General features: G+C 35.4%; 4 protein-coding genes across 5 annotated transcripts; 2 read left to right on the top strand and 2 right to left on the bottom strand.

Annotated features, from left to right (window-relative positions):
- Nucleotides 1-4,499: 4,499 nt before the first annotated feature.
- LOC114726086 (putative UPF0481 protein At3g02645) lies at nt 4,500-7,357 on the top strand. Its single transcript, XM_028912652.1, has 3 exons — nt 4,500-4,694; nt 5,517-6,132; nt 6,684-7,357. The coding sequence occupies exons 1-3, from the start codon at nt 4,500-4,502 to the stop codon at nt 7,355-7,357; spliced, it is 1,485 nt and encodes a 494-aa protein (XP_028768485.1).
- Nucleotides 7,358-66,364: 59,007 nt separating this feature from the next.
- On the top strand, nt 66,365-67,207 carry LOC114726082 (uncharacterized). The gene has a single exon (XM_028912648.1). The coding sequence runs from the start codon at nt 66,365-66,367 to the stop codon at nt 67,205-67,207; it is 843 nt and encodes a 280-aa protein (XP_028768481.1).
- Nucleotides 67,208-78,276: 11,069 nt separating this feature from the next.
- LOC114726084 (twinkle homolog protein, chloroplastic/mitochondrial) lies at nt 78,277-119,724 on the bottom strand. 2 transcript variants are annotated; one of them, XR_003738478.1, is made up of 22 exons: nt 119,333-119,724; nt 119,103-119,233; nt 118,201-118,256; nt 118,041-118,098; nt 117,859-117,957; nt 116,528-116,611; nt 115,871-115,951; nt 113,692-113,757; nt 113,493-113,609; nt 112,788-112,835; nt 112,613-112,698; nt 99,305-99,365; nt 97,236-97,418; nt 96,208-96,339; nt 88,964-89,025; nt 86,876-86,959; nt 80,167-80,298; nt 79,795-79,891; nt 79,569-79,703; nt 79,413-79,480; nt 78,856-78,999; nt 78,277-78,762 (listed from the first exon to the last, which is right to left on the bottom strand). XR_003738478.1 is itself a non-coding variant. In XM_028912649.1 (21 exons), exons 1-21 carry the CDS (start codon nt 119,580-119,582, stop codon nt 78,915-78,917), a joined length of 2,115 nt encoding a protein of 704 aa, XP_028768482.1. In that variant the 5' UTR covers nt 119,583-119,724; the 3' UTR covers nt 78,277-78,914. The 2 variants fall into 2 exon arrangements, 1 of the variants encoding a protein (XP_028768482.1); XM_028912649.1 differs by having other exon boundaries at nt 78,277-78,999.
- On the bottom strand, nt 84,630-86,297 carry LOC114726085 (uncharacterized). Its single transcript, XM_028912650.1, has 2 exons — nt 85,180-86,297; nt 84,630-84,865 (listed from the first exon to the last, which is right to left on the bottom strand). The coding sequence occupies exons 1-2, from the start codon at nt 86,081-86,083 to the stop codon at nt 84,831-84,833; spliced, it is 939 nt and encodes a 312-aa protein (XP_028768483.1). The 5' UTR covers nt 86,084-86,297; the 3' UTR covers nt 84,630-84,830.
- Nucleotides 119,725-144,179: the final 24,455 nt, after the last annotated feature.

The raw sequence follows: 144,179 nt of genomic DNA on the forward strand, positions 1-144,179 counted from the left end.
GGCCCCTTTCTTCCTTCTATGGGTTTTACATACATCCCTCTTGCAGTTGATTATCTTTCACGATGGGTAGAGGCTATAGCAACCAAAAAGAATGATGCTGCCACTGTTTCAAAATTTCTGAAAAATAACACTTTTTTAGGTTTGGCATCCCTAGAGCAATAGTTAGTGATAATGGTACTCATTTTTGTAATAAATTGCTGTAAGGGTTATTCATTAAGTATGGTGTGACACACAAGACATTTACACCTTATCATTCCTAAAGTAATGGGCAAGCTGAAAATGCAAATAGATTAAACCATCTAGGAGGGATTAGAGTACCAGATTAGATGATGCTTTGTGCGCATATAGAACTGCATTTAAGACCCCCACAGGCATGTCTCCTTATAGGTTGGTTTATGGTAAAATGTGTCACCTACCGATTGAGATTGAACATAAGTCTTTTTGGGCTGTAAAAGCATGTAACCTTGATTTTGATTCTGCTGGCATGGAAAGGTTAATGCAACTACAGGAACTTGAAGAATTAAGACTTAAAGCCTATGAGAATTCCAGGTTTTAAAAGGAGAAGACAAAGATGATTCATGACAAGCAAATTCTAAGGAAGACTTTCAAGGTTAGAGATAAAGTGCTATTGTACAAGGCACGGTTCAAATTTAAACCTGGAAAGTTGAATGCCAGATGGGAAGGACCATACTTGGTCACTAAGTGCACAATTTTGGAATGATAGAGTTGCTAGATGAGATGAACGGTAAGATTTTCAAGGTCAATGGCTACCTACTCAAAATCTACAAGGAGAATTTTGATCCACTATAATCTCAGGTTGTCCCCTTCCTTACCTCACGTACCTTAGTCTGTGTTTATTTGAATATTATGATTCTTGAACTCCATTTGTGAACAAGTGTGGGGGAGGGGCATGACTAGTAACAAGTGTAGGTTATTTTTAGCTTATTTTGAGTGTTTTGTTACTTCTTCCCATTCTTTCCTTTACCACTTTTCCTTGCTTATCTTTTGTTCAGATTGCATTGAGGGCAATACAAGGATCAAGTGTAAAGAAACCTCTGTTTTCCCAAAAAAAAAAACTTTTTGAAGGAATAAGCTTGTTTCAAGGGTTTAATGTTGCATTTGTGATTAATTTTGATTTGGAAATTAATATCATGAAGTGAAATTTTCTGATGCATTGAGATTAACATGATGTATTCTTTAGCCTAAGTGAATGAATATGGAAGACAAAGCCTAGTTGGAAGGATTCTTTGGGCCTTATTATTCATTTCTTTTGTGTGTATTCACTTGTTTCATATACTCTCTAAAACTAGTCTTAGCTCTTAATCAAGACTACATGTAACATTAGTACTCTTGAACAAGATTGAGGTATTCATTCAAATTAGCTACTTAGACCAAACGGCCAATCCCTACATGATTTATCCTTTGTTGCCCATATGAGCCTTTTAGTTGATTTTTCCAATCATTTCATTTCCATTCATATAACCTTTTTCATATAGGAATGCATATTTCATTTTATTCATCCCTTGTGGAATTCACTAGCATTATGATGGATTCAATTGATGGATTGATATGAGGAAGTGCATACTTAAGCATGGGTGCAAAAAGAAAGGGAAAAAAGAATGAATGAAGAAACAAAAAAGGAGATAAGAAAAAGAAGAAGAAAAATATAGAAAAAATTGAAAAGGAAATGAAGAAGGCAAATAGACAAAAGAGAAGAAAAGCAAATAAAGAAGAGAAAGAAAGAATAAAAATACCCTTGCAACTTTTGTCACATCCAGTAATATAGTATTTAGAAATAGGAATATTCCTAAATAATTAAGGGTCAAAAATAATAATGAGAAATAGAAGATTTCTGATGGAAAATAATTATTATAATTTTCCAAGTCGATTATGAAAAGTTTGACTAATTAAGAAAAATTGGTCAAGAATAATTATGAAAAGATATTTCCAAGCCTCAGGAAATTAAGAAAAAATAAGGACAATATTTCTTGAAAATTATATGGGATTATAAAATTGGTTTTATGACCAAACTGTCCTTAGAGAAATTACAAAGGAATTTAAGGGCGATTTAAGCTAGTTTAAGGTCTTTTATTTGGAAAATTCTAAATAAATATTTTTAAGGAGAATAAAATCTCAAGAAAATTCCTATGATATCCTAAGTAATTATAAGAGATTATGAAATTAAAAGAAGACCCTCAAGTATCCAAGATTTTTCCCAATTCCTTTGAAAAGAGGAAAAATCACTAATGAGAAGGAAAATAGTTTTCCTTTTTATTTAATTATTGGGAAATTAAATTTGAGACAAAGAGGGCAATTTGGGAAGATAAAAATGAGGAGAATAATTTATGGATCTGACAAAAAATAATTACAGAGGCCAGAGCACTGTAATTATAGAAAAGAAGTTAAACCCAGAGTAAAAGTGCACCGATAAAGTGTTAATTAGAGTCTTACACTTTGCTTGGCCCATAAGTTGCCACTTGCCAAGCCTTCAATGGATGATAATTAATGCTTTCCAAGTGTCAAGCTACCAATGGAGAGGATCCTGACTTTGAAATTTAATTACATTATGATTTAAGTTATCTAAGAGGAAAAATTCAAGAAGGAGTAGGCACTTGACACTTGGCATCTCATTAATGTGGGAATAGACGAGTATAAAACAATCATACTCATCTGTTCCAATTAGAATAGACAAGTATGATCACTTCATACTTATCTGTTCTAGTTGGAACAGACAAGTATGAAGTGATCATATTCATCTATTATGAACAGATGAGTATGTTTCTCCTATCTACGTCTCTTCTGTCAACGTCCCCTATGAAACAGACGAAAAAATGACTCCAGAATAGACAAAATGATTTTTTTTTTGTAGTGGTAGTGTATGTCTAATCTACTTTTAGTGGATTAGGCCCAACTCCATAAGGTGCAGGGTCCAAAATAATTAACTAAGAGTTTGGGGTTATTATTCATAAAATGTCCTTTATTCATCCAAATAATAGGAGGGAACAGTTAATAGCATGTAGTTTTTGAATGAAAAATTGTAGAGTGGTTATAAGACTATGTGTGTGCATGACATAAGGCACTTTTGACATTTTTTCCCTCTATACTATTTTCTCTCTTCCCTTTGCTCCATAATGCACTTGCGATATAATAATATTCTTACTCCTCTTTGTGATCGAAATGTGTCCGGGTAGCCAAGTAAGTTCCTAAATCCCTCACATACTAATTCCTTCAATAAATTTATATACCTTCATCTAACAGTTCTATTGGTCATTTGTATTGTTTCTTTTCTTTTTCATGCCAGTATCATTGATAAACAATTGGTGCTTGTAGCAACATCATTCATCTAGGCCCCTCACCTTTTCATCATTAATATATTGATCTAGGTTTGAATTCTCTTATTAAAGAGAATATATTCAAGAGATGGGATATACGACTCCAGTTAACAGAGATTGACCTTAGTGAGGACATGTATCAACAAAATTGAAGAATAAATGAAGATCAGTCCTAACAAACATAACAGAGAACCGAAGAACAAATGGTGGCTGGCAAGCTAACAACTACATGGGTTAAAGGTTCTCGAGAGCTAAGGATGGAGGAAGAAGAGAAGCAATTGAAGACTAAGAAAAATAAGTTAGAGGAGACCAAAGCAAAGCAAAGAAAGGGGGAACGAAATAGGACACCAATAAATAAATTCTTTTTTTTTTTTGCATCCATTTTTTTAGAACATACATGAAAGTAAGACTTTTTACATCTGTTTAACAAAAAAACAAACGTAGAATTTCTAATCTCCGCCTATTCTAAAGAGATAGACGTAAAAACTCAATTTAGAAGTTTAAAAAAAATATCAATGTTTATATTTATTATGTTTGTTTTTTAGTGACATATATTTCTCTATTTTTTTGGGTAGTAATCATCCTTTTCTCATAAAGAAACATATAGATTACAAATTTTCGATACAATTAAAGATAAAAAGGATACTTTCACGACCTAATATTTGTGTTCCATGCATAGAGCTTTTGTAAAGTGGGTATGAAGTAATTAAAATGCATGATCAACTCATATTGCCGGGGGTGACACGGACTCTCGTTCCTTAAACAATTATGTGTTCAACCAAGGTCTGCTCTTTGCCCTTCATACAATGTTCTCAACAAAGAATAAGTTAGATAAAAAATTAAGAGAAAATGTAAAACAAAATAAAATTAAATGAAGATAAACTGAAACCTAATTATATCACCCAAAAAAAAAAAACTGAAACCCAACTACAAGTCGTTTATTTATCTTTGTCTAACATAAATTCAAAAAGAAACTCAGAATTAATAGGCATTAATTTTAAGATAAACCAACATTCCTCATTATTTCATTAGGAGTTGCGAAATCAATGACGTGTCAGTGATAAAAATAACAGCTTCATCACTCTCTCTTATTAACCTTCTTCGCTAAATATCTCTCTCAAGGGAAACAAGAACAGCTATTGCAAGATACTTCAATTACTCATATTCATGTCTTTGTTTAGACCTACCTTCTCAAATGAGTTCAACAAATCAGACATCGATGAGCTTAGGTGGGTGATTCACATCCGGCAAACCCTAGAAGAAGAGCTTGACGAAGAAGATGATGGCGAATTCCTTGAGTCTATTTTCAACGTTCCCAAGTCCCTTATGACCATTGATCCAGATTCTTATATCCCGAAACAGGTTTTAATATATATTTTCTCAATGATCTTAAAGTGAATCCACATTTTTTTCCCTAATAAATTTATCAATTTTCCATTTTAATCTTTCGAAATTACTCCCTGTCGTAGGCCATTGAGTAATTTTCTTAATAGTTTAGCTTCTTGTTCTTCTTTTCCTTTTATATATATACTGCCATGAATTCAACTGATTTTATTGTCTGGGACATTATTTTTAGGAGGAACCAAACATGATTATTATAATATTTTTCAAATTTAATTGGCATTGACTCAAGGTTTATTTATCCCGTTTTGGTAAAACTGATCAAACTTAATTCAATATGTATTTAATTATATATATTGAAAGAGAATAACGTAACAAAAGTATTGTTAAATAAGTTGCACAACTTAACATTTAAATCTAATCAAGTCAATATAAAGTTATTATAATCACAAACTGAATCAAAATTGGTAATTAATAATACTCATTAATCAAAATTATAGTCATATGCAGGATGATACTTTCTATATAACATTTTATAAGACAAAAATAATTCTAATACGATGCCATTTTGTGCTAACAACTGAAAAATAATAGTAAAATTTATGAACCGATCAAACTAACAATCTAACCCCTTTTTCTAATTGTATTTTTATCAGTTCTAAAAATAATTTATTCTGTATATGAGCATTTTAGACCAGTTCAAGCATCAGTTTACTGATTTTTCAATTGAATTGACCAACTATATTCCACCGTTTTCTAGATTTGACACTTGATCATAAGGAAGAAATCGTATCTGTAAGTATGATCAACTTATTTATCTTTGTGAATTTATACTTTTAACAGATTGCAATTGGTCCTTACCATTGTTGGCGTCCACAGCTGAGGGATACGGAGAGGGCCAAACTTGCTGCAACAAAAAGACTTCAAAAGAAGCTTCAGATTAGCCTCAACTTAGAACATCTTGTTGACCAACTGAGAAAATATGAGCATAGGATTAGAGCCTATTACCACAAGTACTTAAATTTCAATGGCGAAACCTTAGTGTGGATGATGGTTATTGATGCCTCCTTCCTCCTTGAGTTTCTTCAAGAAGGAAGAGTGATGGATTATGGTTGGAGGAAATTAGGTCATAATGAAATCCTAAGGGACATACTAATGCTTGAGAATCAGATCCCATTATTTGTTTTGAGAAAAGTTTTAGAGTTGAAATTATCATCAATAGAATCAGCGGATGATATGCTTCTTGCTATGTTGATAGGGTTCTTTAAAGAAATTTCCCCTTTTAAGACTATTAAAGAAAATTTCCCAGAGATCTATCAGGTTTCGCAATTTGCACATTTGTTAGATTTCTTGTACAATATGACTGTGCCCAAATTAGAAGAACAGCCAAATATGATTGACTTTGACGACCATAATAGAGACATGGAAGGAAATGAAAAATCCATTGTGAGATATGCCTGTAAGATTTGGAGGATGGCTTCAAAATTAACCAAGTCTTCAATAAGTTTCATTCAGAAGGTATTATTAGACTTCTTTTTCACATTAATTAAATCTATATACAGGTGTATCAACTTATGTCAGATTTCTCTAACCCTAGGGAATGAAACATTTCAATGAGCTCAATTTAAAAAAATTAGCAAGTGGGTTTATAAAGTTTTAGTAATGAAAATATGTAAGATAAAATAATAAGAAAAACTAATTAAAAGTGTTTAATACCACTTCTCCAAATTTTCAAATCAAGCTCATTAAAATTTTTTTCCCCTCCGTTTTCCTCATACCAAACAAATTATAAATGTGCTCCCTGATAGACCACCTGGTTTGGAGTCCGTTTTGCATTTAGATCATCTGTGGGTACTATGAATTAATGTAATCTTGTACAATAGATTTGTATGTGTGACTTTGATCGAGTTTAATTCAGAGATTAATTTAGTTATTTTCTTCAGGTACTGTTATACAAGCCAATGAAGATCATAATTTGTTTGCCTTTGACAATCATTTGTAACCTTCCAGTGATTGGAATGATAAAACACTCTTTGGAATACTTGTTTTTCTCAGAAGAGAAAGAGCAACAAAAACCCGAAATTGTCGATCTCAAACAACCACCATTGATGGAGGAAATCGTTATCCCTTGTGTTACAGAACTCTCAAACTCTGGAATTTGCTTCTCACCCACTAATGGAGCAATTCAAAGAATCAGATTCGATGCAGAAACAACCACACTGCACCTTCCCACAATAGCCATAGACATCAACAGTCAAGTGTTGCTCAGAAACTTGGTTGCTTATGAAGCATCAATTGCATGTGGGCCACTTGTTTTCACAAGATACACAGAATTTATGAATGGGATTATAGATTCTGGGGAAGATGCCAAGATACTGAGAGAAAAAGGGATTGTTCTGAACCACCTGAATAGTGATGAACAAGTGGCTAACCTATGGAATGGGATGGGTAGATCCATTGAATTGACAAAAGTACCATTCTTGGACAAGGTCATTGAAGATGTGAACGAGTACTATAATGGTAGGATGAGCGTTAAAGCTTGGAGATTTATGAAGCTTTATGTGTTTGATTCATGGCAGTGTCTGACATTTCTAGTTGTCGTATTCATATTTATCTTGATGTTCTTGCAAGCTTTCTGCTCTTTCTATGGATGCAATCGCAGAAATCATGTTAAGGCTAGGTGATTCGATAGTGGAATACAATACTTTCTCCAAAGCATAAAGTTCTACAGTGTATAGCGGTTGGACTTGGTTGTGTGATCTGGTTTTGCTGGATTTTAGATCCGGCTTTGATGAGCCGGGTTATTTAATAAGAGTTTTTCATCTGGGGTCACTTATTATGGTACTCTTTCAGTCTTAAATATAAGACCTATTTTGTAGTATAATTTATACTACAAAATGAGTCTTATAAAATTTAGGACCAAAGGAATATTTTGTTTGCTTAAGAGCTACCTTTGACCCAAAACTAACTCTTAAATAATTAAAAATTTAAAAACTTACTTATAATATTTTTGGGTTAATATTTACTCAGTAAAATAGAATTATTTCCAAACTTTGAAAAAATATAACTAATTCTATAAAATTCGAAAGCAAGTCATTCAAAGTTAAAGCATTTGAAAAATCCTGTCCAATTTTTCCAAAAAAATTATTTTCTCAAAATTATAGAAACTTTAATAAGTTACTTTTTCATATGTTCTGGGTCTTCTTAAAGAATCCACAACTTTTTATGTGACCGTTTAAATCCATAACTTTTCATTTTCACAATCTCAAAACTAATATATAATAAAATACGTAACTGGCTATCGCTATCACATGCATAATTACATCCCATATACAATAAAACAAGACTTATACATAACCTCCATAAATATTTTCTTTAAGCACATAATGTGAAAAAATGGATATTTCCCAAGTTATCTGAACTGAAAATGTATGGGTCCTATGACCTGTCTCAAACCTAGCATCACCTTGAGGCAAGGATTAGTTTTGAGTTGTCTAAGCGAATATCTATGCTTATACCCCAAAGCTATTTCCCATATTCAACTCCAATCATGTGCCTCCTCATGGTACACATTAGGACAATCAGAATTTTGCATTTAAATGAGACGGCTTCATCTAGCACAAATCATATCAAAATCTATATCCCTGTTCACTAATAGACTTCGATCTTATCATAAAATATGATCCCAGCTCTTTAAGTCTATATATCTTGGATTAGTTAAGATTGCACAGATCATTCTGAAAAATGTTTGTATGCCACTTGAGTCCTAATGACTCACCTCAAGGTAAGTTGTTAACACGGAAACATATTCTTATCGTCCTCATCTTGAGCTGATGTTCTGTCAACCCAAGTTGCAAACTTAAATCTCTTGTTATTCCTTAATGCAACTAGAATCAATATAAAGTAATATGCTTCATATATGGATAAGCATGCTCCTAGTGTCGTCCAACCAAAGATCAATCTCTATATCTCATCTATCAAATATATTCTCTTAATTAGTTCAACTCTAGTACATATAACTGAGTGATAAGCGTCGTTCTGCAACGGATTTTTTAACTTGTGTGGAAAATCTCGAGTTTACATACTAAGAATCAAGGCCATTTAACTGATTTCATCTGATTCTTCATTGATTGATTTTTTATTGTTGAAACTAGGGTACAGGTTTTAGTGCATTTTCTTTTATATTTCGTTGGCTTAGAGTATATATTCCCTATACCATATCCAATACAGAATTACAATATACGAAATTCATCAAATCTGCCTCCCTACTCTCATGGTATCAAAGCAAGACGGGGAGGTTTACCCAAATTTCTAATTATCAACCTACCAAATGATGCCTAATGAAGAACCTAGTGAGTCGATTAAGTCGACCATGGCTTCGGATCAATCAAACTCACCACCAAGACACAGGCGATGACTGTCACATCCTGCAGAAATTGACCATGACTGTCACATCCTGCAGAAATTGACCCTGGTAATGGAAATGAAAAATTAAGTCAGGGGCCAATATGGAAGGTAGACTGGTTGAAAAAGCCAGGTATGACATAAAATTCAAATAAGGTCCAAACTGATATTTCTGAAATTATTGATCTAGGAAGGGCAAAATGGGAAACTATGAGAAAAATTCCAGAAAATTCCCGAAAAATGGTAAAAAGGTAAGTTAGAGGTTTTGAAACCTCAATGAAGGCTCTAAAAATGAAAATAGTATGAAAATAGATTATTTCGAAATTTCCTGGAAACAATCGTTTTTCGAGAAAAATAATAAAAAATAGGAAGAAAATAATTATTTTAAATAGTTAGAAGCCTCAATAATTTCATAAAAAATATGGAATAATTATCTAAATAACTATTGGGATTTATAAAATTGATTTCATGCCTTGAAGGTACAAGAATTTTTTTTTCGGAATTTATTTGTAGCAGACTTACCGATAAAGCCTTAGTCGAAGAAAATTCAAAATAAATGGTTACAGGTGGAGAAAAATCCTAAATATTTTAAAATCATATTCTTATATTAAAATGGGATTTTTCATAGAGAGAAATGAAATTTTGGAGGTCTAAAGAAATTGTGAAAAGTTACAAGTGAATAGTAACCGATAAACTGCATTTTTGTTTGAAATTAATATTTATGAGCGGCTCCATTTTTTCTTTCTTTTTGGGTCAGATTTGGACTTCATTATATGCCAAGAAAAGTCTAAAATTTTGTGCAAAATATTGGCCCAATAATTAAATGGATTTAAGCCTAATTTCAGTTAAAATATCAGTAGGAATATTCTAGAGACTGGACACATGGTATGATCTGAAATTTTAGGGCATTGGATCGCAACCACTTGGCCATTTTGTTAGCCAAATTTTGGCCATTGATGGGGAGGAAAGGTCATATTTTTTTGTCTATAAATACCCCCTCATATTGCAATAATTCGGCCAAAAATAGAAAGGTATAAGGGAGGTGCTACCAAACAAAATTCTTGACCTTGGAAGAGAGTCTCCAAATATGCAATTGAAGTAGAAAATATCAAGCTTTGATCAAGGCTTGATTGAGGTAAGTTTAAGCTTTGTTCTGGCTAAGATTAAAGCTTGTTTTAGTTGGAAATTCGAGTTGTTTTTCAAGGTTGCATGCTGTCCAAAATTCAGTTGACATGAAGAATGATTAGGGAAGGATAGAAACCATGATTTAAGGCTTGGAATTACATGTTTAATTGATGTTTGGATTGAATTTTAGAAGAAAACAAAGATAGGGTTCTAAATGGTTCAATTCGGCCACTATGTTATCTTGGGGTAGGAGATTGTCTCAAGGTATTTTGATGATTCCAATAAATTCAAAAGGTGTTTTTGTGCAGGGAAACACTAAGGAAAAGTGTTTGAAATCATTGAAATCAAAAATAGAATGTTTGGAATATATACTACCCTATTCGGCCAAGTCTAATTGAAGGGGAAGGAGTGTGATTTCGTAAAATCTGATTTGATATTTGGATTCTATATGAAAATTTGTGTAGGAGTGGACCAAGAGGTTTATGGAAACAAAGAGGAAGTAATTATGTCAAAAATCAAAGAAAAATGGGTTTAATTAAGTTTAATGTCAAGCATTAGTGTATATTAGGGGTGTGCATGAAGCCCAAATGCCCGCAGAGCCTGCCCGAGCCCGAAGAAAAATTGCCCAGCCCAGCCCGAAAAAAAAGAGCCCGAAAAAGAATGGGCATCTTTGGGCTGGGCATTTCATGGGCAGGGCTGGGCATTTCATGGGCAGGGCTGGGCATCGGGCAGGACATGCTGCCCTGCCCATTTGGCCCTGCCCAGATTATATATATTATAATTTATAAAATAATATTAATATATTACATTTCTTTACCTAAAAAAAAGTTATCTCCCTCCTCTTTGCAATTTAACTTATTATTATTACATGTCTATTAGTTTTCTATTTTAGGGGATCTAATTCTTCTAAAGAAGCAGTAGTATCTTGTTTTTAACTTGTTCTTCGTGAGCTTTATTGTGCATATCCTATTGTTTGTTGTTGTTGTAGTGTTGGCTATTTATAAGTCAATCTTCCCCTCTATGTCATTAACAACTTTCTTTATTAGAGAATGGAGTTCATACATTACATATTTGTATAAATAAACAATTTTGAATATTTATGCAAGATAGAAAACAAGATTGGGGTAGGAGCATGGAAAGAAAATTGGGGTTTAATTATCTGAATTACATGTTTTCTATTTAATTTATATTTAGTTATTTTGTATTAATTTTTTATGAACAAGTCATATGATAGAAAGAAGTCTTTTAGTTGTATGGACTGCTAACTGCATTGTATCGCATAATAAGTATTTACATATTAAAAGTCGTTATATTAAATTATTATGAGATTATAAGATTTTTTATTTTTCTTTTTACAATTATTTTCACCCCATTTTTATATGGTCTATGTTATTCCTGTTAGCCTATTGCTTCAGTTTTAATATCTTTTTGCAATCCTTTAGGTAACATTTAATTTTTGCCACTTAAATGGATAATCAAGTTTCTATTACATCGCCATCCCTGGCTCCCAATGGAATATCTCAATGTGCTTCAACCCCTCTTCAATTTTTTCAGATGTTTTATTCTTTTCTCAATTTTCTGGAGATTAATGCAAACCGTTTGAATTTCAAGACTTTAATTACAATCTTGAGAGTTGTTTTGTTCTAAATAGATTATGAATGTTATTTATTTGGATATTTCCTAAGACTTGTTTTGAATTATTTTTGGATAATTTTAATGTGTGAAAATATAAAATTATGAAATGTAATTTTCAGGTATGGATGAAAGTTTTTTTACATGTGATATCGGTAGGTCATCACCATTTGGGCAGCAAAGCCCGCCCTGCCCAGCCCGCCCATGCCCAGCCCAAAATGGTTAGAGTTTCTATGGGCAGGGCCGGGCAGCGGGCTGCAAAATGAAGCCCATTCATGTTTCGGGCTGGGCATCGGGCAGGGGTTCTGCCCTGCCTAGCCCTGCCCATGTGCACCCCTAGACTGTATATGCTTGAATTATTGATAAATTAGAATGTGTTTATATATGAATTGATAGGTTTTGTGGAGAAGAATCAAGGAAAACACTGACCCCTTAAAGAGGCCAAATTATACTAAGTGAACAAGGTAGCATTGAACTTATAATTTGATTGTTTATCTTGCTTGCTTAATGTGTTTATATTTATTGCTTTGAAGTAATAGATTTATGTTGTGGCAATTGTTAAATTTATGACAATTGAATTGCTTTGGCCAAATGCATAATATTATGACAATGTGAGTATGTTCTTGCTTCTTTTCTTGGCATGATGCATGACATGATTTTATGTGACTTAAGAATGTCTTGAAGTTTTATAACATATCACATTGTGTATGGCTTGATTGACATGATAATTATAGTTCATTGCTACTGAGATTTCTATGAAATCCCACTCCCTCAATGTATAAACATTAATAGGAATCCCAGGTGGTGCTACTAAGGGCAAGGAGAAAGGAAAGGGATTCACTTGGAGGACGAGGAAGTATATTGTTATAAAAATGATGTTTTGTAATTATATACATTATTATGTATTGTTGTAAACTATATTGAAATATTATATCAATGATCATGGATATTTTCATATGAGTAATTGATCAAGGATTTATGTGTGAGCATAAGTCACATGATTGGAAAGGTTATGTGAAAGGAAAAGAAAAGAAAAAGATCAAAAATTGCAAAAAGGGGGGGTCAAGGTTGACTTTTTGGGAATAAAGTTTGACCAATTTGATTATGAGCAATTGGATGAATCTGGATCTAAAATTTGACTTGCTTATTGTCACATCCAGTAATATGGCATTTAGGAATAGGGATATTCCTAAATATTTAAGGGTAAAAAATGACAAGGAGAAATAGAAGAATTTTGGTAGAAAATAATTATTATGGTTTTCCAAGCCAATTATGGAAATTTGACTAATTAAGGAAAATTAGTCAAAATTAATTATGGAAAAATATTTCCAAGCCTCATAAAATTAGGAAAAAATAAGGACAATATTCCTTGAGAATTGTATGGGATTATAAAATTGGTTTTATGACCAAATTACCCTTAGAGAAATTACAAAGGAATTTAAGGGCAATTTAAGCTAGTTTAAGGTCTTTTATTTGGAAAATTCCAAATAAATAATTGGAAGGAGAATAAAATCCTAAGAAAATTTTTATGATGTTCCAAGGAATTATAAGAGATTATGGAATTAAAAGAAGGCCCTCAAGTATCCAAGATTTTTTCCAATTCCTCTGAAAAGTGGAAAAATCACTAAAGAGAAGGAAATTAGTTTTTCTTTTTATTTAATTATTGGGAAATTAAATTTGAGACAAAGAGGGAAATTTTGGAAAGATAAAAATGAGGAGAATAATTTATGAATCTGATAGAAAATAATCACAGAGGCCAGAACACTGTAATTATATAAAATAAGTTAAACCCGGAGTAAAAGTGCACTAATAAAGCAAGACTAGAGTCTTGCAATTCAAATGATTCATATTTAGCCATGTGTCGAGCCCCTAATGGAGAGGATTTAAAGCTTTCCAAGTGTCAAGCCTCAAGTGGAGGAGAGTTTGACTTTTGGAAATTAATTACATTATGATTTAAGTTAATTAAGAGAGAGGATTAAGACTAAGTAAGCTTTTGACACATGGCATAGCATTAATGTTGGTTGGTGAGATATTTTTGGTGCCTTGATTGAGCTTTTCCTCCCCCATAATCAGATTACATTTCGGCTTAAGAGAAAAGAGAGAGAGCAAGAGTGATTTTGTGAGGGGATCAAGCAAAAAGCAAGCATATTTGATCTTCCAACTAGGATTCAAGCTTGGTAAGTTGTTCTAAGATGTTCCTTGCTTTGTTTTATTGATTTGTATGGTTAGAAAAATCACTTCTTGTCCCTTCTTGTTGCTGGCTGAAATGGGTATAGTGTAGGGAAGGAGGTTTTGTTGTTAAACATAGTTAGGATATTATGAATCAAGGTAGTTTCAAGTGGTTTAGTGTTGTTTTGAAAAGTTTTTCATGGTTGAACTCCAAGAGGTATGGTTAAGCCAAGATCAAAACTGAACCCTAGGATTTTTTTTTCAAATTTTTTAGGCTACCATTGTGTTCAAAATGAAAAATGGTGTAGGGTAAACCTAAAGAACAAGTGTTGGAGGCCATAGAATCAAAGTTGTAATTTTTGGATTTTGAACCTTAATGGTTCGGCCAAGCTGAAACTGGAAGAGGAAGTTTTATTTTCTTAAATCCAAGTAGATATTTAGAATCTACATGAAAAATCATGTAGGAATGAGTTAAGAGAGAATTTTTAGGGTTTAAGGAAACAAACTCTAAAATTAAAGAACAAAGGTGGATGCTTTAAGGGACAAAGGTTGTCCTTAAGTTATGTTGTTGATTTTTATGAAGAATGGTTGATGATTCTTGCTGCCCTTTTTGTGGATTGCCATGTTAAGGTTTGGCATTTGTGGAAGCAAGAAAGAAGAACAAGAAAATCAAAGAGCATTGGATTAAGGTAGTAAGATTTAGTTAACCTTAATGTTGAGTGTTGCATTGACTGCTATGCAATTTCATGTGCTATTATGTGGTTGAACTAGATGATGATGATGATGATGATTGTGTAGCTATACTCCTTGCTTTATGTGCCTTGGCTATTGCATGTTAGAATGCTACATGTATGAGGTAAAGTAGTTCCATATTAATAGCAAAAGGTTGGAATGCTTGTAATTGATGCATATTAATGTTTTGGTTGATTGATCTTCTTACTGGGATTTCTTAAAATCCCATCCCCTAAATATAATCTAATATTTTAGGGCCTGAAACTCCTAAGAGGAAGCTGCAAATTGGAGGCTAAATCATGGTGTCACACCATAAAAATTCGTGGACTTTTGGTTATGTATAAATATTAATGGTTGGTGCTGTAATCTCTAAGCAGGACGTCAGTTTAGAGTCACATTTTATTAAGTTACCAAACAAATCTCTACATGAAATTTAGTATGCTTAGATTTGACATCGTGAACTTCAAATTGATAGGCAGCACATTAAAAATGGCCAACTACACGATTTTTAATGATTTTTCAAAGTTAAGGTTCAGAATCTGGAAAAAGAATTTTTGCCAAATGGACAGAGGTTAATTTCACAAAAACCTGATGCTCTTTCCAATGGAATTGGTTCATAAGATTATTTTTTCTTGAAAATGTATTCAAATAAATTTTTATAGAATTTTGTACCACTCCATTTTGATTTTTCTAGATTAAGTTATGAATTTTTGAAGTTGGGCCAGAAAATTATGAACAGTAAAAATCTGAAAATCAGCGTTTTTCATAAATTTTTGAGCCCAAGACCATCCAATGTGGTCTAAAATGATTTTGATTAAACCCTAATTGGATCAGATAGTAAGGTATGACACTTACAGATCTTATTTTTAGCTTTAAAACAAGTGGTAATTTATTAAATTTGGAGTTTTAGACAAAGAGATATGTTCTTCCAAAGTTGGGCATAAATCTTGAAAAATAAAAAAATGACCAAATAAACAGGACCACTTTGAATGAAATCTGGGATTGATGCATGAGATCTAGATACCAATGACTATTTTTCTCTAAAGAGCATGTCAAGAGCTTCTATAGAACTTGAAACCATCCTATTTTGATTTTTCTATAATTAGTTATGGATTTTCAAAGTGGGCAAAAATTTCAGTGAATAATGAATAGTAACTCAGAATCAAAATTAAAATTTTGAAACTTTCTCTTGCTCAAGACTTGAATAGTGGTTCTGAATGGTTCTAATTGTTATATAATTAAGTAATAAAGGAGGTGTGAGAATGACCCAAAGCTTCAAAGGCAATGCCATGCTTATTGTTGTCATATCCTATTAACTAAAAAATGAAAAATAGGGAACTTAAGATGAACCAAGGGCCAAGTAGTGTAGTAGAAATAGGACAAAATAACTTTTAAAGTGAAACTTGGGGAAAGACCGTTTGTCATTTTGAAAAGTTTCAATCCAAAAAGAGTAGAAGAGAAAATTATGCTCGAAATTCCTGAAAATTCCTAAAGTTCATGAAAAATATAATAAAGGGTTTGGAACAGGATTTGAGGCCTGAAAGATGCAAACAACATGAAAATAATTTAATTTAAATTTTTCTGTAATTTCAGGGAATTTTGGCTAGTTAGGAGAAAATTAGCCAAAATGAATTCTTTATAATATGTAAAGGCTTCAATAATTCATGAAAAAAATGAGAAAAATTATTTGAGAGGTTATTATAAATTTTAAAATTATCCCCAACCTCTGAAAGTGTAGAGATTAGCTTTAAAATATTTAAAGTCAAATTATATTAGAAAAAGGCTGATTTCAAGAAAAATTAAATAAAATGAGTTATAGGTCAAAATCAAATCTAAGAAAAATAGGAAAATCTCTCCTTATCAAAAGAAAGTAAAGTACTAGATTAGACAAGATCTACAAAAAATTTAACCGATATTAAGAAATTATATAGTGCGAGAACCAAAAGCTTCGTGTCACACCCCAATTTTTAACCCTATTTTATCTCAATTGGAACCATTTTGGATCATTTCTTATGGCCTTAAGTTGGAAAAATTTGAACCTTAAATTTTTTTAAATTTTTTTGAAATTTGGGTTACTATTCATTATAACCCTTATAAAGGCCAAATTTTAAAAATTCATAACTAATTCTAGAAAAATTGAAATAAGATGGTTCTAAGATCTATGGAAAGCTCTTAGCATGCTCATTGAAGAAAAAATACTTGTTGGTGACCAGAACTTATCCATCAATCCCAAATTTAGTTTAAAGTGGTATTGTTCATTTGGTTATTTTTTAATTTTTCAGGATCTATGCCCAACTTTAGAATGTCATAATTTTCTGTACAAAACTCCAAATTTAATAAAATGCCACTTGTTTTAAAGCTAAAAATATAATCTACAAGCTTGTCAAATTTCAACTCGAAATTCAACCAATTGTCCAAAATTTTGTTAGTCAAACTTATCCCCTAAAAAATCAACTTTTATCCCTTTTTTGCAATTCTTGCCTTTTTCTTTTCTTTTCCTTTCACATACCCTTTACAATCACATAACACATACCTAAACATGATTCCTTAATCATTACTCACATGTAAAACATACTTAATCATTACTACAATATTCCAACATAGTTCATAAATATACATAACAATACATAATGCATTATAAAACATAACTTTAATGGCATTAAGCTCAATCCTCTTCCAAAGTGAATTTCTTTCCTCTCTCCTTGCTTGACCCAACCCTTAGTTGGTGAATTATTTGAATACAAAAGAATGAGATTTCATAGAAATCTCAGTAGTAGAAATTACAATGATAATGTCAAACATGCAAGGTAAGTTACATATAGATTCATAAACATTCTATGTTGTGCAATTATTCTCACAATTCCCTAATAAATAACATATTAATGTATGTTGCCAAGGCGTACAATGCAATCAACTAATATGTAATTTTTATCAATCAATCTCAAACATAACATAGTGATTATTCAAGTAATCATATTATACAACAACCAAGCAAGTTAACATTATAAATTGTGAATTCCATGCTATCTCTTTTTAGTCCAAGATTCTCAGCCTCTTTGATTCCTTTGGGTTCTTCCTTGTTCCTTTGCACAATGCCTATCAATTCATGCATAAACACATTCCAAATTACTAATGATCCAAGCATAAACATTAATGCTCAACCTTGAATTCAATTAAAACCATTTTTCCTTGGTTTTTGACATAATTATTTCCTCTTTGTTTCCATCAATCTCTTGGCCCATTCCCATATAATTTTTCATGTAGAATCTAAATATTATATCAGATTTTACAAAATCAGATTCCTTCCCTTTCATTTCCTCTTTGTTTCCATCAATCTCTTGGCCCATTCCCATATAATTTTTCATGTAGAATCTAAATATTATATCAGATTTTACAAAATCAGATTCCTTCCCTTTCATTTCAGCTTGGCCGAATAGGATAATATTATTTTTCAAAATTTCTATTTTTGATTCCAATGATTTTAAACACTTTTCCTTTGTGTCTCCCCACACAAAAACACCTTTTAAACTCATTGGAATCATCAAGTTACATTGAAACAAACTCCTACCCCAAGAAACCATAGTGGCCAAATAGTATGTCTTGAAATCTCTAACTTGGTTTTTTTCGAAAAATCAATCCAAATACCATTTAAATATGATAATTCAAGCTTATATTCAAGGCTTCTATCCTTTCCCAACACATATTCAATTCAGCCAAAAATGGACAGCATCACAACCTTGAATTACAACTTGAATGTCTAACCATAACAAGCTTCAAACTTAAGCTCTATTAATCATTGATCAAAGCTTGGTGTCTCTCCCTTCAAACACACAGTTAAAAGCTCTTCCTCCAAGTCAAGAATTCAGTTTGGCAGCACCTCCCCTATGCTTTTCTATTTTAGCCGAAAATATTCAAATGGAGGGGGTATTTATAGACGCTTTTGGCCAGCCTTCTATCTGTAATTATGGCCAAAAATTGGCCAACAAAATGGCCATGTGTTCCCCTAATTAAGCCTCTACTTTTCTGATTAGTCCAAGTGTCGTGATTCCAGAATATTCCACTAATATTTTGACTTAAATTGGGCTTAAATCTCTCTACTTATGGGCCTACTATTTTACATGAAACTATGAAGCCCAATCTGATCTAGAATGACCCAAGAAGATGGCCCCACTTAAAATATCAATTCCAAGCAATATTAAAGTTTGTTAGTTACTATTCACTTGTAACTTTTCATAATTATTCTAGGCCTCCAAAATTACATTTCTCTCTATGAAAAATCCTATTTTAATATGAGAATGCATTCTCAAAAGTTTTAGAAATTTTATCCACCTCTAGCTATTTATTTTGAATTTCTTCCGAATAAGGCTTTATCGGTAAGACTTTTGGAAATAAATTCTCTATAATTAATTTCTATACTTTCAGGACCTAAAATCAATTTTGTAAATTCAATCAAATATTTACATAATTATTTCATATTTTTTCTGGAATATTGAGGCCTCTACACATTTAAAATAATTAGTATTCACTCAATTATCACTATTTTTTCCCAAAAAACTCTCTTCTCAAGAAATTCTATAATAAGCTATTTTTATACTATTTCCACTTTCGGGGCCTCAATTGAGATTCCAAAACCTCTAATTTTCCTTTTTACCATTTTTCAAGAATTTTCTAGAATTTTTCTCAAATTTTTTCATTTTGCCTTTCTTGGACTGATAATTTCAAAAATATTAGTCTATACCTTATCCAAATTTTATGTTATGCCTGGCTTTATCAACCACTTTACCTTCCATATTAGCCCTCGACTTAATTTTTCATACCTATTGTCAGGGTTAGTTTTTCCTAATTTTTCTACATGGTTTGGCTCCAAAATAGGGGGAGGACATGGATGAAATATTATATTTTGTTAAGAGTTAAGCTTGGTTAATAAAAAATTGCTATCTTCACACATGTAGGATTATGTGTCCCTTGCTGTGGCATTAACATTGAATGACTAGGATACCACAAGATCATGAAGGAATTAAGATGAAGATAAGTGTGCATGGTAACGAGTAAATGGTAACTTAAGGAATTACCATAGGTAAATTTAAACTACTCTATAAATACCCCTTCCCCTGCCTTTAGGCCAAAATTTTTTCCCGTCTCAACAACAAGGGAGAGAGGAGAATTTTGGCCAAGTGAGGAGGAAGAAAGAGGAGAAAAAGATCAAGCAAAACCTATGTGAAATTAAGTCCTAAGTCAAGTTAATAGCATGATTTTCCTTCTAGTTCATGATTCTCTATGAATTATTAGTTTTAAACATGGTTAGGATGGAAGTTAAAGGCTAGAAACCCTACGGTTTGGTGCTATCCAATTGATGCAAGATGAGATATGAATGATTTAAAGGTTGTATATGGATTGGACGATAGAAAGTAGTTGGATGATGATGTTTAAACTTTGTTGTTGAAAGGATTCCAACTTGCGAAACCTAAGGGTGCAATTCAGCTAAATCTTGTTCTTTAAGCTAGGATTTGATTTTTGTTAATTTGATGCTTCCAATGAGTTAAAGAGGTAAAATTATGTAGGGATATGTGGAGAACATGTGTTTAGAAGCATAAAAATTAAAAATTAAATTCTTGAACTCAAATACATACCTCTCGGTCAAAGTTAGAAATTAGAGAAGGAGTCGGATTTTGATAAAACTAAGTTTGTATATGGATTCTACATGAAAAATCATGTAAGAAAAGCACGTGGAGCCAAGCTAAAGAAGATGATGCTAAAACCCAAAAATAAAAGCTAAAGAGTTATGGTTTAGGTTAAAGTGTTTAATGGGATTGTTTGAGTTGGTTTTGTTAGATTTAAGGTTTTGATGATGACAAAGTATAGTTAAGTTTCTATGCACACCATTTCTGATGACTGTTTATCAATAACCTATTAGATAATTATAATACTCGATCAAGTATTGGATAAATGGCTAAATCTCATTTAATATAGTTACTTTTGAATATTTATCGATCACATGATCAATAAACAACGTTTTTGATAAGCCGTCAAAATAAATGGTAAATTTCTCTACAAACTGATAAGCATTTATTAATAACCTTATTGATAAATGAGATTTTTTATCACCTTTCAGATAAATGGTAAGTCTCAATCAACAATATCCTATTTAGAATACTTTATCGATCAACTTATTGATCAAGTCACGTTTTCCTGTCATGCTTTGTCTCTGAATAAATTACCTTTCTTAAGAAATTTTCTAGTAGTTTTTCAATAAACCTATTTTTCAATAACCTTTCAAATAAAACAGTTAAAATTGATTTTTTAAGGTTACTTACTTTAATTATTGATAAGCTTTTGGATAAAGTTAATTATCAATAACTTGTTCTGAAAAACTCAGTTACGTTGCTTTAAAGTGTTCTTCACACTATCTTTCAGAAAATATGATATTATTGTGTCTTTAAGCTTTTCTCAACCTTCATTAATTATCTTATATGTTTTATAAAAAGGAAAAGATGGCCCCTGATTTAAGAAAACAAATCCTTTTACTTGGCTTTTGAAAAATCATCATGATAAATCGCTTTGGTCAACTTTCACTCTTTATCGATAATCTATTCCATATATACATAATGACTTCGATAAATGAGTTTGATTTTCAAGTTCTCCCATTTTCAATTAATCAATAACTTTATCGATTAATCTACTTTTCAATAAGCTATTCGAAGAATTGATTCTGTGATTATCTGATCTTTGATTTATGATTTTCACTTCATGTATTAAATTCAAGGATCATCATCTATTCTGTGGTTCACTTATATTCCCTAATGAAGAAAACTTATTTCTCTACCAAGACATTTCTACAGGTTATGAAGCTCAATGGTTATGTTATAAACTCAAGCTACCTGTGGCAGAAGTGCATTTATTACGAACAACTATTGCAATTGCCAATATACGTAAACGATATCTCAACGGTTACAAGCTCTTGTGTCTAATGAAAAGTTAGAAATCTCTAACTATAAAAACCTCGAAGAGCATTGAATGAAGCAGTGAATGGACTGAGCTACCAACTATCAAAATTAATCTTCTGCATTCAATAATCTGTTTTTCCATTCTAAGTGTCAGTGTTTATCATATATACTCTAAGAGAGAGTCTGTAATTCTTTTACTCAATTCAGTAAGTGACTCAAGAGTGTAGGACTCTTGAGGGGATTGTAATCTTACAGGAAGTAAGGTAGAGTGATTGAGAGTAAGCTCAATTACTGTACTGTGGCATCAAGAGCCTATTAAATCTTAGGGTATAGTGAAAAACTCAGAGGTGTTCTGAGAACTAGACATAGATCAACTGGTTGAGACTAAACTAGTACAAATTCCTGTGTATTCATCTTCTGCTCTTCATCAATGAAATTCCTTTGAACTTATTCCCTTTTCGTTATTCTATTATTTATTTTTAAAAGAAAAAATTGTTATCACCCAATTCACCCCCTGTTGGGTGAAACTACCACTAATATTTAGTATCAGAGCAGGTCTTTTTGAAAAGGACTGGACCGTCTGAAGAGAGATCTTAATGGCAGGATTTAGTGATAGCATACTACCCGAAGGATACTCAATGATAAAATCACCAGGCTTCAACAGAGAAAATTTTACATTTTGAAAAATAAGAATGAAGATTTTCATTAGAGCCTCGGAATATGGTTTATAAGACGTGATAGAGCATAGCAACTATGTTCTGATAAAGACAGTAAACAATCAACAATTTCTCAAGAGTCCAAGTGAATTTGATAATGAGGATAAAAGGCTTATTCTGCTAAATGATAAGTCAATCAACATGCTAACTTGTGCCTTGAGTCAGAAGGAGTATTTTCGGGTCTCAAGCCTGGAAACCGCAAAAGAAATGTGGGAACCACTAGAGTTCTCTCACAAGGGAACAACTGGAGTGAAACAAAGTAGAATCAACACCCTTACCACAAAACTTGAGTTGTTCAAAATGAAAGACAAAGAAAGCATTTGAGATATAAAAGTAAGGTTCTCGCACCTTATCAATCACTTGACTACTCTTGGGAAGAAATACAGTCAAGAGAATCAAGTAAGAAAAATATTAAGCAGACTCACCAAAGAGCGGGAATCGAAGGTGACGGCCGTTGAAGAAACAAAAGGAGAATTAAGCAGCTCAGTTGCTGCACTCTTTGAAAGCTTAGCAGAGTACAAAAGCAAGCATAAGTATAAAAAAGAAATGAACGAGAAAACCTGCAAGGGCATCACTCTTAAAGCTCAAGAGAGTGAAGATGATGATGATGATGAAGATCTAGAAGACGAAGAAATAGGTATCATAATCAAGAGATTCAAAAAATTCTACAAGAACAGAGCTAGGAGAAAATTTAATCAAAACGAAAAAGCCTTCACATCTCAAATAGAGCCTAAAGAACCAATCATATGCTTTGAGTGTAAGAAACCTGGACACATCAAAATAGATTGCTTGTAGTTATCTAGATCGAAAGATAAAGGCAAAAGAAAAGAAAAGTTCAAAAGGAAGAAGGATGTCACACCTCCTTATTCAACTCATTATATATCAATTAGAACCATTTAAAGTCATTCCCCAAAGCTTAAGGATGAAAAATTTCAATTCTAAAATTTCCAATTTCGGATTTCTGAACACTATTCACAAAATTTTAGTCCAACTTCAAAAATTCATAACTAAATGTAGAAAAGATCAAAACTAAGTGGTTTCAATTTCTATTTGAAGTTTGTTATGCCCTCTATAAGAAAAAAATACTCATTGGCCTCATATCCATCTGAAACAGAGCCAGAAAATTCAAAAATTTGCACTGTTTATATTGTTGATTTTTGAATTTTTAGTATTTTAGCCCAATTTTAGAAGGGCATATCTCTTACCACTAAACTCAAAATTTAGTGGTCTACCACTTTTTTTAAAGCTAAAAATGAGATCGATAAGCCTGCCAAGTTTCAAGTCCAAATTTTGTTAGATTTAAGGTTTTAATGATAACAAATTTAGGAATATGTGTTTCAGTAAGTTGATCGATCATCTGATAGATCAAGGGTTTATCAATCACTTTATAGATAACTTTCCTATGCAAACATGTAACTTAGCAGAAATATTAATTGATAACTCGATAGATAATGTGTTGCTCGATCAATTGATCAATCATTGTTAACATAGTTGTGTATAGAAGCCTGCAGAAAATTGGCGATCAATTGATTGATAATCTAATGATCAAATAACTGTCAGATAAATAAGTCATCAATGAAAAGACAGATAAATAGTATAACTCTCTACTCACTTTGTATTTGTCTTAATCACAATTTATCGATCACATTATCGATCAAAGGTTTTTTGATAACTTGTTCTGTCATTGCATTATAACTTACCTATTTATCGTTTTGTTCAAGTGTGCAGACAAACTCTGCCTATATTGTATAGCCGGTCCTGAGCCCGTATAAAGGAAGGGGGTTGTGTTAGGCCTCGACAGCCAACGTAAAAACCCATCGAATCACATGAACATGGATCAACGAAGTAATTATGCTAATACTAGGTTGTTGCCCAGAAGTGACGCGCTGTATGGCTCGAGTACAATGAGAAATGAGCTAGAGCCGCTGTATCGTAGCCTGGATGTAGTGTTAAATGAGCGAGGGCTACCGCACTCTCTTGGACAGAGGCGGCTAAAGAAGTTAGTTCATGAGACTGAGATTAGATTTGGTACTTGGAATATTGGGACGCTGAATAAGAAATCTATGGAAGTAGCAGGAGTTATGAGGGACAGAAGGATTAATATCTTGTGCCTCCAAGAAACCAAATGGACTGGAGAAGCTGCCAAGGAACTTGGAGAGTATAAACTTTGGTACACAAGAAAGGTGAGTGCAAGGAATGGGGTTGGTATCATCGTTGATGGAATATGGAAAAAAAACATGGTAGAGGTTAAAAGGTTTAAGGACAGAATAATATTGTTAAGAGTAATTGTTGGAAAGGATATTATCAATATCATTAGTGCCTATGCACCTCAGGTTGGGGCAGAGACACACCTTAAAGATAAGTTCTGGGAAGATATAGAGGGGTTGGTTCAAAGCATACCACTCGAAGAAAAAAATTTTATCGATGGGGAACTTAATGGACATGTCAGTAAGGAAGCAGGACAATTCAGCAGGGCCCATGGTGGTTTTGGTTTTGGGGAGCTTAATAGTGGAGGACAATCTATTCTCGACTTTTCTCTTGCATACAATCTTGAGATTTCAACACTTGTTTTAAGAAGCGAGAGGAGCATTTAATCATGTACAAAAGTGGTGTCTCAAAATCACAGATTGATTTCTTTTTGGTTAAGAATCCAGACAGAAGATTGTGTACTAATTGCAAAGTGATTCCAGGAGATGGGGGTGACTGCCCAACATAGAGTACTTATCCTTGATGTACATTTTAAGAGTACCAGGCAGAAGTACCATCAAGTGATAAAACCCAGGGTTAAGTGGTGGTAGTTAAAGGGTAAGAAGTGGGAGTTATTCAAAAGGACCCTTTTGGAGGAAGGGATTTGGGAGTCACAGGGAATACAAACATGATATGGGAAGAGATAGCTAAAAGGGTTTGTTTGGTAGCTAAAGCAATTTTAGGAGAATCCAAAGGTCCTGGTCAGAGAGATGAGGAGACTTGGTGGTGGGATAAGAGTGTGCAAGAGAAAGTCAAACAAAAAAGAGATTGTTTTAAGGCCATACACTTGTGCAATAGTGTAGAAAACTAGGAAAAGTATCAGTTGACTAAAAAAGAAACAAAGAGAGCAGTGAGCGAAGCACGTACTAAAGCTTATGAGGGGTCTTATCGGGAGTTAGGAACAAAGACGGAAGAAAGAAATATTTACAAGATTATGAAGCAAAAAGAGAGGAAAAAGAGAGATCTGAACCAAGTAAAGTGTATAAAGGATGAAGATGGTAAAATGTTAGTTACTGATGGTGATATTAAGGACAGATGAGAGGCTTACTTTTACAAGTTGTTTAATGAGGGAAGCAATTATGCGACTCAGGACAAATTAACAAAGATGATCGAAATTTGGCTTTCTACTGCAAGATTCGTATCGAAGAGGTTAAGGCAGCTCTCAAGAAAATAGACAATAAAAAGGCTGTTGGGCCTAATGGTATCCCTATTGAAATTTGAAAATGTTTGGGCGATAAGGGTGAGGTGTGGCTAACCAAGCTTTTTAATGAAATTTTACGCTATAAGAATATGCCGGATGATTGGAGGAGAAGCATTTTAGTTCCTATTTACAAGAATAAAGGAGACATTCAAAACTGTACAAGCTACAGAGGGATAAAACTTATGAGTCATACAATGAAGTTGTGGGAAAAAGTGATAGAATATAGGTTGAAGCTACAGACTTCTATTTTGAAAAACCAATTTGGATTTATGCCAGGGAGATCCACATCGGAAGCAATCTATTTACTAAGGGGGTTAATGGAAAGATATAGAAGTAGAAGAAGGGATTTACATATGGTTTTTATTGACTTGGAAAAGGCTTATAATCGTGTGCTAAGAGAAGTAATGTGGAGGGCTTTGGAAAAGAAAGGTGTACGAGATGCTTATATCAAAGCCATGCAAGATATGTATGAGGGGGTAACTACCAGTGTAAGGACACCTGGAGGTGAGATAAAGGACTTCCTTATTAAGATTGGCTGACATCAGGGATCCTTTTTGAGTTCGTATTTGTTCAACATTGTTCTAGATGTTCTAACTGAACCTATTCAAGAAAGAATCCCTAAGTCCATGCTTTTCATGGATGATATAGTTCTCATGGTGGAATCAAAACAAGAGATTAACACTAGATTGGAGTTATGGAGAAGGGCTTTAGAGTCTAAAGGTTTCCGTTTGAGCAGGAACAAAATAAAATATATGCATTGTGATATTGGGGGGAGGCAAGGCAATGGGGATTTAGAGGTGAAGATGGGGGAGCAAATCATTCCTCAAGTATCAAAGTTTAAATACCTAGGATCTATTATACAGGAGGATGGGGAAATTGATGGAGACGTTTCTCATAGAATACAAGCTGGCTGGTTAAAGTGGAGGAAAGCTACCGAAGTTATTTGTGATAAGAAAGTACCTAAGAAACTTAAAGGAAACTTTTATCAGACTGCTATAAGACCAGCTATGTTGTACAGTAGTGAATGTTGGGCAATAAAGGGAAAACAAGGTAGTAGAAATGAGAATGTTGAGATAGATGTGTGGTCATACAAGAAAAGATAGAATTCGAAATGAAAATATTAGGGCAAGAGTCGGTGTGGCACCTATCCAAGAGAAAATGATTAAAAATCACTTAAGATGGTTTGGACATGTACAGAGAAGGCCGTTGGAGGCCCCGGGGAGGATGGTGGATCAGACAAGATAGAGTCCCATAAAAAGGGGCAGAGGAAGATTAAGAAGAACACTTAATGAGGTCATTGAACGAGACCTCCTAGTCAACAACATATCTAAGGACTGGGTTGTTGATAAAGCACGATAGCGTCGTGTGATTCATGTAGCTGACCCCACCTAATGGGATAAGGCTTGTTATTGTTGTTGTTGTTGTTCAAGTGTGCAGACAAAGCCATTTTATCGATCACTTGATCGATCGGTAGTTTATCGATCAAATGATCGATCATCATTATCTCACTATGCTACTATGTTAAGCTATCTTTTTCGATCACCTGATCGATAATCTATTTATCAATAAGTTGATTGATCACTTAAACTTCTAAATATTCTGTTTTCACATAACGTGTTTGATCAAAATGTTTTCCTAGCAAATCAAAACTAAGTCTTTCCACTATTTTTATCGATAACTTGATCGATCAATCCTTTTTCGACCACTTAGTCAATCATCATATGTTTTATACACTTTGAGAAAATCTTTGTTAAACATCTTTATCGATGAAATTATCTATCTTTTGTTTATCGATAAAGTACTCGATCATTACTTGCTGAAAATCTATTTTTACTTCACCCAGCTTTATCGATAACATGATTGATCAAATATTTTTCAATCACTTGATCGATCATTATCTCTTTCCAGTTAAACTTCAACAAGTTAACATGATTCTCAAAATATGTTGATTATTTCCCTTTAAGCTTTTCTCAGCCTTATTGTTTATCTTAATTCTCTATTTTAAGGGATTCAAAATCAAAAGTGACCTTGAGCCTTTTCTCTAGATGCTTTTCTAAAGTTATTTTTTTCATTTATCGATTACTTGATCGATAAATCGTTAATCAATAACTTGTTTGATAAATAAACTTGCCTGTGTCAAATTCTTCCTATTTGATTAATCGATAAGTTGATCGATCAACCAGTCATCAATCATTACTTCGATCAACCATATCTAGCTCTTGTTTAAACATATTTAACTTATTGAATCCACTTTCAAACACTAAATGTTCATTTTTATCATTTGATCAGTTATGATTCTAAGCCTTAATCTGCAAGAAAAATTTATTTTATTAACATACTATTGTAGATTACAGAGAAGAACTCAACGATTATCGAACGGCTGTTTAATAGCTTGTAACCTACATGTCAGAAGCATTAATGGCAAAAACCGTTGTAGCTAGGAAGACACGCAACTGAAACTTCCAACGGTTAGAAGCTCTTCCGTCTAACGGTTATTAAACCTCTGCAACTATAAAAGGCGCGAAGAAGCATTGAATGCGCGAGCTGCCTTCTGCCAATAGTTTACTGTTGCATTCAATACCCTGTTCTTGCTTATAGTGAGCTTCAGTGTTTCTCATTTATTTACTCTATAAGAGAGCTTTATCTATCATCTTTAATTACTTTCTGAGTGAAACTCAAGAGTGTGGACTCTTGAGTGGGATTGTAACCTTACGGATAGTAAGGGGGAGTGATTGAGCGAATCAATTGCTGTATTGCGGCACCAAGAGCTCGATTAATCTTAGAACTTAGTGAAATACTTAGAGGTGTTCTGAGGACTAGACGTAGGTCAAGTGGTCATGACCGAACCAGTATAAATTCTGTGTCTACTCTCTACGGTGAAATCTCTCTAACTTACGCTCTCTATTTTTGTTTAAGCATACTTTTAATTTGTAAGATTTTTATAACTCACCCAATTCACCCCCCTCTTGTGTGAGACTGTCACTAACATTTGGTATCAAAGCAGGTCTCTTTTGTAAAGACTTAACAATCCGAAGAGGGATCCTATTGTAGGATTTGGAAACAGCGTGCTAGCCGAAGGGTATTCGACATCAAAATCACCTGGCTTTAACGGAGAGAACTATACCTTCTAGAAGATCAGAAGGAAAATCTTCATCAAAGCTACCGAATATGGATTATGGGACATGATCAAACATAGTAACTACATTATGATGAAAACCATAGACGGACAACAAGCTCGTAAGAGTCCCAGGGAGTTCGATGAAGAAGATAGAAAGTTAGTGACACTAAATGACAAAGTTATCAACATACTAACATGTGCACTAAGTCAAAGAGAATATTTCTGAGTTTCCAGTTTGGAAACTGTAAAGGAAATGTGGGAAGCATTGGAGATAGCTCACAAAGGAGCCACCAGTGTAAAACAGAGCAGAATCAACACTCTCACCACAGAATTTGAATTATTCAGAATGAAGGATGGAGAGAGCATCCGAGACATGGAAGTTAGATTCTCGTACCTCATAAATCACCTCACTACACTCGGAAAGAAGTATAGTCAGGAAGACCAAGTAAGGAAAATCTTAAGTGGTCTCACAAAAGAATGGGAGCTGAAAGTAACAGCCATTAAGGAAACAAAAGGAGAATCAATTGGCTTGGTTGCAGTGTTATTTGGGAGTCTTGCAAAATATGAGAGCAAGAAAAAATATAAAAAGGAGATGAATGAGAAAAACCACAAAGGCATTGCTCTCAGAACTCAAGAGAGTGAAGATGACAACGAAGAGGACCTAGAAGATGGCGAAATGGGTCTTATTGTCAAAAGGTTCAAGAAATTCTACAGAAACAAAGCCGGAAGGAGGTTTCAATCAAAACGCAAACTCTCTACATCTCAGAATGAGACAAAGGAACCAATCATCTGCTTCGAATGCAAAAAGCCAGGGCACATCAAAGTAGAGTATCCCCAGCTGTCCAAGATAAAGGACAAAGAAAAGTTCAAAAAGAAGAAAGCCTTTTTTATGTCAATATGGGGAGATAGCTCCTTAGAGGAAGAAGAAAGTTACGATGAAGAAACCGCCAACATCTGTCTCATGGCTCAGGAAGATAAAGATTCAAAGACAGATGAGGTAATCACTTCTGAACCCTCCTATGATGAATTACAATCTACATACAATGCATTACATTCAAAATTAGTAAGAATTACAAAGGAGTTGGTAAGCTCCAAGAAAAAAATAAAGTTTCTGGATTTGGTTGGTCCGTCAAGAGTTAAAATTTTTGGTGGAAATCTGTATACTCTTGTGATAGTTGATGTCTATTCGAGATTCACCTGGACTCTATTTCTTTCCTCTAAAGATAAAACATTTAATGCATTCATTGTTTTTGTCAAAATGGTCTAAAATGAGAAAGGTATTTTGATTGTGTCAATCAGGTCTGATCACAGAGGAGAATTCAAAAACAATGAATTTACGGACTATTGTGACAAGCATGGGATAGATCATAACTTCTTAGCACCAAGAACTCCTCAACAAAATGGAGTTGTTGAATGAAAGAACAGAGTGCTCATGGAAATTGCAATAGCAATGCTGAATGAGAAAGGGATTTCGCAAGTGTTCTAGGCCGAAGCAATGAGCACGGCTTGCTACATCTCCAATAGAGCTTACATCAGAACACTGCTTGGGAAAACACCATATCAGCTATACAAAGGAAGAAAGCCAAAGGTGTAAAAACTCCTATGAGCTCAACCATCTCACTAGGCATAGACGAGAAGGGCAAGGACGTGAATCTAACCAAGTACAGAGGAATGATTAGGTTACTACATCTCACGGCAAGCAGACAAGATATTCAATGTAGTGTGGGAATGTGCGCAAGATATCAATCAACAGCTAAAGAATCACATGAAGAAGCCATCAAGCGAATCCTCAGATATCTTGTCGGTACACAAAATTTGGGAATCTGGTACCCAAAGAAAGGCACAGAATATCTAATGGGATACTCAGATGCTGATCATGGAGGTTATAAGATGGACAAGAAGAGTACCAGTGGACAATGTCAATTCCTCAGAGGATGTCTTGTCTCGTGGTCAAGTAAAAAGTAGAATACTGTGGCAATATCCTCTACAGAATCAGAATATGTTGCCACTACCAACTGTTGTGCTCAAATTTTATAGCTAAAACAACAATTACAAAATTTGGGAATCAACTTGAAGGAGATTCCAATTCTGTGTGACAACACAAGCACAATAAGCCTGTCCAAGAATCTAGTTCATCATGCCCGAACTAAACACATTGACATTCGACATCATTTCATTCGGGATCATATTCAAAAGAAAGATGTAAAAGTAGAGTTCATCCCCACCGAATATCAAATAGCAGACATTTTCACAAAGCCTCTTAATCAACAGAAGTTTAACTACTTCAGAAGAGAATTAGGAATGGTAAATCCCAACGAGCTGTAAGAAATCTTATATTATCACTCTAATTTGAATCTTTAGATTTAATGTTTTGATGATTAAAAGACTAACTTAAGCATAAGAGTGTATAGAAATTTGTTTTGCAGAAAGCTCTGTTTTGTCAAAGAAAAACAGAGGTAAATAGAGTATGGAATGATCGATAAGGACATCAATAATCATAATGGAAGTAAGGATTGATTTATCGATCAACTGATTGATAAATAAGGTATCTAGAGCTAAAGAATGAAGTTGGAAGGAAAGTTATCGATAAGCTGATCGATAAGTCAATTATCGATCAACACATTGATCAAGAGCAACAAGGATTTCAGAGTCAAATGGTAAGAATTATCGATTAGCTATTTGATAAATCATTAATGGATCAAATGATCGATAAACAAGAGCAGGTACATATTTCTCTCGTTAACTTTTATCGATAACATGATCGATAATCTATTGCTTGATAACTTGATTGATAATTGTCTTCAGTGTTCTTGTGTGTTCTTCATATTTATTGAACACGTGGTCGATCATTCGTTGATCGATAACTTGATTGATAATTTTAGTGTTTATAATGTTCAATTTTTGAAAACCTCTTGTCAGTTATCAGAGCCCTAACTCGATAAACTGCTTCCCTGTTCTTACTCAACGATCTAAAAACTCACTATTCTATTAAATTGCTGTTCTATTTCCACTCGAAATCACTCTTGAAGCTTTTTCATTCTCCACTGCATCCTTTAAACACTCTTTTCACCGATCAAATCCTTAAAATCCTTTGGTACAATGAGAAATGGCAAGAGTTAAGCAACCGAATGTTGACCAAGAGGAAAGCACCAAAACACAAACCCAGTCCAGAGATACTACTCCCTCGACTATGAAGAAAAGATACAGACTAAAAGTAAGGGAAGAACCATCTAAGAAAAGAGGAGTATTAAAGATTCATGAAAGCCAGACCGAAGAGCAATCCACTCTTCAGAGAAAATCTCTATGGTCAAAATCGAAATCTAAGCTACCAATGGTTACCAAGGAATCTGAAACAGAATCTGATGATGAAACTTCAGTTCAAAAAGTTGTGGAGGCGGCTTTACAAGTTCCGGTCCCCAAGCAACCAAGACAGAGGAAACAGAAAGCAAGCAAAGGTATGTCACACCAAATTCCTTCCAAAGGTACTCCATTTGATTTTTCTATGTTACTGATTACGAATCTAGATAAAGATGTGAACTTGGCTAAGTTTAAGGCAGACTTTGCAAATCAAAAGTTCTGTCCTTTTCGGTTGATATTCAAGGCCTGAAGAAAAATGAGAAAATTAATTTGGACTTGAATGAACCACTAGAGTATTATTCAAATTGGTTTATCATTAGAGGAGAATACTGCCCAGAAGTGATTAAAAGATTCTATTGTAATATGGAATCTGTGGAAGAATATGATGATCAAGATAATTTGATAAATGATTATCTAAGAGTTAAACTAGGAGGTAGAACCTTCCATCTCTCTAGTGCTAAGCTGAATGAACTGCTAGGAGCCCAAGAATCTGTGAGAGGACCTGATATGAATGACATTAAAGGGTATAAAATTCTGATGTAAAGTGATAACTACCCCGGGGAACTAAATTTTCCACCAAAATAATGTGTGATTATTATAGAATAATCCACTATATCTATTCAAGGAGTATGATCAATAAGTCTGGGAGTTTTTCACATCTGACCCAAGATGATTACTTACTATTGGCTAGGATAATCAGTGGAGAAAAGATCAACATAGGGGATCTGATTTTTAAAGAAATAAAGGATTTTGTTCTTAACAAATCTAAGTCTACACCAATTCCCTATCCTCAATTGACCACTTAAATCCTTCAAGTGAACAACATCGCACCTTTTGAGCCAGGAGAACTTAAGGTAAAGGTTCCTACCTTTGGCATCAACAAACTCAACAAGATGAGAATCCCTGTGCCTTTCAGACCCTCACAGAAGAAAACTCAAAAAGATAAAGGGAAGCAACCAGCTACTAGCACCTCTAGACCCTAGGATGAGGCAGAATCCAATACAGTTCCCTCTCATACATCTGGACCCTCATTTCTGGAAAAATCAATCAGGGAAATGTTCCAAGCCAAACTTCAAGAATTTGAGAAGACAGTGTATTCGACAGCTAAAGACTATAGGGAAGTCTCAGATAGAAAATTTGATGGCATTTCCAAAATTCTAGATCTTTATCATCAAGCCATGGTAGTTCTGGAAAAAGAAGTTTCTTAGAGGTTTGACTATATTCAAAGGGAGATCCGAGATTTAAAAGGGATGGTAGCCTCTCTCTGCAACAATTTCTCTGCACCCACACCTCCTTCAGTTTTGAAGACCTACTCTCACATCCACCATCTCCTCCTCACCATGAGTATGTACCACTTACCTCATCTATACCCACTTCTCCTGTTTCTACTTCACCATCTACACCTTCTACCTCTCCCACTCCTCCTCCTACCGTAGCTCTTATCACAGTCCCTCAGTCTACCCCCTCTATCACTGTCTCTCCTTTTGCTCAGCTTCCCCCTCTTCCTATCTTAATCACCTTGCCTTCCCTACCTTCTGATACTGACAAAAAGGGGGAGAAGAAGGAATCTGTTTAGTTTAGTTCTTATTTTACTGTGTTTTTATGTTTTTATGTAATCTGAACTCTGATATTTCAATATTATCAGTTAATGTTTTTTTTTCCCTTACTTTGATCTATCGTGAGTCTTTATTGTTTCTTTGATTTGATTTACTTCGTTATATGTTGATATTTGATTAACTCTTCACATAGGTTTTGTCATCATCAAAAAGGGAGAGAATGTTAGATTTAAGATTTTAATGATAACAAATTTAGGAATATGTGTTTAAGTAAGTTGATCGATCATCTGATTGATCAAGGGTTTATCGATCACTTTATAGATAACTTTCCTGTGCAAACAAGTAACTTAGCAGAAATATTAATTGATAACTTGATAGATAATATATTGATCAATCAATTGATCGATCATTGTTAACACAGTTATGTATAGAAGCCTGCAGAAAATTATCGATTAATTGATCGATAATCTAATGATCGAATAACTGTCAGATAATGGGACACAAGTTTGGTAAGTATTTATCAATCACATGATCGATAAATAAGTCATTGATGAAAAGACAGATAAATGGTACAACTCTCTACTCACTTTGTATTTTGTAACATCCCGATTTTTGGGCCTATAAGTACTAGAAATAGCCTGAATGGGATAGGCTACCAGACCCCTTTTTAGTAGAGGTTCTAAAGATGAGAAAGGAAGTTAAAACAGTTTCAGGGACTAAACTGCAAAGTGAAAGTTTTAAGGGGCTAAATGTAATCAAGGTTAGAGGCTCCAGTAAAGTCTCAAAGGCCCAGAAAGAAAAAAGAGGCTAGATACAGACCAAAGGTTAAGTTAGAAGCCTCAAAGAGATGGTTTTATGAGGTTGAGCCTAAGCAGGGGTAAAACCGTAAATTCAGAAAGTTACGGCCATCAGGGGTAAAAATGGAAAGTACTTAGAAAATTCTAAGAAAATCCCAGAAAATGGGAAATAATATTCTAAGGCTCTTTTGTGAAGAGAGAGGACGAAAATACCCTTGAGGTAACTTAAAAGGAATTTATAAGTTTATGGCTCAATTTGAGATGTAGAGGTAGATTTAATTGTTTGAGTCATAAGGAAACCTCAGAAAATTATGGTAAAATGAGGATGTATGATTTAAGAGACTATAGAAAATTATAAAATTAGTCTCATCCCCAGAAGACCAGCAAAATGGCTTTAAGAATACTTAAAAGCCAGTTGTGCCGAAAAAAGGCATTTTAAAGAATGATTTTTAAGTGGGGCTACAAGTTGAGTTATGACCTGAGAAAATTCACAGATTTTCTCTAGAATATGAGGAATTTTATGATATTTTTGGATGAATTTTTGGAGCTTTGGATTGAATAAAATGCTCCAGTCAAATATTAAATAATTTTTATCCCCTAAATAGGAGACAAAACCAAAGAAAATATCTAAGAGCCATCATGACGATGCTGAGTCATCAAGCGTAATCATGACACTGACGAGTCATCATGCTGAGTCACCAAGCGTAATCATGACACCTACGAGTCATCATGCTGAGTCACCAGAAGATAATTATGGACAGCATAAAAATCAAAACGCAGTATGGGAATATTTTAGACAGTCTTTTGTCTACCCGTTATAGTGAAATCTCTACTGCGTGACTCAGTAAGGTCAAGTAGCCTGTCAGCAAAGCTAATTATTTTCATCTATGCTCCTCTAAGACGGCACCATATGTGTACCTTTTATTGGCCAAAATTTTAGGAAGAAGTTGTCCTGGTGGTACAAGGTAAGTCAGGACCCGAAAAATATCCGTTACGGTGCAAGATTGGCTTGATAGGTGGAGAAATAATTAAGAAAATATTTTTGCACGAATTTTCTATTTATTTTCTCCCTATTTTAATGCCATAAATGATGAAAGGACATGAAAGTGACAAGTGTACGGTTAGATGAGAAAAAGAAAATATCACGTGTACGGCTAGATGGAAGACACGTGTACAGTCGGATGCAAGACACATGTGCGGTCGGATTAAAGACATGTGGCTTGATGATGTAAGCATGATGTCATCATGATGAGGTAAGGATGATGTCATAGGACACTTGTCACCGTAAGATCAAAAGAGAAAATGGACGGTCCAGATCGAGCCACGTATTTTTAAGATCAACGGTCCAGATTCAGTCTGTTTTTCTATAAATACCCCCTCCCCTCCCTACCATTTCGTCCAAGCATAAGGAATCTATGGGGAAGCTCTTGCAAAATGGTTTCTAGAGAGAGAAAGAAAAGGGAGAAAGAAAGGCCAAGTGGTTCCAAGCCAGATCAAACTCTAAAACAAGGTATGTGGTGGTTATAGCACCTGATTGTATAACTATTTCGGATTAGTTACTGTGCGTATCTGATTCTAAAATTTTGCATGCTTAAAGTAAACTCTATGAGATTTAAATCCATAGGTAGAACACTTCATTTGGATATGTGTACGATTTATGGTGATTTTTTCAAAGTTAGGGTTTGAAATCTAGAAACAGTGTTGAACTTTTGGAAGAGTTTCGAGTTCCGTACAGTTTCGGTACTGTTTGGCATAGAATTGGTTCATGAAACTATTTTTCATTTAAATTGAACTTAAGGAGATTTCAGTGAGACTTGGAAGCACTCAATTTTGATTTTTCTAGAATTAATTATGAATTTTCAAAGTTGAGCAAAAATTCTGGAAATTCTGCGTGAACAGTACCCGCGAAGCAAAATTTCCAGATTTGGTATTCTTGAATCTAAGGCCATCTAAAGTGGTCCTAATTGACAAGAAATGGATCTTAAGGATGGAAAATGATAAGATTTATGTTAGAAAAGTTGGAAAGAAAACCCTAAGACTAAGAGAAAGGGTTGAGGTTCAAGAAAGCTAGTCTTGAATTTTATGTAATCTAGTGGTCCTAATGGATTGTATGATAAATGTGACTATGTTTAGGACCTTTGGAACATCCAAGAGGATGTTTGGTGATGTTGACTGAATGTCCACATGATTGGAAAGACAAGGAAACCAAAGGAAAAGCAAGGGGAAAGCCATGTTACAAGGTAGTGAACTTACCTATACTGTGTGCTTGATATGTATGCTTGCATGATGTGATTGTGTTGCCATGATGTGACTAAGCTATGATGATATGTTTGCAAAGTTATGTTTGCAAGTTTATGTTATGTTTTGCCTTGGCAATATGTCATGGAAGCATGAAATGCTTTAGCTTACTTTCTATGGCATTCATGTCTTAATGTTATAACATGTCATGTATGTGCATTATGTCTTGCATGCTTATGGGTAGTATTTGCTACTGAGATTCTCCCGAATCTCACCCCTCCCTAACCAACCATTTAGGTCAATCAATGATGGGCAACAATGTCATGAGAAGCAAGGAGAAGTAAGCGGAGAATTGTTCTTGTTAATGGATGAGACTGTTGATAAATGTATAGTTCTACTATTTTGTGGACTATGTTATGGATGCCAATGATGCCATGTATTTAATTATAATATTTATGACATGAATGAAAGTGTATGAGCATGAACGGGAAAGAGTAAGGCCATGTTATGTATGCCAAAGAAATAAAAAGAATTAAAGAGATGTTAAGGGATAAAACGTAAGTACTGGAGCAGTGAGTTTGTAGCTCCAGTTTGACCTATCAAACGAGTGAGTTAGGTCATAATATTTGGCAAGCAAAGAGATCTGATGTTTCTCTTTAAAATGAGGGGTAGTTTGCCTGTTTCCGATAACCGATCAGAAAGTTATGCCTTTCCAAAGTTAGGCAAAAATACAGTAGAATCCGAAAATGACCAAATGAACAGTAACTTTTTCAAAGGAAATTCAGCTTGAATTTCAAGGTAATCAGTTCAGAAACTATTTTTCCTCAAAATTTTATCCAAAGAGCTTACTGTAGAACTTGGAATCACTCAATTTCAATTTTTCTACAATTAGTTATGAATTTTCGAAGTTTGTCACATTTTAAGGTGACAATGAATAGTAACCCGTAAATGAAAAGTTTCAAACTTGATTTTTCATCAATTGTAGCCTTCAAAAGTGATTCCAAATGCTTCCGCAAGAAAAGTTAATTGATTTAAATATGAGGGGTTACATATTTGACTTAATCACAATTTATCGATCACATTATCGATCAAAAGTTTTTTGATAACTTGTTCTGTCATTGCATCATAACTTACCTATTTATCATTTTGTTCAAGTGTGCAGACAAAGCCTTTTTATCGATCACTTGATTGATCAGTAGTTTATCGATCAAATGATCGATCATCATTATCTCGCTATGCTACTATGTTATGCTATCTTTTTCGATCACCGAATCGATAATCCATTTATCAATAAATTGATCGATCACTCAAACTTCTGAATGTTCTGTTTTCACATAACATGTTCGATCAAAACGTTTTCCTAGCAAATCAAAACTAAGTCTTTCCACTATCTTTATCGATAACTTGATCAATCGATCCTTTTTCGATCACTTAATCGATCATCATATGTTTTGTATACTTTGAGAAAATCTTTGTTAAACATCTTTATCAATCAAATTATCTATCTTTCATTTATCGATAAAGTACTCGATCATTACTCGTTGAAAATCTATTTTTACTTCACTCAGCTTTATCGATAACATGATTGATCAAATATTTTTTGATCACTTGATCGATCATTGTCTCTTTCCAGTTAAGCTTCAACAAGTTACCATGATTCTCAAAATATGTTGATTATTTCCCTTTAAGCTTTTCTTAGCCTTATTGTTTATCTTAATTCTCTATTTTAAGGGATTCAAAATCAGAAGTGACCTTGAGCTTTTCTTTAGATGCTTTTTTGAAGTTATTTTTTTCATTTATCGATTACTTGATCGATAAATCATTAATCCATAACTTGTTTGATACATCATTAATCATTAATTCTTTCTACTTGATCAACTAGTCATCGATCATTACTTCGATCAATCGTGTCCAGCTCTTATTTAAACATATTTAACAACTGATTGAATCCACTTTCAAACACTAAATGTTCATTTTTATCATTTGATCAATTATGATTCTAAGCCCTAATCTACAAGAAAAATTTATTTGATTAACGTACTATTGCAGATTACGGAGAAGAACTCAACGGTTATCGAATGGTTGTTTAATAGCCTGTAACCTACATGTCAGAAGCATTAATAGTGAAAACTGTTGCAACTAAGAAGACACGTAACCAAACTTCCAAAGGCTAGAAGCTCTTTCGTCTAACGGTTATTAAACCTCTGTAACTATAAAAGGCATGAAGAAGTATTGAATGCGAGATTGAATACGCGAGCTACATTTTGCCAATAATTTATTGTTGCATTCAATACTTTGTTCTTGCTTATTCTAAGCTTTAGTGTTTCTCATTTATTTACTCTGCGAGAGAGCTTTATCTATGATCTTTAATTACTTTCTGAGTGAAACTCAAGAGTGTGGTCTCTTAAGTGAGATTGTAACCTTATGGATAGTAAGGGGGAGTAATTGAGTGAATCGATTGCTATATTGCGGCACCAAGAGCCCTATTAATCTTGGAACTTAGTGACATACTCAGAGGTATTCTAAGGACTAGATGTAGGTCAAGTGGTCGTGACCGAACCAGTATAAATTCTGTGTCTACTCTTTACGGTGAAATCTCTCTAACTTGCGCTCTCTCTTTCCCTTTAAGCTTACTGCTTTTAATTTGCAAGATTTTTATAACTCACCGAATTCACCCCCCTCTTGGTGAGACTGCCACTAACAAATTTATCCATTTGCCCATCATTTTATGCGGCACAAGATTGCCCTTGTTTTAGGCATTTCTATCCGCTAATCATGATTTTTTTTGAATTTAATTCTCTTTTTCATATGTAATCCCATTTGAGCATTCCATCATCCATATTTTTAGCATCAAAATACATTATATAAACATAGATACAAGGTAATATAGTTCAAATCGATTACAACATTATTGTAAACTTATCAAAATATTACATAGATTCAAATATTATTACAAAATCCAAATTATTCCTTCATCCCAACACCAATTCCTTGCCCTTGTCCATGGATGAGCCACTTCCTATTTAATACATAATTTAACATGGGAGGGAATGTGATTTCATAGAAATCTCCTAGCAATGAACTATAATTTTCATATTCATCAAGCAAGACATATTGTGTTATGCAATAGCACTTCAAGACATCTTCAAGTCATGTAATTTCATGCTATGCATTCAATCAAGAGAGGAATCAAACACACTCTCACATTAACATGTCATTGCATTTGACTAAAGCACATCAAGCATCATCAAATGAACTGTTCCACCATATAGATTCCTCAACACAAAGCAATTAACACAATACATTAAACAAGCAAGATAAACAATTAAATTATAGGTTTAATGCTAGCTTTCAATACTTGGATAATTTTGGCCTCCTTAAGGAATTAAGCCCCCCTTTGTTTTTCTTCCATAACACCTATCAATTCAAGTATAATTGCAATCCGCATTAACAATTATATAACTTAAATACAATACTTTAACCTTAACCTACTTAATTTTCCCCTTTTTTTCTTTGATTTTTAACAAAATTGTTCCTCCCTTGAATTTAATAACCTCTTGCCTCATTTCTACACAATTTTTTACGTAGAATTCAAATACCCAATCAGATTTTTAAGAATCAAATTCCTTCCCTCTCAAACTACCATGGCCGAATAAGGGTATATGGTTTCTAAAAATTTCATTTTTGATTCCAATGATCTTAAACACTTCCCTTTAGTATATCCTTACACAAAAACACATTTTAAACCTATTGGAATCATCAAATCAAGGTGAAATAAGATTCTACCCCATAAACTTTTCTTGGCTGAAATGACATATATTGAACCCTATGTCGCTTTTCTTCCAAAAATCAATCCATACACCGCTTTGCATGCTTATTCCACATCATATTTAAGATTTCTATCCTTCCATAATGGCAAAGCATTCAAAAAGAATTTGGCATCATTTCTCCTTGGATTTTCAAGCAAAAACCTAACCAAAACTAGCTTTAATCTTAACCATTGCAAGGCTTAAACATACCTTGAAGAGTCCTTAATCAAAGCTTGATGATTTTTTGTCCAAACAATCTCACAATTTTCAGTTTACAGGTTTGGAAAATAGTTGAACGGTACCTCCCTTAGATTTTCCAATTTTTTTGCCATTTTTTGGTATTTTGATGAGGTATTTATAGGCAAAATTTTCTGCCATTTTCCCGTCATTTTGGATGACAAAGGTGCCCTGTAAGGGGGTACTTGGCTGCCATCAAGTGTAAGAAACATTCAGATCAAGCCAAGTGTCTTTTTGCGAGAATATTCCAAGATAATTACATGAAAAGTGGGTTTTACTTCAATTAAATTGAGGGTCCAGAAATTGCATGAATTTGGACTTCTTCCAGGCCCAATGTGGGGCCCACTTATGGTTTAGGATGGCCAACAAACCAAATCACAATCTCAAACCATTTTGAAACTTTATCAGTTACTATTCACTAGTAATGTTTCATAGTTTTTCTAGGTCTCCAAAAATTCATTTCTCTCCATGAAATTTCTTTTTAATATAAGGGTATGATCTGGAAATTTTTAGAATTTTTCTCCACCTTTAACTATTTATTTTGAATTTTTTCCAATTAGGCCTTTGTCGATGTAACTACGGGAAAATAAATTCTCTAAAATTAATTTAAGAGCTTCTAAGGCCTAAAAACAATTTTATAAATTCAAAAAAGTAGTTAGATAATTAATCCATATTTTCTTGGGAATTATTAAGGTCTCTAACTAATTAAAATAATTATTTTCCTCCAATTTTTCACTATTCTCTCGAAAAACCTTTGTATTTGAGAAATTCCATAATAATTCATTTTCCCATGATTTACACCTTTAGGGCCTCCATCGGGGTTCCAAAACCTCTAACTTATATTTTTACTATTTTTCAAGAATTTTCTAGAATTTTTTCTAAATTTTCCCATTTTACCCTTCCTAGATCGATAATTTTGAAATTGCCGGCCCAGGCCTTATTAGAGTTTCACATCAAAAGTTGTTTCGCCCCTCTATCTACTTTCTATATTGGTCCTCATCCCAATTTTTGACTCCCTATGTCTAGATAAAATTTTAGGGATGTGACAAAGGCCTCTGTTACCTTAATATGGGGAGATAGTTCATCAGAAGAAGAAGATAGTGACGATGAAGAGACGACCAACATTTGTCTCATAGCACAAGAAGTTGAAGATTCAAAGACCAATGAGGTAATCATTTCTTCCTATGATGAATTACGGTCTAGATATAATGGTTTACATTCTGAATTAGTAAGAATAGCTAAGGAGTTGGTAAGCTCCAAAAAGAAAATCAAAAGCTTGGAAGAACTAATAAAGCAGAAGGAGGTCAGCTCACTAACATGTATGAAGTGTGAGCAAAACAGAAAGAAAAAAGAGGAACGCGCAAAGACTTTGAAGAAGTTTATAAAGGGCAGTAAAATGCTCAAAGTGATATTAGGAGTTCAATGACGCACAATAGATAAATCTGAAATAATCTTGCTTAGGATAAAAGAAAAGGAATGAAGAAAAGCGGTGAACAATCATATTTAACCTTCTTCAGAAATTCAATTCATTTATCTAATCCTTTTGCACATTGTTCGACTGTAACCGTAAAGGTTATACCACCTCTTCTTGTTATCACAAGAAGAAAGGAATCTACGAAACATTAAAATGGGTACCTAAAGATAACCTAAAAGGGCCCAAGAAAATATGGGTACCTAAAACATGATTTTTTTGATGCAAGTTTGTCTTAAGGAATCCAGAATGAACAAATGGTACATTGATAGTAGATGTTCAAGGCATATAAAGGTGATACTGACAAGTTCTCTACATTCAAACCCAAAGAAAGTGCTAAAGTAAGCTTTGGAGGAAATCAATCTAGAAAAAAGCCAGACTTAGAGAAATAGGAAGTGACAAGGGAATGAAAGTCGAAGACGTTTACTACGTTGAAGGCCTATGTCACAACTTGCTCAATGTCAGTCAAAATGCCAACAAAAAAAATGGATAATCTTTGATTTAAAGGAATGTATGATCATCAGCAAGGATAACCTACCACTTAAGAAGGAAGAACTGAATGTAAAGTTGAGAACTCCAAGGGACGGTAATCGCTATACTATTCAAACAGATTCAAAGCTTTCTGAAAATTGTTTTCTAAGTAAATGTGATTGCTCACATAAATATGAATCAACTTTCAAAATTAAATAAAAAGGATTTAGTTATTGGCTTATGCAAAATTTAGTTTGAACACGATATTATCTGTGATACTTGTTAGAAGGGAAAACAAACTAAGTCCTCTTTTAAGTCAAAGAAGATAGTCTCAACTGAGGGACCACTCCAAATGTAACACCTTAAGTTTATACCAATTAACTTGCCTTGTAGAAGCATTTGGAATCACTTTTGAAGACTATAAGTTACGAAAAATCAAGTTTGAAAATTTTCTTTCTCGAGTTACTATTCATTGTAACCCTAAAATATAGCAAACTTTGAAAAATCATAACTAACTGTAAAAAAATCAAAATTGAGTGATTCCAAGTTCTATAGAAAGCTACTTAGATAAAATCTTCAGGAAAAATAGTTTTTGGACTGATTACCTTAAAATTCAAGCCTAGTTCTTCTTGAAAAAGTTACTGTTCATATGGTCATTTTTCCATTTTTTACTGATTTTAGCCCAATTTTGGAAGAGCATAACTTCTTGTGTGGTTATCAGATTTATGTGAACCAACTCTCATCTTTAAGAGAAAAATCCCATCTATTTTCTCACCGAATCTCATAGCCTAACCCACTCAATTGCTTAATTTGACTTTAGTCAAAGTTTAGGTTCATAATGTTGACTTTTATCCCCCTTGGAAGGATAAATTGTCTGACTTGACTAATTACTTGCATACTAATTCTCCTACCATATAATCATGCACATTGGACAACACTAGCATGCTTTCATATATTAACACATAAGCTAGCATATATCCATAACTTAAAACCTTTGATAAATCATATTTTTCATACGCTTGGGATGTATATTTTAGGCTATTTTAAGGAATAGATTGAACATTAATTACATTAATAAATAAATAAAATGATGGTGCACTTGAGCAAAAGAATTAAGCAATTGTGATATTCCAATAGCTTTTATGAAATCCCATAATTGGATATTCTTTCTGGGTTATCGTTATGAATTCAGGGGCATAATACTAAAGATAAAGTGGCGGAAACACATTTCCAGTGAGGAAGGAAAGGGGAGTCCAGAGGAAAAGCAATTCTATCACTGATAGAAACTAATTTCTATCACAAACGGAAAAGAATTCCCACAAAAAAAAACTTACACTCAGTTCTAAAAATTTTAATCGATAAGGGGTAAAACTGAAAATGCTTCAGAAATTCATCCCAAGAGAACAAAAAATTAGTTACAACAACTTGGGAACCGAAAAATAGAAATTAACAACAGACAGAGAGAGAGATGCGATAGACAAAAAAGGGAAAATCAAATATAGTTGGGGGCGGCTAATATATAAAACAGTAAAGAAGAAAAAAAGAGGAGGAGGGATTCGAGCATCTAGAATCCGCAAGTGCAGATTGAGTTCCTATCCTTCCAACTCATCCAGTTCCTCTCGGGTGGAAATTACCACATCTGATATCCTCCACGGAGAAGCCGTATTCAAACGTTGAAGTAGGTGGATCTTCCATAATGTATAGCTAATTCTAGATATTCTTGTTAGAATCAATCTCACCCAAGAGGGGGGTGAATTGGGTGAGTTAAAAAAAAACTGCGAAATTAAAACGAGACAGTATAGAAAACGGAGAGTTAGAGTCAAGAGCGATTTCATTGCAGAAGGAAGACACAAGATTTATACTGGTTCGGTCTTAACCACTTGACCTACGTCCAGTCCTCAGAACACCTCTGAGTATTTCACTATCTTCCAAGATCGATAGGGCTCTTGGTGCCTCGGTACAGTAATTGAATCACTCAATCACTCCCCCTTACTCCCGTAAGGATACAAGCCCTCTCAAGAGTCCACACTCTTGAGTATCACTCAATAGTAATTAATGAAGGATAGTTATCGACTCTCTTACAGAGTGAAATTAATGATGAACACTGACGCTCAGTAGTATTGAAGAAACAGAGTATTGAATGCTAGACTTAATAATCACAGATGGTAGTTCCGGTATTCAATCTCCTTCATTAATGCTTCTTCGCGCCTTTTATAGTTGAGATCGTTAAGTAGCTGTTAGACGGAAGAGCTTCTAGTCGTTGTGACTCCGTTTGCGTGTTTCGCTGGTTTCAACGGTTCCGCCATTAATGCGTCTGAGCTTCTGACACTGTAGGTTGCAGTTTATGTAATCCCGTTAAAGAGCCGTTGCAGTCTTTCTTAGTAATCTGTATATTTTAAACTTTGAACAAGTAAGAGTCTTGCGGTGTATGCTTTAGTCATGAACTAAGAAAAAATAAATCGATTATACAATGATTCTAGATGAAATGATTTATCTGTAAAAGAGCAGAAAGAGATCCTGGACATGCTTAATCGAAGTGGTGATCGATTACTTGTTGATCGATCAGGTTATCGATAAACAGAGGGAAAGCTTTTGAATCAGTTCAACATGATTATCGATCAAGTGTTGGATCATTGATTTTAAGAATCATCATAGTCGACTGATGTTGAAATGGAAATCGTTCCATGATCGAACAAGTGATCGAACACTTGTTGATCGAACAGATTATCGATAATCCAAGTGTTACAGAAATGAAACTTCAGTCATTGATGATCGAATAGATTATCGATAAATGGATGATGGATAAGGTTATCGATAAAAAATGAGTAAGAATATATTCAGCGAAAAACACAGACTATGTGGATTAATCGAACAGGTGATCGATCAATGAATATTCGATCAAGTGATCGATAAAATGAAAAACAGAGATTTAATAAAGAAACTGATTATCGATTACGTTATGTGAAAACATGATTTTCAGGAAATCGGATGATCGATCATATTATCGATAAATCAATGATCGATTAGGTGATCGAAAAAAAAAATGATTCAACATAAGTTAATGCAGTGAAGATAATAATCCTGAGACTCTTTATCGATCATGTTATGTGAAAAGATACTATGCAGGCAAGTTAAATTATCGATAATGTTATCGATCATTTGGTTGTAGAGAAACTAAGTATGAGCAGATAAAACATTGATTATCGATCATGTGATCGATAACTTAGTGATCGATAAGGTTATCGATTCAGCAGCTATGATGAGTACCTGCATTCAGAGAGTTAGAGCATAATGTTCGATCATATGATCGATAAACAAGTGATCGATAATATGATGGATAAATGATGACAGAATTAATGTGCAGAACGAGTAGATTGTGTTACCTCTTATCAAAGTCGTTATTGATAACTGATTTATCGATCATGTGATCGATAAATGCACTTCAGATTTGGTTCTCTTTATCTGTTTCTTGATTGTTTATCTAATGTTATCGATCAAGTGATCGATAATTAATTGTTACCTTATGTAACTTCCATGTTAGCGATAATCGATCATTTTATCGATCAACCAATTATCGAATAGCTCTTCGATTAAAAAGCTTAATATAAAACTGATTTCTACTGAACAGTTATCTGGTAGCTTATCGATAATCATTTGATTGATCAACCCAATTAATCTAACTTTGTTATCATCAAAACCATAATCCTAACATTCTCCCCCTTTTTGATGATGACAAAACATAAGTAAGAGATATAAATCTACTAACAAAGAAATAACAAACAGATTCACGGCCATAGATAATAAGCGAGAATGCAACTATATATCAGAAGAAAAATATTAGTAGCCACAAGATATATCAAGGTACACAAAAGTGACAGAAAGGTAAAACAACTAAGAAATATCAAAAAAAATATAAAGCAGCTAAGAAACATCATCAGTTTTCTTCTCCCCCTTTTTGTCAGCATCAGATGAAGGGGAAGAGGTATGAACAGAGGGAATGGTCAAGGGAATAGGAAGAGGAGGAAGGCGAGAAAGTGGAGAAAAGGATGGAAAATGGAAGGAGGGAACAGGTTGAGGTACTGTGATAAGAGCAAGAGTGGTAGGGACTGTGACAGAGGTAGATGGGACAGAAGGAGAAGTGGAAATAGGAGAAGTAGGTAAGGGAGAGGAAGGAGGTGCAGGCTCAGGGTGAGGAGGAGAGGGTGGATGAAATAGGAGATCCTCATAGCTGAAGCTTGTGCTAGGGGCAGTGAAATTGTGGCAGAGAGAAGTAACCAACCCTTTAAGCTCTTGAAGTTCCTTGTCCACTGAATCAAATCTCTCTGTAACACCTTTTTCCAAAACCACCATAGCTTGTCGGTGAAGATCTAGAATTTTGGAAATGCCATCAAACTTTCGATCAGAGATTTCCCCATAGTCTCTGGCAGTGGTGTATACTTTGGTCTCAAACGCGTGAAGCTCAGCCTGAAACATTTCCCTAAGGGATCTCTCCATAAAAGATAAACCAGGGGCATGAGATGGGGTGGCAGTGGATTCAGCTTCATCTTGGGTCTGGGATGTACTAGCAGCAGGTTGCTTTCCCTTATCCTTTTGAGATACCTTCTGTGATGGTGTAAAGGGAACAGAGATCCTCATCTTGTGGAGCTGAGTGAGGCCAAAAGCAGGAACCTTGGTCTTGAGTTCCCCAGGCTCAAATGGGGCAATATTATGTGCCTGAAGAAGGTAGGTGGCCAGTTGAGGATAGGGAACTGGGGTTGATTTGGACTTGTTAAGGACAAAGTCCTTCATCTCAGAATAGATAAGATCCCCAATATTGATCTTTTCCCCACTAATAATTCGGGCTAGAAGAAGGTAGTCATCCTGAGTGAGATGTGAGAAACTACCAGATTTGTTTACCATGCTCCTAGAATAGATGTAATGGATGATCCTATAGAAATCACACATCTGCTTAGGAGGGAAATTCAGCTCACCAGGGTAGTCATCGCTCTGCATTAAGATTTTGTAGGCTTTTACCTCATTTATGGTGCTACTTCTCACAAATTCTTGAATCCCAAGTAATTCATTTAACTTGACACTTGTGAGTTTGAAAGATCTGCCTCTCAGTGTGATCTTTAAGTAGTTCTCTATGAGATTATCTTGATCATCATACTCTTCTACGGATTCCATATTACAGTAGACTCTTTTAACTACCTCAGGACAGTATTCACCTCCAATGGCTAACCAACTTGAATAATGCTGCAAGGGGTCACTTAGATCAAGATTAATGTGTGTATTTTTGTTCAGACCCTCTATGTCCACAGATACCACAGGGCAAAATTTTCTATTGCCAAAATCAGCTTTATACTTGGTTATATTAACATCACTATCAAGATTGCCAGTCAGCAACTCAGAGAATTCAGTCGAAATACCTTCAGGAGGAATTTGCCGCGCAATTCCTTCACTGGCCCTTTGCTTTTTCTTCCTCGGTTGCTTGGGAATGGATACGTTCAACGCGGTCTCCACAGCTTTCTGAACTGAGGCTTCTTCATCCGACTCGGTTTCAGTTTCTTCAGTGACTATTGGTAATTTTGTCTTGGACCGGGGGGATTTTCTCGGAGGGATCGCTTGCTCTTCGGCCCGACTCTCACAGATTTTCAGAACCCCCTTCTTCTTTAATGGTTCTTCCCGTACCTTCGGTCGATATCATTTCTGAGTGCTCGAAGGGATGGTGTCGCTTGACTGGGGTTGCTTCTCCGGCTCTTCTTCCCTTTCCACACTCGGTTGTTTTACTCGAGCCATTTCGGTGGTACTAACCGATTTCTGAGAAATTGATCGGCTAAAACGGTGTACTTTGAGCTCGGTGAAGGTTGGAAATGTAACAGATATGGATTCGAGTGGAAGAGAGGTTGAAAATTCAATGGAATAGTGATTTCTGACCGTTGCGTGAAACAGGGGACCGGTATTTTTCGAGTTAGGGTTTGATAACTGATAGAGGAGCTTCAAAAAAAGTACCATTATAATCTTCAAAATTATCGATCAACTCTTGATCGATCACATGTTCGATAAATATGAAGAACACACATGAACACAGAACAGAATTATCGATCACGTTATCGATCATGCATTTATCGAACATATTATCGATAAAGTCAGTAAAAGAGATGCGTACCTGGTCTAGTTTATCGATCATCTGTTCGATAATTTACTTATCGATCAGCTTATCGATTAATGCTTACCAATTCTGAAGGAGGGGTCTCGAAACCTTGAGGCTCTTGATCGATGTTCTGATCGATAAGGCATTTATTGATCACATTATCGATAAATGTTGTGTTGGAGTACTTACAAAGTGGATTTATCAATCAGGTGATCGATAAATTACTTCCTTCTTGCCTTCAGGATTATCGATCATTTGATCGATAATCTTATACTCTGTTTACCTTTGTTTTTCTTCATCAAAACAGAGCTTCCTGCAAAACAAATTTCTACATACTCCGATGCTTAAGTTAGTTATTTTATCATCAAAACAATAAATTTAAACAATTAATCTTGAAAGATAACGTGAGATTTCTTACAGTTCATTGGGACTTACCATTCCCAATTCTCTTATGAAGAAGTTAAACTTCTGTTGATCTAGAGGTTTCGTGAAGATGTCGGCTATCTGATATTCAGTGGGGATGAACTCAACCTTAACATCTTTCTTTTGAACATGGTCCCGAATGAAATGATGTCAGACATCGAGGTGTTTGGTTTGGGCATGATGGACTGGATTCTTAGACAGACTTATCGTGCTCATATTATCACATAAGATTGGAATCTCACGTAAGTTGATTCCTAAATCCTGTATTTGTTGCTTTAACCATAAGATCTGAGCACAACAGCAGGCAGTGGCTACATATTCTGATTCCGTTGAGGAGATTGCCACGGTGTTTTGCTTTTTAGTTGACCATGAGACAAGACATCCTTTAAAGAATTGACATTGTCCACTGGTGCTTTTTCTGTCCGTTTTATATCTACCATGATTTGCGTCTGAGTATCCCATTAGATATTCAGTTCCTCTTTTTGGATACCAGATTCCTAAATTTTGAGTTCCTACAAGATATCTGAGTATCCTCTTGACAGCTTCTTCATGTGACTCTTTTGGAGCTTACTGATATCTTGCGCACATTCCCACACTGAATTGAATATCTGGTCTACTAGCAGTGTAAAGAGCCGATCATCCCTCTATATCTTGTGAGATTTATGTTTTTGCCGTATTCGTCCACATCAAGCGAACAGGTTGAGCTCATAGGAGTCTTTACACTTTTGGCATTTTCCATTCCAAATTTCTTCAGTAACTCCTTCACATATTTCGTCTGGGATATAAATATGCCATTTTTCTTTTGTTTGATTTGTAATCCCAGAAAGAAATTTAGTTCTCCCATCATGGACATCTCGAATTCTCCCTGCATAAGCTTAGCAAATTCTTGACAAAGATCTTCGTTAGTAGCACCGAAAATAATATCATCCACATATATCTGAACAATCAAAAGATCTTTCTTATCTCTTTTAATGAAAAGTGTGTAATCCACTTTACCTCTTTCAAATCCTTTCTCTATCAAGAAGTTGCTAAGACGTTCATACCAGGCTCTAGGAGCTTGCTTCGAACCGTATAAAGCCTTTTTAAGTTTGTAAACATGATTAGGAAAATTTGAATTTTCAAAACCGGGAGGTTGTTCGATAAAAACTTCTTCTGATATGTAACCATTCAGAAATGCACTTTTAACATCCATTTGAAATAGTTTGAAATCTTTGATGCAAGCATATGCCAAAAGAACTCGTATGGCTTCCAATCTGGCTACAGAAGCATACGTTTCTTCATAATCGATTCCTTCTTCTTGATTATAGCCTTTAGCTACCAATCTGGCTTTGTTCCTGACGATTTGTGCAGATTCATCGAGCTTGTTTTTGAATACCCATTTGGTGCCAATGACCGGATGATCATCTGGTCTGGGTACCAATTCCCAAACTTGATTTCTTTCAAATTGGTTAAGCTCTTCCTGCATTGCAACTATCCAGAATTCATCGGATAGTGCTTCGTCAATACTGGAGGGTTCAATGTGAGATATGAATGCAGAAAAAAGAACTTCATTGACTACTTGTCTCCGGGTTTTAACCCCTTCATTGACTTTACCAATGACTTGTTCCAGTGGATGATCTCGGTTATGTCTCCATGCCTTTGGCTGTTCTAGATTTTCTTGTAAAGAGGGATCGTTTAAATCATCCCTATTTTCTGAAACCGTTTCTGAAAATAATTTGTTTGAACTTTTGTTCAAATCCAGTTTTTGAAAATTTTGAATGATTTCAACATCATCATCTACAGGTTTTGAAATTGCTTCAGTTTCAGCAAATACTACATGAATTGATTCTTCTATTGTAAAAGTTTGTTTATTGAAAATTCTGTATGCTTTACTACGATTAGAATAGCCAAGAAACAAACCCTCATCAGCTTTAAGATCGAATTTACCCAAGTTTTCTTTGTTGTTGTTGTGAATATAGCATCTGCTCCCAAAGATCCTTAGATGTGTCAGATTGGGTTTTCTCCCCTTGTACAATTCATATGGCGTCTTTCCGAGCAGTGTTCTGATGTAGGCTCTATTAGATATATAGCAAGCTGTGCTTATCGCTTCTGCCCAGAATACTTGTGAGACTCCTTTCTTGTTTAGCATTGCTCTAGCCATTTCCGTGAGTACTCTATTCTTTCGTTCAACTACTCCGTTCTGTTGAGGAGTCCTTGATGCAGAGAAGTTGTGGTCAATTCCATGCTCCTCACAGTAGTCTGCAAATTCGTTGTTTTCAAATTCCCCTCTGTGATCAAACCTGATTGACACAATAGATATACCTTTCTCATTTTGAGCCTTTTTGGCAAAAACAATGAATGCATTAAATGTTTCATCTTTAGAGGAAAGAAACAAAGTCCAGGTAAATCGTGAATAGTCATCAACTATTACAAGAGTATATAGATTTCCACCAAAGCTTTTTACTCTTGATGGACCAACCAAGTCCATGTGAATCATTTGGAGTGGCCTTTCAGTTGAGACTGTCTTCTTTGATTTAAATGAAAACTTTGTTTGTTTACCCTTTTGACATGCATCACAGATAATATTACATTCATACTGAATTTTTGGTAAACCAACAACTAAATCCCCTTTTATTAATTTTGAAAGTTGATTCATGTTAACATGTGCAAGTCGTTTGTGCCAAATCCAACTTTCCTCCTTTTTACTAATAAAACAATTTTCAGAGGTTTTAGAATCAATTTGAAGTGTATAACAGTTACCGTCCCTTGGAGCTCTCAGCTTTGTATTCAGTTCTTCTTTCTTCAAAGGTAGGTCATCTTTGCTTATGATTAAGCATTCTTCAGAACAAAGATCACCCAGTTGTTTTTGTCTGCACTTTGACTGACACTGAGGAGATTATGACATAGACCTTCCACATAGTATATGTCTTCGACCTTCATGCCCATGCTACTTCCAATTTCTCCAATTCCGGCAATTTTTCCCGATTGGTTTCCTCCAAAACTTACTTTTCCTCCTTCTTTTGGTTTGAGTGATGTAAACTTCTCAGTGTCACCCGTCATGTGTCTGGAGCATCCGCTGTCTATATACCATTTATTTGTTCTGGATGCCTTGAGACATACCTGCAAAATCACAATCATGTTTTAGGTACCCATACCTTCTTGGGTCCTTTTTGGTTAGTATGAGTTGTCTTTGGTACATAAGTACCTTTAGGCACCCATTTTAATGTTCCATAGGCTCCTTTCTTCTTATAGTAACAAGAAGAAGTTGAATGCCTTTTACGGTTGCAGTGAGAGCAAAGTGCAAATGGATTTGAAGAATGCACAGAATTTCTAAAATATGTAAGATATGATCTACCACTACTTTTTTCTTTCCTTTCAACTTATCCTGAGTTGGATCGTATCCTATACCAGTTTTGTCCATCGAACATCGTTGAGCTCCTAGGATCACTTTAAGCATTTCACTACCTTTAGTGAATTTTTCTAAAGTTCTGGTAAGATCTTTAATCTTCTTTTTGTTCATTTCACAATCTTTGCAAGCTGAGACCGAATCTACATTGACTTTGCCACATCCAGTATTAAGATAATTAGAGATAAGAAATATTCTCAAATTATTGAGGATTAAAAATAATAAGGAAAAGTCAAAGAATTTTGGTGGAAAATAATTACAGTAATTTTCCAAGCCAATTATAGGAAATTGACTAATTAAAGAAAATTGGTCAAATGTAAATAAGGAAAAATATTTTCGAGCCATGGAAAATTAAGAAAAAATAGGGATAATATCCTTTGAGAGTTATATGAAATTATAAAGTTGGTTTTATGACCAAATTACCCTTAGAGAGATTATAAGAGAATTTAAGGGTGATTTAGGCTAATTGAGGGATTTTATTTGGAAAATTCCAAATAAATAGTTTAAGAGGAATAAAATTCCAAGAAAATTCCTATGAGATCCTAAGGAATTATAAGGAATTATGGAATTAAATGGAAACCCTCAAGTGTCCAAGATTTTTCCAAATAAATGTGAAAAGTGGAAAAATCCCTAAAGAGAAGGAAATTAATTTTCCTTTTTATTTAAATATTAGGAAATTAATTTTGAGACAAAGAGGACAATTTGGGAAGATAATAATGAGGAGAATAAATTAAGGATCTGACATAAAATAATTACAGAGACTAAGTTACTGTAATTATAGAAAAGAAGTTAAACTCAAAGCCTAAAGTATACCGATAAAGCAAGATTGGTGTCTTGCAAATCCAAGGGATCCTATTAAGCCATGTTTCAAGCTCTTGAAGGAGAAGATTTGAATTAGCCAAGTGTCATTCCATGAATGGAGAGGATTTTGACTTTAGTAAATAATTTCATTTGGAATTATGTTAATTAAGAGAGAGGAATCAAGACTTAGTAGGGTAATGACACTTGGACTATCATTAAAGAAGGTGGTTGGGATATTTTGAAGCCTTAATCAAGCTCTTCTCTTCCCATTTTCAGATGTTCATTTCGTGCAAGGGAGAAAAATAGAGAAAAAGAGAGAGTTTGAGAGGAAACAAGGAGAAAGGGAGCACTTTTGATCATCCTACCAAGGTTTCAAGGTTAGATCTTGGTCCTAGAAGTGTTCCTGCTTTGGTTTCTTTCATTTTTATGGTTTAAAATCTGTCTCTTCCCTCTCTTAATGTGGACCAAACTGATTAATAAAAAGGGGAAAGAAGTTTTGATCATAACACTTGCTAAGACACAACAACACAAGCTAGATCCTAGTGTTGGCAAGTGAGTTTAAGTGATTTTAAAGCATTTTTCATGGTTGTTGTTGTGAGAGTTATTTTCGGCCAAGTGAAGAAATGGACCCTAGGATGAGCTTTTCATTGTTTTAAGGCTTCCATGATGCTTAAAATGAGGAATGGTGTAGGGTAGACTAAAAGAAACAAGTGTTGGAAGCCTAAAAGCAAAGCTGAAAATTTTGGGTCAAAACCTCTAGTGGTTTGGTCAGTTTGTGGCTGGAAGAATCAGTTTTATTTTCACAAATCTAAGCCCATTTTTGGAATCTACATGAAAATCCATGTAGGAACAAGTCAAGGAGTGATTTTTAGGGTTAAAGAGAACCAAATCTAAAACTAGTGAACAAAGGAGGGAACTTTATGGTTCAAGAATCATTTTGATGTATGTTCTTGCTTTTTCATGGTTGGATAATGATTCTTGCTGCCATTTTTGTTGAATCACATGGTTAGGGTTTGATATTTGCCAAGGGAAAGAGGAGAAGGAAGAAAGGCTAAGACTTTTGAAGCAAGGTAGTAAGTTAAACCTAGCTACTACCACTAACTAGCATTGTTGATTATTGTATGATTAATTGCTATTATTGTGATTGAGCTCTCTTGATTGTTATGTGGCTACTTTTTATAGTATCTTGCTTTGGCCTTTGCATGATTGAGTTTGCCAAATGATAAGCATGTTAGTTCATCCATAGTAGCTAATGTGATCATGCATAATAATGATGCTTGCTTGGTGATATAGTTGGTTAATTTACTACTGGGATTTCCAAAAATCTCATCCCCCAAGAATCATGTAACATTTTAGGGCCTGAATCTTCAAAAGGGAAGCTGCATATTGAAGGTTGATTTGTGGAGTTTAGCCACAAAATTCGTGAGCTTATTTTGGTTATGTAAATATTAAACTAACAGTGCTGGAAGCACACTGACCCTGACCGGTTCATGCGACTTTTTGATTATGTTCCTGAACGCTTTAAATCGTGAAATTTGGCATGATGAAAGATGACATCCTGAAATTCAAATTGATAGCTAATAAGTTAAAAATGGACCAGTATACGATTTATAATGATTTTTCAAAGTTAATGGTCAGAATCTGGACATCAGGGTTTTTAGCAAATGGACTGTGTTGTTTTCTCAAAAACCTGACACTTTCTCATAAATAATTGGACAATGAGATTATTTTTCTTGAAAGAGGACTTAAAGAGCTTTAAGTATAATTTTGAACCACCCAAATTGGATTTTTGTAGAATAAGTTATGAGTTTTTGAAGTTGGGCCAGAAAAACTGGATTTTTACCCGATGAACAGTAAAAATCCGAAAATTAGTGTTTTATGGTAAAAAGTGGGCCCAAGACCATCCAATGTGGTCAAAAATAATTTTGAAAGGAATCTAAGTCAATATTATACTCCCTCCGTTCCTTATTATAAGAGACAAATAACCGAAGTACGTTGATCAAAAAAACAGTTAAAATTAGTTCAGAACAATTAATGTGTAAAAAGTATAACTTTTTTCCAAAAATGCCCTCATTAATAAGGAGAGAGAGCATGATAGAGAATAATTAAATTATTAAAAGAAAGAGAAGTGGGAGGGAGAGAGAGTGTGAGTTGGAGATAATAAATATGGGTAAAATAGTAAATCAACACAAAAAAGTAGAGACAACTTGTAAGTGTCTCTTATATATTGGAACATGCCATAAGCATCAAATGTCTCTTATAATAAGGAACGGAGGGAGTAGTAAGGTGTGACAGACTTCAACCTTCGATTGTTGTTCTTCTAAAAACTTTATCTTTTTCTTGGAACTTACCAACTCTTTTGCGATTCTAACCAATTCTAAATGTAATGCATTGTATTCAGACTGTAATTCATCATAGGATGGTTCAGAAATTATTACCTCGTCTGTCTCTGATTCCTCATTTTCCTGGGCCACTAGACAGATGTTAGCGGTTTCTTCATCATCACTTTCTTCTTCTTCATCCGAAGAACTATCTCCCCAGATTGATGTGACGAAGGCTTTCTTCTTTCTAAATCTTTCTTTCTTCTTTTCTTTGTCCTTCATTCTGGAAAGTTGGGGACATTCTGCCTTGATATGTCCAGGCTTCTTACATTCGAAGCAAATGATTGGATCCTTTGATTCGTTCTGATATGATGAAACTCTGCGTTTAGGTTGGAACTTCTTTCCGGTTCTGTTCTTGTAGAATTTCTTGAACCTTCTGACTATAAGGCCCATTTCATCATCTTCAAGATCATCTTCATTGTCATTTTCACTCTCTTGAGTTTTAAGAGCGATGCTTTTTCGGTTCTTCTCATTCATCTCCTTTTTGTATTTTTGTTTGCTCTCGTATTCAGCGAGGCTCCCGAACAGCGCTGCAACAGAACCAATGGATTCTCCTTTGGTTTCTTCAATTGCTGTTACTTTCGGTTCCCATTCTTTTGTGAGACCGCTTAGTATTTTTCTCACTTGATCTTCTTGACTATATTTCTTCCCGAGTGCAGTGAGGTGGTTTATGAGATGTGAAAATCTGACCTCCATGTCTCGGATACTCTCTCCTTCCTTCATTCTGAATAACTCGAATTCGGTGGTGAGAGTGTTGATTCTGCTCTGTTTTACGCCAATGGTTCCTTCATGAGCTATCTCCAGAGCTTCCCACATTTCCTTTACAGTTTCCAGACTTGAAACTCTAAAATATTCCCTCTGGCTAAGTGCACACGTGAGTATATTGATAGCTTTGTCATTTAGGGTCACCAGCTTCTTGTCTTCCTCATCGAACTCCCTGGGACTCTTGCGTACTTGCTGTCCATCTATTGTTTTCATTAGGACATAGTTGCCGTGCTCTATCACGTCCCACAAACCATACTCTGTGGCTTTGATGAAGATCTTCATCCTCATTTTCCAGAAGGTGTAATTTTCTCCACTGAAGCCTGGCGGTTTGGATGTTGAGCATCCTTCTGGTAGCACGCTGTCTCCGAATCCTGCCATTAGATCTCTCTTCAGACTGTTAAATCCTTAATGAAGAGACCTACTCTGATACCAAATGTTAGAATCAATCTCACCCAAAAGGGGGTGAATTGGGTGAGTTAAAAAAAATGCGAAATTAAAACGAGACAGTATAGAAAACAGAGAGTTAGAGTCAAGAGCGATTTCACTGAGAAGGAAGACACAAGATTTATACTGGTTCGGTCTTAACCACTTGACCTACATCCAGTCCTCAGAACACCTCTGAGTATTTCACTATCTTCCAAGATCGATAGGGCTCTTGGTGCCTCAGTACAGTAATTGAATCACTCAATCACTCCCCCTTACTCCCGTAAGGATACAAGCCCTCTCAAGAGTCCACACTCTTGAGTATCACTCAATAGTAATTAATGAAGGATAGTTATCGACTCTCTTACAGAGTGAAATTAATGATGAACACTGACGCTCAGTAGTATTGAAGAAACAGAGTATTGAATGCTAGACTTAATAATCACAGATGGTAGTTCCGGTATTCAATCTCCTTCATTAATGCTTCTTCGTGCCTTTTATAGTTGAGATCGTTAAGTAGCTGTTAGACGGAAGAGCTTCTAGCCGTTGTGACTCCGTTTGCGTGTTTCGCCGGTTTCAATGGTTCCGCCATTAATGCGTCTGAGCTTCTGACACTGTAGGTTGCAGTTTACGTAATCCCGTTGAAGAGCCGTTGCAGTCTTTCTTAGTAATCTGTATATTTTAAACTTTGAACAAGTAAGAGTCTTGCGGTGTATGCTTTAGTCATGAACTAAGAAAAAATGAATCGATTATACAATGATTCTAGATGAAATGATTTATCTGTAAAAGAGCAGAAAGAGATCCTGGACATGCTTAATCGAAGTGGTGATCGATTACTTGTTAATCGATCAGGTTATCGATAAACAGAGGGAAAGCTTTTGAATCAGTTCAACATGATTATCGATCAAGTGTTGGATCATTGATTTTAAGAATCATCATAGTCGACTGATGTTGAAATGGAAATCGTTCCATGATCGAACACTTGTTGATCGAACAGATTATCGATAATCCAAGTGTTATAGAAATGAAACTTCAGTCATTGATGATCGAACAGATTATCGATAAATGGATGATGGATAAGGTTATCGATAAAAAATGAGTAAGAATATATTCAGCGAAAAACACAGACTATGTGGATTAATCGAACAGGTGATCGATCAATGAATATTCGATCAAGTGATCGATAAAATGAAAAACAGAGATTTAATAAAGAAACTGATTATTGATTACGTTATGTGAAAACATGAGTTTCAGGAAATCGGATGATCGATCATATTATCGATAAATCAATGATCGATTAGGTGATCGAAAAAAAAATGATTCAACATAAGTTAATGCAGTGAAGATAATAATCCTGAGACTCTTTATCGATCATGTTATGTGAAAAGATACTATGCAGGCAAGTTAAATTATCGATAATGTTATCGATCATTTGGTTGTAGAGAAACTAAGTATGAGCAGATAAAACATTGATTATCGATCATGTGATCGATAACTTAGTGATCGATAAGGTTATCGATTCAGCAGCTATGATGAGTACCTGCATTCAGAGAGTTAGAGCATAATGTTCGATCATATGATCGATAAACAAGTGATCGATAATATGATGGATAAATGATGACAGAATTAATGTGCAGAACGAGTAGATTGTGTTACCTCTTATCGAAGTCGTTATTGATAACTGATTTATCGATCATGTGATCGATAAATGCACTTCAGATTTGGTTCTCTTTATCTGTTTCTTGATTGTTTATCTGATGTTATCGATCAAGTGATCGATAATTAATTGTTACCTTATGTAACTTCCATGTTAGCGATAATCGATCATTTTATTGATCAACCAATTATCGAATAGCTCTTCGATTAAAAAGCTTAATATAAAACTGATTTCTACTGAACAGTTATCTGATAGCTTATCGATAATCATTTGATCGATCAGTTGATCGATCAACCCAATTAATCTAACTTTGTTATCATCAAAACCATAATCCTAACAATTCTTCCAAGAGCAGAGCTGAATATGAGCTGCAGAATTGTAGAGGGAGTCTCACATTCATCTATTTCTTTTAATTCTTCGTTGCTTTATGAGTTGTAAAGTGAATAGGAATAAATCTAGATGTGTTCTATTTTAAATACTGAGATGAATGTTGTGTGATTGACTGTTGCGACGAATTTAGTATTTCACTCTAAATTCAAAAATTAATCTGAACCTTATTTCAATTCAGTGCTCTTGAATATTTGTGATTTGATTAATTGATTCATACGAATGGAAGTTCTATTCAGTTAAGAGTGTTTAATTTGTCTGCATATTCCATAGCACATAATCCAAAACAGATTGAAGCAGTGAAGATGAAGCGAACTCTTAAGAGAATTGATACTCTGATTGTTTTTCTTAAGTTCCAAAGTATTGTTTGCATTTTCATTCATTCTCATTTCGGTACTGCACCAGAAAATCGACAAAGATCTTTCTGTATTGATCTGAAATGTTGTTCTGGCTCTATATTTTCTACAAGTAAATTGTGTTAATTTTACTTAGAAATTCAGAGAGTTATTAAACCAAGTGATTCGACACTAAGGTTGCATCAATGTACTGCATACCCTTTCTCTATTGTTTTTGATTGCCTATACAACTAAGGATAAATCAAATGGCTCCGTTGCCGGCCTTTTAACTCCTGGATATTCATTCTGATTGTTGCATTGTTTTTCTGCTCTGTTCTGATTTTCCCTTGACAGTTCCAATTTGTTGTCATTGTCCTGTTTCCATCTGAATAATATACTCTTGTATGAGCTATGATCTTGCTGAATTTTATCCCTTGGATATAGAAATTAATAGAACTTTAAGAAATTTGAAAAAAGCCAAACAGCTTCAGGCAACCATTACTCAACCAAAAACATCACCTACTTCTCTTACACCTTCACCTATTGATTCAGCTAGCTCTCTTCCAACGCACATGTCTGATACAAAATTCTCTTTGGGACATTTTGTAGATTAATATTTTATCATGAACCCAAATCTTGATCCTAATAATCCTAGGCCTAATGATCCTAATAATGTTAATCATGATCAAGAACAGGAAGCTAAAAACATGCCCGAGCATTTAAATGTTAATCCTGAAGCCAAAAATAGAAGTAGTAGGGAGTTAAATAATTCTGTAGTTGATTATGATCCATATGGTCTGTGGAATAATGCTGTGAATTTTGAAATTAAGAGTTCTTTGCTGAATGCAATTCCTCAATTCTATGGTCATGCAGGGGATGATCCACATCAACACTTGCAAGATTTGTATATGGCACGTTCTTCTTTCAAGCCACCCACCATATCAATTGAAGAGGTACTGAAGAAAGCATTTTATTTTTCAGTTCTGGGTGATGCTAAGGAGTGGTTAAGGTCTCTTCCTCAACATTATGCTATGCTCAGATGGTCCCAATTACAGAAGTTATTTTTGGAAAGATATTTTTCAGCCTCTAGAATAGCAACATTGAAGAAGGAGATTTATAGTGCTAGACAGAATAAAGGGGAATCCTTGTATGATTACTGGTCTAGATTTGTGGGAATGTTAACTCGCTGCCCTCATCACCAAATACCAAAACAATGGTTGGTCCAATATTTTTATGAAGGCATGCTTTCACAAACAAAAGCCACAACAGATGCTGCTGCCAATGGCTCGATTTTGGACCTAACACCTACAACCAGATAGGATCTTCTTGAAAAGATGGCCATGATTATCAACAATTGAGTTCAAGAGACATTTATGATGTGGGAGAAATGAGCCATGGACCTACATCTGATTCTGTATTACAGCATTTGGTAGCACAAATGGAGAGTTTGAAAACTAAAATTTCTACCCTTCATCATACTTCCTCTCGACTAGTGGCACCATGCAATCAAATTGTAGCCCCTTCCTGTGACTATTGTGGATCTTCGATGCATCTCCCTGCTGTTTGCCCTTCCAAATTTGAAGAAGTAAATGCCTTTTACCAAAACAAGCCCAACCAGTACCAGAAAAGGGACCCATTTTCTGCCACATACAATGAAGGATAAAGGGACCATCCTAATTTGTAACACCTTACGTTTACGACCTTATATTGTGCCAAGTTAAGATATTCGAAAGCGCAATTTAAGGTTACCGGGTTGAAAAACCTGAATTTGAAAATTTCTTTTCCCGCATTACTATTCATTGTAACCTTAAACTTAGCATAACTTTGGAAAATCATAACTAATTCTAGAAAAATCGAAACAAGGTCGTTCCAAGTCTCACTCGAAGCTCTTAACATCATCTATCAAGGAAAAGTGACCTCAGGTTCCACTTTAATCAGAAACGCATCCGTTTTTAATTTCGAAAAGTACTGTTTATTTGGTCATTTTTCTATTTTCCAGGATTTTTGCCTAACTTTGGAAAGGCATAACTTCTTACACAGAGCTCCGATTGTGATGCTTTACCACTCATTTTAAAGGGAAAAATAAGATCTATTTGCATGCCAAATTTCAGGGAAAAAGTCAACCAATTGACAAGGGTCTTTGTTGGTCAAAGTTTGGTCAAATCTAGACCATTTTTATCCCCTTTTTCACTAATTCTAACAGCATTTCGTTTTTCACTATAATCATACCATAATCACATATAAAGCTACTCTACCATTAATATACATTCAAAAAGGTTATCATATCATGTGTTCATGATCAGAGTATGCTTACATGGCTTGAAAGAGAAAGGTTCAAAACTATATAATAAAATACATAACTCATAACTTCCTCAAGCCATGATTATTTCTTTTCCCTTCTCCTTGGCAGTAGTGGCACCTAGGATATCATGTTATAGGAGGAATGAGATTTCATAGAAATCCCAGTAGCATTGAACATACAACCATCAAGTCAACATGCATAAGATGTCATGCTACATGCAGTAAAATAACATTTCTAGTCTTTATGCCATGCCATAACCATTCTGTATCCATGTCATCATATCATGGAGCATATAATCATTCTGTCAAAACTCAATCATGCAAGAGCCAAGGCATACATTGCAAGGAGTTCACATCATCTGGGCATAAACATTCTCATGGCACATAAACACACATAGCAGAAACACCAAATGCAGATCAACAAAATAATTGCAAGTTCACGCTACCTCAATTCCACGCTTAATGTTTTCTCCTTGTTTCCTTGCTGGAGATCCTCCTAGGTTTCCAGAAAATTGCCTATCAACCATACAGTAAGGGTATGGTAAATTCCATATCCAGTATATCATTCTTTCTCAATATAATACTACCCTTGTGCCTTTCAATTTATAATTTATGTATACCTTTCCTAAACCTTTGACCTTGGTTTGACCAAACCTTAATCCTCAATTAAGGTCTTGGAATTCTTCCTTAATCCATGATTAATCATGCTTTCTTGGTTAATCACTAACCCTTAATCCTTAATCCAATATTTAATTAAGGTTCTCAAGTCACATAGTCATTAGTACAACATAATCTTCTAAGATTAAGTCACTAATCCCTTATGGATTAACCATTAATCATTCTCTAATCCACATGATTAACCATTAATCATTCTCTAATCAACATGATTAACCATTATTCATTCTCTAACCAACATGATTAACCATTATTCATTCTCTAATCAACATGATTAATCATGATTAATCATCCTTCAATTAGCATAACTAATCACTAATTACTAATTAATCAAGGTGGCTAACCTTAATTACTTACTAATCTTTAATCAAATAACATGATTAATCTTAGCTATCACTAAACCATAATTAATCAAGGTAATTAATCCTAATCTTCCTCAAATAAATAAATAACTAAAAATAATTAACACTTAGGGAGGTAAACATACCTTAATTAGCTCTTAATCGGCGATTAGAGGTGTCTAACTTTGCTTTCTCCCTTTCTCTCTCTTCTTTCTTCCTTTCTCTCTCCTAGAACTCAAGAACACAACATTCCCTCTCATGCAAACCACTTTGGCCAAATTCTTCATGGAAGGGGGGTATTTATAGGCTTTGATATTTCAAAATTCCAAAAATGCCCTTCGGGAAAAAGATGCGATCTCGGCCGTCCATTTTTTTCTACTTTACACATGGACAAATCTTAGGGCACACACCATAAGAAGTTGACACATGGATGGACACCTAATCACCATGTGATTTTCATGTGGAAATAAAATATTATTTTATTGTTTTGTCTCTTATTTCCCTTTATGCCCTTGAACAATTTGGAAAATTCCAACTTTGTCCTCCCCCTTTATTTTTGGCCGAAATATTACTCTTAATATTGGAAAAAAAATGACTCATCCAATAATCAGTGCAATCCACTGATTATTTGTGTATTTCCGGTCCGATTTTCCAACAGTCCTGTCCAATTTACTGTCACAAAATTTTGATTTCAACACCTCATTAAATTCCCCTCATTCCAAGGGTAATCCATGATTTTTCTCAAGTTTTACCTCCCTCTATAATTTTCTAAATTTTATTCTGTCAAAGATCACTATTCTACCGATAATAATTCGGTAGTAAATATTCTTTAAGCTAACCTTTGTACATCCAAAGGTGGGAAGTAATTTTATAAATTAGGATAATATGTCACATAATTTATCCCTATTTTTTCTTGAATTTTTGAGGCCTCTATATATTTTAAATAATGGAAATTGGCTAATTTTCCTTAATTAACCAAAAATTCCAATAATTACAAATAATTCCCTGATAACTTATTTTTAATCTTATATCATCTTCTAAGCCTCAAACATTATTCTGTACCCTTCTTTCTATTTTTCATGATTTTCTAAGAATTTTCAGGAATTTCGGACATTATTTCCAATACTGCCCTTTCTTGACTGATCTTTTCAAAAATGACCGTTATGTCCCTATCCTGATTTTTCCTCATAGCCTGGATCCTCTACCAATCTACTATACTATTTGGCCTTAGTCAATCACAAATCATTCATCAATTAGGATAAAATTATCAAGGTGTGACATGCAGCACTGAACTTGACTCAATATGGGAATATATCTATAGACAGTGAAGAGCACACTAAATCCATATATGATGAAACTGAAACAACAGGGAAGTTTCTTGGTGCCCTTGAACTTAAACTACTTATTCCTTCTATTGAACAACCCCCTGATGTTGATTTAAAACCATTACCCCATAATCTGAAATATGTCTTCTTAGAAGCAAATGAAAAGCTACCAGTAATAGTAGCTAATTCTTTGACTGAACTTAAGGAAATAAAGATGATTTCTGTTCTTAAGAAATACAAAAGAGCAATTGGATGGACTTTGGCTGACATACCTGGAATAAACCCAACAGTGTGCACACATAGAATTTTATTACATGAGAATTCTAGAGCTATAAGATAGCCACAAAGGAGACTTAATCCCTTAATAATGGATGTGGTAAAAAATAAAGTAACCAAATTGCTAAGTGCTAGTATTATTTTTCCAATTAGTAATAGTGAATAGGTTTCACTTGTCTAAGTTGTTCCTAAAAAGAGTGGAATTACGGTTGTAAAGAATGAGAAAGATGAATTAATTCCAACTAGGATCCAGAATTCTTGGAGGGTCTGTATTGATTATCGAAAATTAAATGATTCTACAAGAAAAGATTATTTTCCTCTACCTTTCATTGACTAAATGTTGGAAAGATTAGCTTGTAAATCTCACTACTGTTTCTTGGATGGATTTAGTGGATACTTTCAGGTTCCTATAGCACCGGAGGACCAAGACAAAACAACTTTTACTTGCCCTTTTGGAACCTTTGCGTACCGAAGAATGCCATTTGGATTATACAACGGTCCTGCAACTTTTCAAAGGTGTATGACTTCTATCTTTAGTGAGCTTTTAAAACAAGGTGTTGAAGTATTCATGGATGATTTTACGTTGTATGGAGATTGTTTTTATGCCTGTTTACTGACTTTGGAAAAAGCTTTAGCTAAATGTGTAGAAAATAATGTGATTCTTAATTTTAAAAAGTGCTATTTTATGGTGGATAAGGGGATAATGTTGGGACACTTGATATCACAGCAAGGAATTGAAGTTGATAAGGCAAAGATAGAAGTGATTTCTTCATTGCCTTATCCAACTACGTTAAAAGAATTAAGGTCTTTCTTAGGTCATGCTAGATTTTATAGGCGCTTCATAAGGAATTTTAGTCAAATTGCTTTACCTCTTTCTCAATTACTGCAAAAAAAATGCTGATTTTGTCTTTAATAAGTGTTATAGGACTGCTTTTGATGAATTGAAGGCCAAGCTTGTTTCTCTACCTATCTTGGCATCTCCTAATTGGAACTTAGACTTTGAATTATCCTGTGATGTTTCCAATTCTGCTGTGGGGGTGATGTTGGGACAACAGGTAGAAAGACTATCAAGAGTTATTGCATATTCATCTAAGACACTAGATAAGGCACAAACCAACTATACTACCACCGAAAAGGAATTATATGCCATAGTCGTTGGGCTGGACAAATTTAGGCAGTACTTATTGCATTCTAAAGTTGTTATTTTCACTGATCATGCTGCTGTAAGATTCCTGTTCAAAAAGCCTCAATAAAAGCCTAGGTTACTTAGATGGATGTTATTAATACAAGAGCTTGATGTTGAAATAAAAGATAGGGTATGGGTAGAAAACTTAGTTGCTGACCATTTGAGTAGGTTACTTAATAATTTGAAAGGGGTGGATGATTTAGATTTGGTTTGTGATGCATTTCTTGATCATATGCTTTAGGCTGTCACTGTTAAAGAGCCTTGGTTTTCGAATTTACTCAATTATTTAGTTGCTAATGTGGTGCCCCTATTCATGAATCAATTTCAGGTCCAGAAATTGAAAAGAGAAGCAAAATATTATGTATGGGATGCTCCACATTTATGGAGATTGTGCAGTGATCAATTGATTCGTAAATGTGTTGCAGATGAGGATATTCCTTCTATCTTCGAAGTTTCTCATTCTTTATCATGTGATGGTCATTTTAGTGCAAGAAAAACTTCAAGAAAAATTCTGGATTCTGGTTTTTATTGGCCTTCTTTGTTCAGAGATGCTTATGAATTTTGTAAAAACTGTGATAAATGTCAGAAATTTGGTGGGCTATCTAAAAAACAAGAAATGCCTCAACAACCGATGTTATTTTGTGAAATTTTTTATGTTTGGGGCATTGATTTTATGGGTCTATTCCCTCCATTATATGGTTTTTCATACATTTTGCTAGCTGTTGATTATTTGTCCCATTGGATTGAAGCTATAGCTACTAGGAAAAATGATGCTCAAACAGTAGTGAAGTTTCTGAAATCTAATATATTTCGCACATTTGGGATTCCTAGAGCTTTGGTTAGTGACCGTGGCACTCACTTTGCAAACAAACTTATGGAGACATTGCTGTCCAAGTATGGAGTCACGCACAAGATGGCAACACCTTATCATCCACAAACAAATGGTGTAGCTAAGGTATCCAATAGGGAAATTCAAGGTATTTTACAGAAAATTATTAAACCAAAAAGGAAAGATTGGAGTCTTAGATTAGATAAAGCTTTGTGGGCTTATAGGATAACTTATAAAACTCCCATTGGTATGTCTCCATTTAGAATAATATATGGAAAGGCTTGTCATTTACCTGTTGAAATTGAACATAAAGCTTATTGGGCAGTAAAAGCTTGTAATATGAACTTAGAAGCTACAGCTGAGGGAAGAAAATTGCAAATTCAGGAATTAGAAGAGTTGCGTTTAGAAGCTTATGAGAACTCCCATTTGTATAAAGAAAGAACTAAAATTTTGCATGACAAAGGGATTTTGAGAAAGGTTTTTCAGGAAGAAGATAAGGTACTTCTCTACAAGGCAAGATTTACTTTCAGACAAGGGAAACTCCATACAAGATGGGATGGACCATTTGTGGTGCTTAAAAGTCATAATTTTGGAATGATAGAGATTTTGGATAAGCAGACTGGACATGTTCACAAGGTCAATAGACACTTGTTAAAGCACTATCATGCTGATGACAAGCCACCTTAATCAAATTGGTTGTCCTCTTTCCTCCTTGTCTTCTCTAATTTTGCATTGTCATTATTACTACTCTGTTTTTCACATTGTAGAATTTAAGTATGGGGGAATAGAGGATTTCTCAAAAAAAAAAAGCTCTGATTCTGTTTTACTACTTTTCTCTGCTGATTGACACTTAGTCACATATATGGAGCACAATCCACTTTAGACCAGTGTTATTTTGCAATGATGAATGTTTTCTGTCCTTCCTTCGTGATTGATCCTCTCCTTTTGTGGCACATTGAGGACAATGTCTGTTTTAAGTGTGGGGGAGTGTAATCATTGAAAATTTTAGGAGTATTCTTGCCTTGCTTAGCAATTTAACTCTGGGAATGAATCTGATTTTAGCTGTTAGTCTTTACTGGGATATTGGTGCAAACAGACTTGATTGAAAATCAAAAGATTTCCATCAAGTAGTCAAGGATTTATCAATTTCGGTCTGCTGTGGAATTGATTAAATCCTTGCTGTAGCAACTTGACTTTGTAGTGAACTAGAATTTTACCTGCTCGTTCATTCAAAATCCATTGCATTAGCCTCTATTCTGCAATAACCATGTGGGGAGCCATTCTTCCTTAGTTTTCTGTCATGGAATTTAGTTAAGCTTCGAATGCATCTCTTTGAATAATGTTAAAACTTGTTCAAGTGTGAGTTCCTTGCTTAATTGATCCATTTTCAGAAAGTGTGCATCATAAATAACTCTCCTCATGCATTAAGTTCAAACCCTCATGCAATTTGTTCATGGCAAGTGAATAGGGATGAGTAAACCAATTGGAAGAATTTTGAGCCTTAATTCATTTCTTAAATCATGTGTGAAGCCATCTAGTCTAGTAACTTCCAAGAACTTGTTCCTATCCTTAATTCAAGACTACATTAGCACTTGGAATTGTGAATATGATAAGGGCATTTCATTCAAAACCCTTTAACCAAACAGCAGCCATTTACATTAACCCGTTGCTTAACCCCTTGAGCTTCTATTGTTCGTTAAAAATTTCAGCATGATTGATGAACAATGCATATTTTGGATATTGTGAGAATGAGCTGTTGACATGATTGTTCAATTCTATAATGGTATATGTGTTTGTAGAAGTTAAAAATCTATTATAGAAAGCTTGATATAATCCTGCTTGCCTGACCATATAATCACTACTACGATGATGACAAAAAAACAGGTTTTGATTTGAAGACAAGAAAAAGAAATAATAAACAAAGAGGTGTCGATGAAGGTAGGAAAAAAAACAAAGAGAGAGAAAGATAAACAAATGAGCAGCTGAATTGGCAAGGTTGAGGAAATGTATTCATTCATGATTATGCAATGTCAGATTGCTGATACAATTCATATTTTGATTCATGTATGGACATATCTTGAATACTGAACAGAAAATTATTTCGTATGTTGAGCAATTTAGTAAAATGCATGTATTCATTAATCATTAACACTCATTTTCCATTCCAACATTTGGCCTTATCAACATTACAACCTTAACAAGCCCCTTTGATTCACAAAACCTTATAGTAAGTGAGTAGTAGAGATGTAGGATGGTTACAAGCCTATGGTGAAGCCTAAACTAGATGGTCCTGAGAGAAATTACCTTGATCTATGAGAGTGAGGGAAACACTTTATCCTGAGAGAAACCTCATCTTTTATTTGCTTTCCTTGATTATGTTGCATGATTGTGAATTGATCTTTTAGCATGTGATGTTCCTTATTGATGACATTTGAAGGAAGTGATTGATGAACACAAGTACTCCATTCTTGTGCATGATCTAGCATTGTTCATTGATAATGTGCTTGAGAGTTAGCTTTATTCTATCATTCTGCCCCAAGAGTGCTAAAACTTAAGCGTGGGGGTATTTGATAAATCATATTTTTCATATGCTTGGGATGTATATTTTAGGTTATTTTAAGGAATAGATTGAACATTAATTGCATTAATAAATAAATAAAATGATGGTGCACTTGAGCAAAAGAATTAAGCAATTGTGATATTCCAATAGCTTTTATGAAATCCCACAATCGGGTATTATTTCTGGGTTATCGTTATGAATTCAGGGGCAGAATACTAAAGATAAAGTGGCAGAAACACATTTCCAGTAAGGAAGGAAAGGGGAGTCTAGAGGAAAAGCAATTCTATCACTGATAGAAACTAATTTCTATCACAAACAGAAAAGAATTCCCACAAAAAAAAACTTACACTTAGTTCCAGAAATTTCAATCGAGAAGGGGGAAAACTGAAAATGCTTCAGAAATTCATCCCAAGAGAACAAAAAATTAGTTGCAACAACTTGGGAACTAAAAAACAGAAATTAACAAGAGACAGAGAGGAGAGATGCAACAGACAAAAAAGGGAAAATCAAATATAGTGGGGGGCAGCTGATATATAAAAGAGTGAAGAAGAAAAAAAGAGGAGGAGGGATTCGAGCATCTAGAGTCCGTAAGTGCAGATTGAGTTCCTATCCTTCCACCTCGTCTAGTTCCTCTCGGGTGGAAATTATCACATCTGATATCCTCCATGGAGAAGCCGTATTCAAACGTTGAAGAAGGGGGATCTTCCATCATGTATAGCTAATTCCAGATATTCTTCCAAGAGCAGAGCTGAATTCGAGCTGCAGAATTGTAGAGGGAGTCTCACATTCATCTATTTCTTTTAATTCTTTGTTGCTTTATGAGTTGTAAAGTGAATAGGAATGAATCCAGATGTGTTCTGTTTTAAATACTGAGATGAATGTTGTGCGATTGAATGTTGCGACAAATTTGGTATTTCACTCTGAATTCAGAAATTAATCAGAACCTTATTTCAATTCAATGCTCTTGAATATTTGTGATTCGATTGATTGATCCATATGAATAGAAGTTCTATTCAGTTAAGAGTGCTTAATTCGTCTGCATATTCCATAGCACATAACTCCAAAACAGATTGAAGCAGTGAAGATGAAGCGAACTCTTAAGAGAATTGATACTCTGATTGTTTTTCTTAAGTTCCAAAGTATTGTTTGCATTTTCATTCATTCTCATTTCGGTACTGCACCTGAAAATTGACAAAGATCTTTTTGTATTGATCTGAAATGTTGTTCTGGCTCTATATTTTCTACAAGTAAATTGTGTTAATTTTAGAAATTCAGAGAGTTATTAGACCAAGTGATTCGACACTGAGGTTGCATCAATGTACTGCATACCCTTTCTCTATTGGTTTTGATTGCCTATACGACTAAGGATAAATCAACCTTAAAGCATACTCTTAATTACATTCATCCAACATAAGGTTTTTCTTCATTCTTCTTCTTCTTCTTGAGGCAAACTTAACTCTCTACTATAGCCACTTCTTTTTCTTTGCTCTTAGAGGTTGAAGGCCCCAGGGTTTGTTAAGTATGGGGGTAAGATTCTTGGAGAATCTTAGTAGCACATTGCATGCATTACTATGGTTACACATCACAATATAATTCAAGCTACATGCATACATACATACTTGAGTATTATGTACTTGCCATGGAAAAATATAATATCATAACATAACATATCATCTCAACCTTGTATAAACTAAGGTATACATGCATGGAGGCATCATGGCATAACATCATAACATATAGCAATGAACATACAATATATAGTAACTCTAACAAGCAATAGAATGCAAAAGCTACCTTGTTGGCTTTCCTTCCTCTTGAACTCTTTCCTCTTGACTAGATCTTTGCCCCTTTGTTGTGTATAGCCTATTAGGCAACCAATGACACAACATTAAGCATTACCTCAACTCCATAACTTAACTTAACCCCTTAAACCCCTTTTTTCTTGACTTTTAGGGTTTATTTTTCTAGTTTTGATTCTTGAACTTTCTTGGGCCTTTTCTATATAATTTTCCATGTAGAATCCATTTATCTTATTAGTTTTATGAAAATCCAATCCCTTCCCATTGAACTTGACTTGGCTGAAACACTATATATAATTATAGGAACAAGGATTTTCAACAAAACTAACATGTGATCACTTAATCCTTAACTTTTAACCATGCCTAATCTTAATCATACATCACCTAAACCCTTTCTATCCATTTTGATGAAATTTGGGTAGCACTTCCCCCTGGGAAAATGACTTTTCACCATCATCAAAATAGCATAAAACCAACATATAAACCATTATAACTGGAAATAGAAAAGTTGTAGAAGCTTACCTTGCTTCCAAGTGACTTCCTCTCACTAGAACTCTTCTCTTTGTCTCTCTAAATGAAATTTTGCAAGAGTTTCCCTACTTGAATGGCCTTGCATGAAATGAACATGTGGGGGGTATTTATAGGCTTTCTATTTTCATTAATTCCACACACGCCCTTCTTGCATAAGACTTGATCTTGGCCTTCCAATTTTTACCTCTTTCCAAATGTACAAATCTTAAGCTATGTGGCCTAATATGTTGACACTTGGATGGTGAGTCATTATGGTTTATGTCATCTCTTCTTATCTATTAAGATTAATTAAGCTTTAATCAAGGTTAACTCTCTTAATTCCTTGTTTAACTTGACTAATTACCCTTCTAGAAGCTTTTGACTTTTCAAAGATAGATAATTGAATCCTAGCCACCTAATTAATCATGTTTGCCATGTGTCAAGATCTTATGGAAGATAGCTTAACCATAATCATTTTACTTAACCCTAATTAGATTTTAATCTAACTTGATTTATTATTTTTTTTTTCTTTTTCTTTTTATTTTCTTTTTCCCTTTCTTAGCCAATTTGGCCATGACATGTGTCCTTGACATTCTGTCAGAAATTTTTACCATCTCGGTTGTCCTAACAGTCCACTGAATCTTAATATAATATTGGTTTATTTTATCTGATAGCTGAAAAATTCTAGTATCTCAGAATTCTTATATCAGATCACCATTAATTATATCTCAGTAAAGGAAACTTTCCTGATTAATTTCATAATTTTTCTCCCCCTATAACCCTTTAAATGTCGTTTCTGTAAAAACAGACAATCTATCGATATTAATTTATCTTTAAATTTAATTAAAGCTAACCTCCTCATTATTTAGGGTTAGAAATAATTTCATAAATCTCCATAATTCCTGAATGAATTTCCTTTAATTTTTCATAATTTTTTGAGATCTCTAGGTATTTTTAATAATTGATATTGGCCAATAAAAAGCACATATATGACGCCACCTTAGAGGAGCAGAGGGGAAAAAATAGTCAACACTATTAACCAATTAGTCAACCTTATTGAGTCACATAGTAGAGATTTTGCTCTACTGGGTAGCTAAGAAACTATCTAACACTTACCCGTATTGTATTCTAATTTTTCTACTATAAAATATCTTCTGGTGACTCATATGATGACTCATCACCCTCATAAATGAAGCACATGAGAAAGAAGAAGAGAATTCAAGTTGAACTTGTCTTCTTAAAAATATTTGAGATATTTTCTAACTTTGTCTCCTAACTAAGGGACATTAATTATTTAATATTTAACTGGAGCAATTTATCCAATCCTGAACTCCAAAAATTCATCTATTTATACCATAAAATTCATTTAATTCTGTAGAAAATATATGAGTTTTCTCAAATCATAATTCAAACTATAAGTATTTCTTTTGAAATTTCCCATAACAAACCCACAAACTGCAGTTTTGGCTTAAAAAATATTAAAGTCATTCTGCTGGCCTTCTAGGGTTGAGACTAATTTTATAAATTCTATAGCCTCTTAGATCATACATCCCCATTTTATCATAATTTTCTAAGATTTTCTTATGACTCAAACAATTAAATCTACCTCTACATCTCAAACTGAGCCACAAACTTATAAATTCCTTTTAAGTCAACTCAAGGGCATTTTTGTCATTTCTCCTCATATACAGGCCTTAAAATGTCATTGTTCATTTTCTAAAATTTTCTAGAATTTTTGGGTATTACTTCCATTTTTACCCATTCTTGACCCGAAACTTTTTAAAATTACAGTTTTGCCCCTAGTCAAGTAAACCTCATAAATCACCCTATTATGGCCTCTATCATAACCTTTGGTCTGAACTAACCTCTTTTCTCATTTTTGGGCTTTGAGACTTCATTGGAGTCTCTAACTTTCTTTACATTTTAGTCCCTAGAACTTTTTCTATTTACAGTTTAGTCCCTGAAACCCTTCAACCTTCCTTTTACATTTCTAAGACTCCTGCTCATAGGGATTTCGTCGCCTACCTATCTTAGGCTAATCCATGTTTTCTTAGGCCTAAAATTTGGGATGTGACATTTCTCCCCCTCTTAAAAAAAAATTTCGTCCTCGAAATTTCAGGGTCAAACATCTTCTTGACCATGTTCAAGAGGTTAACTGAGGAGAATGTCCCTTCTCATACTCAGCTTTAGCTTTTAAACTCTTCTTACCTTAACTTTCTCTTTTATCCTACTGAATTTAGTGCCTCCTTGTCAAAAATGGCTCACATTTCTAGCCTCTGCACACTTTTACCTAACTTCCCAAGGGGTCACCAATCATTGGACTATTCTTGCCTAAGCATGCTTAACTGAAAAGTACTTATGGGAATCCGAGGCACTAGTGCTGATAGGCTTAAACCCTAGTACTCTATTGTGTTATACCCTTCTTGGTTTACCTTTTGTCGGGTCTTTCTACCTTACATTCTCAACTTTAGCCTCATCTTAGTGATTTATCTGTCAATACTCAATCTTTTCTCACATATAAGGGGTTCTTGCCTCATGAAATTTTCGATGACCTGATCGATCACCTTCATTATTTATGACTTGATTGATAATTGTTAGTATTTAAGTGGAATTTTTGAAATTCCCTCATCAGTTTTAGAACCTTAACTCGAACAATTATTACCTTGTTTTCTAGCAACAGTAAAAAATTCAACTGTTCCTTCAAATATCTCACAAAAACACCTCCCAAGCTCATTCGATTACTCTAAACCCATCCTGTCTCAGAAATTCATCGAATCTCTCCTCAAAAAATTCAAAATGGCCCGAGTAAAGCAATCGGGTACCAGTAATAAAGAAAACTCACCGGGGAAACTACACCGTTTAGTGCGAAATCCAAATATAGACCAAAAGTTTAACAAGAGAAAATGCCTAGAAGTGGTATGTTAAAAATCCGAGAGAGTCAGACCTAAGGTTCGCTGAGCAAGAGGAAAACTCAGTCAAAGTCTAAGCTCCCTGCGGTTTCTGAAGGATCAGAAACCGAATCAGATGAAGGAATTTCAGTTCAAAAAGTCTAAGCTGGGGATTACAGTATCACACCTTACTTATATCATACCTTAGAGTCCATTTAGACCCATTGTTGACCACTTTGGATGGCCTTAAATTCAAAAATCTCATTTAGAATGTTATTTTTCAGAAATTACTGTTCATTGTATGTTTTCCAGATTTTACATCCAATTTTGAAAAATCATAACTAATTCTAAAAAAATCGTTTGGAGATGTTCTAAAATTCCAGAGAAAGCTCTTTCAATTCTTTTTAAGGAAAAAATATCCAATTGGATTTATCTTTGCCCAATTCATATAGTTTAATCAATAAAGATTACTGTTCATTTGGTAAAATCTGAAACTTTTAGATTCTGTGCCTCAACTTTGGAAATTCATTTCTTCATTTGTACACATCTAATGGAGGTAATCTACCTCTCATTTCAAAGCTTGGGATGTGTACTATAAGTTTTCCAAATTTCATGACTTAACTCGTTCATTTCATTAGTCAAACCGAAGCTTGAAGCTAAACGTTTTATCCTTTAACCACTCTTTACTTTGATTCTTTTTATTTCTTTGGTATGTAAAACTTAGGCCTACTCTTTCCCATTCATTCTCATACATTTCCATTCATGCCATAAGCATTCTATGCACATAAATTGCATAAAGACATTCATAAACATAATTTACAACATAGGAGAATTATACATTGAACATTAATCTCATTTATTAACATCAATAATTCTCCACTTTCTTCTCGCTTTTCATGCCATTACTGCCCATCATTGATTGACCCAAATGGTTAGTTAGGGAGGGAGTGAGATTTGGAAAAATCTCAGTAGCAAACAATATCATATTAGTCATGTTAGATGGATGCTAATGCACTACAAGCAACTTGTTTATTCTCTTGTTAATTAGTGACATATTGAGTTAGCTAACTTCTTTATGTATAGCCATAGAGACATAATCTACTCATCATGAATAGCAGTTACAGCAGCTAAAACATGTCACAATAACATTCAAATAACATGTACACAGTAACACACAATACAACATCAAGCAATGACAATAAGTAAGTTCACTACCGTCGACTTCAAGCTTTCCTCTTACTTTTCCTTTGACTCCATTAACTTTCCAACCATGTGGGCATTTGGTCAACATCACCAAAAACATAGGTACATTGATCATACAATCTATTAGGACCAAGAGATTAAATAAAGTTCAAGACTAACCTTCTTAAACTTAACCCTTTTTCTCTTAATTTTAGATTAATGTTCCAATTTTGCAAAAATTGTTCTCTTAGGCTAATCCTACATAATTTTACCCAAGAAATTCAAATATCCACTTAAATTTATGAAAATCCAATCCCTCCCTATAGATCTCATTTTGGCTGAATAGGGTGTCTTGGAAAACCAAATTTCCATTTTCAAATTTAATGCTTCCAAGCTTCCTTTCTTGGTGTTTCCCTACACCATTTCATCCTTTAAACATATTAAAAGCATCAAATTAAATCAAATCCAACTCTAATCCCATTCTCTCTCCTTGGCCGAATTGAATTATCATGAGTAGGGGTTAGATTCTCTTTCCAAAAATCACTCAATTAATCAAAACCTATCCTTTTCAAGTGTGTAATCTATGCTTTAAACCGTTGATCAAACCCTTCTACAATTTTCAAAAATTTGGCAGCATCTTCCCATGAAAAATGGCTATCCAAAACTACATAGAATCATATATAAACAGCTCACAATAATTAATAAAGCACTTAGGAGCTTACCTTGGTGATTTCTTGAATTTAGGTGGACTTTCTCTCACTAAAAATAACTTTTTCTCTCTCTAAATGCAAGAGCAACATAGTCTCCCCTATGGTTCCTTGTTGGGTCCAAATGTGAGGGGTCTTGGTGGCTATTTATAGCCAAAACTTTGACTTGAATGGACTAAAATACCCTTTGTGGCTAACAGAAAGAGCATAGACAATCTTAAAATTCAAGTGCACTTTTACATCATCCTTACATTATTCTTCTAGAAGGTACCAAGTATCACAAATTTAGTGGAGGAAAAGAGAGATTAAATCCTAACTATTAGATCAAAACTTAATCCTTAAGTTTCCTCCTAATTTGCTTGGTCTATGTTTTTCTGGCTTTCTTGACAGCTTTCTGGAGTTTAGAAAATTCTTCTATCTACTCCACAATTTTCCTTTTATTCTAGAGAATATCTATAAATTTTCTCAGGTTATAACACTTCCTTTAAGCCTTGCATAAAATTCATTTACTAAAATACCCTTTTATTAGTATAATGGCTTTTTAATTTATTAAAGCCATTTCACTAACCTTTTAGTTGCGAAACTAATTTTATAAATTAGTAAAACCTTTCAACCATTTAACCTCGTTTTTTTGTAGATTGAAGTCTCTTGCCATTTTAAATAATTACGTCAACTGCTAAATATCACAAGTTTAGTGAATTGATCACGTGTGTGGCTTGAAAGGGGAAAAAAAAAACAGACATATTTTGTGCAACCAAAGGCAAGCAAAAAGCACTATATTTTGCGAGATAAATGGCTCAAAAAAAATTATCAAACCTAAGCTCATGATACCATTAAGAAAATAGAGAGAGAGAGTGAAAAAGAAATTGGCTAAGTAGTTGATACTCAGCTTTATTGATATATATAGAGTAAAAATAAAGGATAAAGCCTGGAAATAAAACCTAATATCTTGAAATTAAAATTTAAATCAAGATCAAAACAAATCCTATCTAATCTAATTCATTCTAATCTAAATGATGCATAAAATAATTAAAAAAAAAACTAATTGGGCCCTCCTAAGTACGCTTAGGCCTTCATCTTTCAACAACAGGTACCAAAGAGTAGTGGGAAAACTCATCTACCTCTCCCACACAAGATCTGATCTTGCATTTGCAATCAGCGTAGCCAGCCAACACTCACATGCGCCAAAGGAGAGACCCCTCAAGACAACCTAGAAAATCTTAAAATATCTAAAAAGCACACCAAGCAAAAAGATATTGTATAAGAAATGCAATCAAGAGAGTGCTGGAACATCTATAGATGCTGACTGTACATGGTCTCATGCAATAGAACGTCCATGACAGGCTATTGTGCCTATGTTTGGGAAAACTTAGTTACCTAGAGAAGCAAGAAACATACTATAGTCAGAGTATTGAGCTATAGCACAAGGAATATACAAGATAATTTCGATAAAAAGAATCAATGGAGTTCCTTATGAGATTATACACCAACAACACGGCAACCATAAATCTTTCTGATAATCCAGTTAAACATGATAAAACCAAACACGTTGAAGTGGACAAACATTTCATCAGAGAAAAGATTGATGATGTGTCGGTTACCCTTATCCATGTGCCTATGTAGAGACAAACTGCAAATATCTTTACAAAAGACCTACACAAATAAAAATTCAAAGATTTTGTGCGCCAAGTTGAACATGGTCAATATCTATGATCCAATTTAAAAGAGTGTGAAAAATCCGTAGATTACCTACAAAGAATTAATTTAATTGATTTTATTTGATTCTTTATGAATTGATTTTTTGCGGTCGTAACCTGGCCTATAGGTTTCAGTGCCTTTTCTTTTATATTTCGTTGACTTGCTGTATATATTCCCTGGACCATATTCAATACAGAATCAAAATATGAAATTCATCAAATCTGCCTCCTTACTCTCGAATTGATAATTTATTTTCTAGAATTTGCAATTGTTAATTGACAAATAATCATAGCATGATATATACTCTATTCAGGTCAAAGGGGAAAAAAACAAAGGTACTTCAAGCTCAGCTAGGGGTGAAAATAGACTCGCCTAAGCATAAATTCAACATTCGCAACCCCAAAAAAGACAATAAGCTCATAATTTCATCATGGCCATTAGAATAACCATCTTTCTCCTGTTTGATTTACGGATAATCAATACAATTCATTGACTCCCAATTCACAGTGCCGACAACAAAGAAAACAGCATCGCCAAGGAGATGGTTCGAGTCTATTTTTAAGGAATTCCACACTATCCCTAATGTTTCAAGGGGTTCAATTGATCATGGTTTTTCTACTTTGTCCTGTACATTTAGTAAACATTCTCTTCACAGCAACAGACACCGAATGGGCAGGGAAATTTTCCATTTGAATATATCAACCATTTTGAGTGAACCTAGTTCAGTAAAAAGTCATTTCTACAGCCCGAACTTTTTAAGATATAAAATGACATGATCAAGCACCAAAATTTATCAAAATTGGAATGATGGGGTCATTACAATGTGTATATACAGAGGATCAGATTTATCTCCGAGAGTTGTGATTTGAAAAATATTGCGTGCAAAATTTTCATGACTCTGCATCAATGAATAATACCGTCAAATATGATACAACTTGTGACGGTATCCACCATTTCCAATCAGATTCAACCATCCCAGAGAGGAACTCACCCTCATATGCTAGCTTGATGTCATCTTTTGCACAACCCACGATAAAATATGGCTCACAGTTATCTTTTGCGCGAATGCTTATTTTTTTGGCCACCATGAGGATGTGTATTCCCTTCATCAAGAGAGGTGAACTCACCAGTTACCCTGCCCAAAAGAGTTTAGTTAGCAACAGTAGTTACTTAAAATACACCTATCCAGATGAAATAGAATTTTTCTTTTTCCTTTAAAAGAAACAGCACGTTTAGCCTCTCTGTTGTTTATATCTAATCCGTTTTCATTTTTCCCCCATCTTGCATAGATCATAGGGATTTGAATTGCAGATGCAATCAATCCTAAACATGTCTGTGTGCATATTACACATGAAAGTAGTCCTCCATTCTTGCTCAGGGACAAAATTCAAAGGCGGCATTGAGCTTCCCACAATCAAAATTCAAGATAAAACAATGCTCTGAAAAAACATAATAAATATAATCCTTGCGGGCATAAGCCTTAACTGATTACATTTTACTAAACCATGAGAATTTAAGGAATAAACAGAGATTTAGGAGTCCAAATACCTATCATACAACAAAGTGGCATCGCCTATTGTCCCGGCAACCTTATTCCTTATCTTACGAACACAAACCTGAAAAGCTCAGATATATATTTATTTTATTTAATACAAATAATAAATGGTCACTTAAAGCATCTATAGTCATATTGCAAATACTCACCTGTACTTGATCCATAGGCCCAGCTTCAGGATCTCGATTTCGATGAATAACAATTCCATTGTCACACTTATTTATAAAGTGTGCACTACCACTTATATCATAGAGATTAGGAGGTCCCCCAACCCAATTTTGTAACTGTTATTTTGATCATGCAACTGTTAATCCATTAGATTTATCAGAGAAAGGAAAATGTGAATGGCCGTGATTACAGCCTTTAGTTACCAACCTGCCTAGGATGCGCTACAAACCAAACATGGCATCCATGATGCTGGGCAAACCGTTTGATTTTGGTAAGCATCTGACTAACATACTCAGTTTCAGTCCTGAAACAGATAAGTAAACATCATTAGCAGTCCCGCTGATGTTTGAATAAGGCATGGGATGCAAAAAGAAGAAGAAAAATGATCGACTCTGCATGTGCTAGGGGAGAGATTAAAGTAAGTATATATCATAAACAACTAAACAAGGTTCTGTCAGTTGGCATTGCTACTTTATTTTGCTACCAAAAAGGTAGCAAGTTCATGATGAGGTCAACCATGAATATAAGAAAAATAGGAACAAAAATTCAAATCAAGAACAAAATCTTTAAGAACGTTACATGCTTGGAGGGCGCTGATGGTCAAGCTCATTATAAGGATCAATTACAAGTCCACGCACCCCATGCCTTAGCACGGCTACTTTTGCAAGGTCAAGAACCCAATTTATACTTGGAAGGGCATCATCTTCACACCTAGTATGACCAATAAGGAACACAGCATCAAAACCAATGTTATGGAAAATAAATAAATCCATTACCATCCTTTAGGGTAGATGGGGATCGTAAGCTATAAATAAGGTCCCTAATGCTACTGTAATCGAGCATTGACATATTAGTGATACAACCAAAATCAGAAACTGATGGAGAACTGCACTTTGTATATGTATCCAAAATACTTCCTCTACGAACACAGCAGAGAATTACAAATCCAGAACACAACATCAAAACACACAACAGTAGCCAGACCTGCCATTTGAGTGGCGAGCAACTCACCTAACTCAACTCATAAAATATGACTTACCCACCTCACAAACAAATCAACGGCTAAATAAGACCCAAAAAGTCACAAATGCAGTCCCCAGAATAACCTGATACAAAATACAGTACTAAAGTCTCATTAAAGCTTGCTAGTCCTCTATTTCTTTCTCCAAAATGAACGAAGTCCCAAACTCAACCTCCTTGCAACCACAAAGACAATATATGACAACACAAGTTTTTTCTGCCAGAATTTAAAAGCCAATGTTCCTCCATTGTTTAGTTCCAGATTCTTCAGTTTTCTTTTTTCTTATTGATCTTACTTGACCCTTGAGGGCAAGAGTCTCTTTTGAGAGCAAGTATTGTTAAGGAAAATAAATAAATAAATCTGTTACTATCCGTTAGGGTAGGTGGGGATCATAAGCCATGAATAAGGTCCCTAATGCTATTATAAATTATCATTAACAGATTACTAAAAAGTACATTCAGTTCTCGTGACTCAGTTCCCCTCTCTGTTCCCATCTTCTCTCAGACTCTCCTCTCTATTTTCATTTCCCTTCGCTCTCTCTCCCCCCCTTCACCTTCCTTTTACACAACAAATATGAGTAAAATTAGTAATTTAAAAGTGCCCAAAAAATTTCGAACCAACATGCTAAAAAATCAATGCCAAGAACCAACAACAGCCACCAAGAAAAATATCCATTCTTTCTCAACAAGCTCAAGCATTGAGCCCCGTGTTGAAGGCCTTTGACATAAACACTGATAATTGATTTTTATGCAGACATTCTAAAGGCTTTGGAAGCTACAATGTTACAGATTAAGTAGTTTATAGACTTCAGTGACAAGACTACAGTATTTTCAGCAACAGCATTAGTAAGATAGGGAAATGAAAAGGGGGGAAATACAAGCAGAGAAGATTCAGCTCTGATGCTTTTTAGACGCTTAAAACTGTATAATATTCCACCACAGAAGCCGATACATATAGGTGCAGAGTGTGCAATCAGATCGCATGGGATCTTTCTCAAATAATACATCAAATCTAATCATACTAAATCCGGAAATAATCCTATCCGAAATCCCTAAATAAAAGGCAGAAAAATAAACTTAATTAAGAGAGTATAAACAGTAATGATAAATTAGGGTTATCTAAGGGTTAGGCCCAATAAGAATAGGCCCATTGTCAACACTCCCCCTCAAGCTGGCGAATAGATGTTGATCATTCCCAGCTTACTTGTAAGTTCTTCAAATTTGGCTTTAACCAAGGGTTTGGTCATCATATCAGCTATTTGTCTTCCTGTAGAGATGTAGGCCAGGTCAACTACCTTTGCTTCAACTTTTTCTTTGATAAAGTGGCGGTCAATTTCAACATGTTTCATTCGGTCATGTTGGATAGGGTTATTAGCAATTTTTAGAGCTGCCAAATTGTCACACCACATCTGAACAGGTGCTGTTATTTCAATGCCTAATTCCCGGAGCAAATGAACAATCCAGATTCCCTCACAGATTCCCAAAGCCAGAGCTCTAAACTCGGACTTCGCTGAATTCCTTGACACAACTGGTTGTTTCTTACTTCTCCACGTAACCAGGTTCCCCTAGACAAATGTGCAGTAACCAATGGTAGATTGTCTATCGTTGACTGCCCCTGCCTAATCTATATCAGTATAGACCTCTATGTTTCTGTCTTCTTCTGAGTCAGGTGCCCTTTTGTTTGCATCTGTATATATTTCAACCCCTTTTTTATCTCCCTTAGAGAAGAAGAGACCCTTGCCTAGAGTTTTCTTGAGATACCTAAGAATTCGTTCAACGGCTTCCATATGCTCCTTTTGAGGATGACTTGCAAATTGGCTTACAACTCCAACTGCAAATGATATGTCTGGCCTCATGTGGGATAGGTATATCAATTTGCCAACTAACCTCTAGTACCTCTCTTTATTCACAACCTTTCCGTCTGGTTTTACCTCTAGTTTGCAATTTTGTTCCATTGGGGTTTCGGCTGGTTTTGCACCTATCATACCAGTTTCCTTGAGAAGATCTAGTGTGTATTTCCTTTGAAACACACTAATGCCCCTTTCTGATCTAGCGACTTCCAAGCCTAAGAAGTACCTTAGGCTTCCAAGGTCCTTGACCTCAAATTCTGACGCTAGTTTTCTTTTTAATGCAGCAATCTCTTCATCATCATTGCCTGTTACAACAATGTCATCCACATAGGCAATTAACACGGTTATCTTGTGATTAGTGCGCTTAACAAACAACGTATGATCTGTTTGGCATTGTTTATAACCGAATCCTGTGACTGAACACATAAATCTTCCAAACCATGCTCTTGGTGATTGTTTGAGCCCATACAGTGATTTACATAACCTGCACACTTTCTTGTCATTCCCTGTTTTTCTAAGCCCAAGAGGAATTTCCATGTATACTTATTCTTGAAGGTCACCATTTAGAAAGACATTTTTTATATCTAATTGATGCAACGGCCAATCCAAGTTTGCAGCAAGGGAGAGTAAAACATTTATTGTGTTGAATTTAGCCACAGGTGCAAATGTCTCTTGGTAATCTATACCATATGTTTGAGTGAACCCCTTTGCAACCAATCAAGCTTTGTACTTACTAGTACTCCCACCTGGATTGTATTTCTTAGTGAACACCCACTTACTTCCAACAACAGACTTTCCCCGGGGTAAGTCAACAATGTCCCAAGTTCCATTTTTAACCAAGGCCCTCAATTCTTCTTCTATTGCTAGTTTCCAGTTGTGATCAGTTATTGCCTCATGAAATGTCTGTGGGATTTCTGCCTTGTCTACATTCACAACAAAGGCCAAACGTACCTGCTTATTGGGTGTCGTGTACAGGTCCTTCTTCCTTTTCTGAGAGCTATGGGCCACTGTAGATCTTCAGGACTCACCTCAGGTGGGGATTCATGACTTGGCCTTGGAACATTAACGGGATTCTCCCTGGTGGCTGGCTGTTCCATATGGCATTCCTGTGTCTCACTAGTGTCTGGCTCCGTGGGTGATTCGGTATGATTGGGAATGGAAGATGTAGGCCTAGGAGAGGTGTCTATTTGGGTTTCAGGAATTTCTGAGGCGGTTTCAATGGCTGGAGTAGGTGTTTCAGGTGCAGGCAGGGAGTATCTAGGTTGAGTTCGGTGATTATAGCACTAGGCTCAAGAAAGGTGACATCTAGTGATGTTTGGGTCCCATTAACAATTTGCTGTTCAGATTCAGTCCATATTGGCCATTCACTACCTCTCTCCCCCTGAATGGGCAATCTGGGATAAAAGGTAGGTTTTCAAAAAATTTGACATTCATAGTGATATATATTCGCTTTGTGGTAGGGGAATAACACTTGTACCCTTTTTGAGTAGGGGAATAACCTAAGAATATGCACTTAATAGATCTACTATCTAGTTTCCCATTGGCATCAGTGAACACAAATACGGTACACCCAAAAACACGTGTGGGAAGTGAGTGAACAAGGTAAGAGTACGGGTAGGTTTCCAAAAATTTTTGAATTGGGGTCTGAAATTTTAAGGGTCTGGATGGCATGCGATTAATCAGATAAGCTACTGTGAGAACAGCATCCCCCCAAAAAGAGTTTGGTACATTGTGTCCAAGCAAGAGAGCTCGAGTTACTTCCAGAAGGTGTCTGTTTTTGCATTCGGCTACCCCAGTTTGTTGGGGCGTGTGTGCATAGGATGTTTGATGGTGGATTCCATTTTCAGCAAAAAAGGTTATGAATTGAGAATTAACAAACTCCTTGCCATTATCACTGCGAAAAATTTTTATTGAAGTTTGGAATTGGTTTATGACAAACGTATAGAAATTTTTAAAAATGGAAAACGCTTCAGATTTATCTTTCATCAAGAAAAGCCATGTTAAGCGAGTATGATCATCTATAAAAGTCACAAACATCTGGCCTTAGTATGTGAAGCAACCCGAGATGGACCCCAAACATCACTATGGATGAGAGTAAAGGGTTGTGTAGGTGTGTAAGTATGCGAGGGGTAAGGAGCTCGGGTCTGTTTGGCAAGTTGATAGGTTTCACAATAAAACTGAGAATTTATTTTATTCATAGATTTTGGAAACAAATGCTTCATGTAATCAAAACTAAGATGTCCAAGTCTAAAGTGCCATAGCATAAAATCTTCTTATGACATAGAAGATAAACTAGGAGACTTAAAAATAGGTGCAGCCACAAATCTCTTGATTGTAGTGGTTCCTTCAAGATAGTATAGCCCATTATGTTCCTTAGCTTTGCCAATCATCCTCCCCAAAGTTAGGTCCTGAAAATTACAGTAAAACTTGTTAAAAGTAATGAGGCAATTTAAGTGATAGGTTGCACATTTGACAAACAATAAGTTACAAGGTATCTCTGGAACATAAAGAACATCCTTCGGTACTATATTGTCTAAAATAACGACAGTTCTAACCTTAGCATATGTATTATTGGTGACCTGTACTCTAGTATGATCAGAATGAGGTTTAAACTCAAAAAATAATTCTTGAAAACCAGTAATATGGTCTGTAGCGCCTAAATCAACAATCCAGATATTTTTGGACCCAGTTATAGTGCCAAGTGCAGCAAGAAGAATGGTACCTGAATGGGCTAAGGTCACAGAAGGAGTAGGTTTTTCACTGTTTTTCTCACCAGAATATTTGTCCAGAATCTGTCTAAGCACCGTAAGTTCATCCATAGTTTGAGACCCACTATCTGAATTTGTTGTGAGCAGTCCTTTACCATCCCCTATGGTTCGTTGCTTCAAGTGTGCTGGTTTCCTGTGCATTTTCCAGCAAGTATCTCTAGTGTGCCCATTCTTGTTACAATGATTACATCTCAAGTTTGACTTCTTCCCTTTTGGATCTCCGTCTTGGTTACCTCGGGTAATCATAACAGATCCTTCATTCGCTAGTGTGGGAGAAAAGGAAGGAAGGAAAGGAGTAGCATTAGAACCGAAGGTAATATAAATAAGCTCCTTACGGCTTTCCTCATACCTGACCATGTTGAAGACATCTTCAAGAGAAGGGAGTGGTTGCATGCCCATTATACAGCCCCTGACATCTTCAAATGTGACATTAAGGCCAAGAAGGAAATCAAAGCACCGTTCTTTCTCCACTATTTTCCTGAAATTCAGCCCGTCAGATTGGCAGACCCAATGATAGATCTCATATAGGTCAAGCTGTTGCCACAGCTTTATTAGCGCACTGAAGTATTGGGTCACCATTTTCTCCCCCTGCGTAAGAGACCGTAGCATCCGTTTCACCTGGAGGAGTGCTGCGGTATTGTCTTTGGCAGAAAAGGTACGTTTGGCTAACTCCCATATTTCCCGAGCAAAGTTGGCCAGGAGATAGTTCTCACTGATCTCGGTATTCATAGAGTGGATCAACCAGGTCATGACCATATTATCTTCTGCACACCACGTAGCATACCTCGAGTCCTCAGGTTTTGGTGGCTTTGGGTCCCATGTTAGATAATGCTCCTTGTTGCGTCCTCGTATGAACATTAGGATGTTTCTGGACCATTGAAGATAGTTTTTTCCATTCAAACAATGTGATCATCGTCTGCGAGAAGGCGTCGGAGGCAGAGATCATCCTGGGTGTGTGCAATACCCCAGACTGCGAGCTCCCTCCTTTTTCGGTCGTTGCTGGTAAGCCTCCTACACTTGCCAACAGATTCTGCGAAGAATCATTGCTGACGGTGAAGGCCCGTGACGAACCAAGCACTGTGTCTCTGAAGGTCATCACTAAAGCTCTGATACCATAATGCTTTTTAGACACTTAAAACTGTATATTATTCCACCATAGAAGCCGATACATATAGGTGCAGAGTGTGCATCGCATGGGATCTTTCTCAAATAATACATCAAATCTAATCATACTAAATCTGGAAATAATCCTATCTGAAATCCCTAAATAAAAGGTAGAAAAATAAACCTAATTAAGAGACTATAAATAGTAATGATAAATTAGGGTTATCTAAGGGTTAGGCCCAATAAGAATAGGCCCATTGTCAACATGCTCCAACAACCAAGACCAGCTAGATAAAGCAGTTATAACCCATATCTTCATCTTGTTTCAAAATAAATATATCACAATATAATCCATATCTTTTCAGAGTCTCACGAAATGATGAAGGCGATAAAGAGACAACAAATTATCTTGTTATTAATGCTTGAGTAAATAACAATGGCTCAATTAGCCAGATATCAAATTATAAAACTAGTTAAGCTTGAAACGAGAGAGAGTAGGAGTTTTAGAGGGAAAGAGCAATGCAACCAAGCCACCAATAGACTTACCGTATGAGTTGAAAAGTATCACTTAACCAGGTCTTCCCATGTTCAAACTCCTCCATACTCATACGTTCAACAGATTCGCCATAACTATCACCCAACAAAGACCATAAGATAGGCGATTATAAACATTCATGAGAATAATACTACACATTGTTGGTGTTGCAAGAGAATTAACAGATAATATTGCTGATTTGATCACTTTAGCAAAAATGTGAAGCTAAGTTTAATCCTTCGTATCCTTCCAAATCAAATTTTAAATACAATAGTGACTAAAAAGGACATGTATTGATGGACTCCAAAATACTCAGACGACGCATTAGGTGGAAGAATTTTTAGCATTTCCATAATAGGCTATAGAGATTGCAAAGAAAGCTTCATAGCAAAGCCATTGGCTTGGGTAGCAGGCTGCTTATAGGTATTTCATATTAAGGAAAGTCTTGCAAGTCAAGGGAAGTAATACTCTTGCACCAACAGAGAAGGTGCATCATTAGATATTAGTAAAGAAGCTTACGGATCAGTACAACAGACATCACGATTGAGTATTTCAAAAATATATTTCGATTACTCCATTCCTCATCTATCTAGATTTGACCTATTTTCTTAACATGTTATTAGTCATTTGAGCCAACTTGAACTCTATGTACCACTTCCAGAAATTGATGCAATGGCCCATCTTTGACAAGTTAAAAGAATCTTGACATCATATACATTAAACATTGGCCTTAGTTTTATGGGGAAAAGAGTATTTAAAAAACAACCAGTCATTGTAGGATAATAAAAGTTTCTTGCAATTTAAGAGGGAATGTTAAAAGATTAATGTTTGGACAATTCATTTATCATTACTCCACAGTATGGTATTTTATCATTATCAACGAACCTTTTAGGTTTAGTTATCCTATATCCTTAGTAATTATGATCCTCTTGAAGGGTTATCCTTTGTTTTGCCCCAAAAAAAAAAAAAAAAAGATCATCCTTTGTGAATATATCTAGTCTAGAGTTAATATAATATAGGGGACTGGCAATTTGTGTAAATGAACCAGTGTTCATGGCTTCTCTTTCAATATACCTTTGCTTCAATTCTGGATGGCTCAAGATCACTTTCAAAGCTTCTTTGAAGGTTGTAGTAGTTCTAGGTTCTATTTGCTATCAAGGCTTTATTTTTTAAAAGTTGATTATCTGAATCACTTGTAGGTTACTTTTCCAATAGATTGTTGCTACGGCTTACCTTCCCAAGTATATGCATGGACAATTGATTAACAGTTCATAACTATTTTATTATACTAACAAAATTCTGCTTAGATTGTTGGAATTAACTCGTGAATGCAAATTGAAGATTTTTGTACAAGCCTTATCTGGGGTCGACTACAAAGATTACACGATGCCATTATACTTTAGCAAGCCTTATCCCACTAGATTGAAAAGTTGTTTAAAATTGTCGGAAATTATTTTGATTTTATTTCAGGTATTCTGATTTCTTCATTTAAGGACAATTTGTTTTCTTTGGTTATTTTTAGTAACTTTCCTCAATGTTTGAGATTAGCTTAAATATTCTATTTTCATTACAATTGAGTTATCCTATTTAGGATAAAGTTATCACTGTTTAGACTTGGATTTGGATAGAGCCTACTGCACTTCTTGAGCAGTCTGTCTAAACAGAAATCATGATGAATTAGATTTTCCTATACTCACAAGAAAGAGGTGAGGTCGTGCATTAAACACTCTTAATGTGAGTACATCTCAAATGACAAGTTGTCTTTTGGTTATTGGATTTCGAAGCTAATATTTCATGTGAGCAAATTCAAATGAATATTAAAGAAGCTATGGAAAGGTGCAAATGGAGTAGAGCCACTAAAGATGAGATGAATGCCCATGACAGAAACTACACTAGAAACTTGTTGACTTGCCAAAAGGGGAAGTTCCCCTGTACGTAAGTGGATGTTTACTATCAAGTATCACCCTAGTGAAAGCATCACTCATCATAAGCAATGATGGTGGCTCAATGGCCCACATTACATGAACAATAATAAACCCAACCTTGATAAAGACAACCCAAGATATAAGCAAAAGCACAAATAACAACACACAGCTCACCGTGCATCAAAGAAAGGTTTCTTTAAGTGCTTTTCTAAAAGTTTCCGTGCATGCTCCCTAACCTGTAGATCAGTCAATTAAAAATTTGAACGTCAACAAATGGCCACAGAAAATGTGAGAGGTAATGGTTAGGAAAGCATGGAAAGAAGTGGAAAAATAATTCTTTTCTCATTTCTGAACAATACATTACATCTCAATATATGCACCTTGAAAGAGACGAGAGTAAAGGCTAATAAAGTCTAATAAAAACTAATTAAAACCTAATCAATGCCGATATGCAATCTATACAGTAAATGACAGAATATTCCAACAATCCTCCTCGAGTTTGGATCATAGATATTAATCATGTCCAACTCGCATATACATTCGTCGACTTGGTAGTCCTTTGGTAAGGACATTAGCAACTTGATTCTTTGACAGAACATAGATCAGGCGCGCAATTCCATTTTCAATCTTCTCTTTGATGAAGTGCCTATCTATCTCAACATGTTTTGTTCTATCATGCTGGACGGGATTGTGTGACATTCTCATGGCCGCCTTGCTATCAAAATAGAGCTTGGTAGGCAACTCCGCCTCAACTTGTAGATCATTAAGGAGTTTCTGCATCCACAGCCCCTCACAAATTCCATGTGCTATGGCTCTAAACTCGGCTTCTGCTACACTCTTGGACACCACATTCTGTTTTTTACTCCTCCAAGTTACTAGGTTGCCTCATACAAAGATGCAATACAAGGATGTGGATCTTCTACCCTCAAAAACATCCCCATAAGTGGCATAAGTATATATTCCTACATTAGGTTGTTCGCCTCTTTTGAAAAATAGGCCCTTTCTTGGTGTACCTTTTAAGTTATTCAAAATTCTATAAACAACTCGTAGGCAGGTCTCATTTGGTGAATGCATGTGCTGGCTCACAAAGCTTACTGCAAAGGCAATGTCTGGCCTTGTATGTGACAAGAATATTAATTTTCCCACTAGACTCTAATATCTCTCCTTATCAAGAAGGGTTCCCTCTTCTTCCTCCTCCTTCTCCTCCCCTTCTTCATCATCATTGTTGCTATCTTCTCCCTTCTTATTCTATATGATAATGGGAGCATCAACTAGCTTGCAACCGAGCAATCTGGTCTCTGTCAAGAGATCCAGGATATATTTTCTCTGTGAGATGCATATTCCCTTTCTTGACCTAGCAACTTCCATGCCGAGGAAATAACACATTTGCCCCAAATCTTTCACTTCAAATTTGGAGGCTAAGACTTTCTTCAATCTTTCTATTTCCTCACTATCATCTTTGATTAAGACCATATCATCCACATAGACAAGCAGCATGGCCCTTCTTCCTTTATTGTGTTTAACAAAGAGTGTGATTAGATTGCCCATGCAAATAGTGCTCTTTTCTTAGCACTTTTGAGAATCTGTCGAACCAAGCTCTGGGAGACTACTTCAACCCATAAAGAGATCTCTTTAACTTGTAAACTGTGCTACTTTTTCCCTTGTATTCAAAACCACGAGGTAGGGTCATACAGACTTCTTTTAAGTCACAGTTGAAGAACACATTTTTGATATCTAGTTGGTGAAGTGATCCGTCAAGGTTTGCAACTAATGATAGTAGGACTCTGACTGCATTGAGTTTTGCAATGGGCACAAATGTTTCAATATAATCTATGCCATAGGTTTGAGTAAACCCTTTGGCCACTGTCAAGCCTTGTATTTGTCCAAGAAGCCGTCAACCTTATACTTTGGTATAAAGACTCATTTGCATCCCACAGGCTTCTTTCCTCATGGTAAATCAACAACCTCCCAGATATTATTTCTCTCAAAAGCTCTTATTTCTTTCATAGCAGCCTTCCTTCATTCTGGTGCTTCAACGGCTTCATTGATGTTGCTAGGAATTTATATCTTGTCAAGATTAGTAGCGAAAGCATGAAATCTTGGAGCAAGAGCCTTGTAAGATACAAATCTTTCTATATGATGGTGAGTACAAGAACGAGGTTGCTTCCTCAGAGAAATAGGAAGATCAAGATCAGTGGATTCCCTTACTGAAATATCATGTTCCTTTGAAGACTCCGCATTGGGTGCAATAGAGTTTGATTCTTCTGTCACTCAAACTTTAGGAGCCACCCCTAGTTCTAACTCTCTTGGTGCCTCGAGCATAAGTTGCTTACTATTTTCTGATTTCTTCCTTCATGAGTAGGTTGATCACTCTCCCTATTGTGGTCCTCCTACATCTACCCTTATTTTTAAATTTTCCTCTATTTTTGGCACAAGAAAAGGGACAAGAGGAAGAGAGGAGGAATCGGGTCCTGGCGATAGGTCAAACACGGTGATAAAGAGCGAGAGTAACAGGAGTGAGTTCAATTGGTTCAACTTATGGATCAATTGGTGGTGTATTTGAAGTAGGGTTTTTGCTAGGCTCTATACTTCCCCAAAACTGAAGTTCTTCAATTTCTGGCATAAGAGAGGGGGCAGGAGAAAGAGACAAGGACCCGGGTCCTGATGATGGGTCAAACAATGGTGATAGAGGATCGAGAGTGACAAGAGTGAGTTCAAGTGGTTCAATTGTTGGTGTATCCGAAGCAAGGTTGTTGTCAGGCTCTATACTTTCCTAAGACTGAAGTTCACCCATATTCTCCCCCTGAAATGATGACTTAGGGTAAAACAGTGTATCCCCAAGAAAACAAACATCAAGGCTCACGAATATTCATTTAGAGGCAGGGTCAAAAAACTTGTAGCCCTTTGGAGCTAATGAGTAACCTAGAGAGATACATTTGAAAGCACAAGGCTCAAGTTTGCAGTCTTGATGCAGGTGAACAAATATTGTGCAGCCAAAAACGCGAAAAGGAAAGTGTTGGTCTCAATGTGGGAGGTAGGATAGATACTTTGGAGTTTCTAGAGAGGTGTCTCAAAGGACAGTAAACCGCTTGGCACTCTTCCTATAAGGTGTGTGGCAATAAGGACAGCATCTCGCCAATAATATTTTGGAACATTACAAATGAACATGAAGGCCTGGGCAACCTCTAGAATACATCTATTCTTTCTTTCAGCTAATCTCATTTTATTGGGGTGTATGAGCACATGCACTTTAGTGGATGATGCCATGGTCTTAAAGACATGTGCTCATAGAATGGTTAAAGTATTCAGTGCTATTGTCAGTATGGAGGACTTGGATACTGGAAATGAATTGGTTTCTAATCATGGAATATAACTCTGGAAACACAGATGAAATATCATATCTGTCTTTTCACAGGTACACCCAACAAACACAAACACGGGTATGATCATTGATGAAGGTAATGAACCACTTCTTATGGGTGCAGTTGGCAACTCGAGATGGTCCCCACAAGTCATTGTGTATGGTTATGAAAGGATTGGTAGGAATATACGACTATACGTCACTTTAGTATAGGAGGATTAGTGATGTTTTGTAAGTTCACAAACCTCACAATAGGTGGTACCGATATCATAGTTAGGACACGGATTAGGGAACAACTGTTGAAGGTACTGGAAGTTAGGATGACCTATCCTCTTGTGCCATAACATAAAATCATCAATTTTTGAAGTGGATGTGGAATGACTTGCTATGAGTGACAGTGAATTACCCACTTGGCTGACCTTGAAATAGTACAAACCCTCATACTCTTTGGCACTTCTAATTGTCACAGTAGAGAATAGATCCTGAAAAAAAACAATGAGATGCGAGGAATTTAGCAGAACAATAACCAAAATGAGAATGCAATCAAGTTTAAGAACATGTAAGACATTCCAAAACTATGAAGTACGAATACTCCTTTTGCTAGCATCCGACACTAAGGAACCATCTACAATCTTTATTTTGATGTTCCCTGTGCATAGAGTGTAGGTAGTAAACAGCTTATGACACCAAGTCATGTGATCGGATGCTCCCGAATCAACATTCCATCCATTGTGTCACATGACATCTTTAATGCCTAGAGAAAGGTTCCCCTCTTTGCCATTTAACAATGTTAAGGCCTGGCCTAACCTTATTAGACAAGTTGCTTGGTAGTATCTATAATGTCACTCCTATAGCATTAATCAGAAGTGGTGACAGACAAAAGACATGAAGAAAAATCCATAGCACCAAAAAAGTCATAGTACAACATGCAGCACGTATGCATCATACAACATATAACCATAACGCATCACGGGAGTGTTGCCAATCGTGACAAATGGCTGGGCTTGGTCAAAAATTGCTCGCCACCATCGATAGAAGTGATCGCCGACGGTCTTGCCCATCCATGCACCTCCATGCGCTGCTACAAGCTTACTGGTACTGCAGATGTGGTGGCACGTAGGGTCCACATGGGCTACTGTTCCCAGTAATCCTTGGCAGTGAGACTCCATAATGTCTCCACCACCGTGCACACAAATGGCCTAAGGTACTAGACAAGAGCTCTATGATCCGTAACCCATAAACCCTAAGTGTCTGGATTTTGAGCCTAATGCTCTAATACGATGTGAAAAGAATAGAAAAATAATTCTTTTCTCATTTCTGAATGATACATTACATCTCAATATATACACCTTGAAATAGACAAGAGAGTAAGGCTAATAAAGTCTAATAAAAGCTAATTAAAACCTAATCAATGTTGATGTGCAACCTATACAATAAATGACAGAAAGTATTATAGTTAAATCCATATTACAGATTACATGATAGATGCTAACAACACTATTCAGGAAAGAGTATTGAAGACAGAATTTCAATTGCACAAATAGTTTTCATTCCAAGAGACCACATTAAATGGTAGAAATGTTAGGTGATCATAATATCCATATGATGAAGGTTTATGAGCAAAATTTTGATGTGTGCAACATTTTCAAGTCTTACTTTCTCCCAAACTTAACAGTCTCCCTGTCTTCTCAGCACAGTATTAACACCTAGATATCATTTGCTTTGAACCCTAGTTTGACTACTTCCAAGGAAAGAAAAAATTGAATAAGTTTGTCTAGTTTGACAAAAGTCTGATGGCATTTGCTTGTGCCAGTATGCAACTTGTCATGTTTTCCATATCGTGGCTAAATAGCACTTTCCTATTGTTATTGATTTATCGAAGTAATATTTTGATGTATACCAAGAAAGCTGGCTTACATACAAGACATCAACTTTTAACAAATTATGTGGAAGCTAATGATTGCAAACATGGCATCCCAATTGAGAAGACCATACATACCTGTAGCCACCTAACAAAGTACTTATCCGTATCATGTACAAGAAAAAAATGAGGGGAGCATACATAAATGATCTTCTACCTATCTTTCACACTCCATAATAATCATTTGAGTACATGTGAAATACACAAGGCAGTAGCAAAATTACCACACATTTATCACCCAAAAATATTACTGGAAGCAATGAAAACTCCGACCTGAATTGAGATGCCACAATGTAACGACCCCATATCCTCTATGATATATAATATCTAGTAACGGTCTTTATGTTAATAGACTATAGTAAAAAGGTAAGTATTGCCTTTACAATTATAGGAGAGAATGAGACTAATGACGTGCCTAGGTAGAAGGGAATGTATGCCATTTTACCTGCCCTTCTTTTTTGTCAAATAGATATCGATTTTCCTTTGTTCATATCATAAGGTATAAGAGCCTCTCTCCAGCCTATGGCTTCAGACACTCCATTGAATGAACACATCAGCAAATAAGGGCACTATTTGGAGCTTCAAGGTGGTATGCTAGAAACAATGAACACTTGCATAGATTAAGATACTCAAGATATTACTAACCTAAAACAAGCTACTTCTCGTCTTGAGAGATTTACGCACAATATTTCTATTAAGCTATCTTCACTGAGTTATGGTAAGTGACCTGGTTCTGGCAAAAAAGGTTTCTAACATTAATAACTCTCCTCGCATTCCTTCATTTAGGTCCTTCCACGAACTGCAGAATCCCCATACCTCCTCATCTTACTCCATTTACACTTAACAAAGCTGTGCATAGTGTGGGAATGGTTCTGATTTTCAAGGACAGGTGTCACTACCACAAATTTTGATGCCAATTGAGTATTCATCTGGAAGGTCATGCTTTGCAATGACCTCAGACACTTACGAGGCATCAATCATTTCAGGATATTAGTTAGGAAGACTATTTCAAGCAAATGGAGGCTGAGTTCCTAGATGTGGAACAGAATCCCACAGTTACTATCAAAAAGCTTCAACAAGGGGGGTGCATCGCTGAATATAAGAAGAAATTTGATGAACTACTTTGAGAATGATATACCGGTGGAGGTGGCACTTAATCTTTCCATCAAAAGCAAGTGTGCAGATGCACATTGCTTTGTCATTAGGGTTAAAGTGCAAGTTCGCCCTGAAAGTTTTCACTCAAATGCTTTGGGCATTTGAAAGTTTTATTTGAGAGCAAAAGTGCTATAGAAATTTAAAATTATAGCAATATTGTCCCTTACCATCAAAAAACTAATGCTGACCGTTAATGACATTGACCAATAATATTTCCAACGGCAAGGGACAATATTACTACGATTTTAAACTTTCAACGCAAATTTGCCCCAAAATAAAAAATTCTAGATACCGAGAGCCCCTGAGTGAAAACTTTCAGGGCAAACTTACACCTTGACTCTTGTCATTAACTTTTGCTCCTTCAACACTAGCCAACACCACTTGTATGCCTCGAATGCAAGAGGACACCATCCCGCATAGCACCATCAAGCTAATACTATCCTTGGGAACAAGGATCCCCCCCCCCCCAAAAGCCGGGTAGGGAGGTAGTATATGGGGGGCTTTATGATAAAGGTGAGTATTGCCTTTACAGTTAGAGGAGAGAGGATAAGACTAATAACGTGTCTAGGTAGAAGGGAATATATGCTACTGCACCTATTCTCATTTTTTGTCAAATGAATATCTCCTCTGTTGATATCACTCTATGTCTATCTATCTTTGAAATCGATGCTATCAATTTCAGAGAAACTGAGAGGAATCCTTTCTTGACATCCAACACAGACCTTGAAAGAGTAAACATTTTTCCTTCTAGATGGAAGTTTCTGCATAAAATTCTTAATGTGCTTACAAGAAGATTAAACAGGAAGCATCAACACTGGAATGCCTGATGACCCAACTTAATCAGAATCAGAAGTACCCATATACTGTAGTGTCAAATTGTGTATAATGCTAGTGTCTGAGATGTGCCAGAGATACTAACACAACTTCATGGAAGTGTTTATGCTTCAAAGCAATGCGAAAGTCAAGCATGAACTAGCTCACCCTGTTCTCCATAGAGCAAAGTGCAAATTTCCAACCAGCAATTTGATTGAGATTACACAAAAGAGCATCAATCCACTCACTCTTCCCTGAATTGGGGACCCCTGTTACGATAGTTAACTCCCCTGGCACAACCTGATAAAAATAATACAGAAATACAGCAAAACAGAAGCATCCATCACCACTCAATAGAAAGGGTTTTATCATTATTTACCTACTTTCAATTGATAACCATTATCTTTATTAAAAAAATATCTTAAAATTAGACCAAATAACTAAGCATAAAACAGTGATGCCTAATGTGCTTCATGCAATTTCAGATCTGGAACCACGACCACTATTTTAGCAATCTGACATTTGTAATACTTGACTTAATTCCTTTTACATGCATCCAAGATTGTGTTGAGTCTTCAAAGTACTTGTTAAAGATGTATCTTATGATTAACTGCCCAATAAATTATACACTATACAACATCATGACTATTGAAAATCATAAAATATTTGTTTCTTTTATTACACCAGATGGCAAGAAACAAGAGCAGTGCAGGCTGTGCGGCAAACCAAGGAAATGTCAAGGGCATAAAAGCAATGTCATATGCAAATGCAAAATATAGGGAAGCAATGGGTTAGTCATGAAGAATTTCGTTATGAGGATTACAAACATTTGAGCATAGTTTCTGTTCATATTGTAAATTCTTCAAACTTAAAAAATGGCTAGAAACCCATGAGTTTCCATTGTTTTTTGTAATTAAATTTAAGCTTCTTTTGCTTACCATATCATGATTTTTGTTTAAATTACTTTTTTTAATACCTGGAAACCTAAATGCACACTTCTCTGCCAACAAACTGAATGTACATTTAAAACAATTTAGCTCAGTAATCATTTCATTCACACCATATGGGACAACCTACAATTAGTAAGAGACTATTTGTCGTGTATTTTATTCAATAAATAGTTGGCAAGTCAGATTTATCAATCTAAAAAATTAAAGCCATAACAATGATAGAGAAACGCAATAAATTCCCATTACATTGTATAAATCATCAAGATTACTCCACCCTGTTGAGATACCAAATTCGTAACCTAAGGTTCGATGATAATATGCATCAATCTCATCAAAGAAGTCCCTGAAGTTAAACAATCCACGTATTGGATATAATTCTGCATTCTCAATTGTTTCCCTCAGTGCATCAGCACCTAAATACATGAGAACCTGTGAATAAATCATTAAATATAAGGTTGGTACATTGATCATTGAGCAAATTACAGACAAACAACTTCAAATGGCTCTTCGTGACAAGTTAGCTAGATCCAGATAATATATGTAGATCAGAGTGTATGAGTGCGTAAACAAAGCTTTGTGAAATGCAGTAACTCGTGCAAAGCATAGTTTCAGTTTTGTCCTATGTTTGGATTGAGAAGAATGGATGCGACAAGTAGTTAAATCTCGATCTTGACAATTTCTTCTGGTTAGATCATGAAAAGACAAGACAGACAAATAGTGAAAGAATAATCCATTTCTGTTCTATGCATTATTCAGTATATTTACTATACATATAGCCACAGGAGAACAGAACATCATGCAGAAATTCAAGGTTTAATTTCATCTCTAACTTTATTAGCATTAGATATTATAGATATTATTAGTAGTTGAATTGAATAATTAGGTAATAGCTGATCCAAGGAAATAGGCACAAGGTCAGGGATTCAATCCTTTTTAGTAAAATGTATCCTAGCATTTATTTAATAATCTCCTAGTATTATCATTAGACTGAAATTTTGCCTCAAATTTGCCATGGAAGAGCTTGTCACTCATTTATTAGTCATCAGAACGAATTTATTTAGTAATCTCCTAGTGTGAATCTTATTTTATGTGGCTTCTCTGATGAGGATGGGGTTGCATGCCTTGATGACAGGAAAAGAATTGGAGGATATAGAGATTTCTCGAATGTCATAGTAATGGCTTGGTCATTCAAGAATCTAAAGATTGTGGCTCAGTCTAGCACAGGATCAAAATATCACAATTCCGCACATTTGGCTGAAAAATTACCCTGGTTGTGGTCTTCATTTTGGTAAAATTGGCCTGTGTTTGAATCAATCATCCACGATATGGTGCTATGGGGCAACATTTTTAGTGCTACAGCTCTTGCTGCAAATCCAATGCACGCAAGGACTAACCACATTGAATTAGATGTGCATTATGTGTAGAGCAGGGCTTTGCCCACAAAAACCAAAAAAAAAAAAAAAAAAGATGTGTGGAACAGGGAGCTAGACAAAAATACTCACTGAATATGTTTCTTAGCCTGACAGCCCATATATTCATTAAAACACGGTCTCATGCATCTAAAGGACAAACTAGCAGTCTGCTACACAACCTCTAGTTTCACAAGGGGGAGTTGATATAGTTTATATTATGTCATTCATATTGTTCACATTGTCATGTTCCCAGCAGGGAGGGTATATATTCTGTTGTTGTAGAGCCATGTGCGTACAGCTGCTCAGACACATGTATGGTGTGCAGTCAATAAGCATTTACAGAATTCAGCATTAAAGCTTAGGGATAGCCTCACATTGAGAAATCTAATTATTCACTCAGTCCCCATATATTGATTTCCGCTCCTTAAGCTCTCCGAATATTAACCGCTTAATTAGAATAGATGCATAAAAGCATGCATTCTCCAAGGAGCTTTGTTGTATGTTTCTCAGTAAAATGACGAGTTTATAGTTTTCCAGTGATAAAAACATGGTATGCATGGATAAAATAAATGAAACCATACTTTTGCCATGTTTATATTAATGGAAAAATCTATCAAAGATACAAAAATCTGATTCAAGTTTAATCTGAAAATACAAAACTGAATGAAAATAAAGGAAAAATAAAAACAGAAACAACATTAAACCAAACCAAAAGAGATCCTACAAAAATATGCTGCTTTCATAAGGAAAACATCCAAAATCTGACAGGATATGAATATATGTGCTTTTTTGCATTTTCAGCACTAGATTTGTCTGCAGAAAACTTGAAGAAGCATCCATTTACATATCTTTTAATTGATGAGTGCATGTGGTGAAGACCTATGAAACATGCTGACAACTGACCTCATTTGCATCTTTGAAATTAACCGACCCAGATTTCCTTGGCCACTTGACCCGCCAGCATCTGCTAGCACAAAAGAAAATGGAAAGATGTCATGCAATTGTAATTCTGATAGGAGAGAGAAAGAGAGGTGGAGAGGGTAAAGTGAGAGGAACAAAGAAGAGAGACAGAGAAGAATCAAAATGGGCTAGAACTGGATACCGCAATCATTTTATTTACATCATAATCTTTGTTACAAGATAGGGGTTTTCATCTCTTTATAGGCACAAGTGACTATAACGGCTAGTCCCTCACTCTATTTCCCATTCTGGTTTATTAACTAACTCCTTTTCCCTTTTTCTTGTAAAATGACCTTAGCTTTACGCATGGTTATTAAATACTCTTATAACTATCCATTTACATAACGAAAGATTATCCTTCTTTTATATCAGATTTTTTTTTTTTTTTTGGATAACAAAAAGTTATACTCCCTCCAGTCCTCATTATAAGCACCTCATAACAACTTTACAGGAATAAAAGAAGTTAGTTAAAATTGGGCATTTCTTATGAAATATCAAAATTACCATCAACAAAAGTAATCAGTTAGAGAAGTCTGGTTAACCAGAAGGGAAATTTTATAATCAGTTAAAGATAACAGGTGAAAAGAATTAATCCTTTAGATCAAACATGTTAAATCATGAAACGTGCTGGAAAGCCTCATGATAAGGACCGAAAGAAGTATTGTGAACAGAAAAAGGCAAAGTTAGAGGATGAGTCCATGCAAAGCAATAAAGAAAAGCCATGAGAAGACCACCACCCCATAATAAAATTTAAAGACAAACTACTTCGGAGATCCTAGAATTCTTCCACAACAAAATAATCCAAAAATGGTACTCCCTCCATCCCTTTTTATAAGAAACAACCACTATCTCTACCCGGTCCCTATTTATAAGAAACATTTGCAGGATGTCTCAAATTTTCTTGGTTAGCTTCCTATTTTTCCCCCATTAGTTTCTTAATCATCTCATTTCCTGAAACACCATTCTCTTTATTTTAATTATTCCTTATTCTCTCCCTTATACTCCTTCCCCCCCCCCCCCCAAAAAAAAAAAAAAATAAATAAATAAGGGTGTATTTGAGGGGGAAAAACTTACAATTTTTTACATATTTATTGTTTTTAACTGATTTTAACTAACTTTTTCATCCACATGATTTAGTCAGGTGTTTTTAATAAAAAGGGCCGGAGTACTTCAAATTTCAAGAAAAATTGCGTAATTAATTACCAGGATAATAACAGTATACATTGAATTCCCTAATCCTATAACACATTTCCTTAGGCCCAAAGGTCAAAACAAATCCCCTATTCAGCTCGATCGTTGCTCATAGCCTCTCCATAACAACATCTGAAGAAACTTTCCCCAATTATCCTATCTCTATTTGCAACCTCTAGAGATCTCCCATATAAAGACAAAACGGCAGAAGGCAATACAAGCCAAAAGTTCCAAAATGTAAGTATGGTGCGCTGAATGTGTGTTTATTCATGATGAAACAGTGTGCATATAGGGGAGTAGAGATCGCACAGAATCAGGGTAGATCTCCCTCAATAATAATCAGGTAAATACAACAAGAAATAATAATCCTAGGATCCCTAAAATTACGGAGGATAAAAACCAATTAGGATAGTGATTCTATCTTGACCGTTGTGACAATAAACTAGGGTTAATTCTTATTTGGCCTAGTGATGACAACCCACTTCCAACACTCCCCCTCAAGCTGGAGAATAGATATTAAGCATTCCCAGCTTGCTAGTGAGTTCATTTAACTTGCTCTTAACAAGAGGCTTGGTCATCACATCGGCCACCTATTTTCCTGAGGGAATATAGGCTAGATCAATTTCTTTAGCTTCAATCTTCTCTATGATGAAATGCTTATCAATCTCAACATGTTTCATAAGATCATGTTGAACAGGATTGTTTGCAATCTTTAATGCAACCATACTATCACACCACATCTTAATTGGTGTTGTTGCCTCCACATGCAGTTCCTTTAGTAATCAAACAGCCCATATTCCTTCACAAATTCCAAGAGCTGAAGCTCTATATTCAGATTCAGCTGAGCTTCTCGACACAACTGACTGTTTCTTACTACTACAAGTTACTAAATTTTCCCAGACAAAAGTCCAATATCCAGTGGTTGAGCGTCAATCACTAATGGCACCTGCCCAATCTTCATCTTTGTATACTTCAATGCTTGTATCACTTCCTGTGTCAAGTGTTCTTTTGTTCCCATCAGTATAAATTTCTATATTATACTGGTTCCCTTTTGAGAAGAAAAGACCCTTGCCAGGAGTTTTCTTAAGGTATTTAAGAACACGATATACCACTTCCATGTGTTCTTTTTCTAGATTGCTTCCAAACTGACTAACAACCCCCAGTGCATTCCTATTTTATAATATATTTTTATATATAATTAAGGGATTTTAGAATGTTTAAAGGGTTTAAAATGCAGAAAATACTCATATTTTGAATTAAAAAAATTATATAAATTAATTGCCTAAAAGTATATTTTTTATTATATTTTCATAATTTTCCTTTTGAAAGGTATCTTTGCTTTGATTTCCGGAAATATTCTGTCAAGCAAAACATAAAACCCATAGAAACTACATTTGTGGTAGCCACTTGGCATTAAAAGAGAATTTCCCAATTATCTAATTGAAAATTATCTAGCCACAATATCTCATCTTTTACTATAAATTAAAGAGCTTGAATAATTAATTTCGCTTCTGGATAATTCCCTTATCGAATTTTAAATTCGAATGAATATTTTATTCATTTATCCATTATCCATTTAACTTTCCAAATATCTATATTATCATCTTTATCCTCTTTCTAAACCCAAAACCCCAGTTCATCCTACCACCATATCTTTATTTAAGTTTGAAATATTATCCTTTTTTTCAATATCATTTAAATTCAAAAGCTCTTTTACTTTAGTTGTCATGAAGATCACACCAAATTAAGACCATTCAAGTTCAAAGTTCCATTAAGATTATAAGATAAAAGAAGATAAAAAATCAAGCTAGAAGTCTCAAGGGTTTCCTCATCCAACTAGGACAGATTGAAGAGCTATAAAAGGAGATCAAAGGAGCCTTGAAGAAGCAACGAAGCCATCTACACTATATAAGTACAAGCATACACTTGGCTTCCTCTTGTGTCTGGTTGTTTAACTGTCTTCTTTTTATTATTTTCTTTTTATCATTATGGTGTCATCTAGCCATATGTGGCTAGTCCTCTTTGTTCATGAGGACAAAATGACATGACTTGAGTTTCTGTTTATATTAGGGAGTTTGTTAATTTTCATATTCCAATCCACTAATACGTTGCTTTTATGAATTTTCTAAATTAGGATTTTGATTTCTTTTGTAAACTGATATTTGATTTGGGTTTCAGTTGAACAATTATATTTTGAAACTTTTAATGAATATATTTTCAATTTCTTCATGATTCTATGATGTTGATCTTTATAGATTTCTATTTTCATTTGCATAAGTAGTTCATGCTCTAGGGTTTTAATAGATAACTCTTCAAGGAACAAGATATAATTGTTTAATTGAATTCACAAGCTAGGCAGTTTTTAAATGATTAATTGTAAGATGATTATATTCTAACTCTCTGGCTATAATTATTAATTAATTAATCACAACTTAGATGTTATATAGGGTTTTTTTTTTTGACTTAGTAATTGTTTCTATACAAACTCCTCATCCTTTTGAACCGTGATAACCACCCATCAACATCCTCGGGAAGTACATCATTCTGAAAAAGTCTTTATTCCTTTTGCTTTCTTTTAATTATTATTAGTTCCCTTTTATTTTTCTTAATTTATTTTCCTAAAAAAATCAGTCAATTTTCTTTCCTTCTACTTCTTTCTCTACATCATGTTTTTCTTAATTAAAAAAGTTTTCAAAATTTTAAAGAAACTCCTCATAGCGAGAGACAACCTAGGTTGAGAGCTTACATGACAGGGCGATCAATATATCTGGCCTCGTGTGGGATAAGTAGATTGATTTCCCTTCCAATCCCTGGTATCTCTCCTTGTTTACAGACTTTCCATCAGGGGTGACTTCCAAGTTGCAATTAAGCTCCATTGGAGTTTCTGCAGGCCTGGCTCCAAGCATTTCTATCTCTTCAAGTAGATCTAGAGTATTTCCCCTACAATTCATTGATGCTCTTCGGTGATCTAGCAATTTCTAACCCAAGAAAGTATCTTAGGCTGCCAAGGTCTTTTACCTCAAATTCAGTGGCCAGTAGTCCTTTGAGCTTCCTGATTTTTTCCGGATCATTGCCTGTTAACACTATTACTTTGTTAACTCGATACTCAAAAAATAGTGTGTGATCAACAAGGCATTGTTTATAGCCAAACCCTTGTATAGCACATGTGAATCTTTCAAACCAGGCCCTGGGAGATTATTTCAGACCGTATAGATATTTATGCAATCTACACACTTTGTTCTCATTCTTTGGACCCAATAGTCCCAGAGGTACCTCCATATACACTTACTCTTCCAAGTCTCCACTTAAGAACGCATTTTTGACATCCAACTGGTGCAAGGGCCAGTCTAAATTAGCTACAATAGAAAGAAGCACGTTTATGGTATTAAATTTGGTAACAGGCGCAAATGTCTTTTGATAATCAATCCCATAGGTCTGAGTAAAACCCCCTGCAACTAATCTTGCTTTATACTTATATATACTCCCATCAAGATTGTATTTCTTAGTAAACACCCACTTACTTCTTACAATAAATTTCCCATGAGGCAAGTCAGCAATTTCTCAAGTTCTATTCTTAGCTAGAGCCCTCAACTCTTCCTCAATAGTAGAATTCCAGTTAGGGTGCAATACAGCTTCTTCAAAGGTTTTGGGAATCTCCTCATTATCAATAGTAGTGACAAAAGCTTTAAATTGGGAATTAAGCTTTTCATACAAAACGTACCTGCCAATTGGGTTTCACATACAACTTCTTTTCCCCTTTTCTTAAAGAGATAGGCCATTGCAGATCCTCAAGAATAGTCTCAGGTTGAGTATCATGACTCTGCCTTGGAATAGTAATGGGATCTTCTCTAGTTGCTGTTTGTTCAGTCTATTCCTCCCTATTGTCAACTCCATATGGTTTGTCAATGGGTTCAACAAGTGTAATAGGTACAAAGGTGTAAGAGTTTAACCTGGAAAACTTACTTTATTCATCGGAATCTTGTGTACATTTATAGGAACTGATCCTAGGCTTTGGGCGATCGAATACAAGAAATCAAATCGGATAATAGGAGATAACATCATGATAATTCCTACGGATATTTACCGGGATCTTAGGAACTGGAGATTAACAAGATAATGAAGAATCTAAAATTAAAACATAAAGCTAAATGGGCTTTTCGGCCCATCACAACACTCCCCCTCAAGTTGGCGAATAGATGTCGATCATTCCCAACTTGCTTCTGAATTCCTCAAACAGGGGTCTAGGCAAGGCTTTTGTAAAGAGATCTCCCACTTGGCAATGTGAAGGCACATGAGAAATCTCAATGATTCTGGAATCTTCTTTTTCCTTAATAAAGTGCTTGTCAATATCTACGTGCTTCGTCCTCTCATGATGAATGGGATTTCTTACCATTCCAATGGCTGATAGACTATCACTTTTCAATCGCATAGGGCTAGTCGGTGCAAGTCTTAGTTCCTTTAGGATGCGTATTATCCAGAGGCCCTCACACACACCATGGGCTATTGCTCTTAATTCTGCTTCTGCACTGCTCCTGGACACTACTGTTTGCTTCTTGCTTCTCCATGTCACAAGGTTTCCCCAAACCATAGTGCAGTACCCTGAGGTTGACCTTCTATCAGGTAGGAAGCCTCCATGGTCTGCATCTGTATACACAATGATTTCTCTTGATTCCCCCTTGGCAAAGAATAGGCCTCGACCTGGTGTCATCTTAAGATAGTGTAATATCCTATACACTGCATTCATATGTTCTTCTGAAGGTTCACTTGTAAAGCGACTTACCACCCCAACTGCATAAGTGATATCTGGACGAGTATGAGAGAGATATAGTAGTTTACCTACTAAACGCTTATACCTTTTTGCATCTACAGGTACTGGTATTTTCTTTTGTTTAGGTTTTCTTCCTGTTTCCTTGTCATCAATGATTTTTTCTTCTTCTTCCTCTTCCTTATTGTTCAACCTTTTTGTTTGTTCCATTGGAGTGTCTGCTGGTTTTGCACCTAACATACCAGTTTCTTTCAACAGATCCAATGTATACTTTCTTTGGGAGACTACTATGCCTTTCTGTGATCGAGCTATCTCCATACCTAGGAAGTATCTTAATCCTCCTAGATCTTTTACTTCAAATTCCTGTTCCAGAGACTTCTTCAGCTTTGTTATTTCTATTGTCTCATCACCTGTTAGGATGATATCATCAACATACACAATTAAGATGGCCATCTTGCCCCTTGAATGTTTGACAAATAGTGTATGATCTGCCTGACACTGAGAGAATCCAACGCCTTTTACTGCTTTAGTAAATCTCTCAAACCAAGCTCTAGGTGATTGTTTTAAGCCATAAAGTGACTTGTGAAGCCTGCATGCCATTCCTGGCTTTCCCTTCTCTACTAGTCCTTGAGGGATCTCCATATAAACTTCCTCCTCTAGATCTCCATTCAGAAAGGCATTCTTTACATCAAGTTGGTGGAGAGGCCAGTCCAGGTTAGCAGCTAAAGACTAAAGTATTCGAATAGTGTTCAGTTTCGCAACGGGAGCAAATGTTTCTTGGTAGTCTATGCCGTAGGTCTGAGAGTACCCTTTTGCCACTAGCCGGGCCTTGTATTTGTTAATTGAGCCATCCGGATTGTATTTCTTTGTAAAGACCCATTTACATCCCACAGTTTTCTTGCCACTTGGGAGCTTAGTAATCTGCCATGTTTGGTTCTTACGTAACGCATTCAGCTCTTCCTCAATAGCCCTCTTCCAACGGGGATCACAGATAGCATTGTCAAAGCTGGTTGGTAGCTGTTCATCATCCAATCTAGTAGTAAAGCTTTGTAAAGTAGGGGACAGTTTATTATAAGACACAAAATGACTGATAGGGTGCTTAGTGCACTTTCTTACCCCTTTTCTCAACGCAATGGGCCATCAAAGATCATCAGGATTTGAAGCCGGGGTTGAATGTTGGCATTGCTCAGTACTAGAGGTGTCGATATGCACAAGTTCTTCATTTTGCTGCACTCTTTCCTCCTCATTGGTCTGTTCAGTTTCCATTTCCTCCTCATTGGTCTGTTCAGTTTCCATTTCCATTTCGGTGTTGGATTCAGGTATGGGCGAAAGGATAGGATTGTCTGAAATGACAATAGGTTGGTTGCTGGACTCGGGTTCAGGTGCTGGTTCAAAAAATAATTCAGAAAACTCCCATTCCTGTTCTCTCTCCCCCTGAATGGGTGTTTTAGGGTAGTATGGTTTATGCTCAGCAAAAGTAACGTCCATGGTAACATAGAATTTTTTTAGGGTTGGAGAGTAGCACTTGTACCCCTTTTTCGAGTTAGAATACCCGAGGAAGATACATTTATGGGCTCTAGGCTCTAATTTTCCGCCTTCAGTATGATGAACATAGGCAACACAGCCAAAAATTTTCTGAGGGATGGAATGGAATAGATGAGGTGTGGGGTAGGTTTCAGAGAGAGTTTGGATTGGGGTTTGGAAATCCAAGGTACGGGAAGGTAGTCGGTTAATCAGGTGGGCAGCAGTAAGAATGGCTTCTCCCCAATAGAATTTAGGCACATTTGTGGTAAGCATAATGGCCCTAGTGACCTCTAGGAGGTGTCTATTTTTTCTTTCAGCTGTCCCATTTTGCTGTGGGGAGTGTACACAACTGGTTTGGTGAATAATTCCATGTTCCTTAAGGTATGTTTGAAGGGTAGAATTGGTGTATTCTGTGCCATTATCACTCCGTAGGATTTTCAAGGGGGCATGAAATTGGTTTTGTATCATTTTATGAAAATTTTGAAAGGTTTGTGTAAGATCAGATTTTTCTTTGAGTAGAAACACCCAAGTGACTCGTGTGTGATCGTCTATAAATGTGACGAACCATTTTGTTTGGGTCAAATTTGGAACTCGCGAAGGTCCCCATAGGTCACTGTGTATGAGAGAGAAAGGCTCAGAATATTCATGTAAATGCGGAGAATAACTACTTCGTGTATGTTTTGATAGTTGACAGATTTCACAGGAAATAGAACTAGAACTTTTATTTATTAAATCAGGAAACAATCTGGATATGTATTGAAAATTGGGATGGCCTAACCTATAGTGCTATAACAATAGTTCTTTGCTGGAAATTTTAACTGGAAGGTTATTTGCGGTGGTTTGGAGAGCTCTTTCCTTTTCTGGTGCCTCTTTTTGAACACAGTACAACCCCTCTAGCATCTCAGCTTTGCCAATCATCTTCCCCGACTCCAAGTCCTGAAATACACAGATCATAGCAGAGAAATTAATATGGCAGCGTTGTGTGAGAGTAGTTTTGCTAACAGAGATGAGGCTACACATTAAATCAGGGGCATATAATACTTTCTCAAGGACAAGGCAATTAAAGAGACAAGTTTCCCCAATCCCATGAACTTTAATAAATTTTCCATCAGCCACCTTAATGAACATAGGCACTTGGCACGGTTGTAGGTTATGGATTAAATGAATATTACCAGTCATATGATCGGTAGCTCCCGAATCAACAATCCACATATCCTTGTTATGAACAGAATTTTTAAGTGCTAAAACAGCATTACCTGTGTAGGCTATATTACCCGTAGAAACCAAAGCATCTCGGGTATCATGTTTATCCAGTAATTTTCTAAGAAATTCAACCTCTTCTCTGCTCAATTTCTCATCGAATTCTGTTTAGGATTCTCTGTTGGTCATGTAGGCTTTGTTCTCTTGTTTTCCTCTCCCTTTTGTATTTGGTGGTTTACCATGGAGTTTCCAGCAAATATCTTTCGTGTGGCCTGCCTTTTGACAATGATCACACCATCTGCCATTCTTCTTATTCTTGTTGTCTCCATGAGGCCCGCCTTTAGAGAAGAATGCTCCTGATTCCCCATCACTCGGGCTTGGCAGTTTTGGAGAGGAGAGTTTTTGCCTAGTCTCCTCTTGTTTTATTATAAAGAATACTTCCCGAATACTTGGGAGTGGTTCTTGGCTCATAATCCGGCCACGAGCAGCATCAAAGGAGGAATTTAGGCCAAGTAGGAATTTAGAAATTCTTTTTTCTTCCTTTATCTTAGCGTACAGATTAGCATCGGTAGGGCATGACCATTCATAGCCCTCATACGAATCCAGCTGCTGCCATAGGACCAGGAGATTAGTCCAGTATTCCGTAACAGTGAAATTACCGAGCTTGAGATTGTCGAGATTCGTTTCTATCTCAAGAATGGCTGCACGGTTGTTCATGGATGCGAACATGTCTCGAGCCGCATCCCAAACTTCTTTGGCAGACTGAAATAGCGAGAAGCTTGCGCTTATTTCCGTGGTCATGGAGTTCACAAGCCAGCATTGGACCATTGAGTTCTCCGCTTCCCATTCGGCGTATCTCTTCTCATCGGACGTTGGTGGCCTGGTTCTTTTGCCGATCAGGTAGTCCAGTTTTCCCTCTCCGATGACATACAAACGAACACCGTTCGCCCACTGTAGATAGTTTTGGCCATTAAGGCAATGAATGGTTATCGCCGAGGACTGGGTTTCGGGTGGCCCTGGGTGACTCGTCACTGGATTCACCGTCATCGAGGAATTTAGCGCCGATGAGGAAGAGCCGGCTTGGCTTGGCGGATCAAACCCGTAGCCGAACCTGATCATAGTGGGTACCGTCGCTCTAATACCATGTAAGAGTTTAACCTGGAAAACTTACTTTATTCATCGGAATCTTGTGTACATTTATAGGAACTGATCCTAGGCTTTGGGCGATCGAATACAAGAAATCAAATCGGATAATAGGAGATAACATCATGATAATTCCTACGGATATTTACCGGGATCTTAGGAACTGGAGATTAACAAGATAATGAAGAATCTAAAATTAAAACATAAAGCTAAATGGGCTTTTCGGCCCATCACAACAAAAGGTATCTCTATTTTCAGCTTCTGTTTGTGGTTCAGCTGAGTTTGGACAAGTCTCAGGTGCTGCATGCAATTCAAGAGAGTTAGTTTCAGCTAGTTCAAGATCAAAGGATAGGACAATATCTAGGGATGTTCGGTTTTCATTGATAGAATTCTCATGCTAACCAGAGTGATCACTATGGAAAATAAGCCATTCACTAACACTTTCCCCTTGAATGGATGATTTGGAATAAAAAGGAAGTGTTTCAACAAATTTGACATTCATAGTGATATAGACTCTTTTAATGAGAGGAGAGTAACACTTGTACCCTTTTTGTGTGGGGGAATACCCTAGAAAAACACATTTGACAGACCTAGAATCCAATTTTCCACCTTCCTCATTGAACAATAAAGTTGTGCACCCAACGACTTGACTTGGAAGGGAGTTGATTAGATAAGAACTAGGAAAACATTCTAAAAATTTTTTACGAGGAGTTTGAAACTTCAAAACTTTGGAGGGCGATCGATCTATAAGATAAGTAGCTATGAGGACAACATCACCCTAAAAATTATTAGGCACATTTTGACCCAGTAAAAGAGCACAAGCCACTTCCAAAAGGTGGTGATTTTTATGTTCAACCACTCTATTTTGTTAAGATGTATGTGCACAAGATGTTTGATGACGAACCCCTTTTTCAGCAAGAAAGGTTTGAAAAGGAGAGTTCAAGTACTCCTTCCCATTGTCACTTCGAAAAACCTTAATGGAAGCATTAAATTGAGTTTGAACAAAGACATAAAAGACCTTAAAGAGTGAACACACTTCAGATTTATTTTTCATTAAGAACAGCTAGGTGAGACGTGTGTGATTGTCCATGAATGTAACAAACCACCTAGCCTTAGAATTAGTTTCAATCCCCGAAGGTCCCCAAACATCATTGTGAATGAGGGGAAAAGGTTAGGATGGCATGTAGGGAATTGGAGTGTAGGAATGATGTACTTGTTTGGCTACATGGCAAGTATCACAATAAAATTGAGAAGTTCTTTTATTTATTGAAGTTGGGAACAAAATTTTCATATAATCAAAGCTAAGGTGACCTAATCTAGAATGCCATAACAAAATTTCTTCATGAGTCATAGGTGAAACAGGTTCAGAAAGAATTGCAGAAGCCGTTGCATAGCCTTTACTTGCGTGCATGCCTTCGAAATAGTAGAGCCCATTGCTTTCTCTAGCTTTGCCAATCACCTTTCCCTAGGCTATGTCCGGAAAATCACAACGAAACTGATCAAATATAACCAGGCAATTTATTCTATGGGCTAGAAGTTTTACTGATAGCAGATTACACTTTATGTCAGGCACATACAGTGCATTTTCCAGAACAATTTTTTCAAATAAGACCATAGTGCTGGAACCCTGAACCCATGTGTGTTCAAAATATGTGGTGAATTCAAAAAACAATTCCCTACATCCAGTGATGTGGTCTGTTGCCCAAGAACCAACCGCCCAAATATTTCTACATCCAATAATAGCACTCAATGCTGTAAATAATGATGTACCTGCGTGAGCTAAGGTTATTGAGGGAGTGGATTGATCACTTCGTTTATCATGAGAATACTTATCTAAAACACGACGCAATAACACAAGTTCTTCAAGATCAAGACTATCTTCTTGAGAGACAAAACTACCAATCAAATACCCTTTGCTTTCTCCTCACGGACACTACTTCAAATAAGCTGGCTTTTCATGAATTTTCCAACAAGTGTCACGAGTGTTGCCATTCTTGCTGTAATGATCACACTTTAGAGACTTCTTCCCCCTATGATCTCCCCCTTGATTGTTACAAGTCACCATCACAGAGCTCATGATTATTGGTGGAGAAGTGATTGGGGACAAATGCTGGACAAGGGCTTTCCAGCTCTCCTCATTCTTGATTAAATTAAAAATATCTTTCACAGAAGGAAAAGGCTTGATGCCCATGATACGCCCCCTGATATCTTCAAAAGTATCATTAAGCCTAAGTAAAAATCCATAACATCTATCTCTATCAATTACTTGCTTGTAGTAGAGTTCATCGACATGACATGTCCATTTGTGGACCTTATAGAGATCAATCTGCTGCCAAAGCCTCACAAGGATGTTGTAGTGTAATGTAACAGACTTCCCCCTTGTGAGAGATTACAGAGTAATCGCTTGACCTGAAGAATTGCTGCGGTATTATCTTTCACAGAGTAAGTGTGTCGAGCAATACCTAAATATCGCATGCAAAACTTACAAGCAGATAGTTTTCGCTAATTTATGGGTTTATGGAGTGAACCAGCCAGGTCATCACGGTATTATTCTCCACACACCACGTCTCGTATTGTGCATCACCTAGTTTTGATGGTTTAGGATCCCATGTGAGGTATTTCTCCTTCGTCCTCTTGCAAACAAACATAAGAATGTTTCGAGACCACTGAAGATCATTATTCCCATTCAAATGATGGGTTATAATAAGTCCAGAGAGCGAGTCATTCACCATACCGATTGCCCTACTCCCTTTGCTGTCAGACATCTTCAAGGAGTCTCCTGAGATTCGACGGTGACTCATCTTTTTCACCGTCGGCATGTTAAGCTCTTGGCTTAGGAGTCAGCGCATCTTTGAAAGACAGGGGGGGTGCTCGGATACCATGTAAGTATGGTGCGCTGAATGTGTGTTTATTCATGATGAGAAACAGTGTACATAGAGGGGAGGAGAGATCGCACAAAATTAGGACAAATCGTCCTCAATAATAATTAGATAAATAAAATAGCAAATAATAATCCTAGGATCCCTAAAATTACAGAGGATAAAAACTAATTAGGATAGTGATTCTAGCTTGAAAGTTGTGACAATAAACTAGGGTTAATTCTTATTTGGGCCTAGTGATGACAGCCCACTTCAACACAAAATAGTTGCGAAACCTTCAAAACAAGGAAGTCACACATGCAGCAAAAAGTAATTATCTATTAAAGGGCTAAAGATAAAGTGGCAACAAAAAAATTATGACAACAAAACCCAAAAAAAAATGCGAAAAAACTGTACAATAAAAATGGCAAACAAAACAAAAAATTATCAATATGCTTAATTGAAAGCAAAATGTTAAGGTCCACATATAGGAAGTGTAACAGCTTGGATTTCACTTATGGATCAGTACAATTGATATATGCAGAAAATTCAGGAGAAACTCAAGTGAACCTTTCTTTCCCAATACGACGAGCAAGTTCTTCAGCTAAGGCTTGACCAGGTAGATCTCCATCAGTTGCAAGTATAATGCGTGATGCCTATAAATATAAAGATTTAAAAGCAAACTAAGGAAACCCTTAATTCCTGCACATTCATGATTAAAACACAATGACTGATATTTGCGTACCCCCTTAATATAATCTTTGCAGTTCCAAAGATATTGATACTTAATGTCCTAGCTTCATAAAAATGATAAGCATCAAATTATAATAGGCAAAAGACAGGACCACATAATAAATGATTGGCAATAGACAAGGGAATAAACATTAATATAATCTTTAGGTCTACAACTATATTGCAATCAAACAAGGACAAAGCAGAAAAATGCAACTTGATATGAAATATTTATTTTGTTTTTTAGATATATCAATGAAATTAATCATAGCTTTATGACCCTTGACAGTTTAGGTTTTTGGGTGAGTGGTCCTTGAAATGGTATAAAAATCCAAAACCTCAGTCAATATGTAGTTAGGAGTTCAATCCTTCACTTAACAGCATTCTTGGGGGAATGATCCTGGCAAAACTAGCTACAGATATGTTGCTCCTTTATGGGCATATATTCGACCTCCATTTGTACAGATTTCATATGGCAAATAAGAATATTTGATTAGTTAGGAGGGATCAAAAGCTAATTGATTAACTTGAATTCCTACTTGAGGGAGTTTATCGAGCTGTAATATTTCCTCAATCAAAGACAGTAGTGCAATTAATCTTGGGTCAAATAGTTTCTAGAGGTTAAAACGCATATATACATCAAATATGCAGGGAGGTAGAAAATACCTTACAAGTTGATGTACGATACACACACATACTTAGTAACTAAATAACACACCTTCTCCTCAGGTGGCAACTCCTTTGAGGAGACTGTTGCAGGCGCACCATCAGGAACACTCACACAATTGCGAAAGCCAGCTTCTTCCATTGCAAGTTTGTCCATTTCACCTTCAACCTATATTACTGAAGTTATATACTAAACATACAACAAAACTTTGACTTCTGAATAGTTTCTCCATACAAATGAAGATACATACAATGATAATATCACTTTGCCCTTCAATATCATCCAATCCATAAAATATCTTTTCAGTGTCAGCTTCCTGAAGCAACAGAACATTAAGCAACATCTATAATCTATAACGTCATAAGATACAATAAGCCATAAAGTTAGAGCATTTGACAACAGATGGAAAAAGAAGATGCTACGAGCATAAAGATATTCCATAATTTACAATTAAAAAAATGAAACAGAATACAAATTGATGACACCGATTTCAGAGGTACAAGGTGACACATTCAAATAAAGAGAATCCAAATAAATTAATCACACATCTCTTTATAGTCCAATTCCAAAAAAATCATCATGCCAATATATGTTGTCTTTTATACTTGACCTGGTGCCTAACATTTCAGAGTCTAGTGCGCCAATGTGCAAGAAATGGAGGAATATCTACCCCCTTTATCTCAGTCTTGAGAACAGTAACATGTTTACATCTTTTTTAAATTGTCGAGAAATCTAGGATGAGTTAAAATGTAACAGGAAGTGTCATAAGATTAGGAATTTATGTTTCCTAGACACTTGGAGTTTATGTTCTAGGAATCTTTAATTACGTCATTGGACTATTCTCTAGTTTAATTTCATAGATAAGTGTTATATTTATCTCTAGGACTTCATCTTGCAAGTAAACTCGTTTTCAGAATATTATAAATAGGGAAAGTACAGGGGCTGAAGTGCATGCTCCCCTCAGCCTCTAAGTTATGCCAATCATAATTTTGCTTAACCCTAAATATCAACACAAAATTTCAAGAGATAGATCAGACTTAAATCTTCCTTTTATGATCGTTTGGACAAAAGGAAATTACAAACAGCAATCTGAAATATAAGTTTAGCTTTGTCTGCTTGAAAATTAGAACTGCAGTAGTTAAAATGGTTTAGCACTTAAAAATATGCCTATATAGAGGACTGGCATGTACCATTTTAGTGATTAAACAGGCAACTCAGTTTTATATGCAAGCAGCTGATCTTCCATGGCTTCTGATACAGGTAAATAATTATAATCCATTACAGTTCCTATTGTTGGCTGAGCAGCTAACATCACAAAGGACTCTCTTAGAGATCAATGGAGCAGTGCCAATTATAACACACCTAAAGGTCTTCTTTCAAGATGAATTTTGAGAAAGAAATGGCTGGGTATTTGTATGGATGACCTTTGCAGCAATTACAACAAGAAGAAGATGACTTATCCCACTAGGCAAGGTCAACTACATGGACCACACTACGTCAATGTGCTATATCAAAGACCCACTCTTTAGATATACCGCTCACCTTTGCAGCAATTACTTTATGGTTTTCTTGCTGCTTGTTTGACTGTGGTAGTGTCTCCTCCGAAGAAAATTCAGCTAGTTAAGGGTCAAGGTAGTGTTTTGCGAACTGGACCAAACTAGTTGGTTCAGCAACATGTCCAATGTAAAGAACGTTAAGAACCAGTCAAAAGCCGTAAGAACCAATGGGTGAACTGGATGAGCCGGTCAAAAAAAATTTTTGTTTAAAAATTTAATTCATGTTTTTAAGCTACGATTTATGCATATTTATACCTAATAAGCATTAAAAAAATTAAAGAATATTGAGCAAATAGGCAAGAAATATGTGTGTGTATACATAGATATTCTAAAATTATAATTATAAATTATAAAACAAGTAAATATATTTTCCATGAAGACTATGAAGTATTAATGGATATTCTTATTTCACTATATATTACTCTTCTGTGATTTAACAATCTTTTTTTTTTTTTTAATGATTATTGATGGGCCTGAGCCTAGGCTGATTTACGTTAGGAAAAGGCCCAAAGATATAGAAAAGGGTAATTGAGGTATTTTATGTATGGCAGTTAGAGAGAGAGAGAGTGTGGGATGGGCGTAAAAGGGGTGTGGTGGTCATGGGAAGAAGCAAGAAAGCTTTTGGAAGTTGAGGGAGAGTCTGTGTCTCTCGAATAGATAGAGCTGCGACTGTTTGTTCTCTACTAGCAGGCCTACACTCTGGAGTAATTTGAGGCTGAATAACATCAGACCGGTGGCTGTTCTATCCGACACACATTCCAGATGAATCAACACCTTCCAGCAACTGATTCTTTCAAATCAAAAAGACAAATTCCTAGCAGACAAATTTTACCACCCACTGTTAACATGTTCAGCATCAGCAGTTGCTTATACCTGCCAAAATTTTTTGTTGATGTCCCGATACTTGCAGCTAACAAGATCTCCTTGACGAAGATATGGAAATGCAATAACAATCTGCTAAAGTATATTGGGGAAACAAATAATGATGCAGATTAGTAGCTTGTAAAAGAATGGGGACGGACAATATCTACTTTAAAAATGAGAAGATACTATTTCCATTGTCATTGACATTTCAAAATTTTGCCTAGTTATAGAAACTATCAGACTTGAATCCTTGCTTAGCTGGTTGACAGGAATAACACTTTTAACTTTCTGCACAGACTTAAAAGTTAGCATTTCATTCCATTTCCCCTTATTTATTCCTTCCTTTTTTTTCTTCAAATTGTTGAAAATGAGTTGGTTGCATGCATGATCTTTCAGAACTATCAAGGAATAAAATCTTGGAATCTGAACTGGTGCTATGCTCCTGTGGAACCCAAAAAACATAGCTGAAAATGACAGCACCAAAACGACTATTGCAAGAATTCCATGAAGAATTTTCTGAGGAAAAAAGACTTCCAATCTTATGACTCTGTCAACCTATATTGATGGAAGAAATTTCCACAACTATCAGGATTACTTCATCAATTAAGTAATAATCCCCCAGAAGGTATATGTTCTACCCAGATATAAAATATCCCGAAAGTTCACCTGATCGCTAAACATTCTCTGCCTAACACCATTTCTTAGTAGAGTCTCCTTCGAAATCAAACGTTCTGCGAAATAAGCAATCAGCTGAAAGAAGGAAAACAAAGCCATGTTCACTATATCGCAAGGAAATGGACCAATGTAATATAATCAATTTGGTTCTATTCTACACATATAAACAAAACATTTATTAACAGAAGCAAATCTGACAGATACATTACGTAATAGATGAACACTAACCAAACATGACATTAATGCACCATGCAATATATTCATTATATAGTTTATTAATTAACATATTAGAACTGTCATTTTGCATCTAAGTAATATAGAAGTAGAAATTCTGGCAATAATAAATACCTAGAAGTAGAAATGGAGAATTATGAATCCCAAACATCTAAGGGATCATTTAAGTACACAACAATAAAATGAAAGGAAAAGAGTGATTTGGTGGATGAGAAATGTCCTTCACATCCCCCCCAAAAAAATAAAAGTGGAAGCCATTGTAAAAATAAATATTTAATATATAAAATCATAATAATAGCCTTTGCATATCTTGTTTTCTGTTCAAAGCAGACAAAATCCATCTCCCTTGAAGGGGCCCTCTAAATGAATGGTGCATCCAAAAGCTTTGACCAAGATTATTAGGGGAAAAAACATGTAGCTTGACAGCTGTAGTTCAACTTATTGATTGGCATAAATTATTGTTTAAATCTGTTAAAGAACAATGCTTGAATTTTTAGAACTATCTTTATCTTTGGATAGATGGTACAAAAGAATGGTGCTCATATCCTCATTTAAGCAATCTGCTCATGGTTTATTTAAGGGGAATCTTATCTTGGATTTGCAAACAGCTTTGCTGCATTTTTTCCAATGAAATTTTTTTTTATGCTACTCTTTATATAGTTCATTGTGGAGGATGTCTTATTCTCCTTTCTTGTGACTCTCATAATAAATTTCCTAACAAAATAATCCCTATTTTATACACAAATCAAAATCAAAAGAAATGCAATATCATAAACAACACGGGAAAACATGGCAAAGCCATGATATGTAAGGTCAAATCCACAGACATATACTTGTGAAAGCTACAAAGCATTAGTCAACAATGCATTGAGGCATGATGTTAGGTAGTTGGCTATAAATCAAAATATTAAAGGATAGGGTATAAAAAAGTAATCATGCATTCGGCTGTATAAAACTAAATTAAGCAGTGGTCAATAGATAACTGAGTAACTGATAGTATTGAACCGGAGATTGCACAATCAAGATCAATAGCACCTCTAAAATTAAATGTAGTGGGAACAAAAATAGAAAACATGAAATATAATAACCTCATCACAAAGGGGTTCTAGCATCAATTCTGACTCAGAAAGTTCTCTCTTTTTCTTAGTTTTCGGTACATGCTTCAATGACTGGCCACCAGCAACTGCCTACAGTAGAAACAGAAGCTGATATGCATCCAAATCTATACTCTGGGGTAAATGGGATACTTCAAAACTGAAAAATGTTTAACCTTTGTGCTGCCCTTCCAACCACATTTTGCACGGAAGCACATCCATAAAGCAGCCCCTCTGAAAGACTCAGATAATTACAATATTAAATGCAGTAGAAAAATAATCCATTTGATACCCAAAAAGGAAACAATTTGACGAAGAAAATGAATAGCAACAAACCCATCTTGCGTGATGAAAAGAGATAAGCTCCTTTCTTCTGAATCACCACCATTGCACTAACAGGAAAAAATAAAAGAGTATCAAAATGGTATGTGTGTATGAAAGTTGGGTGGGGCAATCCTCTTTAGCAGCCCAAATCTTCGACTCTTTAAGAAACAAGATTAAGACCAAAAATGCCAATAGAAGTCAGTTAACTTGAATTAAATAAACAATAAACCCTCTTTCTGTGAAGAAGCCAACCGTGAAAAGGCTGGTTATGGAACGTTTTCAAACATCAGACGTTTTCTTTTGTTTAATGGAAGTTTTGACAGATCGAGGAATGATTTTTGGCAGAACAACAAAGTATCTTTGTTTCTGACTCATTAAGTTCCTTTTCCGTATAATTACATTTACTCAATTCTGACTCATCAATTTACTTTTCCGTATAATTACATTAACTTAGCTTCTAAAATTTTTTAATCTTTTAAATGCTTAAATGAAAGGAGAAAAACTTTGCTGCTCATCACTCTTCTAGGACCAACTTCAGACAAATTCATAACCCAAAACCAAAATCTCAACCTATTGAGCACGCCATCAGAAGAAAAAACTCTCTTAAATTGAGACCAAATCCCAAAACCTAGAAGCCACTGGCAGCTAGGTCTGAGGACTCCGCAGGCTGTGACTTGGAGAGATGTTTTTGAGTTAACACACTTTCCAACGTGCCAACAAGAAACTTCAAAAAGATAATAATAATAAATAACAAATAAAAAGAAAAGCCAGTGGCTGTGAAAAATCAAGATAAATTTCTTGAAGGATAAGAAAACAAATAATCATAATATAATAACACAACATCAATAATCACCACATGAACAGCTTCACCAGATTACACAAGACTGCAAAAAGAGAAAGAAAACCAATAATACATTTGGACAAAGCAAGCGGTAGTATTGCCCCGGTCCGCATAAATCAGCATCAATACCAAGCTCCTGCAATTTAACTTTTAAAATCTTGAAATGCGTCCCCGACATCTCCTCCTCTGGGTTCCCCTCGAAAACTTCAGAATGCAAATGTCAATATGTAAATGTAGTAACCAAAAGACTGCCATAAAGCCTCCAAGCTTATCAATGAAATGTAAATGTCAAGATGACCCTACCTCGCCCAGGGGCGGCAGATTCAGAAATATAAGAATAACCATTAGTCCTGAGTGATAACGGACGAATACTCGAACTAGGTTTTAAACAAAATAGGAGCCTCTGGGAGTGAAGAAGGTCTCCTTGAGACGACAAAGTCGTCGGCTTTGAAAAAGCTGTGAAATGCCGCAAGCTTCTGGCGCTCATGGGGCGAATGCTTGAGGACAGGAGATAAAATCTAAGAAGGAGCCTATTATGGTAAAGAAGACGCATTTCTAGCAGAAGGTATCAATGGTTTCGTGCGGTGAATCTGCCAGTTACTTCTACTACTACCACCAACATGTTTCACTGTGGAAGTGGTGAGGGTTTGAGGGTGCGACTGTCGCTTCCCGCTTCCGTAAACTAAAGCGAAGCGCGCCTTGTTCCGCTCGTCCTAGGCCTTCTCCCTCTAGTTCCTACAGCTTTGGTGTTTTTTTTTTTTTTTTACCAGTCTAGTTCCTACAGCTTGTATTTCCCATTTCAAGCCCATCTGCAGTTACGTTACTGATCTGAAAATCAATCTGCGATTATATTATGTGAAAATGATAAATAAAGAAACCAGAAAATACAAAATTCTGATTTCTAAATAAAAATTATAAAATATTGAAGAACAGATCAAGTTCCTGATTGTTGTAGCGTTTTGATCGCCAAAAGTAACTTAAAAATTTAATGAGTCAGTCTGTAAATTTAGAAACTATTTGTCACAGCTTTTGACCAATCTGACTTATGAGTCAAAAGCTACTTTTTCAAACACGATTGCAAAAACATCTAAAACTTACTATGACTTAGGGAGTGTTTGGATAGAAACCAAACTATGAGTCCAAAAGTGTTTTTATGGTTTTGCGAAGCAGATATGTGAAGGAGTTTATCTCGTTTTGTGGAAAAGCACTTTTAGGAAGGATTTTTGACAATAGCCAAACACCCCCTTATACAAAAGTAACTTTTAGGAATTAAAAATAAATGCTAGCTACATCTTTTAACGTATATATTGTAACACCTCACATAATTATATCAATATGCGTAACAAAATATTTAATTTAAAAATTCTATACATATTTCTAACACTTCAAACAAGTCATAATTTCAAACATTTCTAACATAACAAAATAAAATATTGAAGTCTTATAGTCATGGGAAATAAAAATACAACATAGCATGTGCTTGAGGAGCAGAAGCCTTTACAACTCACTCCATTGGTGCCTTCCCTTGATTCCTACTAGATCCTTCACCTGAAAATTGTTAATATAAGGGGTGAGATCAAACGTCTCAATAACTATTGAAATTCTAACATATACAAGCAAACTATATATGATAAACCAAAAATCTAGTTATATGTGTGTATATAAATATTAAAAATCACGGTTTGATACATTCAGCTCAATTTCATTTTTTGATTCAACAATATATCAATATCTTTTTTTTTCCCAACATATCCAAAAATAATACAATATGTTGCCTCCCTTATATCACCGTCTACCCTTATACCGCTAACTAGAGCCATAGGCTACTACATAGTTTGATAGGAACTAATGCGTTTTACTAAATTATTCCAACCTCACTGATACTAGAGATATATCCGGCCAAAAATATAGAGTTCAAGCTCGGACTATGGCTCTCCTCATTTGGAAATAAACATAAAAAGGTGTCACATGTCCCAAAGCTCCAATGAATTCCCAGCCAAAGAAAAACATGAAAGAAGGGGCGCTGATAAGTGCTATCCATTGTGCACCGAGTGCTGGCATACCACGTGGTAATTTTTATATCCATGCAATCTCCTTCTATCCTTAGCCCAACCATGCATGTCAAATGCCAATAATGTTACATCATAAATACGTCCTCAAATATATTAAAAATAAGATAGCAATAAAACTTATATACCATTTAATAACAACTCATGACAATTCCATAGCCATCAATATATTTAAATATTGATCATAATTAATAGCAATAAATCTTAACAAAATCAAATAACATATCAAAATATTTATTTGAAAAATCATAATATTATATTTTAGTATGATATAAAAATTAGTAAATCAACAATATAATCATACACAATTCATATGTACAAAAAAAAATTTTCAGAGTTACCTTGCAATCTAGCTTGCAAATATTCACAAAGATTACTCCAAAATTCTCAAGAATCTACAAAATTGCGCGTAAATATTTATTAATATAAAACTCAAAACTGCTCCAAAACTACTCTAAAATTCTAAAACTACCCTCGAAACCAAAATTACATAAATATTAACTCTCCTAAATTTTTCTTATTTATAATAGATATGATATTATTTTGACAATAAAATTTTCATATAAAACTATTTAAATTCAATAACTTAATCAAATGTATCTTTATTACACAATATATAAATATTTTATATTAAAATTCTCAATTATTTATTATAATCTCTTTTAAAAAAAATTTCTTAAACCAAATAACTTCTTTTTTCTTTTAATGAGAATGAAATATCATTACTGAGAAAATATGTACAAGGTGAATCAAAATTCAAAAGCAGGGTACAACATAGCCCTCAGGAAGAGGAGGTCAAAGGCTTGCGAAATTCCTAATGGTAACTATGTGTTCTGTTAGGGCAAGGGCTTCATTTAGGAGGCGTGTAATATTAGTATCCTCCTGGGAGAAGAGAATGTTGTTCCTTGCCTTCCAAAATTTCCAGCATAAGACGTCGAAAGTGATATGCTTCGTTGCGTTTTTGTCTGGGGGTCTTAAGTGGTCAAGGAACCATGTGCTGAAATTTTGGGTTAAGAACCCTTCACGTTCGTCTACGGGTATCAAGACATTCCAGCATGAAGTTGCCACCGTGCAGTGTCGTAGAATGTGGTCTAGGTCTTCTACTGCATGTTCGCAGATGCTACATAAAGCCTCATTCGCTAGGTGTCTCCTTGATCTCTCCTTGTTTGTGAGTAGCTTATCATGTAGAGCAAGCCACAGGAAGGTTCTTATTCTTTGTGGTCCAGGCCAGCTCCAAATGGTTCTCCATTACTCGTTTTCGGTGTCCCAGTTGTCCCCTATGATTAAACTGTATGCAGATTTAACAGTAAAGATCTTCCTTTTTTCAAGGGCCCAATAGCATGTAGCAGGGCCTTCAAGTCTAGAGGGTGGCTCAAGGTTAGTAACTTGGTGTAGGATGTCCATAGGCAAAAGGTTGGAGAATTCTGACCATTTCCAAGAGCCATCATTTCCCACATAATGGTTGATGGTCTTGTTGAGTTCAATCTCATCTAGGGCACGAATAAGAGGTGTTTAAGCGGCCCTAGGTCAGTTATCCAAGGGTCGGCCCAAAAGCGAACTCTTTGCCCATTACCGATTTCCCATTTCAAGCCCAAAGAAATATCTTCCCATACTGTGGATAGGTTTTTCCATAAATGTGAGACATTCTTGGTTTGTGGTATCTGATTTACGTCGTCGGCCCAGCCATACTTAGCTCGAAGAATCTAGACCCAGAAGAGGTTGGGTTTTGCAATGATGCTGTAAGCAATCTTCATTGGAAAGGCAGCGTTCTGACCTATGAGGTCCTTTATTCCACAACCCCCGCATTGCTTCGGCTGACACATAGATTCCCACTTCAGTAAGTGCACTTTCCGTTTTGCTTCAGTGGTCCCGCATATGAATTTACGAATAGTTTGGTAGATCTTGGCACAGGTGGTAGCAGGGAGTCTTGCTGACTGCATGGCATATAAGGGGATAGCCGAGAGGACTGACTGGGCGAGAGTGATCCTGCCAGCGAGTGATAGTGTGTTGGCTTTCCATCCTGCGAGCTTTTAGTGCACCCTCTCTTCAATGTATTTATAAGTGTCCTTAGTGACTCGGCTGTGAAGTAGAGGGACTCTTAAGTATTTGTCAAGGTTGTCGGTCTTATTAAAACCCAGCATGCTGCATATGGCATTTGCCTCTTCCGCTTTCACATTTCTTGAGAAGAAAACTCTGGTCTTATCAGCACTAACTTTGTAGCCCGAAGCTGAGCAGAAGTCATTTAACAATCTGTTTATTAGTGCAACTTGTGAGGGAGCAATTGTGCTGAACAAGATGAGGTCGTCTGCAAAAAACAAGTGGGAAAGGGGCGGGCCTTTTCTTCCCATCCTTATAGGTTTCCACGACTGGGAGTTCACTTCTACACATATTGCTTGTGAAAGACGCTCCATACAAAGCACAAAGAGGTAAGGTGAGAGTGGATCTCCTTGTCGGATTCCCTTCTGGGGAGAGAACGGCTCAGTAGGCGAGCCATTCCAGATGACCTGCATAGTGGGAGTGGTGATACATTGCATTATAACTCTGATGAGGTTGGAAGGGATCCCCGCCTTGTGTAGTGTTTCCTCAATGAACTCCCACCTTAGGCGATCAAAAGCCTTTTCTAAGTCTACTTTGATGGCCATCCATCCACATTTCCCGGTCTTCCTACGCATCGTGTGGATTGGTTCTTGGGCAATTATAACATTATCAGTTATACTTCTTCCCTTAATAAAGCTCGCTTGGTGTCACATCCAGTATTATGATAATTGGAGACAAGAAATATTCTCAAATTATTGAGGATTAAAAGTAATAAGGAAAAGTCAAAGAATTTTGGTGGAAAACAATTACAGCAATTTTCCAAGCCAATTATAGGAAATTGACTAATTAAAGAAAATTGGTCAAATGTAAATAAGGAAAAATATTTTCGAGCCATGGAAAATTAAGGAAAAATAGGGATAATATCCTTTGAGATTTATATGAAATTATAAAGTTGGTTTTATGACCAAATTACCCTTAGAGAAATTATAAGAGAATTTAAGGGTGATTTAGGCTAATTGAGGGATTTTATTTGGAAAATTCCAAATAAATATTTTAAGAGGAATAAAATTCCAAGAAAATTCCTATGAGATCCCAAGGAATTATAAGGAATTATGGAATTAAATGGAAACCCTCAAGTGTCCAAGATTTTTCCAAATAAATGTGAAAAGTGGAAAAATCCCTAAAGAGAGGGAAATTAATTTTCCTTTTTATTTAAATATTAGGAAATTAATTTTGAGACAAAGAGGACAATTTGGGAAGACAATAATGAGGAGAATAAATTAAGGATCTGATAGAAAATAATTACAGAGACTAAGATACTGTAATTATAAAAAAGAAGTTAAACTCAGAGCCTAAAGTATACCGATAAAGCAAGATTGGTGTCTTGCAAATCCAAGGGATCCTATTGAGCCATGTGTCAAGCTCTTGAAGGAGAAGATTTGAATTAGCCAAGTGTCATTCCATGAATGGAGAGGATTTTGACTTTAGTAAATAATTTCATTTGGAATTATGTTAATTAAGAGAGAGGAATCAAGACTTAGTAGGGTAATGACACTTGGACTATCATTAAAGAAGGTGGTTGGGATATTTTGAAGCCTTAATCAAGCTCTTCTCTCCCCATTTTCAGATGTTCATTTCGTGCAAGGGAGAAAAATAGAGAAAAAGAGAGAGTTTGAGAGGAAACAATGAGAAAGGGAGCACTTTTGATCATCCTAGCAAGGTTTCAAGGTTAGATCTTGGTCCTAGAAGTGTTCTTGCTTTGGTTTCTTTCATTTTTATGGTTTAAAATCTGTCTCTTCCCTCTCTTAATGTGGACCAAACTGATTAATAAAAAGGGGAAAGAAGTTTTGATCATAACACTTGCTAAGACACAACAACACAAGCTAGATCCTAGTGTTGGCAAGTGAGTTTAAGTGATTTTAAAGCATTTTTCATGGTTGTTGTTGTGAGAGTTATTTTCGGCCAAGTGAAGAACTGGACCCTAGGATGAGCTTTTCATTGTTTTAAGGCTTCCATGATGCTTAAAATGAGGAATGGTGTAGGGTAGACTAAAAGAAACAAGTGTTGGAAGCCTAAAAGCAAAGCTGAAAATTTTGGGTCAAAACCTCTAGTGGTTTGGTCGGTTTGTGGCTGGAAGAATCAGTTTTATTTTCACAAATCTAAGCCTATTTTTGGAATCTACATGAAAATCCATGTAGGAACAAGTCAAGGAGTGATTTTTAGGGTTAAAGAGAACCAAATCTAAAACTAGTGAACAAAGGAGGGAACTTTATGGTCCAAGAATCATTTTGATGTATGTTCTTGCTTTTTCATGGTTGGATAATGATTCTTGCTGCCATTTTTGTTGAATCACATGGTTAGGGTTTGATATTTGCCAAGGGAAAGAGGAGAAGGAAGAAAGGCTAAGACTTTTGAAGCAAGGTAGTAAGTTAAACCTAGCTACTACCACTAACTAGCATTGTTGATTATTGTATGGTTACTTGCTATTATTGTGATTGAGCTCTCTTGATTGTTATGTGGCTGCTCTTTATAGTATCTTGCTTTGGCCTTTGCATGATTGAGTTTGCCAAATGATAAGCATGTTAGTTCATCCATAGTAGCTAATGTGATCATGCATAATAATGATGCTTGCTTGTGATATAGTTGGTTAATTTACTACTGGGATTTCCAAAAATCTCATCCCCCAAGAATCATGTAACATTTTAGGGCCTGAATCTTCAAAAGGGAAGCTGCAGATTGAAGGTTGAATTGTGGAGTTTAGCCACAAAATTCGTGAGCTTATTTTGGTTATGTAAATATTAAACTAACAGTGCTGGAAGCACACTGACCCTGACCGGTTCACGCGACTTTTTGATTATGTTCCCAAACGCGTTAAATTGTGAAATTTGGCATGATGAAAGATGACATCCTGAGCTTCAAATTGATAGCTAATACGTTAAAAATGGCCCAGTATACAATTTATAATGATTTTTCAAAGTTAATGGTCAGAATCTGGACATCAGGGTTTTTGGCAAATGGACAGTGTTGTTTTCTTAAAAAACCTGACGCTTTCTCATAAAGAATTGGACAATGAGATTATTTTTCCTTGAAAGAGGACTTAAAGAGCTTTAAGTAGAATTTTGAATCACCCCAATTGGATTTTTGTAGAATAAGTTATGAATTTTTGAAGTTGGGCCAGAAAAACTGGATTTTTACCCGATGAACAGTGAAAATCCGAAAATTAGCGTTTTTATGGTAAAAAGTGAGCCCAAGACCATCCAATGTGGTCAAAAATGATTTTGAAAAGGAACCTAAGTCAATATTATAGTAAGGTGTGACACTTGGTATGGTAAAGTGAGCAGAGGCATTATCGTCTTCAAGCGATTAGCGAGAAGTTTTGTGAGGATTTTGTAAATTGTAGTGCAGCGACTGATTGGTCGAAATTCCTTCAAGACTTGAGGCTGGTCGACTTTCGGAACTAACACAATCAGTGATCGATTGAAGCTACTGTTCAGATTTCCTCCAGCAAACACTTCATTAATCTCTTTGTATATGAGATCTCCCACAGTTTCCCATTGAGATTGGAAAAACATGGCATGGAGCCCATCAACTCCTGGTGCTTTAAGTGGCCGCATGTCAAAGAGGGCTCTTCACACTTCTGCTTTCGTAATTGCACTGCTCAGGTTGGAGATTAATTCACTAGAGATGGGTAAGAAGGAACCTGGATACTTGAAAGGCGTTAACGGGATACTCTCGACTGAGTAAAGTTGCTTGTAATAATTAGCTGCCATCTCACTTAGTTCTTTTTGGTCTGCAATCTAGTTTCCCTCAGTGTTTCGAAGCATCTGAATGCGGTTACGCCTTCTCCGGATAAGTGCCTTGGTATGGTAGTAGCGTGTATTCTGGTCACTGTCTTTTATCCACTGACTACGGGACTTTTGTAGCCATAGTAGTTCCTCTTGGAGGCATATATTTTCATGATCACGGAGAAGTGTGCGTTCCAGTTCTAGGAGGGGTGTCGCTTGAGGGTTATTCTCAAGGGCACACTGGATACCATTAAGCCTGGCTCTGATCTTTCTCTTTTGTTGGCCTAGATTGCCAAAGACGTCCCTATTCCATTCCTGGGCTTTTCTTGTGAATGTTTCAATGTTTTCTGCAAGACCTAGGTTATTATTCCATGTGTTTGCAACAAAAGGCCGAAAATCCGGATGCAGATTCCAAGAGGCTAAGTGATCGACCTTGGCAGGTTTAATGAGCACAGGCCAGTGATCGCTCTGGATTCTGGGAAGGTGCATGACATTGGCACTAGGCTGCATAGCGATCCATGCATCATTCCCCAAGGCTCTGTCCAGTCTGACTAATAAGTTCCCACGTTGCCAGGTGAATTTGGGCCCAAAGAAGCCCAAATCAATTAGTCCTGTTGCATTGATGAAGTTACGGAAGGAACCACAGCCAGGACTTGCGCTTCTTATACCCCCGCGTCGTTCAGCTGTTGAGATGGTAGCATTGAAATCGCCCGCAAGGAGCCATGGTTCTGTAATATGCTTGGCCAGAGTTATTAGATCTTTCCATAGGAGTTCCCTCAATGTTGGGTTTGGGCTTCCATAAATTGCAGTAAAGAGGGCGGTAGAGCTGCCATCTGCATCACTAACAGACATGTGTATGTATTGCCTGTGGTTTCTAATAATCTGCAATGCAACTTCTTCCTTCCAAAGGATCCATATCCCCCCGGAGAAACCTATTGCTTCTACTCTGTGTGAATTTGGGTAGCCAATTCTTTTGATAACTTGATCGGCTTTAGCACCCGAAATCCTCGGTTCAACAAGCACAACCACATCTAGCCTATACCCTTGCAAAAGAGAGTGCAGAGCAACCAAATAACTTCTTTAAATTATAAACAAACTGTAACTTTATCTAATTTCATAAAATTCTCAATTTATAATTTTCCAAGCCTTCAAAAATTATTTTGAAAATATGTCTTCAACTTATTCAATATTTAAACCGATTGAAACTTTACTAATATATTAAATAACTCAAATAAATTATTTAACTTAGATTTAATCAGTAAAAACATACTATATGTCCAAATAACAAATTTTTCAACTAAAATCTCAATTTAAAATTCTCAAAACAGTCATTGAGTAAATATAAACCGATTAAAATTCCTTAATAATGTATCTTTAAATTTATACGGTTATATATTGTCAAAACTCTATATCTACACCATACCTAAATAGTAAAATTTTCTCTAAACATGATAATAAAACTAATAATATAAAGCTCTAAATATATAAAAATATTCAAAAAGAAAATATGATAAAAAGAAGTAGTTTTGTGTATCTAAATGATCCCCAAAACTTGTCAGGTACTCTACAACTTAGCTTTTTCTCTCTTTTCCCCTCTACTTCTCACTCTCTTTTCTCTTCCTTCGCTCTCTCTTCCTCTTCCGTCTCCTCTCCCCCTCTTTTATCCTATTTTCTTTCACCATCTAACTACCCCATCCCCCATTTTTTCCTTCTTCAATTTAATGCCACCCCCTTATTTCTTCCTTCAATTAGTACTTGCTCCCCTTGTTTTCTTTGTTCTTGACTAACTACCCAGCCTTTCCACTAAAGTCGGTGGAAAGCCGGGTTTTTTTTAAAAATATATATAATAAAATATTATTTAACTTAATTTAATACTCTTTTTCTTTTTTTTTAAAATTTTTTTTTTTTGCGTTACACATATCCTCTTGCCTTCAATCTCCTCCCCTTAGCAAATCTCATTCTCTTTTGATGCCAAACCTACTGGTAACACAATAGAGCATCACACATTATTATTCAACTTATCATAATAACCCTTAATCATTTTTACTTGATTTTTGGGCTATTATTTCTAGCTTTAATTCCTAAATTCCCTTGGGTTATTTCTACATAATTTTTCAGGTAGAATCCAAATATCAACTTAGATTTATAAAAATCCAATTCTTCCCCAATGAAACAAGCTTAGCCGAATTATAGGGATTAATTTCCAAAATTTTCATTTTTAATTTTAATACATCCAAGCTTCCTTCTTTTGTGTTTTCCTTCACCATTTCATCATTTAAACATATTGTTGTTAGATTTAAAGGTTTTGATGATAACAAAATGAGTTTTTAGTTTCTCTGCATAATTATTGATTTAATTGATCAAGTGTTCGATCTTTAGTTAGTCAAACTTATATCAGATAACTGTTAGTTCATTTTGAATGGTTAAAAATTAGAGATTATTGAAATCAGAGGAGGAATAATTATGTTAAAAATCAAACAAAAGGGGGGACTTAAGTAGTTTAAGGTTAAGTGTTTATGTTCAAGCTTGAATGGTTGTTAATATAGCTTGTAATTACACTTGAATTGACAGGTTTTTGGGAGAAGAATCAAGGAGAACATTTACCCCTTAAGGAGACCGAATTATATCAAGCGTAAGAGTTAGCATTGAATCTATAATTTGATTGTTTTTCTTGCCTGCTTAATGTGTTTATGTTGATTGTTTTATATTAATTGAGTTATGCTATGGAATAGGTGATTTTATGATGCTTGATATGCTTTGGCCAAATGCATAATGATATGTCAAAAGTATTATATGCTTGTTTAAATTCATGACATAAAGCATGACATGTGACTTGAGGATGTCTTGAAATATTGTGACATAATATATTGTGCAAAGCTTAATTAACATGAGAATTATGATTCATTATCATTGAAATTTCTATGAAATTTCATTCCTTCCTATGTTAAATTATGCACCAAATAGGGAATGGATCAAGCATGGACAAGGGCAAGAAGATAGTATTGGGCTGACAAGATCATATGATTTTTATGATAATATGTTATTATTATGTTGTAATTTGAGGAATTTTAATATAATGTTATAATGAGCCTTGGATAATGCTGACGTATACCTATGTATATATGATGTGCATTATTGTTGTGAATATTGGTTTGGCATGGCTGAATGGTATGGCATGAAAAAGTGGAAAGATAATTCAAGAAATTATGAGTTAAGGGATAAATATACCCTAAACAGGTTCAATTTTGGGACACAGAAAATAATGAGCAAATGAATGAATTTGGGCCTAAGATTCTACAAACTTGCAGATCTCATTTTTAGCATAAATCAAGTGGTAGATCATTAAATTTGGAGTTTTGTACTAAGAGTTATATCCTTCCAAAGTTGGGCTAAAATACTAAAAAATTGAAAAATGACCAAATGAACAGTGCAATTTTACGAATTTTTTGGCTCTGTTTCACGATGATATGGTTCCTGTGAGTATTTTTCCCTTAAAGAATGTACTGCAAGCTTTCCATAGAGCTTAGAACCATCTTGTCTTAATTTTTCTACAATTAGTCATGAATTTCTAGATTTTGCAAAAAATTCAGTGAAGAGTGAATAGTAACCCGAGACCAACTTTTTAAATATTGAATTCTCTTACCCTTAAGCCTTAGAAAATGGTTCCAAATAGCTCTATTTGTAATATAATGTGGTATAAAAGGAGATGTGACACATTAGAAGCATCAAATTAAATTGAATCCAACTCTAACCCCTATTTCTCTTATTGGCCGAATTGATAGTCAAGTTCAAGGGGTTGGATTTTCTTTCTAGAACTCAATCATAACCAATCAATTCCTACACTTTTCAAGTGTCTAATCTATGTTTCAATCCCTCAGTTATTTTCTTCTAAATTTTTAAAAATTTTGGCAGCATTTCTCTATAGGAAGATGGCCATCCAAACCACATAGAAATGCCATAAAAACAATCCCACCTCAAAGCACAAGATGATATAAGCTTACTTCGACAATTCCTTAAGCTTGTGTGTATTTTCTCTCACTAGAGTTTGTCTTTTCTCTCTTTAAAATCAAGAGTAATGAAGTCTCCCCCTAGCTCTCCTCTCTTGGCCGAAATTCATGCGTAACAGGGGGTATTTATAGCAATTTTCTTGACTTTTTACCCTTGAATTTCAACAAAACTACAAGGGTTAGGTGGATAAATCCTAGCCCTTGAAAATTCTTCCAAAAATAATAGAAAATAAATTAAAAATAGGTGGACAAATCTTGTGCTTCATGAATGTGGTCTTGCCATATGTCCACATGATGTCATGGTGATAATGTCATAAGCTTATATCATGCCAAGAATAATAAGCCTAATCTTGGTTAACTTCCTTAATCACCATAACTAACTACCTTCTAGAAAACTATTTTATTTTTTATTTTTCATCTCAGTGCACCATTAATCTTCTCTTAGTGTAGGAAAGTTTCATGATTTTTTTCAGAATTTATTTTACTCTAGAATCCTCTAAATTTTATTTCCAACAAAATCGGCATTCTACTAATAATAATTCCACTTTAAATATTATTAAGCTAACCTCCTCATCATTTAAAGTTAGGAGCAATTTTATAAATTAAGATAATCCTTTAAGAAAATTTTTCATATTTTTTTTCAAAATTATTAAGGCCTCTAGGTACTTTAAATAATTAATTTTTATTACTATTACTTAGCGTAACCAAAAATTCCTAAAAATATAAAAAACTCTATATTAATTTATTTTCCTTTCAATAATTTCTTTGGAGCCTCAAACACTACTCCTTGACCCTTAATTCTATTTTATATGATTTTTTGAGAATTTTTGGGAATTTCTAACCTGACTTCTCAATCAGCTCTTTCTTTAATTGATAGTTAAAAAATATCAATCCGGCCACTATCCAGTTTCAATTCAAAACTTGTATGAACTATGTCCCCTCCGCACTAATTGGGCCTTGGTCTATTCTATTTGAAAGAGTGTCAGGTTTTTGTTAAAGTTACCTCTGTCCATTTGGCAAAAATCCTTTTTGTAGGTTCTGAACATTAACTTTGAAAAATCATTAAAAATCATGTAGTTGACCATTTTTAACTTGCTACCTATCAATTTGAAGCTCACGACGTCAACTCTAAGCATACTAAATTTCATGCAGAAATTCATTTGGTAACTTAATAAAACATGACTCTAAACTAACGTCCTGCTTAGGGATTACAACACCAACCATTGATATTTTTACATAACCAAAAACAAATGTTTCCTCATGGCTCATCATCATATTAATCCTTGGATTTGTAGCCTCCCTTTTGATGATTCAGTCCTTAAAATATTAGGTTACATATGGGTGATGAGATTTCAATGAAATCCCAGTAGCAAGATTAATTAACCAAAACATTAATATGCATCAATTACAAGCATTCCAACCTTTTGCTATTAATAGGGAACTACTTTACCTCATACATGTAGCACTTTAACGTGCAATAGCCAAGGCACATAAAGCAAGGAGTATAGCTATACAATCATCATCATCATCATCATTTAGCTCAACCATATAATAGCATATGAAATTGCATAGCAATCAATGCAACATCTTGTTCTCCTTTAATTTCTTGCTTCTACAAATGCCAAACCCTAAAATGAAAATCCACAAAAAGGGCAGCAAGAATCATTAACCATTCCACATAAAAATCAACAACATAACTCAAGGACAACCTTTGTCCCTTAAAGCTTCCACCTTTGTTCTTTAAATTTTAGAGTTTGTTTCCTTAAACCCTAAAAATTTCCTCTTGACCTTTTCCTACATGATTTTTCATGTAGATTCTAAATATCTACTTAGATTTAACAAAATAAAACTTCCTCTTCCAGTTTCAGCTTGGCCGAACCATTAGGGTTCAAAATCCAAAAATTGCAACTTTGATTCTATGGCTTCCAACACTTGTTCTTTAGGTTTACCCTACACTATTTTCCATTTTGAACACAATAGAAGCCTCAAAACTTTGAAAAAAAAATCCTAAGGTTTAGTTTTGGTCTTGGATGAACCATACCTCTTGGAGTTCAACCATGAAAAACTTTTCAAAACAACACTAAACCACTTCAAACGACCTTGATTCATAGTATCCTAACTATGTTTAACAACAAAACCTCCTTCCCTACACTATACCCATTTTGGCCAGCAACAAGAAGGGACAAGAAGTGATTTTTCCAACCATACAAATCAATAAAACAAAGCAAGGAACATCTTAGAACAACTTACCAAGCTTAGATCTTAGTTGGAAGATCAAATATGCTTGCTTTTGCTTGATCCCTTCACAAAATCACTCTTGCTCTCTCTCCTTTCCCTCTAGGCCGAAATGAAGTCTGATTATGGGGGAGGAAAAGCTCAATTAAGGCACCAAAATATCCCAACCACCATCATAAATGAGTTGCCAAGTTTCACCCTCCTACTTAGTCTTGAAACCTCTCTCTTAATTAAGTAAATTATAATGTAATTAAATTTCAAAGTCAAGATCATCTCCACTTAATCCTTGACACTTGGAAAGCTTTAATTACCATCTATTAGAGGCTTGACAAGTGGCAACTTGTGGGCCAAGTAAAGTGTAAGACTCTAGTCTTCACTTTATCGGTACACTTTTACTCCGGGTTTAACTTCTTTTCTATAATTACAGTGCTTTGGCCTCTGTAATTATTTTCTGTCAGATCCATACTCTATTCTCCTTATTTTTATCTTCCCAAATTGCCCTCTTTGTCTCAAATTTAATTTCCTAATAATTAAATAAAAGGAAAAACTAATTTCCTTCTCTTTAGTGATTTTTCCTATTTTCAAAGGAACTGGGAAAAATCTTGGATACTTGATGGTCTTCTTTTAATTCCATAATCTCTTATAATTCCTTGGGATATCATAGGAATTTTCTTGGGATTTTATTCTCCTTCCAAATATTTATTTGGAATTTTCCAAATAAAAGACCTTAAACTAGCTTAAATCACCCTTAAATTCCTTTATAATTTCTCTAAGGGCAATTTGGTTATAAAACCAATTTTATAATCCCATATAATTCTCAAAGAATATTGCCCTTATTTTTTTCTTAATTTTTTGAGGCTTAGAAATATTTTTCTATAATTATTCTTAACCAATTTTTCTTAATTAGTCAAACTTTTTATAATTGGCTTGGAAAACTATAATAATTATTTTCCACCAAAATTCTTCTATTTCTCCTTGTCATTTTTGACCCTTAATTATTTAGGAATATCCCTATTCCTAAATGCCATATTGCTGGATGTGACATCAATCATATTCATAAAGTGACAGTTCATCAACCTTTGATTAAGAATTAAAACAAGTTCTAAAGAGATATAAAATTAAGCGAATACTCACAGGTAAGAGAATTCAAAGCCAAATAACCTTCCAACATGGTTATCATCTCAAGTGGTCATACTCGAGATTCAAAAACACATAGTACTAATTTCAAAGCATAAAATCACTCACTTGAAGTTGAAAGCATTAACGAGAGAATTAACTAAACCCAACTATAATTTAAAAAACATAGATGATTTTCTAAGAACATAGGTAGGACTTTGAATTTTAAATTTTCAAAACAAGGTAGTGAGAAAACTCTAAGTTGGAAAGAGTTGTTGATGTAAGAGGGTTGAAATTATAACAGTGAAATTGCAAAGCAAAAAGAAAAGAAAGAAGGTAAGTAAATTTTTTTTCCAAAAAACTACAACTTGCTGTGGTGAAAATAGATCCTTGCCGTGGCAAAATGTACTTAAGAGCAAAAAGGTTAACCATTTGAAAGACTTCACCACGGAAAAAGCTAAGAGTTGGCCGCCACAAATGGAGGTAGAGACATGTAAATAAAATATAGAATGCAATTTTAAACCCCATGCAGCAAACATCAAAACTAAGATCGAAAAGGTTCAAGTATACAAAATTTGCCCCGTCCAAATGCAACTAAGAAGCAAAAAGTGATACAAAGGATATATGTTGTTAAAATCAAACACACAAACCCCTTCCCCACACTTGAACTAGACATTATCCTCAATGTAAAAATAGTATAACATTGACTAATCACTTAGTGAATCGAAAGTTGTGAAGTCTAATTTGAATTGGAGCATAACACATCAAATCCATAACGAAAGAGAAGGAAGTGATTAAGTCAAAAAGTAAAGAGTAGAGGTAATGGAAAGAAAAAGATTATGGAGGTCAACCACAATTAGCACAAAGATAACAACTAAAAACCAGGCCATCAGTAGCCTTGGAATAATTCAAGTTTAATCTAAAACCAAACCAAAACAATCTAGAGAAAACAACAACAAAAAGTTAACAAAAGTATCCAGCAGACACAACTAACACAAAAACTAAAGATTAAAAGAAAAGAAAAAGAAAATATCATAAAAATAAGAGAATCAGCTCTGCATGTCTGAGTACTAGCCTTAGCCCTGGAGGCTTCAGCTATAGAAGTACCTGCCCCAAATGTCCCAATTGCGCTAGATGGCTCTTCCTCATTAGAAGAAAGTTAAAAGCTTAGCTTCTCAGCAATCAATGCATCCATCTTCTAATGGTATCGTCGATCTTTATCATATAGTATGTCTCTATCCTCTTGGTGCTTCATCTCCCTAAAGAGCTGAAGTCCCAGCTGATAGATATCCTTGGTTAGCCCATCAATATCATTAGCAAGTGTTTCAAGTGTGATAGGCTCTTGGGCTTCCTGTGTAACATCTCAAATTTTGGCTCATAGATACAATTAATAGCACAAGGAAAGGATGATTACTAAGTCCAATGCAACGAAAGTCCTGGAGATCCATCAGAAGGAAAAAAAGATTTTCCAAGGGCAAATGTGTAAAACAATAGTGTTCGGGGACTAAAGAATGATGAATTGGAAACAACTAAGGGCTAGAGGTTATGCCAGAAACTTGCAAGAGATGGTTCTGAAGGTTAGGCCTAAGGAGGGACCAAATTGCAAAGAAAAGATTCCTAGGCCAAGTAGGGACCTAATTGTAAATAATAAAAGTTCTGGTCGGCTAATGCTCAGAGTTAGTGAAAAGGGCCCAGATGACTTAGAAAAATTCCAGAAAAATGGGAATAGGATCCCAGAGCTGATATAAGGCTAGAAATGACGGAAATGCTCTGAAGTCATTCCAAGGTTTTAGACAATTTGAGATAGTAACTTAAATTAAATTATTTAAGTTATGAGACGGCCTCAAATAATCAGGAAAGACTGGGGAACAGTAGTTGAGGAATTTACATAGATTGTAAAATTAATTCCGTCCTTACAAACTGACAAGGTTAGCTTTAATTAAATTTAAAGCCTATTTATACCTATCCGGGAAAAGTCAAGATAGCTGTCTACAGTCTGACTTTTAACATAAGAAAAATTAGAGGAATTCCCTTTGTTGAAAGGAAAAGAATGAAACCTGGAGACATATCGACGGAATTATGAGCCAGTAGAAAAGAATTTGGCAAAACCGACTCTGATTAAATATTATTTAATTAATTATGTCACTGAGGAGAGAGAGATGGGATATTCCTTTCTCTATAAGTATACCTTAAGAAGATTAAATTAAGAGTTAATGGAAGATACATTGGCAATGCTCAGAAACCCAGAAGGGAGCCGGACTGACAATGTCGGGTTCCTTGAGGGTCAAAATGGGAGATTTATGAAAAATTATCAAAAATTCCCTAAAAATAGAAAAATGGTAAATTAGGGGTTTTTGAGTTATATATGATGTTTTGGGGGTGAAAATAACCCAAAATAAATTATTATGACATTTCTCAAAAATAGTGATTTTTGAAGAAAATAGTAAAAATTGAAGAAATATAATTATTTTAATTATATAAGGGCCTCAATAATTCAAGAAAAAATATGGGTAAGTTCCTTGGGAATATATGTGAATTTATAAAATTGTTCCCAAGCACTGGAAGTGAAGGAAATAATTTATGGGGAATTTACTTCTGAAATTTTATCAGTAAAAGCCCGATTTCGGAGAAAATGTGAAATAAATAGTTAGAGATTATGAAAAATCCCCAAACTTTCCAGATAATAATTTTATATTAAATTTGGATTTTTCATGGAAATAAATGAATTTTTGGAGGCCGCGAGCTATTTTTCCTAATAATGGCCTAAAAGGAGAAAATTGGGTAAAAGATTACGGTTGGGATTGAACTAGATTAATCTCATTGCTTCCTAACCAGAATTGGGGCACTTAGTTAGCCCAAAGAATCAGAGGATTTCGTGCTCTCTAAGCCCATGCACATGGTCAAGTTGGTTGGATAAGGTTTAATCATGACTTTGCAAAATATCTCAAGTAAGCTGTGAAATAAGCTTGCATATGTGGCTGATTGTTTCCCTTCCAGTTGGTCCAAAATTTTGAAGATATTTTAGGCAGAAAAATGCTGATTAATAGGAGAGAGATAAGGCAGCACATGTGGCAAATTTACTGGAGAAGAAACAAAGATCAATGGCTAGGATTAAATCGGAACCGACTGCTAGGATTTGTTCTAGCTTTCTATAAATACCCCTTCCCACCCCTCCATTTCGTCCAAGCACCTTGAACCCATGGGGAAGTTCTTGGAAAATGGTGTCTAGAGAGAGAAAGAAGAGGGAGAAAGAAAGGCCAAGTGATCCCAAGCCAGATCAAGCTCTAAAACAAGGTACGAGTGCCGTTTTTGATGTAGTTTCTACCTCCCTTGTTATTTTTAAGCCTGGTAGTTGGTTTGATTGGATTTTTTATGATTGAAATCCTATGGGGAGATGCTGCACGAAATTTATTGGAATAGGAGAAGATGATATGGATGTTAAAGGCATGTTTAAAGGCTTGGAAACAACAAGAATCAAGTGGTTCTGTGTTGATTTTGCAAGAAATCCAACATTCCCTTAGTTTGTGATTTTGTTTAGCCTTGACTGCTCTGAATGGTTAGGATTGAATTTTGATTTTTTTGAGCTTGGAAATGGATTCTACATATAAAATTATGTAGGGATAGTATGTGGAAATAATTTTAGGAAGGTTGAAATTGAAACTCAAAAGTTAGAGTTCAAGTATGTTCAAGAAAGAATCAAGTAGAGATAAGTTGATAACTTGATTCTAATAATCATTTTGCATCATGTATTGATGTGTTTAGAATCTTGGAACATCCAAGAGGATGTTTAATGGTATTGACCGAAAATCCATAGGGTTGGAAAGACAAGAGAATCAAAGGAAAAGCAAGAGGAAAGCTATGTTACAAGGTAGTGAACTTACCTATATTGTGTACTTGATATGTATGCTTGCATGATGTGGTTATGTTGCCATGATGTGACTAAGCAATGATGAAATGTTTGAAAAGTTATGTTTGCAAGTTTATGTTATGCTTTGCCTTGGCAATATGTTATGAAAGCATGAAATGCTTTAGCTTACTTTCCACGGCATTCATGTGTTAATGTTATAACATGTCATCTATATGCATTATGTCTTGCATGCTTACGGGTAGTGTTTGCTACTGAGATTCCCCTGAATCTCACCCCTCCCTAACAACTATTTTGGTCAATCAAAGGTGGGCAATAATGGCATGAGAGGTGAAAGAGAGCCTTAGTTATCGTTCGCTTAGAGGTTCTCACTCAAAAATTTATCCAAGCTATGCAGTAATGCAAACTCGGGTCGTTCTCTTTTGGGAGCCTTAGTTAGATATCTAGTTAGAATAATGCTATGCAGAGTAATGAAAAAGGGGGGTTTTTGGGGTTTTTAACAATTAATGAAATGCCAAAACTAAATGCAATTAATTCAAATCTAAGTTACTATGTTTTTGGATTTTTCTAAGATAGTGGTAATGTAGTGGAAGTTAATGATATGTAATCTCTTGAATACAGCTTTGAAGCAATCATAGTTCAAAATAATTTTGGGAGTAGAGATCACCAAGTTTTCTAAATGAAAAACCTTAAAGAACTCTTTAAGTCTAGGATCTTAATCAATGGCACCCATCTCATAAGATCCTATTAAGCTCACTTAGTGTGTGTACTAAGATTAATTAATGCACTTGGTTTAATGCAAACCTAGATTAACTCAACAATCAAACAATACCATGCAAGAAGGAGAGTATCAAAAGAGTTGCATAGAAACATACATGTAACCACATGTATTGAAGCTCAAATTCAACACTAACTAATCCAATACACAAAATAATCATCCAGAATTGATTACAACCATAATCAAAATAGTTCAGCCCAAATTTACAAATCCTAAGACCTAAAGTTCATAAATAAAGAACTAGAACTTATGGATGAAGCTAACTCTCCTTTGAAGCTCTTGGAACTCATGCTTCTTCCACCATATTCAAGAGTTGAGAAGCTTAGCTCGTCATAACTCTTGAATCAACTCCAACTAGGTATTGTTCTTCAGCCATGGCAGCAGCATATGGAAGAAATGGAAATGGGATTAGGGTTTCTGAGGTGGAGATGAGAGAAGAAGATGAAAGAGACGTAGGTGCAGGCTGAATAGTGATAGTCTCATCTCATCATACCCAAAATAGGGTTTCTAACCCGAAACTTGCGTGCATGGGTCGGTTCTTGGGGTTAGGCAAGTCAAAATTTCCCGAAATGGTCGGGTTTGAGATTTGCTGATTCGAGAGGTTCGCCGCGGCGAAACATGGCAGAGAGCGTCGCTTCAACAGATGAGTTTCGCCGCGGCGAACTGAGGCAGAGGGTCCTTTCCTGCTTCTTTTGCTTTGAGTTCTTCAATTCTGGCCCCAATCTTTAGTGTCCTACAATGGAAAGCAACAAATTGAAGTATCAATTGTCCTAGAAATTAATTGAATACAATTAATAACCAATTATGACAATTTTACCCTAAAAAAGATATTAACTCAATGTAAAGACTCTTAATCTAAATTAAGCACAATTATCATTGAAAAGGGCCAGAAAATACCACAAAATCATGGATAAGGTAATGAAAAGATAATAATATCTTGAGCTCAATCAAGAGGCAAGGAGAAGAAAGTGGAGAATTATTGATGTTAATGAATGATGTTATTATTCAATATGTAATTCTCCTATTATGTAATTTATGTTATGGATGCCAATGATGCCATGTATTTAATTACAATATTTATGGGATGAATAGAAATGTATAAGGATCGTTGGGAAAGTGTAAACCCAATTTATATATACCAAAGAAATATAAAGAATTAAAGTAAACAGAGGTTAAGGGATAAAACGTAGGTCATGGAGTAGTGAGTTTGTAGCTCCAGTTTGACCTATCAAATGAATGTGTTAAGCCACAAAATCTAGCAAATTCATAGTACACATCCCAAGCTTTAAAATGAGAGGTAGATCGCCTCAATTGGATGTGTACACAAAGAGATATGATTTTTATGGAATTAGTTATAAATTTTTGAAATTGGGCTTATAATCTGGAATTTGAACAGTGAATAGTAACTCAAATAATTATATTGAAATTTTAAATCTACGAGCTTGTGTCATGACCTGCTTAAACCATAACGCTTACTAATGTATACTCTAAGGGGGGGTTAAAGGTAGGATATTTCATCCTGATCCTCTAGGTTACCCTCATCTTCTGGTGCATTGGTGGCTCGGGCTTAGCTAGCATCAACTACTAGTGGTAGGGGTTATAGAGGGCCAAGGGTGGGTTGTTTGAGGTGGTCGTACTTGAAAAGGGGTGCAGGTTCAAAAAAACTATCATTGTGAAGCTCAGGTATGTTGGCTTTACAGAAGAAATCAGTAATGAGGTGGGAAAAAATAAGGTTGCTAGTGAGTTTGGGTGTGTGGATAGCATCATAACTGCCAAATAGATCAAATCAGCTATATCAACTGGTTAGGTAGTCATGAGAAGATAGATTAGTAGGGCTTGGCATTTTGGGACATTTTGGAGGTGAGAGGTAAAGATGTTGTTATAGACCAAATGCAACTAGACTCAGGCCTTAGGTTTAAAGGTAGAGTGCTTGAGATAGATTTTAGTGTTGTGGGGTTGGTGCCAGATAGCTTGGTTACCATAGAGGGTCTCAATGATGGCATCTGCATGGTAATGGTCTATTAGTTTTGTGTATCGGCAATGGCGAACTAGTAAGAGCAATAGTGACAGCGGATATTGGATAGAGAGAAGGCCTAAGGGTCATGTACATTTCAAAAATAGATGGCCATGCTATCATGGTACTTGGCATAGGTATAGAAGTGGTGAACACAAACGTCATTGTCTTAGGCACGTTGTTCGATCAACCCAGTGAGTTGAGATGCCTCAACTTGCTCCATAAAGGGGGCTCTAAGGGTCTTAGGAAAAGGGTGTTCCTTGAGTAAAGCCAAAGACCCACTTAGGCATATATATGTTCAAAAGTGCCTACCTCATCAGATTTACTTAGGGGATCGGGATTCTTTGTGTGGGGTATCATTCCTGCAAACAGACAATTACACACATAAGATTAAACACAAACAAAATAGAATAGACACTACCTACTGAAAAATAAAAACACAAAATCCTAAGAGGAAAAAAAGTGGCTAAATAATGATTCAAAGGTTTTCAACTAAAAAGAAAATTCACAATCTATAAGTAAAAAGCTGAAATAGAACAAGGTACAATGAATCATTGATTAGCCTAATGGTTACGTAACCATCAGAAACAAAAGAAAACTACCCTAAATAGAAATCACCTAACTATCCAACCCTAATCAACGACATCAAAACCAAAATAAACAAAGAAAAGAATGGAAAAAGAAAGAAGCACACCAACCTGAACAGAGAAGTAAAAATGAAATACAGAGGAGATGGGCACAGACGGTTAATGGCAGAAAGGGAAGCAGGTGAATTGGAGAAAAATGGAGGGAAAGGGATGGATGTGAGGAGAGAAGAGGAGGGTAGTGACTGGTTGTGGGTTGGAAGATGAAAAGCAGAAGAAGAGGGAGAGGGTCATGAGAATCAGAAGAAAATGGCGATAGAATAGAGGGGATAAAGGGGTTAAAGTAGGTTTGGGAAAAAAGACAAAAACAGGTTATTAGAATAGGAATAGGCAAGGCAGAACGAAGGGCAAAATAGTGAAATCACAAGAAAAATTAAGGACAAAAAGGGTAAGAGGTGCACAGAATCTCACTTTACTATGGTTAACAGGGATCCATACCGTGGCGACGTGTGCTTGAAAGGAAAGAAACCAGAAAATAGCAGGCTTTACCACAAGGGACAGAAGTTCTTGCCATAGCATAGTGTACCCAGAGGAAATCCTTCTAAGACTGAGGGAAGTCACTGCGGCAAATATACATTCATGCTATGGCAAAGTAGTCTTGAGAGGATTCCTCTTAGAAACAAAGGGACGTCGTTGTGGTATACCAAAATGTATGTTGTGGCAAAAGGGTCTTGAGACTGAAAGGAAAACAAGACAATAACTCAAAATAAGAGGAAAAACAAAGACACCACACAAAAAAAGAGACAAGTTTGATATTTAAGCATCCTTGATGCAAAAGGAAGAACCAAAAGGTAAGCATTAAGCACAACAACTATAAGGGGTATGCTTAAGCTACTACAAAAATTAAAGAAAGCTACTAAACTACTGGAGAGGTCCCTCCTCCATACTTACAGCAAATAGTTATATGTACAAATCATTTCACCAGTAAAACAAACATATGAAAAGTAAAGTGTGAAGGGAACAGGACACCCTAGCCTTGAGGTGGCTTATGGTCTTTATGGTAGAGCTTGAGCAGGTGGGCATTCACTTTAAGTGTTCTTATAGTAGCTTTCTCGAGCAGCTCTACCACACCAAAGTTATAAACTCTGGTAATAAGGTACAGATCATCCAGGTTGTCTTAAGCTTCCTAGGTTTGAATTTGACTCTTGCCTGGAACAATAGAACCTTGTCTCCCATTTTGAAGTGTTTCTAGAGGATGTTTTAGTTATGGATTGTCTTGGTCTATTGTTTATAGATTTATGAGTTTTAATAGGACTCTAGATATATTTTCTTAAGTTCTTACAACTGTAGGAGGTGTTCCAAACCAGCTTCTTCCATGTCTATGTTGCATGTCTTCACTACCCAGTAAGCTTTATGTTCCAAGCTGATCAAAAGATAACACACTTTGCCATAAATGAGCCGATAAGGGGATATGAAAATAGGTGTTTTTGAGGCAGTTTGGTAAGCCCACTGATAAACCTTATCGCTAGGTAATCAAAGTTTTACTAGGGAAATGCAGCAAGTGAGGCACTACCTAGGTCATTCTTCTCAAGGAGCCTTAAGTTGTATTTCAATTTTTAACAATTCACTTTTAATTATCAATTTACCAAGATGAAAGCTTGAGTTTCAGAAAACAGAAATTGAAACAAGAAACAGATCTAATGAAAGGTAAAATGAAAAAGAAGATTCAGATAAGAGATAGTAGTTCCCCTAGCAATTTATCCAACCTTCCTTGTTCAATCTTATAATTTGGAGTCTCTTAATGTCAATTAAATGGATAGATTCAGCTACTGCTCAAATCTCTCTTAACACAGATCAGAAACAACTTATCTTACTAGATTCATTATCTTGATCTGTGAGAAGGAAAATCAATTGACAAGAAAACTTGAGAAGCAAGTTGCAATTCTCTAAGAATGACCACAACTGTGAATCATCAATATATTCAACCAAAATTCAGATTTATAGAACAACAGCCCAAGTAAAACGAATTAGATTTACAAATCAACAGAGAATCCTCTATTCAACTGAATTAAAGGACACAACTCACATCTGAATGTTCAATCAGATCTAAATTCCAAGAAACATAAATCTAATCATCCAACCTTCATTCTAACCATAATTGTTCAACTGAAACAAATGAACCTTAGAATAGAAAGTAGAAACTAGATCTGAATGACTCCCTGTTCAGCTCTATGAACTCAGATCAGCTTCATTGCTAGAAGAACTTGGAAATTCAGCTACTCATACTCTTGATTAGGGTAGAAACAACAAGAATTGATGAAAGATCCATGGTTGATCGGTGAAAATTGATGAATTTGGACGAAAATGGAAGAGAGAAATGAGAGAGGGCGGAGAGAGCAAGAAGATTGTGTCTAGAGGGAGAATGAGGAACTAAAAATCTGATCTCCCGTTGAAGCGCGCGACTCTGCATTTAAATCTGGAAATTTTCATCATCCGCCGCGGCGCCTCTGTTCATCCGCCGCGGCGCCTGGCCTGTACGGTGTCGTTTTGATTAATGATCCTGAGCTTCATGAAAACTTCCGTCCGCCGTGGCGCCTTCGTCCATCCGTCGCGGCACCTTTTACCGAGAGTCCCATTGGAAATCCGCCGTGACGCCTCAG

The sequence above is a fragment of the Neltuma alba genome, unplaced genomic scaffold (genome assembly GCF_004799145.2).
Source record: "Neltuma alba isolate B1F8T4 unplaced genomic scaffold, ASM479914v2 tig00012338_pilon, whole genome shotgun sequence".
NCBI classification, from domain to species: Eukaryota; Viridiplantae; Streptophyta; class Magnoliopsida; order Fabales; family Fabaceae; genus Neltuma; species Neltuma alba.

Coding starts and splice junctions, on each gene's coding strand:
- LOC114726086 (XM_028912652.1), top strand. CDS start 4,500: ATGTCTTTGTTTAGACCTACCTTCTCAAATGAGTTCAACAAATCAGAC. Junction 4,695..5,516: donor ATTCTTATATCCCGAAACAG/GTTTTAATATAT, acceptor TACTTTTAACAG/ATTGCAATTGGTCCTTACCA. Junction 6,133..6,683: donor ATCCATTGTGAGATATGCCT/GTAAGATTTGGA, acceptor GTAACCTTCCAG/TGATTGGAATGATAAAACAC.
- LOC114726082 (XM_028912648.1), top strand. CDS start 66,365: ATGGGTCTATTCCCTCCATTATATGGTTTTTCATACATTTTGCTAGCT.
- LOC114726085 (XM_028912650.1), bottom strand. CDS start 86,083: ATGTTCATACGAGGACGCAACAAGGAGCATTATCTAACATGGGACCCA. Junction 84,866..85,179: donor TGTGACCTTAGCCCATTCAG/GTACCATTCTTC, acceptor TGTAATTTTCAG/GACCTAACTTTGGGGAGGAT.
- LOC114726084 (XM_028912649.1), bottom strand. CDS start 119,582: ATGCGTCTTCTTTACCATAATAGGCTCCTTCTTAGATTTTATCTCCTG. Junction 118,099..118,200: donor CTTTTCATCACGCAAGATGG/GTTTGTTGCTAT, acceptor TGAGTCTTTCAG/AGGGGCTGCTTTATGGATGT. Junction 113,610..113,691: donor GGCAAAGTGATATTATCATT/GTATGTATCTTC, acceptor TCAGTAATATAG/GTTGAAGGTGAAATGGACAA.